This window comes from Chiloscyllium punctatum, chromosome 5, assembly GCF_047496795.1.
Source record: "Chiloscyllium punctatum isolate Juve2018m chromosome 5, sChiPun1.3, whole genome shotgun sequence".
In the NCBI taxonomy this organism is placed as follows: Eukaryota; Metazoa; Chordata; class Chondrichthyes; order Orectolobiformes; family Hemiscylliidae; genus Chiloscyllium; species Chiloscyllium punctatum.
The window spans coordinates 124391306-124535484 of NC_092743.1; positions in this window are offsets into that span (position 1 = coordinate 124391306).

Consider the following 144179-nt stretch of genomic DNA (forward strand, 5'->3'; position numbering starts at 1 on the left):
GATAATGATCTGGCTAAGAGGATGAATGGCTGTTAATAAAGATTGTTAGTGGCTAACAATAGGTAGTGTGTAATGGCAGACTATGTGATAACAAGGCCTGGTGTATAGGGTAAGGGGCCAGGACATGGGAGAGTTCAGGCTCTAAAATTATTGAACTCGAAATTGAGTCCATAGGGCTGCAGGGTCCCCAAGTGGAAAGTGAGGTGTTGTTCTTCCAGCTTGCACCGAGCTTCGCTGGAACACTGCAGCAAGTCTGAGATGCGATGTTGGCCAGGGACATTTTAGTTTTTCATTTATTCAGCATCACTTTCTATACAACAGTTCTCCATTAATTTTTAGAAATTAAAAGAAATATACATTTTTCAGCTGAGAGATTTTTTTGTTTACTATTCAAGTTTACTAACAACGAAAAAAAATGTACAAGTGTGTGTGTGTGTGTGTAACGTAAGTCCAAGAGCAAAGATTCTGTTCCAGTATCATCATCATCATGGGGGTTTGCACAATTTTAATTCTTTAGGTGCATACTGTGCTCCTGGTTACTGTCAGCACTCACCATGCAGCATGTTGTAGGACTCTGCTGTGTGCAAATAAGTTGCCTTTTTTAACATAAAAAACACAAGGACGTAAGAACTCGGAGCAGGAGTAGGCCATCTGGCCCTTCAAGTCTGCTCCACCATTCAATAACATCATGGCTGATCTTTCCATGGCCTCAGCTCCAGTTCTGCAAACTCTCACCTAACCCTTAATTCCTTTATTGTTCATAAAAATCAATCTTAGCTTTAAAAACATTTACAGAAGTAGCATCAACTACTTCCCTGAGCAAGGAGTTCCATTGATTTTCAACCTTCTAGGCGAAGAAGTTCCTTCTCAATTCAGTCCTAAATCTACTCCCTCTAATCTTGAGGCTATGCCCTCTTGTCCTAGTTTCATCAGCTAGTGGAAACATCCTGTCTACTTCTATCTTATCTATTCCCTTCATAACTTTATACGTTTGTAGGAGGTCCCCTCTCATTCTTCTAAATTCCAATAAATATAATCCCAGTCTACTCAGTCTCTCTTCATAAGCCAACCCAGTCAACTCCGGAATCAACCCAGTGAACCTCCTCTGCACCCCCTCTCGTGCCAGTACATCCTTTCTCAAGTAAAGAGAGCAAAACTGTACACAGTACTCCTAGGTGTGGCCTCATCAGCACCCTGCACAGCTGCAACATAACTTCCCTGCTTTTAAACTCAATCCCTTTAGCAATGACGGACAAAATTCAATTTGCTTTCCTAATTACTTGTTGGTACCTGCAGACCAACCCTCTGTGATTAATGCACAAGGACACCCAGGTCCCTCTACATAGTAGCATGCTGCAACATTTTACCATTCAAGTATTAACCCTTTTTACTGTTAGTCCTACCAAAATGGATGACTTCATATTTATTAACATTGTATTCCATCTGCCAGACCTTTGCCTACTAACTTAAAGTATTTATGTTCCTCTGCAAAGGACCGTGAAAAGGCAACTTATTTGCACACAGCAGAGTCCTACAACATGCTGCATGGTGAGTGCTGACAGTAACCAGGAGCACAGTATGCACCTAAAGAATTAAAATTGTGCAAACCCCCATGATGATGATGATACTGGAACAGAATCTTTGCTCTTGGACTTACGTTACACACACACACAATGAGTTGCAAAGCTCTGTTTCACTGAGGCTTCATCCCCCTTCTCATGTCGCTCATGAAATTTCTGTGACTGGAGTCCTCCAGTGAAATGTGGCTCGATAGCCTGCTTTCTCAACCTTGGTTGTGCAAAGTATCAACAGATGTCACCATGAAAGATTTAAGGAAAGGAAAACAAGTTTTTTTTTGTTTCTTTTCCCACAAATCTTTTCTTTCCAGAATGAATTGAGCTAACTGAAACTCCTGTACTGGTAATGGATTGCAACACTCTTGAAAAATCAATACTTACATGTACACCTGTTTACTTCAACTGAAGCCAAGCATTTGCTGTGCACAATGTGCACCATGCCATTCCAGCAGTGGCTTCAGTGCCATGGACCAGTCTAATGCCAAGGAACTTAAAAATGTGTGGCTGGAAAAGCGCAGCAGGTCAGGCAGCATCTAAGGAGCAGGGGAATCGACGTTTCGGGCATAAGCCCTTCTTCAAGAATGAGGAGGGCGTGCCAAGCAGACTAAGATAAAAGGTAGGGAGGAGGGACATGGGGGAGGGGGATTGGGAATAAGGTAGGTGGAAGGAGGTTAAGGTGAAGGCTGGAGAGGGGGTGGGGGCGGAGAGGTCTGGAAGAAGATTGCAGGTTAAGAAGGCGGTGCTGAGTCTGAGGGTTGGGACTGAGATAAGGTGGGGGGAGGGGAAATGAGGGAGCTGGAGAAATCTGCATTCATCCCTTGTGGTTGGAGGGTTCCTAGGCGGAAGATGAGGTGCTCTTGCTCCAGGCGTTGTGTTGCCATGGTCTGGCGATGGAGGACGCCAAGGACCTGCATGTCCTTGACAGAGTTGGAGGGGGAGTTAAGGTGTTCAGCCACGGGGCGGTTGGGTTGGTTGGTGCGGGTGTCCCAAAGGTGTTCTCTGAAACGTTCCGCAAGTAGGCAGCCTGTCTCCCCAATGTATAGGAGACTACATCGGGTGCAGCGGATGCAGTAAATGATGTGTATGGAGGTGCAGGTGAATTTGTGACAGATATGGAAGGATCCCTTGGGGCCTTGGAGGGAAGTGAGGGGGGAGGTGTGGGCGCAAGTTTTGCATTTCTTGCGGTTGCAGGGAAAGGTGCCGGGAGTGGAGGTTGGGTTGGTGAAGGCTGTGGATCTGACGAGGGAGTCGCGGGGGAAGTCGTCTTTCCGGAACGCTGATAGAGGTGGGGAGGGAAATATATCTCTGGTGGTGGGGTCTGTTTGGAGGTGGCGGAAATGACGAAGGATGATACGATGTATCTGGAGGTTGGTGGGGTGGTAGGTGAGGACCAGTGGGGTTCTGTCCTGGTGGCGATTGGAGGGGTGGGGTTCAAGGGCGGAGGAGCGGGAAGTGGAGGAGATGCGGTGGAGAGCATCATCGATCACGGCTGGGGGGATATTGCGATCTTTGAAGAAGGAGGCCATCTGGGTTGTTCGGGATTGGAATTGGTCCTCCTGGGAGCAGATGCGGCGAAGGCAAAGGAATTGGGAATATGGGATGGCATTTTTACAGAGGGCAGGTTGGGAGGAGGTGTAATCTCGGTCGCTGTGGGAATCAGTCAGTTTATAGTAAATGTCCATGTTGAGTCAGTTGTCCGAGATAAAAATGGAGAGATCTAGGAAGCGGAAGGAGGAGTCTGAGATGGTCCAGGTAAATTTGAGGTCGGGGTGGAAGGTGTTAGTAAAGTGAATGAACTATTCAACCTCCTCGTGGGAGCACGAGGTAGTGCCGATACAGTCATCGATGTAGCGGAGGAAAAGGTGGGGGGTGGTGCCAGTGTAGCTGCGGAAGATGGACTGTTCCACATATCCAACAAAGAGGCAGGCATAGCTGGGGCCCATGCGGGTGCCCATGGCTACTCCTTTGGTTTGGAGGAAGTGGGAGGATTGGAAAGAGAAATTGTTCAGAGTGAGGAAAAGTTGAGTCAGTCGAAGGAGGGTGTCAGTGGAAGGGTACTGGTCGGTTCGGCGGGAAAGGAAGGAACGGAGGGCTTTGAGGCCTTTGGGATGGGGGATGGAGGTGTACATGGACTGGATGTCCATGGTGAAGGTAAGGTGTTGAGGACTGGGGAAGCGAAGACCATGGAGTAGATGGAGGGCATGGGTGGTGTCCCAAACGTAGGTGGGGAGTTCTTGGACTAAGGGGGACAGGACCGTGTCGAGGTATGCAGAGATGAGTTCGGTGGGGCAGGAGCAGGCTGAGACAATGGGTCGGCCAGGGCAGTCAGGTTTGTGGATTTTGGGCAGGAGGTAGAAACGGGCGGTGCGCGGTTGTGGGATTATGAGGATGGAGGCGGTGGATGGGAGATCCTCTGAGGTGATGAGGTTATGGATGGTCTGGGAGATGATGGTTTGGTGGTGGGAGGTGGGGTCATGGTCAAGGGGGCAGTAGGAGGAGGTATCCGCGAGCTGGTGTTTAGCCTCAGCAATATAAAGATCGGTGCGCCAAACTACCACCGCCCCTCCCTTGTCTGCTGGTTTGATGGTGAGGTTGGGGTTGGAGCGGAGGGAGTGGAGGGCTACACGTTCCAAGGGTGAGAGGTTGTAGTGGGTGAGAGGGGTGGACAGGTTGAGGCGGTCAATGTTGTGGCGGCAGTTGGCTATGAAGAGATCGAGGGCGGGTAAGAGGCCAGCACGGGGTGTCTAGGTGGATGAGGAGGTTGAACAGTTCATCCACTTTACTAACACCTTCCACCCCAACTTCAAATTTACCTGGACCATGTCAGACTCCTCCCTCCCCTTCCTAGACCTCTCCATTTTTATCTCGGAGGACCTACTCAACACGGACGTTTACTATAAACCGACTGACTCCCACAGCTACCTAGATTACACCTCCTCCCACCCTGCCCCCTGTAAAAATGCCATCCCATATTCCCAATTCCTTCGCCTTCGCCGCATCTGCTCCCAGGAGGACCAATTCCAATACCGAACAACCAAGATGGCCTCCTTCTTCAAAGACCGCAATTTCCCCTCAGACGTGGTTGACGATGCTCTCCATGGCATCTCCTCCACTTCCCGCTCCTCCGCCCTTGAACCCCGACCCTCCAATCGCCACCAGGACAGAGCCCCACTGGTCCTCACCTACCACCCCACCAACCTCCAGATACATCGTATCATCCCTCGTCATTTCAGCCATCTCCAAACAGACCCCACCACCAAGGATATATTTCCCTCCCCTCCCCTATCAGCGTTCCGGAAAGACTACTCCCTCCGTGACTCTCCTGTCAGGTCCACACCCCCCACCAACCCAACCTCCACTCCCGGCACCTTACCCTGCAACCGCAAGAAATGCAAAACTTGCGCCCACACCTTCCCCCTCACTTCCCTCCAAGGCCCCAAGGGATCCTTCCATATCCATCACAAATTCACCTGCATCTCCATACACATCATTTACTGCATCCTCTGCACCCGATTTGGCCTCCTATACATTGGGGAGACAGGCTGCCTACTTGCGGAACGTTTCATAGAACACCTCTGGGACACCCGCACTAATCAACCCAACCGCCCCGTGGCTAAACACTTTAACTCCCCCTCCCACTCCTCCAAGGACATGCAGGTCCTTGGCCTCCTCCATCGCCAGACCATGGCAACACGACACGAGGAAAAGTGCCTCAGCTTCCACCTAGGAACCTTCCAACCACAAGGGATGAATGCAGATTTCTCCAGCTTCCTCATTTCCCCTCCCTCCACCTTATCTCAGTCCCAACCCTCAGACTCAGCACCGCCTTCTTGACCTGCAATCTTCTTCCCAACCTCTCTGCCCCCACCCCCTCTCCGGTCTATCACCCTTACGTTAACCTCCTTCCACCTATCGTATTCCCAACGCCCCTCCCCCATGTCCCTCCTCCCTACCTTTTATCTTAGCCTGCTTGGCACACCCTCCTCATTCCTGAAGAAGGGCTTATACCCAAAACGTCGATTCTCCTGCTCCTTTGATGCTGCCTGACCTGCTGCGCTTTTCCAGCAACACATTTTTAAGCTCTGATCTCCAGCATCTGCAGTCCTCACTTTCTCCTAATGCCAAGGAACACAATGGCAATTAAAATCAGCCCTATAATGTTTTACAAGTGTGTAATTCATGTTTGTCTCAGGAATGAGTTTTGATGCAGAAGTAGACTACTCAATTGATTTTGCCGGCTTGGGAGTCTTGCATGACATTCCAATAATTGAATCAGAACAATCTGTGACTGAATCATTCTTGAGAGTTCAGACAAATTGGGTTGGTTTATGATTCTCTAAGCACCATAGTCCAGATTTCACTTCCCAATATAAGTTAAAGCATGAATCTTTCATATTTCTAGAAATTTTGGAGAATATTTTATATGAGTATTAACATTTGCAGCTTCCAGCAGAGGAACAGCAGCTTCGCCTCATTTGAAGGCGAGTCAACTTTGTGCATCTATGATTTACAGCAGGAAACATACACAGCTTTAAGGAGGATTAAAATAATGTGCATTCGTCCCTCAGGATAACACACTCCTCTTCATCAGCACTAAAGACCTGAAAGATATTCATTTAGATGTCATTAATTAAATAAGTAGTCATCACATTACTCCAGAGAGATATAAAGCATATATATATATTTTAGCAATTTATTGAAATATAAATATCAAATTTATTTCTTACATTTTATTTTGGTTTTCCTAAAATATAATTTCACAACTAAACCAGTTTCTGTCAAATGTCATATTTCTGTATGCTGACTAAGTTGAGGAAGGAATCTATTATTGCAGCATTATTTTGACATGTCCTTAGCGCACCAGTTCCAGTTTTCTAATTTTGTCATCAACTTAGTCTCATGTTGGCAAGGTCATTCCAGAAATGCTTCTCTTTTAATTCGTTTCTAATTTATCTGCTTGTAATCCTTGTCTGAAGAAAGAATGGTCACAGCTTTCAAATTAACATGCAAATTTAGGATCAGTGAACACAAATCACATAATAATGAAAATATTATATATGCACCAGAAAAAACATACAAACCTGTTCAACTTCGATACACAACTGAAGAAACTGCAGAATGTTAGACGGTGGGATTAAATAGATTAGACGAAAACTATGAGCCGAATTTTCACTGAACCTGAATGATGTTGGCAATGCCAAGTCAGTTGGGAAAATATTACAAGACCGGAAAATTGGATTGATGACATTGACAATGGAAGTATTTGACTTTGCATCCAACTTTTGAATGGTGAGGTGAGAATGCCAAGTGAACAATGACAGACCTGTTTGCAAGCATTTCATTATTACCAATTCACACCTTATTTGTATGCAGTTTGCTATTCTCCCACATGGCAGAGAGAAACTAGAAGGTACCAATTCATTGTTGTTTCCTGGTGGCTGTATCTTATCACATGCTCCTCCAGATCTCTGTTGATCAGCAGTCCCCAACATGAATAGAATAGAATCCCTACTGTGTAGAAACAAGCCATTTTGCCCAACAAGTCCACACCAACCTTCCAAAAAGCAACCCACCCAGATTCATGCCCCCGCCCGCACCCCAACTAACCTAATACTTGTAACCCTGCATTTCCCTTGGCTAATCCACCTAACTTTAGTAAGGTATTTGATAAGGCTGTCCATGGTAGACTAATGGAGAAAGTGAAGTCACATGGTGTGCAGGGTGTTCTAGCTAGGTGGGTAAAGAACTGGTTGAGCAACAGGAGACAGAGAGTAGTAGTTGAAGGGAGTTTCTCGAAATGGAGAAAGGTGACCAGTGGTGTTCCACAGGGGTTAATGTTGTGGCCACTGCTGTTTGTGATATGCATGAATGATCTAGAAGAGGACACTGTTGGTATGATCAGCAAGTTTGCAGACGACACTAAGATTAGTGGAGTAGCAGAAAGCATAAGGGACTGTCAGAGAATATAGGAGAATATAGATACACTGGAGAGTTGGGTGTAAAAGTGGCAGATTGTTTTAAATCCAGAAAAATGTGAGGTGATGCATTTAGGCAAGACTAATTCTAGAGTGAATTATACAATTAACGGAAGAGCCTTGGGAAAGTTGATGGACAGAGAAATCAGAGAGTACAGGTCCATTGTACCCTGAAGGTTGCTGCACAGGTGGGTAGAGTGGTCAAGAAGACATATAGTATGCTTGCCTTCATCGGATGGGGTATTGAGTATAAGAGCTGGCAAGTCATTTTAAAATTGTACAAGACATTGGTTCAGCCACATCTATAATACTGTGTACAGTTCTGGTCGCCACATTATTAAAAGGATGTGAACACTTTGGAGAGAGTTACGAGGATGTTGCCTGGTATGGAAGGTGCTAGCTATGAAGAAAAGGTTGAGTAGGTTAGGTTTATTTTCATTAGAAAAAAGGAGATTGAGGGGGGACCTGATTGAGGCTTACAAAATCATCAGGGGTATAGACAGGGTGGATCGAGACAAGCTTTTTCCCAGGGTGAAGGGTTCAATAACGAGAGGTCATGCTTTCAAGCTGAGAGGTGGAAAGTTTAAGGGGGATACACGTGGCAAGTACTTCACACAGCGGGTGATGGGCGTTTGGAACGCGTTGCCAGCAGAGGTGGTAGAGACAGGTACAGTAGATTCATTTAAGATGCATCTGGACAAATGCATGAGTAGGTGGGGAGCAGAGGGATACAGATGCTTAGGAATTGACCAACAGGTTTAGACAATAACATTCGGATCAGCTCAGGCTTGGAGGGCTGAAGGGCCTGTTCCTGGGCTGTAAATTTTCTTTGTTCTTTGTTCTAACCTACATATCCCTGGACGCTGAAAGCAATGTAGCATATGCCAATCCACCTAAGCGGACATCTTTAGACTGTGGGAGGAAACCAGAGCACCCTAGTGAAAACCCACACAGAAGGATGTGTAAACTCCACAGATAGCTGCCTGAGGCTTGAATCAAACCTGGGTCCTTGATACTGTGAGGCAGCAATGCTAACCATTGAGCCACCATGTCATTCATACAATATTTAGGTACACTGCATAGGCATGACTTCAGAATTCACAAGCTTGAGCACGTGTCACACCACCAACAACCTATTGAAAAAAAATCAACCAATTTTTCAGCAGGATGCAGAACGTGATTTCATTAAAAACTAAATTAGCTAGAAGGGTAGTGGAATTGCTCTTAAACTTCTCAAATCCTTTGAAAAGACACTTCTGAAAAGATAAACAATTGACAGTCTTCTAGAAGAAGGGATCATGTTAAAACAAAACAACTGGAGCAGGACAGGAGGATCTGCAGGTGTTTAATTCTGCAACAAGTATTGAAACTGCAATTGCAACATATTTCTTCACAGCAGCATGTTAAAAAGAAGTCCAACAAGGGATAGCATCAAAGATGCTTCCAAAGTTCCTTCCAAGGTACACAAACCTGTCAGGGAAGTGTAAGAAGGAACAATTTTAGGGCCCAAATCAGTCAGTACATATGGCTGAGAAATCAGGATGTGTGGCACAAGGATAATGGGTAATTCTTCAAATTGGCAGTATGTTACCAGCGGTGTTCCACAAGGGTTAAGGCCTCAATTATACAGTGGAATGCTGTCCTTCATATCGAGAGGACAAGAGTACCATGGTGTAGAGGTTATGTACGATGAAAAGTTTACAGGTCGCCACTCAGGGTGTCATCTTAGGTACAAAGGTACCAAGGTACAGATTTTTGAGCGCAAATTCTTAGAAAAAAGGTAGAAAATAAAAGAAAAGAAGTTCAGCATTACAACTTTCAGAAGTTCAAAATCACAGTAATACATTAGAAAAATAAAGGAACAAAACAATCCAAATAACAGTTCTTCCACAATAGCATAATAAAACAAAAGAAAGTTTAAGAAAAAAGAACTTAGTCCATTTCTCAGCTTGAGGCTCATGGACTCCACCGTTCCATTGGTATCCCAGGCCGTCCTGCATGATGTCAAAGGGAAGCCGTATGGCATCCAAGCCACTGCTGGAGCTGCCGAAAAGGAGACTCAGGCTGGTCACTGGAACCCTGGGACTGGACTCACCTTGTCTTCAAAACCATCACTGGAGTAGCCTAGTCAAAGGACCCACCAGGATGAGAAACAGTCACATTCTCCACTGAAGCAGCCTCTTGGAGCCTCCTTCCTCACCCGACACCACCAAAAAAAGGTAAGATGGACTCGTTCTTAGAAAAAAATAATCAAAGAAATATGCGACAGGCCTGATGATGGAGCTAACGGGCCAAGAGCCCGAACACCTCCTACCCTGATGTCTGGAGAAAGTGAGGACTGCAGATGCTCGAGATCAAAGTTGAGAGTGTGGTGCTGGGAAAGTACAGTAGGTGAGGCAGCATCCGAAGAGCAGGAAAATCGACATTTCGGCAAAAGGCCCTTTATCAGGAATTATCCTGATGCCACCAGCTTGAGGTCTGCCATAATGCTGCAGTTATACAAAATGCTGGTTAAACTGCACTTGGGACTACTGTGAGCAGATTTGGGCACCACACCTTAGAAAGGATACATTAACCTCGGAGAGAGCATAACGTTGATTTACAAAAATGATACCTGGACTTTAGGGATTAATTTATGAGGAGAGATTACACAAATTAGTCCTGTTTTCTCTAGTACTTAGAAGGTTAAGGTGTGGTCTGATTGAATTCTTCAAGATCTTAACAGGAAAAGTTTTTAAAAAAACTACTTCCACTGGTTGGGGTTTCTAGAACTAGGGAGAATAGTCTGAGAATGAGGGCCAGACCTTTCAGGAGAGATATTAGGAAGCACTTCTACATACAAAGGGTAGTAGAAGTTTAGAGCTCTCTTCCTCAAATGTCAGTGGGTGCAGGATCAGTTGTAGATTTTAGTCTGAGACCAATAATAATTTGTTAAGGGATGTGAGCCTCAAGTAGATAAGTGGAATTCAGCCACAGATCAGCCATGATTCCAATGAGGAGGGACGAAATGGCCTACTCCTGTTCCGATGTATGTTTTTTCCTATGTTCTTTTAATGGTCAATTTGACATACTGCATGAATGTCATCAATGACATACTACATGAATGTCAACAAAAGGCAGTAGCCTTTACCTCCATCCAAGAGAACAACCCTAAAAGGAATGTATAACATGCATGATATATGAAGATTGACATTGGTTCATATACAAATATCATTATTTTACACATTGTACAGGAGATGTACTCAAGAAATTGACATAACATGATATATCTACATATGATTAACAAACTGCTTACAATGGGATTGACATTCCATGCTTTGGCATTATCAGTCTAATGTGTTAGAACATCGCCATAAGATTAACAAGTGAAACGTGTTCTATTAGTGATATAGCAGGATTTTCTGTCATTGACCACCTGTATGCATGGTCGAGAATGTGGTGCTGGAAAAGCACAGCAAGTTAGGCAGCATTCGAGGAGCAGGAGAAACGACGTTTCGGGCATAAGCCCTTCATTAGGAATGAGGCTTATGGGCCAGGGGGCTGAGAGATAAATGGGAGGGTGTGGAGCTGGGGGGAAGGTAGCTGAGAATGTGATAGGTAGATGAAGGTGTGGGTAGGTCAGAGGGGAGGGTGAAGCGGATGGGTGGGAAGGAAGATGGATGGTCATATCCAAATTGTGCTGGTCTAAATGTAGTCCCGATATTCATGGATCTACATATCGTTATGATAAACAGGACAAACAAAATATTGCTTCTAACAACAAGAAACACAAATATCCATGTCCTGCTGAGGGTCTACTCAGACTAGTTTGCTTCTATGAGCTACTCTAAAGGTGATATAGCATTTCATCTAAAAGACAACGACTAAACCAGCACTCTCCCTTCTTATAGGTGCCATTCAGGAAAAACTCAAACTAGAATTGGATTCCATGGTACAAGACAACATAAAGCAAAACTGAGAGTCAATCTACTGTTACAATTCAATAATCTGGTTTTAACCCAAAAGAGAATTCTGTGTATGGTTCGATACAAGGCAACCAAACATTGCACTAAAAAGATTTCCATACAAGATGCTCACTCCTCAAGGTCTTACAGCAAAGTTGTTAGCCACTGAGAATTTTTTCAAGCTTGACGCAAAAAATGAATGTGTAGATGCACAGAGAGATACTATGATGGGTGGATCCACCGATAGATACTATGATGTATGTCTAGCTCAGGTCATAAAACGTTGGCAAAACCAATGGAAATGGCAGGTGTTGAAAGAGACAACACATCCAAGCTATATGTGTCCAACCCACCATTATCCAAGGTACTGATTCTGATATGGAAGGTATCGCACCTGAAAATGACCAGACTTTCATCCAGAAGGGTACATAGAATACCACAGACTGAAGATGCACAAAAGTCATTATCTAGTATACTGGATGACTGTCTAATTGTTTACTTAATGGTTTCCTTATAAAAAACATAGGTTTCTTATTATTCAAAGGAAAAAGAGGTGAATGTCATATTATTGCACAGATTCTGAAAGTCACTATGCCCTTAAGACAGCTCAATGACAACACATGGTGTAGTATAAGAGCTCTCCATCTTACATCCTGAAAGGTCTGTCTGTCAGTCAGTGTGACAGGCCACCAACTGGTCAGTCAGTTAGTCAGCCAGTCAACTACGCATGTAATGTCATAGTAGTCATTTAGAGATTGGAGTTCTTTAGCAGTGGTGGTGTCCTTACCTCAGATCTAGAAGACCCAGGTTCAAATCCCACATACTACAGAGGTATACCATAACATGTCTGAACAGTTTGATTTAAAGTATCCGTAAATGCCTTAAGCAAATTATGATTTTCAATTCCAATCATTGGAATTAATGACAACTCACCACTGAGAGCAGACCCTAGAATTAACCAGCATAGGCAGTGCTGGGGCCATCTTTCAATGCAGGGACAAGCATAGCCAGGCCAGAGATGTCCTGCAGAGTTCCTGACATTTGCCCTGGACATGGTATACAATTGATGTTTTGTTTTGTGGCCAGCTTCTGCTAGATGGGCTGATGTACTTTCCCATGGCCTACAGTGAATAGCACAATACCAGGCCAGTGCTGTCCCAGCCGTCTCTGGAGAAATGCCTATCACTGACAGAACAAGGTCAATTCCCTTCTCCAATCCATCAGCATGGAAGCCACCAACTTTATTTCTGGACCCATGTTAGCTACTGGACCCATGTCTCATCATGGCTCTATGATTCTTACCATTGTATAAAAAAAACTTTCTCACTTGTGCTCACTCACCCAAACCTGTGGCACTACAAAGCCTACATGCCCTCTGCAGGAAATGTTCTGAACTGCACCAACAGCTTTGCCACACATCTACTGTAAAAACTGCCCCTCTCTCATTCCTGGAGCATAGCAGCCCACAACAGGGCAAGAAGAGTCAAGATAGGTGCTGTGCTGCCCACCATTTGACTTGACATCTCTTACCAGTACAGGAACATGACTTAGACTTTTCTAAGGCAAAAGTGAGGATTGCAAATGCTGGAAACCAGAGTTTAGATCAGAATGACGCTGGAAAAGCACAGCAGGTCAGGCAGCATTCGAGGAGCAGGAAAATCGACGTTTCTGGCAAAAGCCCTTCATCAGGAATGAAGCTGTGAGCCAAGGGGGTGGGGAGATAAATGGGAGGGGGAGTGGGCTGGGGGGAAGGTAGTTGAGAGTGTGATAGGTAGACAGAGGTGTGGGTTGTGGTGATAAGTTGGAGAGGAGGGTAAAGCGGGTAGGTGGGAAGAATTTGGATGGATATGAGTCAGGTGCTGGCAGGTGAGGCTAGGATTGGGTTGGGATATCTGGTTGGCGTGGACGAGTTGGACCGAAGAGTCTGTTTCCATGCTGTGCATTTCTATGACTCTTGGACTCCATAACAGATCATAAGGTCGGTGCCAAGTTCGAAGGTTGGAACTGGGAGAAGGTGGGGTGGGGGGGGAGATAAGGAAATTGGTGAAATCCACATTGATGCCGTGGGGTTGGCGCGTCACAAGGTGGAAGATGAAGTGTTCTTACTCCAGGCGTCGGGTAGTTAGGGAGTGGCGGTGGAGGAGGCCCAGGTCCTGCTTGTCCTTGGTGGAGTAGGAGGGGGAATTGAAGTGTTTAGCCACGGGGCGGTGGGGTTTGTTGGTCCGGGTGTCCTGGAGATGTTCTCTGAAGCGTTATGTGAAAAGACATCCTGTTTCCTGATAGCTATCAATGCAGTTTAATACTGAATTCCAGAAGCATCTTGTAAGTGTATCAAACATGTGCCATGAGGGTTCACAGAGGCTGGCTGATGCTCATAGAGTGTGGTTTGAGGTGCTGGTATCTGGCAATCCACATAAAGCTGTTTTACAGCAAGTGGTGAGTTGAACTTGCATTGTGGTTTCCATGTCATATTCAATTATTAGGTTTTATGGCAAATTTGGAAAGATCACAACCGATGGTGAGTTGTGTTGCTTTAACAAGTTGTTTACCAACTAAGAAAGAGACCCATTTGGAAACTCATCATGCAGTTTGAAAAAGATAGTATGGGATTTATGTATGGAGAGACAATCTTGACATTGAGATGATGCTCGGATAAACCCACTCATCTTGCCAAAGCCCATATCACTCAGAGCCTCATTAAGATTCTATGCTCCATGATATCACTATTCATCCTACTGCTGGATGCGAGCCTTAATTTCTGGTATCGCCCCTATCATCTCTTTTAGGACACTCTGATACAGCTTTGCGACCCTTCATTTGATATTGTTTCAAGTAAAGATTTGTTAGACCTTTCATGGTCAGTCATTTTGGAACATGCCAGACAGTCCACTATCCACCTTTACAATCTCGAGGGAATGGTATAATCTTTTTAATCTGACTCATGTATTCCTACCTTTTATCTTTGTCCCAAGTACCTCTCTGAACTGCTCCAAGAAAAAGAAATCAGATGCAATTGTTAAACTGCTTTATTTAAGCAGACGAAAGTGATTGATTTCACTTAACTTCATCATTACAACCTGTCTTCACATGATGACATAAAATGATAAGCATGCTCTGCTTTCCACATCAATGATTTAATTTACTTCACAAATCCCAAACATTATGCTAAGCTTCTGGGTCTAATAACAGTCTGCCCTTGGAACCTTGCGATTAAAAATCCAAAACAGAATCACATTGCATTTTCCTCTTTGTCTTCCTGTGTTTACAACCTGAAAGCATGATCTATGACAGGCACCTAGCCTACAAAAAAAAATTAATTACTTACCTAGAAAAGCAAAAAGTTTGCATATCTTGGGAAAATCACTCTTTAAAACAATACATCTGCCCAACTCCTGTCATTTTCCGTTGTGTATGGTTCTTCAACAAGTCTAGCAGAATTTGAAAGTGATAAGCCATAATTTCTGTTTTTCTATATGCTGTAGCAATTTGTCATAAACACACACTTAAATAAACCTACTTGCATATTTCTCCTTCATTTAAAGAAAACTGTTCAAATTTTCTTTGGGTTTCTCCAGAAGTTTATGCAGTGAAAACTGCAGTAAACTACATCTCCAATCATGTCTTAGTGTCAGCAAGAGGTGACACGCTCTGATAGAAATTGTAATAGAAAATTACTGACAGAGAACAAAATCACACAATGAATCAAAATCATTAGATTCAGCAGTGACTTGAGGGACCCTTTTAGACTGATACTTCTAGATAGAATTATTTGCTGTGTGGCAGAAAGCTAGAGAGGTAAATTAAATAAAATCAAAGACATTAATTAAAATGACTTCCCTTGAGACAAACTGTACAGCAGAAAAGAGGTGATAAAGTGTGTTTAACTGCAGTGTGTAGTGAAATGAAGGCATACTCATCATATGGTGCTGTTTGAGAGTATGTGTATATATAGTTTGAGAAATACTACACTGCATATGTGCACAATAGAAATTTACAGCTAACTATAATACCAGAGTCTGAGATGAAGTATAAACATAGAATTTTCTGAGGTTCTATTCCAGAGATACAAATAAAATACTGCAAAACTGCATCTGCCTTTCACTCATCCTTTTTTCATCTAAAGACTCATTTACTGAGTAGGGCAACAAGGATATTGCATTTCCAGTGTGCCCTGCAAGTAACTACCTCAACCCTGCTCAGACGCAACAAAGATACTCTGTTCCGCACAAAACCCTCCGATCATAAAATATTCAGTAGACAATTTGAAACATGCATTTTATTCACTGATTAAGAAAAATTTTCAAAAATGCAAATAATATTAGAATCTAGGGGCAGAATCTTGCCTCTTGATGGTAGCGAGCTTGGAATTGGGGAAGATTTGAAATTGGATGGAGTGGTGGCATATATGAACACTGCTGCCTTCCCATTTCTACCTGTGTGGCATGGGATTGGAAATGCTCAGCACCTACACACCCAGTCCTTCTGCTGTGCAGTTAGTAGGTTAACTGGAATGGCATCGGGAATAGAAGAAATTTTTCACAAAATTCCCTCAGCATCGAAGAAGTGAAAGAAAGTAACACATGCTCAGGAAGCAGTCAAATTGAAAAGCAGGCAAAAATTGAATTAATCTCGCTGCATGCCCAAAAATCACAATATACTGTATTTAAGTGCTTGATAATATTAGAAAATTCCCCACTCTTTCATGAACAGTGGTAGCTGCCTTTTAGGATTTTATCTCCAGGTTATTTGTTCTTTTTTTTCCATGCTTTGTTTATATTTGTCTCAGAGGAGCTCACCATGCAAATGAAGGAGGCAGTTCACAGTTCCCACTGTATTTCCATGCCATTGATAGTCCAATCCATCAACACCCTCTTTTCATGCTGTATAAATAGTTAGATCCTTTCTAAAATTGGTTTTCTTGTGTTTCAGTCTTGATGAATACAAAACAAAAATCATCAACTTCATATTTTTCTTTGCAGTGTGTAAATTGAACAGCATTAATAATAGAGATGAAAAGGAAAGCATAAAATGTGTTCAAAGAACGTAGTGTCACAGAGTCAGAGATGGACAGCACGGAAACAGACTTTCAGTCCAACTAATCCATGCCGACCAGATATCCCAATCTAATCTAGTCCCATTTACTAGCACTTGGCCCATCTCACTCTAAACCCTTCCTAGTCATATACTCATCCAGTACCTTTAAATGTACCAGCCTCCACCACTTCCTCTGGCAGCTCATTCCATACACGCACTACACTCTGCATGAAAAAGTTGCTCCTTAGGCCCCTTTTATATCTTTCCCCTCTCACCCTAAACTTATGCCCTCTAGTTCTGGACTCCCCCAACCCAGGGAAAAGACATTGTCTATTTATCCTATCTATGCCCATCATGATTTCATAAACCTCTATAAGGTCACCCCTCAGACTCCGACACTCTAGTGTAAACAGTCCCAGTCTATTCAGCCTCTCCCAAGAGCTCAAATCCTCCAACGTTGGCAACATCCTTGTAAATCTTTCCTGAATCCTTTCAAGTTTCACAATATCCTTCTGATAGGAAGGAGAATAGAATTGCATGCAATATTCCAAAAGTGGCTTAACTAATGTTTTAACCATAACCTCCCAAACCCGATACTCAATGCTCTGACCAATGAGGGAAAGCATATCAAATGCCTTCTTCATTGTCCTATCTACCTGTGACTCTACTTTAAAGGAGCTATGAACCTGCACTCCAAGGTCTCTTTGTTTAGCAACATTCCCCAGGAACTCATCATGAGGTGCACAAGTCATGCCAGGATTTGCTTTCCCAAAATGCAGCACCTCACATTTACCTATATTAAACTCCTCAGCCCATTGGCCCATCTGATCAAGATCCTGTTATAATCGGAGGTAACCTTCTTTGCTGTCCATTACACCTTCAATTTTGGTGTCATCTGCAAACTTACTAAATATACCTCCTACGTTCATATCCAAATCACTTACATAAATGACAAAAATTAGTGAACCCAGCACCAATCCTTGTGGCACACCACTGGTCACAGGCCTCCACCCTGAAAAAGAACCCTTCACTATCACTCTCTGTCTTCTACCTTTGAACAAGTTCTGTATCCAAATGGCTGTATTTCATGGTATTTCAACATGCTGAACATTCTCCCATGGGGAACCTTATCTAATGCCTTACTGAAGTCCATATACATCACGCCCACCACTCTGCCTGAATCAATCCTCTTTGTTACTTTTTCAAAAAATGTAATCAAGTTTGTGAGACATGATTTCCCATGCCCAAAGCCATGTTGACTATCCCTAATCAGTCTTTGCCTTTCCAAATAGGTGTAAATCCTGTCCCTCAGGATTCCCTCCAACAATGTGCCCACCACTGATGTCAGGGTCATCGGTCTATAGTTCCCTGCCTTGTCCACGTTATAACAATGGTAACACATTAGTCAACCTCCAGTCTTCTGGCATCTCACTTGTGACTATTGATCCAGATGTTTCCAGCCCTATAAGGTAGGAAGTAGTGTTGTGGGAAATGAGTAGAACAAGTGAAGTTTGTTTCAGTGTCAAAACATGTGAGAAACAGAGATCACCATAAGGTCATAAGATACAGCAACAGAATTAGGCCATTCAGCCCATCGAGTCCACTCCACACTTCATGGTTGATATGATTCTCACCACTATTCTTCAGTCTTCATCCCATAACTTTAGATCCCTTACTAAACAAGGACCTATCAATCATTGTCTTAACTACACTCAATGGCATGACTCCACAGCCTTCTGTAGCAATTTTACCACCGAATCACCACCCTCTGACTGAATAAATGCCTCCTCATGTCGGTTCTGAAGCGTCATCTCTTCATTCTGAAGCTGTGTGCTCTCGTCCTATTCTGTTCTGCTAGTGGAAATATCTTGTCCATGTCTATTCTATCCAGGCCTCTCTATATTTATATAATCTTCAATCAGATCGCCCTCATTCTTCTAAAATTCATCGAGTATATATCCTAAACCGATCCTTATATGACAAGCCCTTCATCCCCAGAATTGTACTTGAAAACCTCCTCTGGAACCCTTCCAAGGCCAATACATTATTTTTTTAGAATTAGGGTGCAAAACTGCTCACAATATTCTGAGTGCGCTCTGATCAGATCCACATAACCCTCAGCAGTAAATCTCTGCTCTTGTATTCTAGACTTTCAAAATGAGTGCAAACGTTGCAATTGTGTTATTAATTGCCAACTGAACCTACGTGTTAACCTTAAGAGAATTCTGAACTTGGACTCCTAAGTCCATTTGTGTTTCAGATTTCCAAAGATTTTCCCATTTAGAAAATAGCTTGCACCTCTATCTTTCCTCTGAAAAAATGTAATCTCACACTTTCTCACATGGTATTGCATCGGCCACTTCTTTCCCCATCTCCTAGCTTGAAGTCCTATGACAAACTCTCCACTCCTAAATGTTACCTGTCCAACTTAATGTCTACTGTAAACTTAGCAACAATGTCTCAGTTCCATTGTTCAGATTGTAAATACTTAATGTGAACTGTTCTGGCTGCCATCCTGAAAAATACTTCTTTACCTCACTCTATACCTTCTGGCAGTCAAGCCAATCCTCTATCCATGTCAGTATCTTGCCCCTAACACTATTATTTTATTTAGCAGTCGCCTGTGCAGCACTCATCAATGGCCTTCTTGAAATCTAAATAGATCATGCCCACTGACTCTCCTTTATCTAACATGCTTATCACCTCCACCTCCTCCAACTATTCTAATAGATCTGTCAGGTATGACCTTCTTTTGACAAAGCCATACTGACTCAGCTCTATTTTACCATGCACTCTTAAGTATTCCAAAATCTCAAGGTTAATAATGGATTCAAAAGTCTTACCAAAGTCAGGATTACTGACCTATAACTTCCTGTCTCCTGCCTCCCTCCTTTCTTAAACAATGATGTTACATTGGCCATTTTCCAGTCCTCAGAAACCCACCCTCACTCCAGTGATTCCTGAAAGATCACCACTAATGCTTCCATAATCTCCTCAGTTATCTACTTCAGAACACTTGTGCATTGTCCATCCAATCAGTATAAAGTCTCCATCTTCAGATCTCCCAGCTTCCCCAGCTCATGCTCCTTATGATGTCCACTACACTCACCTTTGCCCCTTGACTCTCTTGAAGCTCTGGAATGCTACTGATGTTTTCCACTATGATTGATCACATAATTTTAGTGCTTATGGAAACTGACAGAGACCAATCAAACATTAGAATACTCAACTGGAGGTGTTTGAAGTTGAGTAAGTTGTAAAACGATAGTCTGGATAAGGTTGAAACCAAATGAAACACATTCACATTGTTACAATACAACATTGTGATGTGCTAGAAATCAAGTCTTGTTGTATCTGGAATTAGTGTGAAAGTTAAAGACTTTTTTAAGAAAATAAACAATGTTCCCCAATTTAAGGGGAAAGGTCACTGAACCCAAAACATTAACTTTGATTTCTCTTCACAGATGCTGCCAGACCAGTTGAGCTTTTCCAGCAAATTCTGCTTCTGTCCCTAATTTACCAAGCTTTGAGACCCAAATTACTAGGAAGCACAAATTAGGTTTCTGTACTGAACAGAAAACATTACTTTTTACAGGAAATAAGTCTATAGATACAAGTAAAGAATTATAAATTATTGGTGTATAACATTTCCAATTATAGAGTCATAGAGATGTACAACATGGAAACAGACCCTTTGGTCCAACCCATCCATGCAGATATTCCAACCCAATCTAGTCACATCTGCCAGCACCTAGCCCATAACCCTGCAAACCCTTCCTATTCATATACCCATCCAAATGCCTCTTAAATGTTCCAATTGTACCAGCCTCCACCACTTCCTCTGGTAGCTCATTCCATACATGTACCACCCTCTGTGTGAAAAAAGTTGCCCATTAGGTCTCTTTTATATCGTTCCCCTCTCACCCTAAACCTATGTCCTCTAGTTCTAGACTCCCCAACCCCAGGGAAAAGACTTTGCCTATTTACCTTATCCATGCCCCTCATAATTTTGTAAACCTCTATAAGGTCACTCCTCAGCCTCTGACGCTCCAGGGAAAACAGCCCCAGCCTGTTCAGCCTCTCCCTGTAGCTCAAATCCTCCAACCCTGGCAACATCCTTGTAAATCTTTTCTGAACCCTTTCAAAGTTCACAACATCTTTCTGATAGGAAGGAGACCAGAATTGCACACAATATTCCAACAGTGGCCTAACCAATGTCCTGTACAGCTGCAACATGACCTCCCAACTCCTGTACTCAATACTCTGACCAATAAAGGAAAGCATACCAAACGCCTTCTTCACTATCCTATCTACCTGCGACTCCACTTTCAAGGAGCCATGAACCTGCACTCCAAGGTCTCTTTGTTCAGCAACACTCCCTAGGACCTTACCATTAAGTTTATAAGTCCTGCTAAGATTTGCTTTCCCAAAATGCAGCACCTCGCATTTATCTGAATTAAACTCCATCTGCCACTTCTCAGCCCATTGGCCCATCTGGTTCAGATCCTGCTGTAATCTGAGGTAACCTTCTTCGGTGTCCACTACATCTCCAATTTTGGTGTCATCTGCAAACTTACTAACTGTACCTCTTGTACTCGCATCCAAATCATTTATGTTAATGACAAAAAGTAGAGGACCCCGCACCAAACCTTGTAGCACTCCACTGGTCACAAGTCCCCTTTTAATCTCTTCCTTCCTTACCAACAGGCAGACAGGGTAAAATAACTTATGGACAGGGAGGAAAATCAGTTCAGTTGCCTTTGTTTCCAGGTTCTGTTGTTGAGATGCTCCTTATGAGTATTCTTCTGGCCAACATTTAAAACAGCTCTTTCTTGTTTCAGTTCCAAATCTTTGTAAACACAAAATCAGAAGACATGGTTCTTACAACATGATCAAAGGATGCAAAGTCAGAGCTTCCTAGTTTATTAGTGATATGCAGATTAAAATGATTTAAAGGCAGGAGCTTTATGTTAATTGTCTTAGAGTTCATAATCTTCTTGTCAGACGGCAAGAAGTTTTCTTTTATGAATTTGCATCTCATGAATTTGCACAGCAAAATTATTGATTCTTAGGGTATAGGCAATAAGTACTGGCCCAGCCAGCAATGCCCTCATCCTGTGAGTGAATGAAAAAAAACACAAATTACCCTTATAAATCTTCCTTCAATATTGCTGTGGGTCTAGAATTATATGCAGGCTAGACCAGGTAAGGGTGGCAGTTTCCTTCCTTAAAGGACATTAGTGAACCAGATGGATTTTTCAAATAATCAACAATGGTTTCATGGTCATCATTAGACTCTTAACTTGAGATATTTATTGAATTCAAATTCCACCATCTGCCATGACAGGATTTTCAAATCTGGCTCCCAGAACACTGCCTGGGCCTCTGGATCAACAGTCCGGTAATAATACCACTAGGTCATTGTCTCCCCAGTGTTAATACATTAGTCAGGGTATAAATAAGATGCAACTTCATGAAAGAAAACTTCTTTCATCCTGACAAGAAGATTATAAACTCACCAGCTAAGACATGAGAACTTAAAAAGGAGAAATTTTCTCAATGGCAAGAATAGGATTGTTATATCTTCTAATGCTTAAGTCATCTCACTTGCCCTCATTCTCATTAGCTAAGAGAGGGGAGAATTCAACTGTACGGCTGTATGCACCAAAAATTAGAGTGGCTGTATTTACTAAAAATGAGAGTGCTCTGTATAGCTGTATTCACGAAAAATGAGGGTGCTGCTAAGTGCCATAGTAAGAGGGAAGTTAGATGTGATGTATAGGATGAAAATAAGAAACTGGAAATTATTGATAGCACTCAAAGTAGGACAGTCATTCTTTCTGATGTAATTCACCCTGGGTTGCTGAGGCAAGTCAGAAGAGTGATGGAAAAATCTCAGGAGCCAGTTTTCTAATCCTTCTTCGAGAAGGGAGCAATGCCAAAGAACTAGAGGATTGCAAATAGTAGAGAGGGATAAACTGAGCAGCTGTAGGTCAATCAGTCAATCTAATATCTGCAGTGAGGAAACGTTTACTGACAATAAGCCACAACAAAATTAAATTTTCACATGCAATGGTGATAAGAATTGATAAATGTCGGCCAACGTGGAATTGTGATATACAAATTCAATCTTAGTTTTACATTGGCTGCTGCCGTCAGGCCTAACATCCAATGACGGGGGCTTTTAAAACAAAGGAACATTTGAAGGCAGGAAACAAAAGACAGAGTGCTTAAATAAATCACTATGACGAAAACCTGGAAAAGTTGTGTTTCAAAGCAACATCCATTGAAATGATGCAGCATTCCAATTTTCTCTCTTCTCCACTGACAGAAATTTGGACTTGTTATTCTTTTTTTCTGTACTAACTTGTCATTAGGCAATCAATAATCCTCAATTCAGGCTATGGACTTCCAGTAAGCCAGTGTTATAGATTACCCCTTTACATATCTCCACAACACACCCATCTCTGCAACTTCACCATCACCCCATCCATTTCAACAACAAAAAAAGTGAGCTTCTGGCTGCCTGTCTTGCTGACTTTATTAGCCTTGAATTTTAAAAAAATCCAAAGAACTGCAGATGCTAGAAATCAGTTACAAAAACAGAAATTGCTGGAAAAACTCCATAAGTCAGCCTGCATCTCTGGAGACAAAGTAGAGTTGCGTTTTGGGTCAAGTGACCCTTCTTCATAACTGAGTTCTGAACATACTTTTCAGAATTCTTTGGAACATTTAAATAGTAAAAAGGACAATATAGAGTTAAAGCCAACTGTGGACCAAAAGCTTGGTCTAAGCATGGGGATGGAGGGTATGGATGAGATATTATATGAGCACTTTCTAGCTGTGGTTCAGAACGAAGAAAATTCTGTCAAAATCACAGTGAAGGAAGAGTTAATTGAAAATAAAAACAGATGGGCTAAAAAATTTTAAAGCTGATTCAGGCTGTGATTAAGGATGATAACTCATCAAATCTAGATAAGACCTGTTTGAGACTACTGATGGAAATAAGGGTAAAAATTGTGAAGCTACTGATTATAATCTTCCAATCTCCCTTAGGTATGAGAATGGTGCCTGAGAGTTGCAGAATTAAAAAAAAGTTAGGTCCTTGCTTAAACACATGTGTAAGGATAAAGCCAGCATTACAGTCCTTTCAGTTTAACATAAAATGGGAAGGCTTGAGAAACGATGATGGAAGACAATAATTTGTATAAATATGGATTGATTATGGAAAGCTAGTATGAGGGCAGAGCAGTAGATGTGATCTATATGGACTTCAGTAAGGCATTCGACAAGGTTCCCCATGGGAGACTGATTAGCAAGATTAGATCTCATGGAATACAGGAGAACTAGCCATTTGGATACAGAACTCGCTCAAAGGTAGAAGACAGAGAGTGGGGTGGTGGAGGGTTGTTTTTCAGACTGGAGGCCTGTGATCAGTGGAGTGCCACAAGGATCGGTGCTGGGTCCTCTACTTTTTGTCATTTACATAAATGATTTGGATGCAGGCGTAAGAGGTCCAGTTAGTAAGTTTTCAGATGACACCAAAATTGGAGGCGCAGTAGACAGCGAAGAGGGTTACTTCAGATTACAACAGGATCTGGACCAGATGGGCCAATGTGCTGCAAAGTGGCAGGTGGAGTTTAATTCAGATAAATGTGAGGTGCTGCATGTTGGGAAAGCAAATCTTAGCAGGACTTATAAACATAATGGTAAGGTCCTAGGGAATGTTGCTGAATAAAGAGATCTTGGAGTGCAGGTTCATAGCGCCTTGAAAGTGGAGGGGCAGGTAGATAGGATAGCAAAGAAGCCTTTGGTATGCTTTCCTTTATTGGTCAGAGTATTGAGTACAGGAGTTGGGAGATCATGTAGCGGCTGTACAGGACATTGGTTAGGCCACTGTTGGAATATTGTGTGCAATTCTGGTCTCCTTCCTATCAGAAAGATGTTGTGAACCTTGAAAGGGTTCCAAAGAGATTTACAAGGATGTTGCCAGAGTTGGAGAATTTGAGCTACAGGGAGAGGCTGAACAGGCTGGGGCTGTTTTCCCTGGAGCGTCGGAGGCTGAGGGGTGACCTTATAGAGGTTTACAAAATTACAAGGGGCATGGATAGGATAAATAGACAAAGTCTTTTCCCTGGGGTTGGGGAGTCCAGAACTAGAGGGCATAGGTTTAGGGAGAGAGGGGAAAGTTATAAAAGAGACCTAAGGGGCAACTTTTTTCACACAGAGGGTGATACATGTATGGAATGAGCTACCAGAGGATGTGGTGGTGACTGGTACAATTGGAACATTTAAGAGGCATTTGGATGGGTATATGAATAGGAAGGGTTTGGAGGGATATGGGCTGGGTGCTGGCAGGTGGGACTAGATTGGGCTGGGATATCTGGTCTGCATGGATGAATTGGACCAAAGGGTCTGTTTCCATGCTGTACATCTCTTTGACTCTATTACATAACCTAAACTAATTTTTGCTTACTTGGTTGCAGTTGTTCATACACTAAAGAAGACTTCACATGGTTAATGTATTCTGTGTGTATAAGAACTTCTAAAAGGTATTTGATAAATTATCACATAACAGGCTTTAACATTTAGAGGCATTGTTTATGGAAAATTTACACTTGTCTTATTTTTGACAACCTTCCCAAAGATAAATGATCTGACTTCTCATGCTCTAACGAAGTCATTGACCAAGATCAATTTTACCAGTTTGAATCTGCAATCAGGTTAGGCACATATTGTTTTAGCTCCTAAATATCCTAGAACCCAACACTTATTTTGAAAGTATCCACAGAAATCCACAATGTTTAAAGACGCAGAGCTTTTTTTAAAAGAAGGTGTATTTTAGTTTTTGAAATTGCAACAAATTCCTTGGATATGCTTTGAATGAGAAAGAGAGGAAGCAAAGTTAAGTAGAAATCAAAAGATTTTTTTGAAGAATCAAGATAGTTTAACATTAGCCACGGATTTGTAAACCAACAACATATAGGATGAATGGCACAGAAACAAGCCATTTGACTGAAAGAGTCAGTGGCACTGTTCTATATTCCATTTCAGCCTCATCCATCTTCCTCATTTTAATGTATCATTGCCACCTTCTCCCTCATTTGCTTATTTTCCATTCCTCTTAAATGAATCAATACTATTTACCCTAACCACTCCCTATGCTATGACCATTACAACACTATCACCATTCTTTAAGTGCATAATTTACTTCTGCTTTCCCTATTATATCTCTTGAAGACAATTTAATGTTGACAGACTCTAGTCTTTCTATTCCCATTGAAACATACATTATCTGTGTCCACACATGAAAACCTTCCATAATTTTAAATAACTCAGTTACCCTTTTTTTCCAAAAACAAGAGACCTAGCCTGTGAATCCTGGCCTCATATGTATACTCATGTATTTCTGATAGAATCATTTATATCTTCTCTACAGGTTCTTCAATCCTTCTACACCCTTTATATAGTCTAGTGACTAGAACTACACACAGTATCATACATGTGCTTTAATCAAGGTTCAACATGGGTGTAGTGCAACTTGCTGTTTTTCAATTCCATCCCTCTTGAAATAAAATCAAGTTGTTTGTTTGCTTTTTTATCACCTTGCTGACCTAGTTAGTTAAAAATCGCACAACACCAGGTTATAGTCCAACAGGTTTGATTGGAAGCACTAGCTTTTGGAGCACCGCTCCTTCATCAGGTGGTTGTGGAGGAGACAATTGTAAGGCACAGAATTTATAGCAAAAATTTACTGAAATTATACATTGAAAAATACCTTTACTATTTGTTGAGTTTTTCAACTGTTCAAATACCATGATAGTTTCACTTCTTTCATGTGTAAATCATAAAACCTTTTTTTGAAAAATGTTGCATTCTCAGGTTAGCTGTAACAATTGGTGCTAGCTAGGCAATATGTTGAAGGTGTAAACCCCCTGTGTTCTTGGTCTATGCCATGATGTTTAGATTGATTCTAATTTTAAAATGTGAGATAAATTTATTAATGTCCTCTTATTCTTTGTTCAGTTTAGTCTACTTTTCACACTCTCTATCCTCCAATCTAGTAGTATCAACAAATTTAGAATTTGTGTTTAGATCTTACAGTCTAAACCATCAATGTAAATTGTGAACAATATTGGAACAAACCATCTTCATGTCATCTACCACTCAGAACAAGTCAGCTTCCCAACCACATTCTGCTTTCTGTCTTAAAGCCAGCTAACAATCAATTCTACTACATGTCCCTTGACTCCATATTCTCTGATATTATTAATTATTCTCCAACTGAACTCCTTACTGCATACCATTCAAAAGTCCAGATAAATTGCAGCAACTGCATTACCATTATCTGTTCTCTCCATATTCGCCTCAAAAAACAAATCAAGAAGTATGGTGAAGCAAGATTTCTTAAAATCTATGCTGACTGCTTGTTGTTATGTTTTACTTTTCTAGATGTTCTTCTAGTTTCTTCCTTAATAGGGATTCCTTTTCTCATGACTGTAATGCACACTTTATACTTTTAACATCGTCAAGCATGAGCTGCAAACTAACAAAAATCTGCCTCAGACAGTTGCATAATTAACTGGACTTTACTGACTGGTACTGAGGGCAAGTTGAAAAGCAGACCACAGGTGAGATTGCTTCATGGTGATTTTGTTTTGGCCAGTGGAACAATATTTCTTTTTCTACTGTTTATTATTTTTTTCTTTTTTTCCTGTTTATTTTGTTATATAGTGGCCAGTGGCCCTTCACAAAAGGGCACCCTTCTGTTTATTTATTTTTTCTTTTTTTCTACACGACTGCAGTTAGGTGGTAGTGCTTATTTTTCCCTAGCACCCATGGTGTGTGTGTGTGTAGGTGTGAGACACAGTGAAAGACACAAAGTGCACGAATCTTTATTCAATTTCCACCACCAGGAAGATAGGAAAACACCTGCGTGGCCAGTGACAAGCACTGCCCTTCACATCAAAGGGCAATGCTGTGTGATCAAAACAGTGAAGGGGAGGGTAGGGACTAAATCAAAATAGAGTTGGAGAGGGATGCTTCATGGTGATTTGCACTAATTGTTTTGATTTGATTGCATCAAAGATTAACGAGGTTGAATTAAGAATGTGTGATCATGTCAGTTTTCAAAATCTGGATCTCCTATTATAGTTAGTTTTCTGCCAATACTCAACTGTCCATATGTTGTGCATGTGTCCTTTTAAATGATCACTGAGGGCAGAGAAGCAGAAATGAAATTTAAGCAAAATATTTTAATTTACACAAAAGATTAGAATTGATAAAATATGATGTAGAGAGAATAGAATAATAAAGATTTTAAGAAGAGGAAAATTAGTGAGAAGAGAAACAAAGGCAAAGGTGAATTTGATTGTGTAACTTAAGGATGTTGTTATATGATAATATTTTTGTGAAGGAAAGCTGGTACTGTCAAACAATTTAAAGAACTACAGTTAGTCATGAGATACTGATTTTTAACATCAGTAAATCTGGTTTTAATTTCATAACTAATTAATGCATCCAGCTCATAAAAAATATTTTATTACTGATAATATCATGGATGATTAAATAGAAAAACTCATAAAAATGAAGTGTTTATGCTAAAGAGTTCATCTGTGATACTGAGATTCTGGATTAGTGGTGCTGGAAGAGCACAGCAGGTCAGGCAGCATCCAAGGAGCTTCGAAATCGACGTTTCAGGCAAAAGCCCTTCAGAGCAGAGTTAAATTGTCATCAGATTTCTCATTCATAAGACTTTCATTTTACATATTTTGCTCCATAATGGTTTACTGTTAGTTCTTTTCCCTTATCTTTTAAATGTCATCAGTTGAATGTTGGCCGAGTTTAACCACACAGTTTCTTAATCATTTAACAATTCTGCTGTTAACTTTTATGCCCTTCTCTTTTCTTTCTGCCCTGTTTTGCCACATCCAACAATTCCTGAAGAAGGGCTTATGCCCGAAAAGTCGATTCTCCTGCTCCTTGGATGCTGCCTGACCTGCTCGCTTTTCCAGCAACACATTTTTCATCCCACATCCAACAATTGTATTCCACCCAACTCAACCTGACATCTTTCTATCTGACCAGCCAATTCAGATTAGCTGGCATTTGAAAACAAGAGATTTGTTTTTTTTAAAAATTCTTGTATGAAATATGGATGTCACCAGCAAAGTCGGCATTTATTACTCTTCTCTTATTGTCTTGCTAAAATATTTCAGATGCAACCACACTGCTATTGGTCCAGATCCATATGTAGGCCAGACAAAGATGGAAGGTTTTCTTCGGGGCATTTGTGATCCAATTAGGCTTTTAATCAAGATTTGCTACATGGTCATTAGTAGGCTAGTTTTTTAAATACAAATTATTATTCAATTCAAATGTCACTGTCTATCATTAGAAGGTTTGGACCCATGTCAACAGAACATTTCTGGTCTCTGGATTAGTAGCTCAGTGACATTACCACAATGCCACCAACTACCCATTCTCCTTTGAAGTTGATTTTCTGAAATGCAATATTTTCTTTGTAACTTCCATGATTATCAAACAGTAAATATTAGATGTCAGAAATACTTAACTCTTCAATTACAGAGCTCTTGATTTCTTTGTTCCTGAAGACCCTTTTGATGAGTCATCTTGATAGAGGCAACTCTAGCATAGGTCTGGATAGCTCTGGGAGACAGTGAACAGTAGAGCTAGTAGAGATGAGAAACTCACATAGAAAGCTGTTGCATGAATACCAATGCGGGAGGGCATGTGGAAATAAAGTTCCACTCTCAGTTATCACCTGCTGCAGCCAGACCTGGAGACTACACATTGCCAGTGGCATAACAATCTCAAAGAATTTCAGTTTTGACTCTGAGTTATTCCAGGCTGCAAAAAGCAAAATGGTATACCCCAGACAGTTGATTCCATGTACAGGTATTTTGTATGCAATCTGCAGAAGGATTAACCAAGCACACTGTAGACAATGGGAGCCAGCATGAACTGACTATCGACTTTGCAGCTCAGTTGGGATCCCCACAAGTGTAAGAAGTCATAAACTGCACACTTGTCACTAACACAACATCTGCAGATGGGACTCCAGCACACATTCAGAGAAAAGGCTGTTTAATCATAATGTGCAAATGTTGACAGACCATGCTGCAAAAATTATCTACTTATTCATGAACTTAGAAAGTAGGTGACATGAAGTTGGCATAATGTGGAAGGTCACAGGTTACAAAACCAGAAGCATTTTTTGTGATAAAGGTCCTGCGTTATCTAATAAGTTGATGATGCCACAATTTCCTGTAGATTGTCACTGTAATAATAACTATCATGTGTACTTAAGGAAGACATCTTCAGAACACTAAAGAAACACTTCAGACGTGACAGTCTCACAGTGTAGTCAATCAAACATAACATACATGTTATAATATGATGCATCTGATATTATTTTACTGTCAATCACAGAATAACTTAGATCTGGAACACCAAGAAGCCTTGCAGGACACCGAGTATTGCCCTCCACAGCACATTTTCCACTCCTGTGCACTTCCCAAATTGTTTAAAGAGGTCAGAATGCACTCAGTTATCTATCAAATCCATAAAGCAGTAAAAAGTTGATTTGATAACAATTGACCATTCAATAATTCTATGCTACAGGAATTTCTGGATCGCACAATGAAGATTCTTCACTTATAGTTAACACCAGGTTCCCATCATCCCACCAGGTTGAATTAAAATATTTCATGGATTACACAATGCATAGTGAAAGATGTACACCACTTAATGAAACATATGCAGGAACCTATACTGTATATACTGCCATCAATAACACTTAATGAGATACCAGCTACTTTTATGAGAAAGACTTACAAGGAAGAAAATTAAGGAAGGATTTTTATATTCATTAAAAACAGTTGGCAATTAGTATTTACCTTCAATATAAGTATAAATAACAACGGTTTAGGATTGTGAATCCATATCTGAGCCAGAGTGTTGAGGGGCTTTTGTGATTCAATGGTAGGATCTGTACCCTGAAGTTAGCACGACAGGGCTCAAGTCCTACATGCTTAAAGCTGTGCAATGACGCAGCTAAACAGGTTGATCTTTATGGATCTTGATATGTTTAAATGCTCAGTTGCTTCAGAACAGATACAAATGGTGCAGGACAATATTGAGACATGGGAAATGTTTTGATACTACACTAGGTCTGAATGAGCATATTAAAAACAAAAGAACTGAAAGCAGAGATAATTATCAAAATCATAGTTGATTGAAAAAATTATCAATTAAAATGTTCCTCTGAAGGATATTAATACAAAACTTTCAATGCTCTTCAGTCCTTGCTTCAGTATTACAAACACATTTTGGGCCAGTCTCACCATAGCTCAATACAATTTGATTATTTGCAATATCTCAGTTACATTGAATTGCAAAACTCTTTAATATTTATGTATCATGCCATCAAATTACATTAGCGAGCATAATTGATATTTAAAATAAATTGATATAAGGCACATCAAACTCTATTTCATATTACATGTGACTTGGGAGTTGTGAACATTTAGTTAGTGTTGACATGTGTTCCATAAAGAAATAGAAATACTGGCAATCCATTAATGCAATATTTAAGTCCTACAATCTGTTTGAAGGCCAATTTAAAATAATGCTTTGAACTGAAAATGATTTCACCATCTTCAAACACTACTCAGTAGATAATGATTTTTTAAAATTAAGCAGAGGACTAATGCTGTTTATTTATAGTATAGAGGGTTATAGGCATAAATGTAAATATAAGCGAGCAGGTATTGAAGAATTTGGCTTCAAAGCAGTTAAAACCATGTCAATGAGATAGAAGCGGAAAATATATCTATGCATATTAATGGTTTCTGAGAGAGATTTTCGGTCATGGGATGACATAAATTATACTTAACAGTTTGTTTCAAAATTTATTTGTAAATTTATTCTTAGAAAATTTTACAGATGCATTTTGATAGAAGAAATATTTGGAATTAGGGATACAACATCAGCTAAATTTATGCAATACTTTTAAAGATGATGTAATATCCCAAGCTACTTCATGGAAATACTGCAAAATAAATAGGGCAAATTAAAATTCCTACAATGTGGAAATAGACCACTTAGTCCAATAAGTCCACACCAACCCTCCAAAGAGTATCCCACCTACACCAGTTCTGCTATTACTCTACGTTTACCCCTAAATAATGCACCTAGCCTGCGCATTCCTGAACACTATGGGCAATTTAGCATGGCCAATTCACCTAACCTGCACATCTTTGAATTGTGGGAGGAAACCGGAGCACCCAGAAGAAACCCACACAGACACAGGGAGAATGTGCTAACTCCACACAGATAGTTGCCCGAGGCTGGAATCAAACCCGGGTCCCTGGCACTGTGAGGTAGCAGTGCTAACCACTGAGCCACCGTGCTGCCCCAAAATGAGACATTAGCCACAAATCTTCGAAAGAAAAATCTCAGTGTGTGCTATTAATTGGTCCTAGCCTCAACCTGGAATTCAAGGAAATTGAATTCATAAGTTGTTGGAACAGCAAGTGAGAATGGCACAGCAATGCCAGTTAGAACATCCCGGACTGGTATGAGAAATAAGATGGATAGTTAAAGCAAAGTAAGAAAATAAAGTTTTTTTTCATTTTATTTTCAATTTCTAAGAATAATTTGATACCTGTTCCACTTGTTGCCTTAATTTGAGCAAAGAGGCCGATTGACCTTGCAGGAGCAGAAATTTGTCTGATGAAATTATTTAAATGCTGTTAAATACTAGTCCTAATTTCCTTTGGTAGGTTAATGCATTTTACTGAGCAAACTCATGAAGAAGTTAGTTGTGAGATCCCATTAGTTTGAGGTTAAACATGGAGCCAGCAATTTGTGATGTTTATGCGTGGTTACATTGTCACCACTGTTCAGTATCTTACAAAGAATATTGTTAAATTAGTTAAGCAACTGAATAATCCAAGGCAAGTCTTTGGTAGATTCACTGTCACCAATCGTTCTTCTTGGTATTGGCCAAATTTACTGACACCAAATTGGAAAGGATACGCACATGAAGTCTTTGGTAGAAGATAGGCTCAGTCTTGATAAATGCAATAGGTTTATGACACATAAGTGGAAAGCTAGTGTTGTAATCCTGGACCAGTCTGCCAAAATTTATACTATAATCTGGCTAGGAAACAATAACTGTTATTTTAAGATAGACAAAGAGAGATATGCAGGGAATTTAGTAAAAGAGTAAAGATACAGGACTCCATTGTTAAGACTATAAGATTGTAAGGTGTAGGAGCAGAAGTTCACCATACATTACATTACTCCATAAATCAATGAAATTATGACTGATTCGATAAGCCTCAATTCTACTCCCTGCCCTATCCACATAACCGTTGATTCCAGTATTGATTAAAAACCTGTCTATTTCAACCTTGAGTATACTTAATGACTCAACATCAAAAACCCTTTATAATAATGAATTCCATAGATTCACAACTCTCTGAGAGAAGAATTCTTCCTTGTTTCTTTCTTAAATGTGTGACCCCTCACTCTGAGGTTATACCCTCTGGCCATAGACACTCCCACAAGGAGAAATATTACTGGTGAAGAACCTTGTATCAATGTTGTTAACACTCATTCTTCTAAATTTCAATGAATATAGGGCCACCCTACTCAACCTGTCTTCATAACACAGGCCCAGGATCAGGCTAGTGAACCTTTACTACTTATAGTGAAGGTACCTGTATAACTTGCCTCAGATAATGTTCACAGTATCCCACCTGCAGTCTGACGAGTGTCTTGTGTAGTTTTAGCAAGAACTCTCATTTTCTTTTATTCCAAGGATCACAGTCTAAGAATGCAGGGTTAACCATTTTGAACCGATGAGGAGAAACTCCTTTAGCCAGATACTGGTAAGCTTGTTGAATTCTTTGCCACAGGGAGAGGTTGAGGCCAAAACATTGAATATTTTCAAGAAGGAATTACATACAATTCCTAGGGCTAAAGGGATCAAATAGTGTGGGGGAAAAAGCGAGATCAGAGTATTGGATTGAAGGGAGTTGATAAACCGCCCCGTGTTTACCATGGAGCAAGGCCCACATCGGGAGAGCCAGCAGTATCCATTTTAAAGCAAACAGTATTCATTTTAAAACAGCAGCTGCCAGCCCGACCACGTGATCGGGAGAAGGGGGGCCCAAAGTCAGATCCAAATACACACCAGACCAGACACTAGTCAGGACTCCAGACAATGGTCATGACTCAGATCGAAACCCACCTTATAATCTCGTCAAGGTTCCAACTGACACACACCCATAACCTGATCATGCAAAACAGTCCTACACAAAAGGCAAACACCAAACGAACAGGATGAATCTAACAGACACTTTGGAAGTAACAAAGGGGGGTGCTAGCCTCCAGCCCTCACGGAGAGACAAGCAGATAGCACCCGGATCCATTTACATAAAGATAAACAGCACACCTTTTGTGTATGCTGCCAACTCTCCGAGGACGGCAGGAAGCTTGACATTCACACATACTCCAGCCATGATTGCCACCATTCACACTCATTGCTTGACATTCACACGTACTCCAGCCATGATTGCCACCATTCACACTCATTCATAGCCAATCTCCTACATCCTGACTCATGAAGTATATAACTTGTAACATCGCGCGGGGAACGGGAGAGCGATCGAGATTCAGACCTCGGTTGGTCTCCGCCAGCGTTAAACACTTTAATAAATTACCGATTGTCGAACCGCATTCTGGGCTCGGACTGAGATCATTTCATCCGTGCTAACAATTGGGGGCTCGTCCGGGATGACGACGGCTGCTGGATCTCTGCGAAGGCACTGGGTGAGTATCTTTACTCTTTTACCTCTCCTGTAAAAGTTCCCCAGAGCCCCGCAAGGGACTCAGCTGCCGGCCGTTATCCGAACCTGTTTTTATGTTTCGATATTCTATCCCCTTTGAAATAAACAGCAACATTCTATTTGCCTTTGCTATTACCTGCTGATATTTCATGCTAGCTTTTTGTTATTTATACACGACTCCTAAATACCTCTGTTCTGTAGTTTCTGTAGGTTTTTTCTCTATATAAATAATATATAACTCCTTTATCCTTTTTGCCAAGTTGCATAATCTCACATTTTTCCACATTGTCATCCATTTTGCCTACCCACTTAATTTGTCTGTATCCCTCAGCAGACTGTTTGAGTCATCCTCATCTCATGTCTTCGCACTGATAAGAAGCTTCACAATACAATATTAGAACTGTCATACAACTTGCAATAAATGTAGAACTTGTTTCTCACACCCAGAATTAACATGTCGTAGATAAGGAGAGTGGACTGTGATCAAACAATGCACAATGCATAACAGATAGCATATAAGATCATAGTAGCTGTTGCAGATTTCTCAGCAGTTCCACTCAGATGTTGTCAGCAAATGTCATGAAAATTAATAATCGATCACATTACTTTCAGCACTGAATTGTTGCAGAGAAACTACCAGTGGACATAATCAGACTGATTGGTTTCTATCATCTTAGTGAACCAAACTGAAAAGGACAAATTTCATTGATGTCAGAGATAAATGTTTGAACATGCATTTTGCCTGAATTATGTAGCAAAGTCCTCACATATCTCTTGCATCATTGTTTGATTATTTCTGCTATTAATATTATTAAATTTATTCTTCAGTACCTACAGTTTATCCTGCAAATTTAGCAAGACAAAAAGAAATGAAGTTTGAAACTTTAGCCTGAGGGTAATCTTTTAGCTTGTGTGAGATCTATGGGATTTTACTCAGAACTTTAGCTTGTGCAACCTTCAGCTGCAGGCTTACATCATTTGATTTGTTCCTCCAACAAATATATTTTGGTTAGCTGAGAACTTATCAAATCACAGGCTTCAGAGGTCAGTCCAGCAGAAAATAAATTTACAAGGAATGTAGCTAATTGAAATGTGATTACTTGAGCAATTTTGGAATGTGAATGCATTACATTGAGGGCAATTGCATCTGTTGTCCATCTGCTGGATTCCACTTCTGTTGTCCAAAACATGCAAGAATTCTCCTCGTTTAGAAGTTGCACAACACTTTTGATACGCTTTCAGCATGGTAAGATTCAGCTTGCTTAACAAGATTATCCACCTCTGCCCTGATCTTCTAAATCCCCAACTCCAACTTCAAACTGACTCCCATCCCTCTAACCATTCCATTCATTTCAGCAGCCCCTTTGATTGAGTCCCAACTTCCCTATGTTGTACTGGAATTTCCTGTATTCTGGACTCTAATCTTAAGGCCCCAGAAGATCACAAATATTCTTAAATAGTTCACCAAAATTACTTAAATATTTGCATTAATTATTAAAAATCAGTCATAAAACATTGAGTAACACTAAACATGAACTAGTAATATGTTTAAATACTATTACATTAAATACTAATTTCTAGCCTTTATGTCATAAACATTGTTTCATTAATGTATATTGTTTATTTGGCAATGTTAAATATTAAGAAGCAAATATTATTCACAGCATATCAAATGTTAAACATTCCATTGAAATCCTGCAATATTTAGGTTGTAAGTTAATAATAGACCACATTTGAGGCTGTTGAAATATCTTTCATTCCTCTGGCTCTTTACCCAGAAGGGCAGAAGATTTTTATTGCAATCTTCAGTAGATTCCTAAAGATTTTCAGATCAGATTAACAAGTATTTTACTGTCTTTGTCTCAGCAATCATATGTCAGTTTTATATTAACCTAGTTTTCATGGACATTGGTGATGAGACAGTTGACCTTGAGAAAAGTGGCCCATAAAAGTTTAATGGGATCTGTGGTGTCAATTACATCTTTAATGACATCAATTTCATTTGGTCATTATCTACAGGTGATCTGTAGGTTTGAGAACAGTGAAGTCATCAAGCAGGTTAAGTAGCTATCAGAATGAATAATTCTCATAGACAGAAAACCAAGTTGTAAAAAGTAATAATTATAATTCATTTTTTAATCATTTCATAGAGTACAAAATACAATTGGTATTAAATACCATAAGAAAAGTGTCATAAGTAAAGTTTATTTTCATTTACATTATTTTAAGATGTATGAGCTTATTTTAATTGAATTTAAAGAATTACACTGAAGACTTCTAATTTATTTTTGTCAAGGCCAAAGAAGTTGTTCAGAAGTAATAAAGGCTCAGCACATAGCATTATTATTGTTGCACACATTTTTATTAAGCTTCATAGTCCTTAGAATTCAATTCAGAGGACATGAATGTAAGCAATTGTCACTTGTTGTAAACCTAATACTATTGATAAGTGTTTATGAACTTGTTTATAGGTAAGATGAAGGCCTAGTGGTATTATTGGTGAACTTTTACTCCAGAAAACCAGGTAATATTTTGGGGATCTGTATTCACATCCCATTATGGCAGACAGTAGAATTTGAAATCAATAACAAATCTGAAATTGAGTCTAATGACAAACATGATATCATTGGTGATTGTTGAAAAAAAAACAGTCTAGTTCACTAATATCTTTAGTTGATGAAACTGCTGTCCTTACCTGATCTGGCCCACATGTGACTTCAGACATACTATAGTATGGTTAACTTTTTTTTTCAAGTCACCCATTATTATATGCACACTGTACACTGGCTGTGATCAGCCAGGTCAGAGTCAGTCCCTGAAATTAGGAGACTGTCTGAGACCCTCGTTTATGTTTTTTTGCCCCACAGTGAGAGACACAAGGCGCATGAATCTTTATTCAATTTCCACCACCAGGAAGATAGGAAGACACCTGGGTGGCCAGTGACAAGCACTGCCCTTCACATCAAAGGGCAATGCTGTGTGATCAAAACAGTGAAGGGGAGGGTAGGGACTAAATCAAAATAGAGTTGGAGTGGGAAATAATGCACTCCACTCCCTGTGACGCCCACCTCTCCCTGAACAACTCCAGGGTGTTGGTGGACACCGCGTGCTCCTTCTCCAAGGACACCCGGGTTCTAACTTAACTGCGGAAGAGGGGCAGGCAGTCGGCCCTAATGACCCCCTCCATTATTGGAGATAGTCATTGACGAGCACTTGTGTGACTTTCCCTTTGGCACCACAAGCTTGGATGCTGTCCTGTTACATCAGGACAAAAATTGTTTCGTTTTGTGAGGAGCTCCAAATGGTGTTGAACATCGTACGATTATCAACGAACATCTCTTCTTCTGAGTTTATGATAGAAAGAAAGTCATTGATGAAACAGTTGAAGATTGTTAGGTCCAGGACACTACTGTGATAGGGTTAGGGTTAGAGTTGGAGCTGAGATGATTGACTTCCAACAATCACAGCTATCTTTCTTTGTACCAAGTATGACACCAACTAGCAAAGAGTTTTCCACGTGCTTCCCATTGACTCCAGTTTTGCTAAATTCCTTGATACCATATTCAGTTAAGTACTGCCATGATGTTGAAGGCGGTTACTGTCACCGCACCTCTGCAGTTCGGTTATTTTGTCTGTATTTGTTCCAAGGCCATAATGAGACCAGGAGCTGAGTGAACCCAAACTGAGTGTCAGTGAGCAGTTTATCCCTTTGCAAGTGATGGTTGAATGCATTGTCCATTATCACTTCCATACCTTTGATGATTGAGAGCAGGCTGATATGATGGTAATTGTTCATGTTACAATTGTCCTGTTTTGTGCACATGATAAACCGAAGCGATTTTCCACATTGTTGATTATATGCAGCATTGTAGGTGGACTGGAACAGCACATTGAGATCTATGTCTATTTCTGGAGAACATATCTTTGTTATTATTGCAAGAATATTATCAGAGCCCATCGCTTTTTCATTACCTAGCACATTCTTTAATTTGTGATATCATGTGGAGTGACTAAATTGGTTAAAGACTGGCATCTGTGATGCTGGTATCCTGACTGGGGCATCAAGATGGGTCATCCAGTTGACACTTTAGGCTGAACATGGATGGAAATGCAGATAAAAATGCCTTGTCTTTGACACTAGCATACTTTTATCTCTATGGCTTCAGAAGGGCTTGAGTTCTAGAACATAGAACATAGAAGAATACAGCGCAGTACAGGCCCTTTGGCCCATTGCCGTCCATTCTAATTAATTGTGACTCAGTATTCACATCGGCAACAAGATGTGGCACTCTCTTTCCATAGAGACACGAGATATGCATAGTGTGTTTTGGAGCTGGCGACGGCTCTGCCAAAATCTGTGCCACCTGCATTTGTGGCCCAATAGCCAAAAGAATGTTTGCCCAGTTCTCTCTGCTAGGCAATAGTGCAAGTTCAGCAGCTATTTTGAGGACTTCTTCCTCATCTCTTCGATCAATGGACACTAATGAGATCAATTTCATGTCTGTTGAATAAAGGTGAAATTAGGTTACAAAGTTCAGATCATGCCATTTCATGTATTAATGACATTGATTCAACTGAAGTGATAAATCAGCACTAAGTTGCAATATGATATCAAATGCTGTAAACAAGTCTCCGAGCCACCCCATCTCTCCATCAGCAATGGACTGAACTGGTGTCTTTCTGCTGATGTATAAAACATCATTATCCATTGTGAACTCATTGTGGTTACACTTCCAGTTCTATCAGACCTCTCCCTGTAGCTATGGTCTCTTTTATCCTACAATGACCAAAAAAAAAGGAAGTTAGGAGTGTGAGAAGTAGAATGTATGCTGAGAATGGAGGGTGAACATTTCAGAAGGTGGCTGGGAAGAGTGGATGCCAAAGGATATTTGGAAATTAGTAAATTAGACTGTTGTCAGTTTCAATGGAGATGTGTCAAGAAAACTGGAGAGAAAGTTAATGTTTGTGACAATTAGGTTTCCCAATCAGAGAAGTCTACAGAGGATGCTTTGGTGTTGAGAGAGCAATTGTTGTTAGTTGTAGGGCACTTAGATTGCCAAACAATGCAATGCCATTAAACCACTTCCACATCCTTCCCTCCTGGCAGCTTCTAAAATGTGCAGCCTTACCTCCTTAGTCAGTGGGACTGGTTATTCACCTCCTGTCCTGGCAGAAGACATCTCTGTACCCTCACTGCATCAGCAATGACCTTCCAGGAGAATCAAACAATCAACAATGTCTTCTCCCTGTTCTATGATTCCTTTCTTCTTCTCATTGGGAAATTGTTGCCTTGGTGAATGCTTTTAATGTATCTTTAAAGCAAGATCCTCGACCTCTTGTATAGGTGCTGTACTCACCATATCCTCTCCCTGAATGGTTTGGGAAACAGCCACAGGCACTGATTATTATTCTCTTTTCAGGTCAGATTTCACTTTAGTTAAAGAGATTTAACGCAAGAACTACCCTAAACACAAAAGTGATCTATCAGTGTGAAGAGTTGTCAGCAGTCCCTGAGGATGTTTCGTATTTCCCATTCTACCTGTAATCCTTACTATATACAAGCTTGTTTACTTTATGAGTTAATAGGAAGGTCACATCTGTTCTTAAGGCAGCAGTCAACATTAAGGATGGGTTGATGGTATTAGACATTAAGCCAAAAGCTAGCCCAAGCTACATTAGATCCATCAGAATCATTTCAGATCATGCTATCTTTCTCATTCAGTATATGATTAATGTAGTGTACACAAGGGTACATAATGATGACTGAAAAGGCAGTCTATTAGATTTGAGAAGTGTCATTATGCCTGAGGAATGCTTGTGGTTCTGAGCATTTCCTTTTGTTTATCATCTAGTCATAACGTAGAAATCTTTCTCAATTACTGTTGTTAATTCAGTTAATTCAGTTTTTTTTATTATGCACTAAACTGAGTTGAATCCTCAAATTATTTGAATTGAACTTTAAATTAAAATTATTCTGCAGAATAGCTTTATAACTGTAATGTTTATTTCAATTATATTTTAATTCTTGCCACATCCACCACCCTATTACAAGATGTTATTAGTCTTTGTTAATGCTGTTTTTGTGGAATCCCAATATTAGATTCTTAGCACGCCACTGAATGGTTGTTGGTGCATCTGTTTAATATTAATGTCATCAGTATGTGTTATCTTTTTCAATATGGATAAAAAGAGGCACACTGGGACAATGTTTCAATGTGTGACGTTATTTGGTGCCTGGTGTCAAATGAAGTTTGGTTCACAAATGCAATTTGAATAAATTTGTAGATTTACTCTGTTTAGAGTTTGAATAATAAATTGATTATAGATATTAATATTTGGCAATAGTTTAAATAAACAATTAATTGCATAATGGTGGATGCCATAATTTAGAATAATTATTGGCAGGGTTGACATGCTGTAAGTATGCATACTGTCTGAAACTTGGTTTAATATTTCCACTTCACCATAAAAGGTTGCACAGGCAAATCTCCTATACTACTTTTGGTGGCAATAACAGTGGTGATTTTTATTGTAAAATATAAAATCATTTAAATTGACTGTCAGGCAGTGCCTAAAGCATTATATGATTCATATGCAACCCATGATTTAATTAAATTTACTGCAGTGTGAGAGCTCTTATTGCAACAAACACATTACTGTACTTAAGCGTACACTATTCAATCATTTCTTAAAAAAAATGCCACAAGCTGAAACCGTTCGATGAATTATCTGGCATATGTCAGGTTAAACTCTATATTTCTGATTAGTTTAGAAGAATTTTACAGAAAAACTCAACCTGTATGACAGACCTCATCAAGAATTAAACTGTCCATCATCAAAAAGTATGTTTTGTACGCTATGTTTTTTGTTGATGTTTAAAAAATGAATTTAATTAAAAGTTTTGACTAGAATGTTGTGTTCCAAATATCTAATTCATAGTTTATATGTGTTACTGTATAATCTTTAGAAAATAAAGGTTAACTATAAAACCATGGGATAAATGCAATTGAAACACCTTGTGATCTCGTGCCCATAAAAGGTTGGGATTTAATTGCTTTAAGAGGTGAAAAGTTTGGAAGGTGAGGCAATTAAAGTGCTGAGCTTTAGTGATTTCCTGAACATAAAACAAATGGTAGTTTGAGTGGTTCCAAATGTTTGCTTCGTAGAATCAACTCGAAGCGATTAAGCTATAAAAAGAGCTGATCACTATGCAGCTTGAGATGGTAGTATCTGCAAAGCTTACAGTATCAACAATCCAGAAACAAACCCAAAATATCATGTTAAGGCCAGCCCAGAGCATGTTACATTGTCATGGAGATTATTAGACCAAAGGAAAGTTTCCTTGGTTTCAATTTATCAATGTATTTACTGGGAGGGATCAGTTACACTGACAACACAGATGCAACGGGAGCATGATGTCTTCTAGGAGAGTGCAGATACTTTCCAAATTCTGATCTCACAGCCTGAGACTCTATGAGCATTGGGACTCCAGTTTTCATATACTGTATCTATCGGTCCCGATGCGGTTTCCTCTACATTGGGGAGACAGGATGCCTACTTGCAGAGCGCTTCAGAAAACATCTCCATGACACCCGCACCAACCAGCCCCACCTCCCCATAGCCGAACACTTCAACTCTCCCTCCCACTCCGCCAAGGACGTGCAGGTCCTGGGCCTCTTCCACCGCCACTCTCTAACCACCCAATGCCTGGAGGAAGAACTCTTCATCTTCCGCCTCGGGACCTTCGAACCCCACGGCATCATTGTGTATTTTACCAGTTTCCTTATCTCCCCTCTCCCCCACCTTATCCCAGTTCCAACCTTCCAACTCTGCACCGTCCTCATGACCTGTCCTACTTGTCCATCTTCCTTCCTAGCTATCTGATACACCTTCTTCTCCGACCTATCACCATCACCCCCTACCTCCAATTACCTATTACACACTCAGCTACCTTCGCCTCCCCCCCCCCACCCATTTATCTCACCACTCCCTCGGCTCACAGTCTCATTCCTGATGACAGGCTTTGGACTGAAACATTGATTCTCCTTCTCCTCGGATGCTGTCTGACCTGTTGTGTTTTCCCAGCCCCACACTCTCAACTTCACACTCTCGGCACCACAATCAATCCCTGCCGTTATCTGTATCTGTTGTGCTATTGGTAGTGTTTCCTGCGATCTCAATCTCTCTGCTGCTTCTCCCTGTGTTGTTCCACTGCAGTTCTGTCTACAGAAGACTGTTGTTGTTGTTGTTGCTGATGGTCATAATACTCCTCACCCAAGTTTCAATACAAGGTAGACACCTTTGTAACCTTATTCTGAATACCTTTGCAGGGGAGAAAATAGCCCCTCATCAGAAGAACAGTGAACAAGTCATTTTTAACTGGTAGGTAAGGAAGCAGATATACCTACTGAATATTTATTGGAATATTTGCTTAATTTTTAATTAGTCAAATTAATTAATGTTATGTTCTCTTTTTACTTAGAGGTGCAATGCAACATCCGATGGCTAATGCCTCTGATGTGGTTTTGTGGCTCAAATACCACTACCAGTATGTTAAGTTTGACTGCTATACTATATGTTAGATCACATAACCTAAACACAAAGATTGATTTGCTATGAAGATAGTGTCTTAGAGTTTACTAACAGTAGTAGCTACTTATATAATTATACTTCCAGAGTTATAGTCTGTGTTCTCTGCTTCCATGCATTACATATAGATAACTGACTGAGCATACTATATTGACTCCATTGCACTGGGAGCCTGACTGAAAGTAATGAGAGCTTCATTATACTGGATCATCATATGCTCAATGTCATGTAAATGTCTGCAATCTATGGAATACTACAATATCCCCTTTTCTCTTAAAGAATTGGAATCCGGGGTGGCACGGTGGCTCAGTGGTTAGCACTGCATCCTCACAGCACCAGGGACCCGAGTTCGATTCCAGCCTCGGGTGACCATGTGGAGTTTGCACATTCTCCCCGTGGGTCTGCATGGGTTTCCTCCGGGTGCTTGGTTTCCTCCCACAGTCCAAAGATGTGCAGGTCAGTGGATTAGCCATACTAAATTGCCCATGGTGTTAGGTGCATTAGGCAGAGGGAAATGGGTCTGGGTGGGTTACTCTTCGGAGGGTCAGTGTGGACTTGTTGGGCCGAAGGGCCTGTTTCCTCACTGTAGGGAATCTAATCTATAATATGTACTCTGCACATTGCAATAATGCTTTGTTAGAGTGACAATACAGCTGGATCATGTCACTGCACAATTACCATAATCTGGCCTAAGGTGGCAGAGTCCATACCAAGAGGGCACAAGTTTAAGGTGAGAGGGGAAAGATTTAAATAGGACCTGAAGGGTAATTTATTCATGCAGAGGGTGATGCATGCATGGAATGAGCTACAAGCGAAAGTGGTGGAAGTAGGTACAATTAGAACATTTAAAAGACATCTGGGTGGGTACATGAATTGGAAGAGTTTAGAATCATAGAAGCCCTACAGTGTGGAAGCATGCCATTTGGCCCATCGAATCCACACCAACCCTCCGAACAGCATCCCACCTAGACTTACCCCCTACTCCTGTAACCCTGTCTTCCCTTTGGCTATCCCACACATCTCTGGACACTATGGTCAACTTAGCATGACAAATACATCTAATCGGTGCATCTTTCGACTGTGTGAGGAAACTGGAGCATCCAGCAGAAACACACGCATGCTAGGGGAGAATGTGCAAACTCTACACAGACAGCTCGAGGGGGGAATCAAACCCAGGTCCCTGGAACTGTGAGGCAGCAGTGCTAACCACTGAGCCACCGTACTGCCCTATGATAGAGTGATATGAGCCAAGAGCTGACAATGGGACTTGGTCAGCTTGGGATGTCCAGTCGGAGCAGATGAGTTGGATTGAAGAATCTGTTTCGGTGCTGTATGACCTTATAACTGTGTGGCTTCATTCAGTGATGTAATGTCTGTCATGGGAAAGTATTTAATTGGGGGAGGGGGAATTACATTGCTATTAGGCAGAAACGAGGGTGCCTAAATTGGGAACTGATGTTCTTAGGGAAATGCACAACAGAAATACGGAGGTTGTTTAGGAAGCACTGGCTGATTGGGCTGGACAGGTTTGTCCCACTGAGGTAAGGAAAGGATGGTAGGTTGAAAGAACCTTGGATGACAAGGAATGTGAAACATGTAGTCAGAAAGAAGGAAGCTTACTTAAGGTTGAGGAGACAAGGATCAGACAAGACTTTAGAGGGTTCCAAGGTAGCTAGGAAGGGACTGAAGAATGGACTTAGGAGAGCTAGAAGAGAGAATGAGAAAGCTTTAGTGAGTAGGATTAAGGAAAACTCTAAGGCTCACATGAGGAATAAGAAGATGGCCAGATTGAGGGTAAAGCCAGTCAAGGATAGTGGAGGGAACTTGTGCCTGGAGTTGGTGGAAATAGGGGACATCCTTAATGAATAATTTGCTTCAGTGCTTACTACTTGATATTTCTGAAAAATAGACTGATATGCTTAAACAAGTTGATGTTAGGAAGGAGGATGTGCTGAAAATTTTGAAAAACATAAAGATAGATAAATCCCCTGGGCCAGATAGGATGTACTCCAGGTTGCTACAGGAAGCATGGGTAGAGATTGCTGAGCCTTTGGCGATGTTCTTTGCATTTTCACTGTCCACTGGAGTAGTGCCAGAAGATTAGAGGGTATTAAATGTTAACTCCTTGTTCAAGAAAGGAAATAGGGATAATCCTGGGAATTAGTCTTATGTCAGTGGTGGGCACAGTATTGGAGGGGATTCTAAGGGACAGGATTTGTGGTGGCTTGGAAAACCATAATTCTATTAGAGATAGTCAGCATAGCTTTGTGAGAGGTGGGTCATAACTCACAAGCCTTATTGAATTCTTTGAGGATGTGATAAAACACAATGATGGTAGAGCAGAGAATGTGGTGTAAATGGATTTCAGCAAGGCACTTGATAAGGTTCCCCATGGTAGGCTCATTCAAAGTAAGGAGGCATGGAATACAGGGAAACTTTGCTGTCTGGATACAGAATTTGCTGGCCCATAGAAGACAGAAGGTGGTGGTTCATGGAATGTATTCAGCCTGGAGCTTGGTGACCAGTGGTGTTCTGCAGGGATCAGTTCTGGGGCCTCTGCTACTTGTGATTTTTATAATTGATTTGGATGAGGAAATGGAAGGGTGGGCTAGGAAGTTTGCCAATGGTTGGTGGAGTGGTAGATAGTGTGGAGGGCTGTTGTAGATTGCAATGGGACATTGACAGGATGCAAAACTGGGCTGAAAGTAGCAGATGGAGTTCAACCCAGAAAAGCCTGAAGTGATTCATTTTGGAAAGTCCAATTTGGATGCCGTTTACAGAGTTAAAGGCAGGATTCTTTGCAGTGTGGATGAACAGAGGGATCTTGAGGTCCATGTCCATAGATCCCTCAAAGTTGCTAACCAAGTTGAAGGTGTTGTTAATAAGACACCTGGTGTGTTGGCTTTCATTAGCAGGGGGATTGAGTTTAGAGCCATGAGGTTATGCTGCAGCTCTATAGAGCTCCAGTTAAAGCACACTTGAAATATTGTGTGCAGTTCTGGTCACCGGATTATAGGGAAGATGTGGAAGCTTTAGAGGGTACAGAGGAGATTTACCAGGTTGCTGCCTGGACTGGAGGGCATGTCTTATGAAGAAAGAAAAGCACTCACTCCCTCAATCTAATTGAAGTGAAGAAGGATGAGAGGTGACTTGATAGACCTGTAAAAGATGTTGAGAGGCATAGATAATATGGATAGCCAGAGACTTTTTCCCATAGTGGAAATCTCTATCATGAGAGGGCATAATTTTACGTTAATTGAAGGAAGATTTAGGGGAGTTGTCAGAGATGGGCTCTTTACACAGAGTGGTGAGAAGGTGGAATGCACTGCCAGCAGTGGCAGTAGAGTCAAATACATTAGGGACATTTAAGCAACTCTTGGATAGGCACATGGTCGGTAGTACAATGAATGGTATGTAGGTTAGTCTCTCCTTAGAGTAGGATAAAGGACTGGCACAACAGAGGGCTGAAGGGCCTGTATTGTGCTGTACTATTCTATGTTCTGTTATGGATGGATATATTTTGTTGGTTGCAGATGTGTTTTTTTTTACTGGCACAATATCTTCAGGATCTCTGTTGTCATCATAGTGACAGAAAAGTTGATTATATGCATTTTGGATATTTTACCTATAGCTTTGCGTTTCTTGACTCTTGCTCATTCTAATAAAATTGGGTCTAGGCAAGACACAACAATGTACTATCTTGCCCCAAGCTCATATGTTCAAGCAAAGATCTTGAAAGGGTGTTTTGACTGGATCAAGTTGGGATAACTGTCATCATGCTCATTGATCATGCTCTTCTATCATTATTTCCCTTCTTTCCTCCAATGGATTGTGTGGTGGAGTGTGGAAAGGAAGAACTATGAGGACCTGTTCTTTAAACATTGTCATGAATAGCATATAGACTTTGCATAGTTATCTGAATTTTGTTAAGTCACTTTGCATTTGACTATCATTGACTTTTTGCAAGACTTCTAAAATGATAGCAATGAGAAGGCAAAGTATTGTATTGAATAACCCATTTCCTACCAATGTCTCAATGATGTACTGTACTTAATCTCCTGACATTTTGATTCAACTGAATTAATGTAGTGGTTTAAGAAAGCCAGGAATACAGACTGGGTCAGATAAGAACATTGAAACTGCTGCTAGCATAATAGAATCTACCAACCTGATGGTACGAGTATTCTTCCAAGGCAACTGTGTGTTCAGGAGAGCAATCTATAGACCTTCCAATGAAAATGTTTTACCACAGGAACTTAAATGTTCAGCTGTTCTTTTTCCTGTACAATTGCAAAATCCATTACCATGGCAGAGCCACTCAAGTTAAATTGCTGCTCCCTGCATTCTGAGACTCCATTGTCTTCCTGACTTAGCAATACATGGAACATTGGAAGAATAGTTTTGAATTTTTGTGCTGTAGACTGAAAGAATCTCAAGCTGCTTAAATTGAGGGTGAGAGACACCTTAACAAACCTTCTCTGCAGTTGCAGATCTAGTGAAAGAAAGTGACATTGTCATCTGATCTCCAGCTTTGTGAAGCGTAATTAACAAAAGTATTCCTGGGTATTGTGAAATGAGAAGATGACAGAGAAAGGCCCCATGAAATATTTAGTATCTATGGCCTTTCTTTTGTGACCCTTCCTCCATTTGTGAACAATTTTCCTTTTCTGCTATCTCTGTAGCCCAGCAGGAATTGTTTTAAAAATCCTATACCTGTGAGTGAGTTTTTTCCAAATCTACACCACCCCCTCGTAACTGAAATAACTTGGGTAAGTTTAAAAGTAAGGACAAAGTTCAAATTTATCTCATACATGAGAACACATAATAAAATCTGCTTTTGGTCCCTAATGAGTCCTTAATGAAACTTAGGTCAGAAAATTCTGCAGATTGCAAAAGAATGTAAAACTTGAAAATGATATGGAGTTCCACAATTTTGCAACTTCAGAGAAGAATTAATTTGGGAATGAAATAGTTGCTAATACTCTATCACCCAAACTGTCAGCAATCATAAATTCACGACTTTAATTCTTAAATTGCATCATAATACCATTAACCACAACAAATTATCCATTGTAAATTGGTCTTGCATCTTGATTAGTACCTTGTTATTTATAGATTCTGAATTGACATGGATTAACAAGTTAAGTGTAGGAATGAACAATTTCTTGTAATGCTCTTCATGCATGTGTCAGAATCACTGATAATGAAATGTCTATCCTGTAATCCCATGTGTAATAGTTGTTAGTTGCACTGAACCTTAGAAAATGAAATAACTGCTCTGTTGCCTTATTTCTACCTCCACTTCCTTCCCTTTCCAGGAAATATGTATTCAAAATTTAATTTCCATAGATAGTGGTTAATCTTATCTATAGCTGCTTTGCAAAGATGAGTTTAGAGCAAGTGTGCTTCACTTCACGGCTGCATTTAATTGAGTATGACACTAAGGAGCTTTACCAAAGCTGGAGTATATAGGAATCGGGTGGAAAACTCTCCAATGAGGTCATATCTGATAAATAGGAAGATGGTGTGGTTATTGGAGGTCAGTCAACTCAGCTCCAGTATATTCCTGCATAGTATCCTCTGCCCAACCATCTTCAGTCGTTTCATTAATGACCTTCCCCGATCATAAGGTCGGAAGAGGGGACGTTTGCTGATTGTTTAACAATGTTCAGCACCATTCAAGACTCTTCAGTTGCTGAAGTAGTCCATGCCCAAATGCAATAAGGCCTGCACATGGGCACTGCTGCCTCACAGCACCAGAGACCCAGGTTCATTTCCTGCCTCAGGTGATTCTGTAGAGTTTGCACATTCTCCCCATGTCTGCGTGGGTGTCCTCTGGATGGTCCAGTTTCCCCCCACAATCCAACAAAATGTGCAGGTTAGGTGAATTGGCCACGCTAAATTGCCCGTAGTTTTAGGTGAAGGGGTAAATGTAGGGGAATGGGTCTGGGTGGGTTGTGCTTCGGCGGGTTGGTGTGGACTTGTTGGGCTGAAGGGCCTGTTTCCACACTGTAAGTAATCTTAAAAAAATTATGCTGGCTTGAGCTGATAAGTGGCAAGTAGCATTCGCACCACACATGAACCAGACAATCACCATCTCCAGCAAATGAGAATCTAACCATTGACCTTTGTTGTTCAATGTCATCATCACCTCTGAGGTCATCATTACCAATATCCTGGGTATTACCATTGACCAGAGACTAAACTGGGCTCACTGTATGGTCTACAAGGTTAGAAGCTCAATCTTGAACTGAATAACTCAGTCCTGACTCCACAAACAATGGCTACATTTTACAAAGCACAAGACAAGAGCATGGTAGGACACAACATCTAGAAACATGGGAAAAGCACCACCTTCAAGCTAACAACCAGCCTGACTTGGTTCTTTCAGTGTTGTTGGCTCAAAATCCTGAAACTCCTTCTTTCACAGCATTATGGGTGCACTTACACCACATGGACAGTAACAATTCAAGAAGTCAGCTCCTTCTTGAAAACATTTGTATTTGTCTCAGTTGCTTTCTGTGGCTCACTACATTCTGGTGAAGAAATGCCAAGAGCTCCCAGCTAATGATGAGCTGTTGAACAGTTGGTGTTGGTATGACAATGGGTTGAGGCTGAGAAACATCAGTGAATCACAAAAAATCTTCTCAAGGACAAGTGCTGGCTCAGTCAACAATTCTCTCATCCCTAAGTGAATAAAAAGATAAAAAATCAACAAAGTTTGGTCACAACAGCGAAAAGTAGCTGCCGATCAGGATACAAGATCGTGATAATCTTAGTTCTTTTTGATACCTCTGTGCTTTTTTGCTCTTCAGTACATGCAACTTTGTTCTTATCACAAAACCTTAGATCTGCATTCAACCTAAATTCAACCCCTGGTTTTTCATAATTATCTCCAACAAGGGCTTAAATTCAATTGACTATTTTTAGCTTTTCTTTCAGATGTTGCTCCTTGCATAACAGACTTAAATGGTTGACAAAGTGATAAACTTAGGTGATCAATTCATAAATGTTTTCATGACACATTTGTGCCTTTATAGTAGGATTTCCAAACTGAAGAATAATTACTCTAAATTACCAAAATATGAAAGCTAATAATTGAATTGCTATTAATTTCACAGCCAAATAAGCCATTAGATTCACTTTAACAGAAACTAGAGATGTTATTTGTGCTTGGTTTGTGGTAATTATTTTCATGGAATATAATGAGTTTAGAGTCATCGAGATGAACAGCATGGAAACAGACCTTTCCATCCAACTCCTCCATTCCGACTAGATATCCTAATGTACTCTAGTCTCATTTGTCAGCACTTGCCCCATAACCCTCTCACCCCTTCCTATTCACATACCCTTCCAGATGCCTTTTAAATGTTGTAATTGTAAAAGCCTCCACCACTTCCTCTGGCAGCTCATTCCATACATGCACCACTCTCTGGAAAATGTTGCCCCTTAGATCCCTTTTAAATTTTTTTTCTTACTCTAAACCTATTCCCTTTAGTTCTGGACTCCCCACCCCAGGGAAAATGACTTATCTATTTTCCTTATCCATACCCCTCATGGTTTTATAAAGATCTAGAAGGTCACCCTGCAGCCTCCAATGCTCTAGGGAAAACAGCTCCAGCCTATTCAGCCTATCCCTTTAGCTCAAATCCTTTGTTAGATGAATTCAGGATAAAACATTTAATTGAAAGCAAATAGTCAAGCTTGTGGTGAGATTCTTGAACAGAAAATTGCTTCATCCCTAGAGGGCTGCTTACTAATTTTGAGATTGCTATCAATGAAAAGAAAGCATTTAGGGAACAGTGAGTGTGATCGGTTGCTGGTCAGAGTAGGTGAGGCTGAGCTGTGCTGCCTGTTTTAATGAAATCCTATAGAAGTAAGTGGCATATACATGCATAACTGAGCAACCACAGAATCAAGGGAGCAGAGAGTGAGAAGCATGCTGCATTGAACCTTAAAAAAAAGGACTGGGAGTATGCCATTCAGCCCTTTGAGATTGTTCTGTCAATCAACATGATCATGGCTGACTATCCAATTCAGTATCCTATTCCTGCTTTCACCCCATTTCCTTTGACACTTTTAGCCCCAAGAGATATATCTAACTTCCTGAAAACATTTGGTGTTTTTGGCTCAGTTGCTTTCTGTGGCTCACTACATTCTGGTGAAGAAATGCCAAGAGCTTCCAGCTAATCTATTGAACAGCTGGTGGTGGCTGTCGTTGGTACAACAATGAGTTGAGGCCGAGAAACATCGGCGGATCATAAGCCACAGGTGAGTGTTGGGTTGGTGGTGCATGAGGATTTATGGAGTGGGGACTTTGGGACTTTAGAGTGAGGAGAAAGGTTAGTGGCAAAGGAAGGGTGGTGGCTGTCAATGGGCTCTCCCTTTCAAATGCTAGGTCCCTCGATCGGCCACTTTGAATGATGGACCAGCATATCATCCATCCCACCCCTCAACAGTTGTGTTCCACACTTTGTAACTTCCCCACTAGTCACTTTTTTTTAGTTAATATCTGTAGCATAGCATGAGACCCCAAAGGCTAGTTATAGACCTCAATTGATGGCAGGTCAAGAAGGCAGTCTAATGTTATCATAAATGCAACAGAATAACTCCTCAGAATCACTACAGTTTGAAAGCGGGCCATTTGGCCCATTAACTCCATACCAACCCTTGAAAAAATTCCACTCCAGCCCAGCGCACCCAACCTATCCCTGTAATCTTGTATTTTTCATACCTAATCTACCTAGCCTGCACGCTATTGTCAATTTAGCATGGCCAATCCACCTAACTGGCTCATCTTTAGACTGTGGGAGGAAACCATAGCACCTGTAGGGGATGCACCCAGACTGTCACCAGAAGCTGAAATCAAGCCCAGTTTCCCTAGCACTTTGAGGCAGCAGTGGTAACCACTGAGCAATCTGTCCTTCACTACAAAACAAGAGCTTATAAATTTTCTCTTGAGTTTCCATAGGTTTCTCTAATCCTATCCATTCAAAGTCATGTCAGAACACCAGTGGTGGTCCCTTTGAGTCCCAGGGCAATATATTTTATTTAAAATGCTTATCCTGTGAAGTCTGTTTAGCAGTATGGCTTGTCATTTCCTCATTTTGTACCTCTTTCCCTTTTTTTTTTGAATAAAGGAGTTACATAAAGCTGCATAAATGTTTGAATTTGCACAATACTGTCAAATAAAACTTTGCATGTTACTGCAGTCCATCTGTAGAAAGTGATATGCCTTGCAATGTGAGTCTATGATCATAAAATTGTCCTTGTAGCTCAGCAATCCAAAATAGACAATAAAGAATCAGCAACTTGCTTTCCGCCCAATGGGAATAATTTTAAACTGAGATAATGCGTATCACTGAAAATACTCAATAGCCCATCTATTACACACAAGCTATCTATACCAATGATATCAATGGAAATAAGAGTCTTATGGACTGCATAATAAACAGGGAGTACAAATAACTGGTTTACAACATTGACAAAAATGAAAGATTCCCCTTCTTACTTCAATAGAAAAGAAAATTATGCAGGTAACACTCCATATCGCCATCCAGCCAACTGAACTACCACATCCCTTATGCAGGTATTATGCATTTACAAAAAGAAAATTTCAAAGATCAGTTTTACTTTCCCCCTCACTATGAAGCTTTTCTTACAATTGATTGTATGTAAAGCTGCAAGGGAAGTATTACTTTCAGATGAAATTCAGAATATCAAGGGCATTGACAGGAAGTCAATCTTCATAACAGAGGGCCAGAATAAGGACTATTGAAGTATAAAACCAATACAAGCAAAGGTCCCCAAATCTTGTACCAAGGAACTCTGCCTATATAGATTTCTCAGCAACTTGTTTGGCTTGGTTTCAAAACTCTTAAATATTGGTGATACTTTTCTGCGTATGTCTTACTCAGCTTAAAAAAAACTATCATTACATGTGTATTATGATTAGCTGCAATTCATTGCTGCTAATGAAATTATGTTCCTAGGAATTAAAGACTTCAAGCTGTGCAGTCCTACAATGTTGATAATGTTATATAAATTGTGAAGCAACTGCAAATTGCTCTTGCTTGTTTAAATGGAAGAAAAGATAGTCCTTTGGTGATCTTGCCATTCCAGGAACTCGCATTCTCTTATCATTGAAAATGTAGATTAATTATTATTTCTTTTAATACAATATAAAAGAATAAAGTTCACAAATATATGCATGAAATATGGAGTGGAAATATGTTAATGTGAGTTCCGCCTGGATCAAATGAAGATTAGCATTACCTTGCAAAATTCAATTTATATTTAAATTAAAAACTTGAAATAATTTATCAGGTGAAACATACCTCAGGAAATATAAAACTTTAATAGAGCTATGTGTTTGTTCTTGTAACTGAATATCTCCTCAGCAGATAAGCTTGAATTTGGCTCGTAAAATAATAATTAGCATGTATCTTTCCCTTATCACAATATTTACTACTTCGTACTCCCACTCTATCATGAGGCTATAGTTAATGTTTTTTTCCATTTGAGAGACAAATGATATGATTTAGAACTAGGATCATCCAGCAAGAGCTGTTCCACAAGCTGTACAGTTGGCCTTGCTTGATCTTCTCCTCTGTTTAGAATGTCATGTCCGTTAGTGAAAGAGAAGTACTCCCCACTATTTTCTCAAAGAATTTGCAGTGGCCAATAAATGCTGGCCTTGCAGCAATGTCCACATCCCTAGAAAGAATATATAGAACAAATTTGATTAACCGAATGAGACAGGCAGGGAGTATTTTGTTATAATTGATCTGATCGTAAACGAGCGGTAATTTGAGTGCCGGTTATCCAACTGTGCCTCCGTTATCCAGCTATGCGCACCATAATGTCGTTTAACTGATAAGTGATCATTCGGGTAATTGATCTGATTGTAAGCAAGCGGTAAGTTGAGTGCCATTTATTGAGCATGCCTCGATTATCCAGCAATGCACGTCATAATGCCGATTAACTGAATGCTGAGTTGCTTGGCACCATTTTTACACTACCTTGAGATCTTGTTTGGATAATCTGAAATTCGGATTTTTGATGTTTGAACAATCTAGGTTGTTCTGTGTATAATATTTTAAACTTCTACGGGGCAGAATATCATGGAGGAGGCCTCTGGGTCTATACTCGGAGTTTAGAAAGATGAGGGGAGATCTAATTGAAACTTACAAAATTTCTGAATGGCCTGGACAGCGTGGATGTTGGAAAGATGTTTCCATTGGTAGGAGACACAGGACTTGAGGGCACAGCCTTAGATAAAGAGAAGTCCTTTTAGAACAGAGATAAGGAGAAACTTCTTCAGCCAAAGAGTGGTGAATCTATAATTCATTGGCACATAAAGCTGTAGAGGCCAGGTCATTGAGTATGTTTAAGACTGAGATAGATAGGTTCTTGATTGTCAAGGGATACAGGGAGAAAGCGAGAGAATGGGGTTGAAAAACTTAACAGTCATGATTGAATGGTGGAACAGACACAATGGGCTGAATGGCCTAATTTCTGCTCCTATGTCTTATGGTCTTGTGGATTTACATACCTCATTGATTTGTAGCATGGTGCCAACTAAGCACAGTGGCTTAACTCAGTTATGTGGATCCTTGCTAGGTTTTAAGAAAACCAAACCAAAACCATAACAACATGATGGTAAACACAGATCAGGACTGCACTGACTGAAATAGCTCAACAAAATGGCTTGCTAAACAGAGCAACAATGGAAGTTTCATGAAAGGGGGAGTTTGGTGCTGAATAATAAGTAATTCATATCAGGGACATCAAAACATGACTAAATATCTAAATAGTTAAAATATATAGTTATTTCACCAGACCATATAGTCTGTCATCCCATCCAACCACACTCAAAGCTTCTCTTATTCCATTCCCAATGTCTGCTTGTCATTATTCAATAGTGTCATATCACAATACAGGCAATTAGATAATTCCAAATACGTGCTTTTATTTAGGAATACAAATAAATATATAGCTTCTCCTATATTTCATATCTATGTAAATAAAAGGATATGTAGTGTTTTGATTTTCAATCTGTTTAAATATACTGATGGAATTGTCCTGCTAAGTCTGTCTGCTGGAAGAGATTTGATTGTTTAATTAATATTTTATGGCAAAATAAACTATTGTACAAGGGGCATTCTTTTTTTGGCACTGTTTCAAAAAATATTGCAGGTGGCTTCCTGTTGTATAATGCAAGTATCTTTGCCTTTTTCAGTCCCATTTTCTATTATTTCAAAAGCGATTTGAACATTTTCAAATTGTTACATCCACTCTTCCTTCAAAAGCGAAGTGAAGTTCAGTTTACATGAATATTGAATACAAGACACTTACAAGACTTGTGCATTTCACATTTTTAGCATTCTATGATCAGTGGTCAAAGCATAAAGCTGAATTTATTATTAACATAAATTTGATGAATGTTATGTGCAAAGCAAAAGAATTTGGTTTCTCTTTGGACACACCATTCATTTTCTTTTTATCACTGACGTGCTCCATTTTTAATGGTGTTTGTAGTTGTTCAGGAGTAAATATGCTGCCCCCCTAACTCACCACTCATTCATCTCTACAAAGTGTGTGCTGATGGATATTTGAATACTTGTGATTTTAATACAGAATGGACAGGAAGGAAAGAAGGGAGGGGGATGAAACAGAACAAAAAAGAAATTTCAACCAAAGCTTTTGAAGATGACCTGTGGAAACATTGCCACCATGTCTCTAGGATTTCAGTTAAAATTATGATAGGAAACTGCTCTGGAAATTAATAACAATAGCCATAGGGCATGGAGCAATCTCTTTGAAAGTGAAGACTCCATAAAACTGAAATATGTGGAAAGTTTATGTAATGAAGTCAACATGTCAGAAATAATTTACAAATCACTTATTTTGTTAACTTTTTAAAAATTTGCTTCTTAATTCTTCTTACAGGATCAGTGAACGTTTTGATTTTCAGATCACCCCTCTTCCACCTTCAATCAGGAAAAGTTAACTGCTCCTATGGACTTTTCACTGTATACCATTATTGTGATCAAGGTAAAAATGCCAACCCTACTGGACTATACCACTGCTCTTTCATTAGAGAGGGGCGACTGATGGTTTAACCTGAGCATCACCATGTCTCGCGTAAGAGGAAAGATGACCTCAACTGGTGCAGGAATCAAAGTCCTGCTATTGGTGTTATCTCTACATGGCAAACCAGCTGTTCAGCCAATTGAATTAATCAACACAGGAAGCAGATGATATGTTATAATGAAGAAAAGTTGTCATATTTTGCTGGTTTTACCCTAACTGCTCCTAATGATTGTATTGTACACCACTGAGTGCACCACCCTGAAACCGAGGTTGAGGGGGTGTTAAAAGTAGCAGTGAATCCATTATATGTGAATACACAATCGTGGGTAAAAATAGAAATTTTTGGAAAAGCTGAGCAGGTCTGGCAGCACATGTGGAGAGAAATCAGAGTTAATGTTTCCGGTTGAGTGACCTGTCCTCAGAACTAGTGATCGCTGGGCAAATGTTGGTTTATATGCAGAAGATAGGCTGGGGGGAGGCAGTAAAGAATAAACGATAGTTGGGGATAGAGGCCAAAGAGACAGGACAGTTAGACATCCAAAGGAGTGGATAGCAAGCTGGCTAGGACAGTGAAAAGCTGTGAATGGGGACTATTAGTGGCTAACAATGGTTGGTATGTAATTGTAGACTCTAAGTGTGTGTTGTGTGATCTCCAGCCCTAAAGTTATTGAACTTGATATTGAGTTCAGAAGGCTGCAGGGTACCCAGGTACAAAATGAGGTGCTCTGGAGAATTATAGGTAAACTGAACTTGTTAAATTAACTCTAGGATGCTGCCTGACCTGCTGTGCTTTTCCAGCACCACTCTAATCTAGAATCTGGTTTCCAGCATCTGCAGTCCTTGTTTTTACCTAGTTGATTTTAACCCTACTGTGAATCCTCTTGCAAGGATGCCTGCCTTGAAGAAGTTTTCCTCGTCTCTCTCACTGCAAACCCCAGGTCATCTCCTCTGCCCTGAAGCTCTTCAACCATGTACTCTATGCTACTTTCTCCCCATCCCCACCCCCCTGTTATTTATCTCTCCACTCTGCAGGCACCCTGCCTCTATTCCCAATGAAGGGCTTTTGCCCGAAATGTCGATTTTCCTGCTCTGATGCTGCCTGACCTGCTGTGCTTTTCCAGCACCCCTCTAATCTAGATTCCAATATTAACCTGCCTGTTCTAAAATGCTTTTGATATTAAAAACCAGATGGGAATGTATAGCTCACTTTTTAAAATACATTGAGTATGTGACCTCCATGCATCACTGCAATACACCCACATCTTCCTCAGACCGATTTTAAAACCAATTGCTCCAGCCTAGATGCTACTCAAACTAAAGTCATCATGCCTTCCTCCTATCATTGTGCATTGCTTACCTGGGTCATTTATCTTGGGACTGTTGAGCTGAAAAATGTGTTGCTGGAAAAGCGCAGCGGGTCAGGCAGCATCAAAGGAGCAGGAGAATCGACATTTCGGGCATAAGCCCTTCTTCAGGAAGAAGGGCTTATGCCCGAAACGTCGATTCTCCTGCTCCTTTGCTGACTGACCCGCTGTGCTTTTCCAGCAACGCATTTTTCAGCTCTGATCTGCAGTCCTCACTTTCTACTGGTTACAGTTATGGCAGTGCCAACTACTGAGCTCTGGTACTGCCAGGCCTCCTGGAATTGTCACCCAAGAAGATTTGTCTGCAACCTCCTACTGAGCGACGGGAGTCCAAATTCCCATCATTCTATCTCACTCCTGGCACTGGTAAGGACGCAGAACAGGTTTTTTCTGAAAATTCCAATTGACCATCAACTTTCCTTCCAGGAGGGTGTAAACTATCCTCTCTCACTTCACATCACCCCACCCCCATAGGTGTCTGCCCACTAAATCAGATGATCGAATAATTGGTCGAAGAGGCAGGCTTTTAGCAATGTCTTAAAGGAGGAAAGTAGGAAGTGAGGCATTGATGTACAGAAAAGGACTTCAAGAGGTTGTGCTGACTCAACTGAAAGTGTTACCACCACTTATGGAACAGCCATGGACTGGAGTGTACAAAGTTAAATGTTCCACAACCACTTGATGAAGGAGCAGCTCTGCAAAAGCTGGTGCTTCCAAATAAACCTGTTGGACTGCAACCCGGTGTAGTGATTTTTTTAAATGATGGAACAGTTATAGCCAAGAAAGCACAAAAGGTCAGAACAAAAATACCTGTTATTTCAGGGAGATTAGTCTTAACAATATAGTTCAAAGTCAACAGCCACCAAATTATGGTGGCTCTGCATAAATGAAAATTAATTTTTACAATGCATCAATGAATAATGCATGGTTATGTAGTGGTCAAAGAAATGTCATGAATAGAAAAGCTGCATTAAAATATTTGTTTTTAATGTAAACATTCAGATTTGAGATTAAGGGATGCAGTATGTTTCATTTAAAGCAATCAAAATATCCAAATTCAATTGTTTCCCCAACTGAAATCAGCTTGCTCAGACCAGAGAACAAACCTAAGAAAGTTGGCTGCCAAAAAAAGTGTGGTGCTGGAAAAGCACAGCTAGTCAGGCAGCATCCAAAGAGAAGGAGAGTTGATGTTTTGATAAAAGCTTATACTCGAAACATCAACTCTCCTGCTCCTCGGATGCTGCCTGAAAAGCTGTGTTTTTCCAGCACCACATTTGTTGACTCTATCTCCAACATCTGTAGTCTTCACTTTCAACCTAGGAAAGTTGTATTGCTTACAGCTTTATAGTACATTAGACAATAGGTGCAGGAGTAGGCCATTCTGCCCTTCGAGCCTGCACCACCATTCATTATGATCATAGCTGATCATCCTCAATCAGTATCCTATTCCTACTTTATCTCCATAACTCTTGATTCCACTATCCTTGAGAGCTCTATCCAACTCTTTCTTAAATGAATCCAGAGACTGGGCCTCCACTGCCCTCTGTGGCAGAGCATTCCACACAGCCACCACTCTCTGGGTGAAGAGGATTCTCCTCATCTCTGTCCTAAATGGCCTACCCCTTATTTTTAAGCTGTGTCCTCTGGTTCGGGACTCACCCATCAGCAGAAACATGTTTCCTGCCTCCAAAGTGTCCAATCCTTTAATAATCCTATACGTCTCAATCAGATCCTCTCTGTCTTCTAAACTCAAGGGTATACAAGCCCAGTTGCTCCAATCTTTCAACATAAGATAGTCCTGCCATTCCAGGAATTGACCTCGAACCTATGTTGCACTCCCTCAACAGCCAGAATGTCTTTCCTCAAATCTGGAGACCAGAACTGCACACAATATTTCAGGTGCGGTCTCACCAGGGCCCTGTACAGCTGCAGAAAAACCTCTTTGCTTCTATACTCAATCCCTCTTGTTATGAAGGCCAGCATGCTATTAGTTTTCTTCACTACGTGCTGTACCTGCATGCTTACCTACATTGACTGGTGTACAAGAACACCCAGATCTCTTTGTACTGCCCCTTTAGCTAAATTGATTCCATTTAGGTAGTAATCTGCCTTCCTGTTCTTGCCAGCAAAGTGGATAACCATACATTTATCCACATTAAACTGCATCTGCCATGCATCTGTCCACTCACCTAACCTTTCAAGGTCACCCTGTAATCTCCAAACATCCTCCTCACATTTCACCCTGCCACCCAGCTTTGTATCATCAGCAAATTTGCTAATGTTACTATTAATACCATCTTCTATATCATAAATATATATTGTAAAAAGCTGTGGTCCCAGCACTGATCCCTGCGGTACCCCACTGGTCACTGCCTGCCATTCCGAAATGGAGCCGTTTATCACTACTCTTTGTTTCCTGCCAGCCAATCAATTTTCAATCCAAGTCAGTACTTTGCCCCCAGTACCATGCGCCCTAATTTTGCTCACTAACCTCTTATGTGGGACTTCATCAAAGGCTTTCTGAAAGTCCAGGTACACTACATCCACTGGATCTCCCTTGTCCATCTTCAGAGTTACATCCTCAAAAAATTCCAGAAAATTAGTCAAGCATGATTTCCCCTTCATAAATCCATGCTGATTCTGACCTATCCTGTTACTGCTATCCAGATGTGTTGTAATTTCATCCTTTATAATTGACTCCAGCATCTTTCCCACCACTGGGATTAGCTTCCCAAACAACTTCTAAGAACTTTCACAAGTTAATGCAAACTTTTGAATTGTAAATTTATCCATCTAGTAAATAAAGCTTTGAACTCCTGTAAACAATTTGTTGCCATCAGTGATAACATAACATAAATCTACTAATCTATGTGGAACATTGAAATGTTTCCAACACCTTTTTAATGGAAGATTTACTTCTTGTCTCTGTGCATAACAGTTCACAACCACTCCAAAGGTTAATATGAATGACACAACCAACATTGTGATAGCTACAAGTTTCTGTATACATAAGTCAGTTTAAATCAGTAAGTGCAATTTTTTTACTTCAACTTATTTCTGCCTGCAGCCCCTGTGGTCATTTTCCATTCAGTGTTTTGTCAGTAAAGATTAATATTAATAAGAACAGGAACACAGCAATGAAATCAGTCACTGATCTAAATAACAAAACATTTGTTTTTAGCACCTTAAAATACTTTGTCAGTCCATGTAAATATCAGTTGGGAAATGCAGTCACTACTCACATAGAAGCAGGCTGTGTTATTGTACAGCCACGCCATGTGCAAACCTCAGTATCACATGCATGATGATGTCTGAAAGGCTCATACATAACTTAAGCTGATAATATTTTAACATTTCCTGAGCTGTGTGTTTCCTGCTCACACACAGGAGAGTGATCACCACCTGGTGGGGTTGTGCTTGATCGTCATATGCTCGTGTACATGTTACCAACAAGCTCAACCCTTCCTTTTCTATCATTGTAGGATGAAACATGAAAGTGAGGCTCCAGACTCTTGGGAAGCCTTTTTTAGGGGGCGCTTCCTAATCACTGCACCCTCAGAGTTATTGAGGAAGATTTGGTGAGTGAGGACCAATACTGGTCCTGTACTGATGGTGAGATTGGAGTGGCAGAAGCCAGTCAGCAGCACTTTTATCAGAAGTGTAGCTTGTCTTACCTAATCCTTTACTGACGGTTTGATCTTCTTCACTAATGAGTGCTTTTTTTTTTCTGTCCCGTAGGTCTAAGCAGTCAAAAGACCGTGAAATAGAAAAGTGTTCAGCGGAACTCCAACTGAAGTGCTTCTGAGGATGAATCCTATGACATCTCAAGGAATTTATCAACAAGACATTCACCTCTACCCTCCACCAGCACCGAGACTATCACTTTGTGAAATACCTTAGCTAGTGTAGACTTAGGTGCAATTCCATGTAAACATTGTGTTTCTACACAGGAAAGTATTTCTTTTCAGTCTCTGAGGCTTTGTTGCATGGCCTGACTTTGAATAGCTGAGCTTTTAGCTCAGGACTGAAAATGTGTTGCTGGAAAAGCGCAGCAGGTCAGGCAGCATCCGAGGAACAGGAGAACCTACATTTCGGGCATAAGCCCTTCTTCAGGAATGGATTTGCGGTAGGTTAAAATCTTCGAGGAGAAAGTGAGGACTGCAGATGCTGGAGATCAGAGCAGGTCAGGCAGCATCCAAGTTACAGGAGAATCTTCCTGAAGGGCTTATGCCCGAAATGTCGATTCTCCTGTTCCTTGGATGCTGCCTGACCTGCTGCGCTTTTCCAGCAACACATTTTCAGCTCTGATCTCCAGCATCTGCAGTCCTCACTTTCTCCTTTTAGCTCAGGAGTCCACTTAAATTAGTTAGATTACTCCAGTTCTTCTTGAGAACATCTTTGAGCTAATTTTGATAAACAACTTCAGACTCCACCAAGATATACCGTATCACTGGGAGATCCAAAAGTATAGTCATATTTTTATTTGCTGAAAGAAATCATGAGTGCTTTCATAGATTGTTGATGGAGCTCAATTGCAAAATTTAGTTGGAATTCATTTATATATTAAGAATTTTGAAATGTTCAGCTGTAGATTGATCCAGCTTGAATCTAGGTATATCCCTTTCCCTTGATCACCTTTATTTAATTACATGCCATAATTGAACCACCATTCCTCCTATAAAAGAATGACAATTGTTCTTTGATTGCATCTATTTCTCCAATGGTTGCAAACTGAAGTGGTCTGTTTTGAAACTGCCTTGCTGCAGTTTGAACTTTCTTATTGCTGTTTCAGAAAATCACCTGAAAATGACCCAGCTGACAACATTCAGCTATGCTAGCTGGGCAGAATTGGCACTGATATGGAGATTTCCCAAAAAGCATTGACAGGACAAATGCAATCCACCCCATCACCCCCCACACCGCCCCCTCACTGTGACCGATATCTTGCTGCACATTCATCAGCAGCAGCAACCCCTCACAGATGATGATGACTTCCTTCCATTCTTGGGGTGAGTCAATGGGGGCTATAAACACCAATGCAGCTTCTGCAGGCTCTATTACACTTGGGTGGGGTGTTGGCATGGCACGCACTCCTTTCCCTGTTTGCTCCTAACTTCTGCTTTTTCCTAACAGGAAATCCCGAGGTGCTCGATACCTTCCCAGATTCTCCTCCTCCACTCAGGACATTCTTGGCCCAGTGAGTCCTGGTGTCCGTGGGAATGCCACACTTCGCCAGTGAGGCCTTGAGGGTATCCCCGAAGCCCTTCCTATGTGTACCGGGGTCGGAGGTGGGGGGGGGGGGGCGGTGGGGGTGGCGGATGTCGCCTGCCGTTTTGGAGCTGGGAGTCGAGCACCTGCTTGGGGAGTCTCATGTCTGTCATGGAGACATATGTGCCCAGCCCATCGGAGTGAATCAAGAGAGGTCAGTGTCTCAACACTGGGGATATTGGTCTGGTTGAGAACACTGCTGTTGGTGCGACTTTTTTATGTCAGTTCATGTAAATTCACAGGGGGAATTTACATTGCACAAGTAGCAATGGTGCTCTACTGCCTTGTGGTGTCTGTTGTAGACAGTCCACATCTCAGAGCTATCTAGGGAAGCAGGATCACCACAGCTCTGCACACCAGGATCTTGGTGTTGGATCTGATGTTGTTGTCCTCGAGCACACTTTTCCTCAGGTGGCCAAAGGCTGAACTAGCACACTCGTACCTCTTAGCGTAACAATGTCCTCTAACTGTGGGTTAGTGAGCAGGTCCCATTTCTCTAATTCACAAATAAAGCTCCTGTCCAATTTGCAAGGTTCAGTTTACCTGGGGGACTGCATTGTTTGTGATAACATGAGTTCTTCTTTAGAGGTGCATTTACACAGGACAATATTTCAGAATAATCTTCCCCTGATACAGAAGTACTGTATTCCTTAATCAAATACACCACTCCCCCTCCTTTCTTGCCAGATTTCCTATCCTTCCTATAGCATCTAAAACACGGTGCATTGAGCTGCCAGTCTTGTCCATCTCTCAGCTAAGTTTCTGTACTAGCTATGACATCCCAATCACATGTTCTGAAATATGCCGTGAATTCACCAGTCACACCCTTTGAGTATAGGATTTGGGAAGTCATGTTGAGGTTGTAGAGGACATTGGTGAAGCCTCTTCTGAAATACTGTGTCCAGTTCTGGTTGCCCAGTTACAGGAAGGATAGCATGAAGTTGGAGAGGGTTCAGTAGAGATTTACCAGGATGTTGCCAGGTGTAGAAGGTTTGAGTTACAAAGAAAGGCTGGAACTTTTTTCACTGGAGCATAGGAAGTTGAGAGGCGACCTGATAGAAGCTTATAAAATAATGAGGGATGTGTGTAGAGTTAAAAGTAGTTGTCCTTTCCCTAGGATGGGGGTTTGTAAAACCGGGGGCACATTTTTAAGGTGTGAGGAAAGAGATTTAAAAAAGGCATAAGAGGCAAATATTTTACACAGAGGATGGTTCACATCTGAAATGAACTTCCTGAGGGTGTGGTGGATGTGGGTACAATTACAATATTTAAAAGACATTTGGACAAGTATATGAATAGGAAAGGTTTGGAGAGATATGAGCCATGAACAGGCAGCTGGGGCTAGATTAATTTGGGATTATGTCCGGCATGGACTGGTTGGACCACAGGATCTGTTTCTGGACTGAGCAATGAACATTATATTAACAGGAAAAGCCAGGATAGACAAAAATGAAATATTTCCCCAGGTTACAGATTCTAGAACTAGGGGACAAAGTCGAAAAATTAGGGTCAGGTTGTTTAGGAGAGATGTTGGGAAGCACTTCTACACACAAAGGATGGTAGAGATTTGGAACTCTCTTCCACAAAGAGCATTTGACACTAGTTCAGTTGTTAGCTTTAATTCTGAGATAGATTTTATTTTGTTAAGGAAAAGTATTAAGGGGTATGCGACAAAGGTAAGGACATGAAGTTGGGCCAGAGACCATCCATGACCTTATTGAATGGTAGAACAGACTAAAGGGCTGAATGGCTTCCTCCTATTCTTATTTTCCAAACATAGAGATCCTTTGCTGTCTTTACAGACTGTGGGTGACATCATTATGAAGGCTCATGGGAATGTAACAGGAACTTTAACCCAGGATTTCTCAAAACAGAAGTCAGGACTGTGAGCTCTGTCACAACAAAGGACACTAGAATTCCGACCATTTTATAACAGCTGTCCCCTCACTCTAACATACCTCTACTTTCGTAAACCCCAAGTTCCCAAACTCCTACTCTCCATTTTCACTGAGGAATTGTAACACTTTTCAAGTTTTAAGATGGGGTTACAACAGGAAAATGGTTCTGAAGCTGACCATTAACCCCTGCAGAACTATTACATTATTCTCCCTGAAGCAATGATAAGTCAATCATCATCTGTGTGCACCTCCAATGAAATCATTAATGATCAGAAGTGTCAAAAAATTGCCTTTGTCTTTTAGATGTTGTGGCATAAGTTCAACAGATGTGAAGCTTGTGGGTCCTTAGTTTCCTCTCAGCATTATTATCATTCCCACATAAATTATTTCTCACTAGCTTCAGTAGCAGCAGTTGGTCCAGAAGCAGTGCAGTTACCAGCTACACATAGGATATGCTCTGAGGAACAATTGAGAACATGAATCAGCTTTGACAACGGGTCAGTTAGACTCAAAATGTCAGCTCTTTTCTCTCCTTACAGATGCTGCCAGACCTGCTGAGATTTTCCAGCATTTTCTCTTTTGGTTTCAGATTCCAGCATCCGCAGTAAATGGCTTTTATCCAGTGAGAACATTAATGTTTGGTTTATTAAGTGTTATGAATGAGCTAGACTGCAATTACCTACTCTATGACTTCAGCTAGCAAAAACTCAACAAATAAATATATTTGTCAGCCACCAGTTTCCGATTCCAACAGACTAAATGCTAATATCTGGCTTTACAGTAAACCATCAGAGCTGAATCTTACCATATTTTATCTAAGTGTCATTTTCATTGCGTTTTATTAAAGTTTCTCACTTCATTGCCACAAACCCCTCTCATTGATGATCTACTACATCTTCCAGCATCCCATCTCATCTGATGCTAGCCTAATTCTGCAACTCACCATAGCTGGATGTATCCACTACTGGCAGGATATTCCAGCATTTGCATTCTTGGTACTGATGCTAGCACCTTTTTGTATACCCCAGCTGTGCCCCCAGGTAAACATTGACAGTCTAGAGTTCCCCTTCACATTACAGCAATCACAAACCAATACATCTTATAGCACATATGCAGCACTGTTCTTTGCACATACAAGTGCACATTCTTACACCTATGGCTAGTTAAGATCCAGGATACACAACTCCTCAATCCTTAACCACAACCCATTTATTAAGCCTCTCTACATCAAAGTTATGCTTTCTTGAATGCCCACCATTTTATCAGTAATGAACGTGGGGACATCTCACACTGAAAAACCTTCAAATGCTTCAAAAAAATTAACTTCTATATACAATCATCAAAACTGATGAGAAATCAAGCAAGCAAAATCTGAAGATGCCCCTCAGAACACAAACAAACTGCTAATGAGTGAGTACCAATAAATTTGCTGACTACACCAAGCCCATGACTGGCTTGAAACACCTGTTATAGTTGCATTGTATTATCCACAAAGTACTGCTCCCCCTGCTTACTATCCTTATTCTTCTCTGCTCCCACTTTCCCAGTTTTATCCATATCCATCACATTCCTTCTCTGCCTGCTCCAGAGACTATAACGTGCCATGATTATGCAACACACTCTGTCTGGAGTATGCTCCTTGGCCCATTAGTCAAGTCCAAGCAACGGAACCTCTTCTTCATCAAGTATATTGTCTGCTTCCTCATGACCCTGGTCAAAGAAAGGCCTGCACTGTATCTGTACTCCTCATCAACCAAGGTCACAGTGGGTAACCATTGTCTGCCAGTAACCAGCCTTGTAAAAAGACCCTCAAGCACAGCACAGATACATGAGTTCTCAAGGATGTATGAATCATAGCAGCTCCAAAGGGTTCTGGGTGCAAACCTCTAAGCAGTGGAACCGGCAATCATAACTCATTTGTACACTGATGGGATGGAATCCTTTCCAATCGATGAACCCAGCTGCATTATGGTATGACCTTCTCAGCAGACAGCACTGTGATGAAGCAGCGTGATCCGGAAGAAATGGCATTGGTTAATTTATGGATAGATTAGTAAGTGGACAATTGAAAGATCCTATGGAGGTCCTCAGTGGCTCCCTGGAAACAGCTAACTTCATCAACATTCAACACAGTTGCCAAGCTGTGTACTACTAGCAAAGAAAGGCCACCCACTCCATTATGTCACAAGTACCAATCCATCAGTTGGCATAGCCCCTTGGACATGCTCAACTTGTGCCAACACTTCACCTTCTTCATCTTGAGAAAATGGCATCAAAGACCTTGATTGCCATGTATCCCCTGCACATCCCGTGTGGACCTTTAGCTGGAACGTCTTCATCTGGATGCTTTTAGGGTTTAATGCAGATTTCTGATTCTCCTAAGCTCACAAGCCCATTAGTTCCTCTTCTGTTTCTCTACGTCATGCTTTCATCACAGTAAAGATAGCGATAACCCCAATAGTGGCTGGATCCATCACTCACATTTGCAATCTTATTGCGTGGAAAGCAAATGATACAGAAAAGGTCCTTAAGAATAAGAGCAATCAGCATTTACATCCCTTTCAAAAGATGGCTTAACATATTCTTCCATATAGAAGTGGGACATGGAGCATTCTGACAAATAGGATGGTGTACTGATTTGCGTCAGAACATACTTGGCAAATGCGATTTGCTGCTCCTGACTTTTGGAAAAGGCCTCACCTGACATCTCACATAACTCCCCCAGATTTCTTACTATTCCCCAAATCGATCAGGGCCTGGGAAGATTTTGCTCTAAGCTGTTAAATGAGACAGTTTAATGGATTAAAATGCGTTCACAGAAGAGTATTTATGTATAATAATCTTAATAACATTATATTTTTCATAGAATCCATAGTGTGGAAGCAGGCCATTTGACCCATTGAGTCCACACTGAACCTCTGAACAACATCCAGACTTTACCCTATCCCTGTAACCCTGCATTTCCCATGATGAATCCACCTATCCTGCACATCCCTGGACACAGTGGTCAATATAGCATGGCCAATCCAACTAACCTACGCATTTTTGGAGTGTGGGAGGAAAGCAGAGTACCTGAAGGAAACCCACGCAGACACGAGAAGAATGTGCAAATTCCACACATGCAGTCATTAAGGGTGGAATCAAATCTGGATCCCTGTCACTGTGAGGCAGCAAGGCTAACCACTGAACCACTGTCCTCAAAATTACTCATTACAAAATTACAAAATTTCACATTGGCCCCAAGGTCCCGTACTTCCCACGGGAGCCTGTGCCCCACAACATGAGCCGCCTCCGGAATTTTAATTTTGTCCCCTTAAAGGATATAAAAAGGAAGGCCCTGTATAGACTGCTGCTGCACACCGTCCACCTCTTCTCCCTCATCCACCGCCCAGACACGCCTTGGCGTGCCCATTTGCCACCGGGCGGTGGAGATCCCCAGTGGAGGGCTCTCTACGCGGGAGTCCTCCCCCTTTCTCTCGGGGATCTGCGGTGGAGGGTGCTGCACGCAGCAGTCCCCTGCAACCGCAGATTGCGGTGGTTCACGGACTCCCAGCTCAACTGCTTGTTCTGTGGCGCTGTGGAGTCCGTGGACCATGTATATATTGGGTGCGGGCGTTTGCACTCCCTTTTTGATTTTCTTAAAAACCTTCTCCTCTGCTTTTGGTTGCACTTCAGTCCCACGCTCCTGATCTTCGGGCACCTGGTACGGAGGAGGGAGGGCAGGTCCGAAGACCTCCTCGTGGGTCTGCTCCTGGGCCTGGCCAAACTGGCCATCAACAGGTCCAGGCAGTGGGCCGTGGAGGGGGTCGTTAGGGCCGACTGCCTGCTCCTCTTCCGCGGTTACGTTAGAGCCCGGGTGTCTCTGGAGAAGGAGCACGCGGTGTCCACCAACACCCTGGAGTTGTTCAGGGAGAGGTGGGCGCCGCAGGGAGTGGAGTGTATTATTTCCCCCTCCAACTCTATTTTGATTTAGTCCCTACCCTCCCCTCCACTGTTTTGCTCACACAGCATTGCCCTGTGATTTGAAGGGCAGTGCTTGTCACTGGCCACTCGGGTGTTTTTCCTATCTTCCTGGTGGTGGAAATTGAATAAAGATTTGTGCACTTTGTGTCTTTCACTGTGTCTCACACCTGCACACACACGCACACCATGGGTGCTGGGGGAAAACATAAGCACTACTGCAGTTAGGTGGTAGTGTGGGGATTAAATAAAAAAGAAATTTTAAAAAAAGGAAAACAAACGGGGTGTCAAACCAAAAAATATATAAACAGGAGGAAACAGAAAAAAGATATAACTAGGAGGCAAGCCTGTGTGTCCCCGGAGACAGAGCACATGGTGTCCACCAACACCCTGGGGTTATTTAGGGAGAGGTGGGCACCGCAGGGAGTGGGGTGCATTATTTCCCCCTCCAACTCTATTTTGATTTAATCCCTGCCCTCCCCTTCACTGTTTGATTGCACAGCGTTGCCCTTCGATGTGAAGGGCATTGCTTGTCACTGGCCGCTCGGGTGCTTTCCTTTCTTCCTGGTGGTGGATACTGAATAAAGATTTGTACACCTTGTGTCTCTCTCTGTGTCTCCCACCTGCGCTCACACACACAACATGGGTGCTGGGGAAAAATAAGCACTATCGCAGAAAAGAAAAAAAAACCAAGAATGTCAGAGGGTCTGTTCACTCTGAGAGCTGGCTGTGAGGGAGCTGGATCAGTGTCAATGATTCTCCACATGTAAATGAAGGGTGACTTGGAGATGGCATACTGGCCTCTGTGGAGTTATTTCAGATGCTGTCAGACCTGCTGAGAGTATCCAGCAATTTTTTGTTTTAGTTCCTGTTTTTTAGACTGTTAGGTACATAGAAAAAAAAAGAAAAAAAGAAAAAAAATATAACCAGGAGGCAAGCCTGGGTATCCCTGGAGACAGAGCACGCGGTGTCCACCAACACCCTGGGGCTGTTTAGGGAGAGGTGGGCACCGCAGGGAGTGGGGTGTATTATTTCCCTCCAACTCTATTTTGATTTAATCCCTGCCCTCCCTTTCACTGTTTGATCACACAGCATTGCCTTTTGTGAAGGGCAGTGCTTGTCACTGGCCACTAGGGTATTTCTTTTCTTCCTGGTGGTGGAAACCGAATAAAGATTTGTTCACCTTGTGTATTTCATTGTGTCTTACACCTGCACACACACAACATGGGTGTGGGGGAAAATATAAGTACTACCTCAGTTAGGCGATAGTGCAGGGGTAACGAAGAAAAAAAAGAAGTGTCAGTGGTTCTGTTTATTCAGCAAAAAAAGAAAAAAGAGGAATAAAAGGAGTGAGCAGTTATGCTGAAAAAAGAAACAGGATATGATCCTCGGTTTCCCCAGAGAAGGAGCATGTGCTGTCCACCAACACCCTCAAGCTGGCCACTCGGATGTTTCCTTTCTTCCTGGTGGTGGCAACTGAATAAAGATATGTATACTTGTTCTTCACTGTGTCCTACACCTGCGCACGCACACAAGATGGGTGCTGGGGAAAAATAAGCACTACCACTGCCAGGCAGTAGTGTGGGAATTTTATAAAGAAAGAAAAAAATATATGTAACGAGGAGATTAGAATCTCCTAAAAATTATTTTAAAGAAAGAAAATATAAACAGGAGGCAGCATTGCTTGCACTGGGCTTTGCTTGTCACTGGAAAAAAAAATATATATAACCAGGAGATTAGAATCTCCTTAGTTGAGGTGACTAACTCCTAGCTCGCTGGCCACAGCTGGTGTTTTGGTGTGCAAAAGTAAATAAAGGGTAACTTAGTGGCAGGATACTAGCCTCTCTGTAGTTATTTCAATATGAGAAGCTAACATTTGTGGAAAATAAAGTGTCCAAGTCGAATTGATTCAAATGAAAAACCTCACATGAACCATCAGGACATCTGCTGATTGAATAATGATCATCAACAGTGATAGTATAATTCATTGCAATAAAGACTTATATCTCATCCTGCAGAAAATTTGGAGCAGAAAATTTAATATAACCATTCTTGTGGAGGTATTAATAAGGACTTTTTCTTTAATGATCAAATCAATCCTACTGATATAACCCTTGATTCACTTGAAAAGGATTACACCATGCCATCGTGATCAGACTGCTGTTCCAAAATTACTTTCTTCATGACATCAGGAGATCTCAGTTTGAATCTATGGCTCTCCATACCCTATCATGTTCACTAATGAATACACATTGTGAAATATTAACCATCATGATGACCAGATATGTTAAGATGACAGATTGAATGCTTTATTCCAATGTGAATTCAAACCAATAGAGAATGCATGGCTGACTTCTCTAATCTTCAACCTACTGAAACTTAAACTGTACACGTGCCACTTTTGATTTGTAGCTACCTTGGCTGATGCATATTAAAGTTAGAATTTAAGGACATTTTGTAGTGATTTTGCAACAGAATAACCTACATCTAAAATGATAACATTTTCAGCATAACGTGCTAATTCTGACATGGCAGGCAAGTCCACACCAGCACTGTTGTCACTGCAAGGAAGTGAATACAAGTGGAAGATGCTATTACCTATTGGACACATGAGAGGCAGTCACAGGGGATGAGGGATTTGATGAATGAATGATTGAATGAATGAACAAATTAATTAATTAATTAATATAAGCATCTATGTATATACATATGTATTTCTGGAGAGAGATGCAGTGGTGTTTGTCGAGGTACATCCTAAGCAGCTCTGTGATGCAGGACTGTGTACACTATGGGCTGGGATGCACATCCAGACAAACATCAACTATGCCTGAAAGACCATCACTTGGTGAAAGACCCTCTTTAATCAGTCCAAACCTTGTTGGTCTTTATAGGAGTGACCTCGGTCTCTGAGGCAAGAAGACTCTGAAGGTGTTGAGAATTCAGCAGGAACAGCACTTTATTCAAGCAGTAATTGATTACAGCAAGAAGAGGAACTCAAGATCATCATGCAGGATGATTGAGTTCAGTCCGTCAAACACCTACATAATACTATCTTTATACCTTCTTACATCAAAATATCTAGTTCATAAGTCAATCAATTAGGCAAAGATGGTAAATCATTTGACTAGGCAGTTAAATACATCAGATCTACAAATAACTACATCAAATTTATAATTCAATTAACTGGCCATTTTGATTACATCAAATCATTGTGTATTACATAGCTCTGAATTGGATTCAAACACACAGTGCTTGTTTGCTTATGTAGTCACTTGCTTATTTTGGAACTTTTGCCCCTGAATATCCTGTGATCTGCTAAAAGTCTGCCCTGCTTACCCACATCATAGAATCACATAGAAGGTTCTTTATTTTTGTATTAAAATCCTTTGTTTTACCAATCCTGTCACAAGCACTCTGTATTTACTATTACTACCTTTCTTTCATTCATTCATTCATTCATTCATAAAACTGTGGTGTCTCCACTCCCCATTGCATTACGTCACCCAAAACTATGAAAAGATTATACTACTAATCCTCCCTCAGCAACACCTTTTGGGAACTGAATAGCCTGTAGGACATCAAGCAAGTTTTCTTTATCAACGCGTACCTGTTAGATACATGCCTGAATAGGACCTCTGTCCCTTTGAAGAAAGTTACTTTTAAAATAGTGCTTCAGTGAAATTGAATGAATGAATGAGTAAACCAACAGTAGTGAGTGAAATCTCAACACCCAGCTGTGGTAATCAGTTTGTTACCCCCTCTGCTTTTATTAAGTATATATATAAAATTCCTGATTTGGTTAAATCCGATAACCCTGACATTCTTTCTAGTATTCTTGACCCTAAAATGACCCAAACCTCATTCCCCTACTATAGTCTTGCAGTGAAAAGAGTTGACTTCCATAAGTATGGCAGACTGGCACATTCCAAGGTCCAGGATTACAGCTTGGAGCAGCCGCTGCCAAGGTGCAGTGGGGAAAGGCCACTGTCTAGGGTCTTTCTGTCAAAGTATAACGAGGGTCCTGTTCAGTTGTTAGACGACCTTATTAACTCAAAATAAATGTCAATAGTTTCCTGCATGAATAGAAAATGCCTTTGCTTATTTAACTACAGGGAAGCTCTGAAGAATATCAAATTCCAAGGTCTGGTTTGCTTTTTCTCTGCAAAAACTGTACAGAACTGTTTGAGCACCTTTTGTATGTACTTATAGATTTTTAAAAAAATGAATAAAGCACAGATTTGAAATTTTAAAAAATGAGTGAATACTCCTTGATATCACAGAATCACGGAAGTGTTTACCGTGCAGTAGGAGGCCATTCAGCCCGATGTGCCTGCACTGGCTTGTTAAAAAAGCATCATGACCTAGTGCCAACCTCCTGCTCCATCCCCATCCCCTTGTACATTATTTCTAATCCAAATAATCATCCAACTCCCTCTTGAAAGCCTCAAATGAATCTGCCTCCATAACATGTCCAGGCAGCGCATTTCATTCCCTCATGACTCACTGAGTGAAAAGCTTTTTCCTCACTTCAGCTTTGCTTCTTTTGAAGATTTCTTTCAATATTTGCCATCTTGTTCTTGTTCCTTTTATGAGCAGGAATAGTTTCTCCTTATTTACTTTATCCAGCAGGATTATGATTATGAAAATCTCTATCAGATCTCTTCTTCTTCTTCTTCTTGTCTTTGAGGAGAGCATCTCAACTTCTTTAATCTCTCCTCATTACTGTAAAAGTCAAACATCACCTCTTTGGTCTTGTCTTCTATATTCCTATTAATAAAACAGATGATAATATATTATCTGCTTGCTGGTGTCTCTATCTGTCCTGCCAATTTCAATGATCTGAGCACATATAACCCAGGTCTTGCGTTCCCTTTGAAATTGTCCCCTGAGCAATATGCATCAGATCATTTAAGATAAATCAGGAAAAACAAAATTCCCAATACAAACCCCAGAGAAATCACCATTGACTTTCTTCCAGCCTGCAAAATATCCATTGATCCATTGTTTTCCATTTCCTATCACTTCTAACATCAAAGAAGACATTGTTCTGTGAAATAGTCCTGTTTGAATTGTCTTTAGGAAAGAAAAACTGGTATGAATCAGAATTAAGTTCATTCTCTCTGCTTTATATGGAAGGAAAGATGGTTCTGACGTGAAATGGGGTTAAAGGAATTCTCGGCCAGAGAAGCAAAACAGCAAAGCTTTCCTGGATTGTCTTTTAATTTACTGTCCAGAGGGAAATCCAGCCTTGGATTTTGTGTTTAGTATCCATGCTCAGCTGAAATAGCTCAACTGGGACAGCATTAAAGGTCGCTGGTTCAATCACAGATTTCAGATGTGTGTTTGCTCAGTTGGGAGTTGGTTTAGCTCAGTTGGCTGGTCAGCTGGTTTGGAATGTAGAGTAGCAACAGCCATTATGGGATTATGTTCTGGCTAAGGCTGCCATGAACAATTCTCCTTCTCCATCTCTCTCCTTGCCTGAGGTCTGGTGACCATTAGATTAAATGACCTGCCACCCCTCTCTCTTTCTGCAATGAGAAAGCAGCTCTACAGTCTGGTAAAACTGCAAGCAATCAGCGACTCAGCATCCCACAGATTTAGACCACTCCACTGGATATTTTGTTATTCAAGCTGTAGGAAGCATTATTGAGTACACAATCCCCTTATCTACCTAGTGGTCGTTATTGTGGAAGAATCACTCAATGCTCTATAAAAAAAAATTACCAGGTAACGCAAAAAATCCTTCACGAAATTAAACTTTATTCTTGCAAAATCAAAGCTGTGGGAGCCAGCAAAATGTCTTCCTGACTCCCCACAATCTCTTTGTTCTCCTGCAATTTATACAGTTATTCTTCCCACTATCAAACTGGCTTGCTTTCCCTTTCTAACTTAATCATCGTCCCCTACACTGGTTCCCTCAATCACATTTAACCGATCACATTACAACACCATTATCTTCAGCACTAGCTCATCTCCCTGTGATTTAACTAACCAATCACAATGCATTACCATTATCTGTTACTGGAGCCCTGTAACATGATCCCGGGCATACATTGCAACACTAAGTTAACTACATAACTGCCAGAATAACTTTCATATTGTTTTGCTTTATCATTGGATTCCCTCTCAACTTATCCACTTACCCCTTGCCCCATCCCCCAGCCTGGTCTTCAGCATAAATACCACCGTTTCCAGCTGCTGTTAGTTCTTAAGAAAGGTCACTGGACTCAAAACACCAACTCTGTTTCTCTCTCCATGGATGCTGCCAGACCTGCTGAGTTTCTCCAGCAATTTGCTTTTGTTTGTGTTTGAAAAATTGATAGTTATGTTGACAACTATATCAAATTTGGCCATGCTTAATTATGAGAAAGTATTTAACCTGGTTACTAATCCCAGTGACAATAGTGTGAGGATGTTTTATTTGAAGATGATGAGTTAGAAATTGAATGGTATGTTGGTTATTTTTCAGAGACTGACGCATGTCAGCAAAGCTATTCAACAAATGAATTGAGTCTTGTCTCTATACTACTTTGAAATGTACTTCTGCATACATGTGAAACACTATCAACAGTCCTTTGATTTTGTTAGAAATGTTTCAGGGCATGTAGTTATAATTGTTATGGTGAGGTGTAATTCTTAATATGTGAAAATCATTCATATGTAACTGAAAAAGTAAATGTTATGGTGGGTCATTTATTGACTGCACTTTTCAAGGACATTGAGTGACTTAGTACCCTTGAATTAATATGAGGTTTGGCTGCTGTGTAACTTGTAATATGGTTAATATGTTGTTTTGTTACCATGATATAAAAGTAATGTGAACACAATTTAGAGGAATAATTAAAATGTCTCTCTGCCTTACTTGAGGGGGTCTTAATAAAGGTTAAATCACAGTTTCAGTACTTGATTGTCTGTGAGGTTTCTTACTAAGTAGCTGAATTGAAGGTAACTTGTGGTGATTTACCCACAACACATTTAAAGATGCATCTTATTCATTCTTTGGGCTAGATGTGTTGGAAGGTGCATGATTTATGCATATTTAGCATTATTCATTTTAGAGTTTTGATTTTAAGCTGTGATTCAGTCTGTGTGTCTGTGAAAGGGTATAATGATTAACTTGTAAGTTTTTCTAAAGCTGTGGTGATTGTTTTTAAAGCATAATATTAAAGTGAGACGTCCTAGAGAATAATGTGGCTATGTTTCCCCATAGTGTTGTATGAACAAATTAAACAGTCCTGTAGATGTGAAAGAGCATAAATAGCTTGTAGTTTTCTATTTTATTTTGGTTTCTTTAGTGTAGTAAAGTATAATTTCAAAGATAAACCTGCATCTAGAACATTGTGTTGGTGTTTCAATGAAAGGTCACCTCATGGAAACTGAAAGTAAAACAGGATGACAGGTGGTCTGGATCTGACTTGTTCTAGCAACAGCATTAGGTGGAATCACAACAGCAGTACTTTTACCGCTGAGTGAAACTAGGCAAAAGTGAGGACTGCAGATGCTGGAGATCAGAGTCTAGATGAAGTAGAGTGATGCTGGAAAAGCACATCAGGTCAGGCAGCATCCAAGGAGCAGGAAAATCGATGTTTCGGGCAGGTTCAAGTCCCACATCAGAGTGTGAACAGATCACCTAGACCTACATTTCAGTGTACTATTGTGGTAATGCTACATTGCTAGAGGTATTATCTTCTGGATAAAGTTTTGAACCAGTTCTGAACCAGGTGGGTGTGTTGCAGTGGATACTTTGCAGTGAGATCCAGCAGCAGACAGACATCAGATCGTGAAGGGCAATACTCTGTGTGTACTTTCCAATGTTCATGCTTCAACAAAAACTATCAGAAATTAATTGACCATTTTCATTCCTGCCAGTGCAGACACAATGGGCCAAATGGTTCCCTTCAGTATCATAACAATGCTGTGGTTTGCTTTAGTGTAGCTTTCTTCCTGTGCAAAGAGGATAAAACCTAAAGCAACATTAAATATGCTCGAAGGTGATTAATCTTAATAACTTTGGATTGTTGCAATATAAGAATGCAAATTCTTTCTTCCCTTTCTATTAAGAAAAGAAAGGACACTGTCTGAAGATAAATGATGATGACTATATTAAGTGGTGCTTTAGGTTTCTGGAGTGCCTTGCTGAATAGCTGATGCTGCTGAACTTTATGTTAACTGGTGTGTGGCAGAAAAGACCATCAGCTACCTGAGTGATGGCTTATTTTCAGAATAGAAGATAGTTCAGTGAATGGAAAGTAATGCAATGCAGATGTTGTGAAGAAAAGTAATCACATTGATTTTCCAATGGACGAGTGCTGTGTAATTTTCCTCATGGATTTTATTTCAAGTGTGAAAAATGTAAGGAATTGTCCAGTAACAGACTCTGTGAAGTCCATAACCTTAGGGTCCAATAACTACTAGACAAAGTCATATATTCTTTGTGGTAACTGAGAGCGTCACTTCACATATTTGAAACAGATTTAGTACAGTGATAAATGATAACAGCCAGTGAACTAAAAACACCAATTTAACAAATGACAGATCTCACACATCATAAAACTTTGATGAAGCAATGACATATGCAATACCCTCTCAGTCCAAATCCAATACGTTTACTATGCAGTGTCTGACTTGGGAGTTCTGACAGTTAATGTTCCCTAAGAAGACATTCCAACATTGTAATGACTTACTAATTTTCTTTAAAAATCCAATTTTCTTCTTTCCTGCTCCCAAGTAAGACTTACCACAATGTTACTGGTGTCAGCAGCATTTGTTATCTCACTCAAGTGACTAATGCCACAGGACAAAACCTCAACGAGTGAGTCGAACTTGACTTTGTCTCTATTGATTGCTGTATACATGAGTTTGTAAGAAGGTCACAGGGCAGTGATCAAGAACGAAGGCACAAGCTATGATTTTTTATTTGTTCTGACCGGATACAGAATTACTGAAGGCAATTGTTAAGTCCTAAGTATAGCTCCTGTTGAAACCAACACAACACAGTCCATCAATTGATCCTGCCTGCCTTTATTTATTGCTTATTCATAGGATGTGTGTCTCTGGCCATGTCAACCCTTTCTCCCCATGCCTAATTGCCTTTGAAGAGGTATTACTGTAAGGGGCAGTTTCTTGTTGAATCGTTAAACCGACTGACCAATTAACTCAAGCAAGCATTTTGCACGGGACACAGTAGGAGAAATGTACTTAACAATTTGCTGTGCCATATTACCAGTTGCATACTCAGTAACATGGTTTCTTAAATATTTTGTTTACTATTTTACCAAAGATAATAATCTGTTCCTGTACTATTCACTCCCCTTATTGAAACATTACTTTTTGTCAGGCAAATTGGATTTCCAGAATTTTCTTCAGGTGCCTTGTTTTAAAATTGAAGAATACAGAAATCATTTTAGATTTTGTTAACATATTTAGATTAGATTAGATTCTCTACAGAATGTAAACTGCCCCTTTGGTACAACAAGTCCACACCGACTCTCTGAAGAGTAGCCCACCCAGACTCATTCCCCCACACTATATTTCCCCCTGACTAATGCACCTATCACTATGGGCAATTTAGCATGGCTAAATCACCTAGCCTGCACATCTTTGGATTGTGGGATGAAACTGGAGGAAACCAACGCAAACACAGGGAGAATGTGCAAACTCCACACAGACAATTGCCCAATGCGGGAATTGAACCAGGGTTCCTAGCACTGTGAGGCAGCAGTGCTAACCACTGAGCCACCATACCACCCAACTTATTGGCAATATCTCAGGATTTCCGCTCCTTAATTGCAAAGGCAAATGCTGGACCTATTTTCTTGAAAGGGTTGCAAACGTTAATTAATAAAGGTTGTTTCTTTTCCCTCCCACAGTTTTTCACATAAATATTTTTCAATATAAAAACAAAATTAAGAGCATAGTGGAACCACTTGTAAGGATCATCTACATGTGAGCATTGACAGCTGTAATCTTTAGAGACATTATTAGTACACAGTAAAACAAACAGTACAATAAATATAGACTCAGATCCTTATGGGACTAGATCCTTACCCATCTTAGTTTTGACAAATGATTTCCAAACATAGCTAATTGTAGCATGGAACATGACTACCTTATGAATTTGCCTCTGGTTTTAATATTGAATTAGAGCAGAAATTTGGAACAGAATTATTTATTATTCAGGATATATCCCTGAAATAAAAGAGCAAAATTTTAAGGAAATGTCAAAGCGTTTGAACAAGGGGTCAACAATGGAGTGTTGAGGGGTAGAGACAATAGTCACACAACAAAGGTGGAAGAAAGAGTGCATGTGCTGGCAGATGGACTTGGTGATGAGTTTGCATATGCAATAGTTCCTGTGTGGTTGTTGCAAACAAAACCTTCTGATCCCATTAGGTGGGAGGCAATGCTTCAAATTTGTGCAGGATAATGAGTTTTCCATGGGCATCTGGTGTTGATCTTCTTTCTCATGCTTTCCCTGAAGGCGGGAGAAAATTCTTTCCATTATATCTCATTCACTCTTGAGTGTTTGCACTCCAATTTTAGCTTTTGTGCACTATGTTGTCACAATTTTGTAAAGTAAAGTTGATTTGCAAATTAGATTGGATGACAAATTTGCATTTGCAATGTGCTAAACATTCCCTTTTTAATGGTGTCTTCAATCATTTCCCAATGCCAATTGGTGATTTTTAAAAACTCATTCACAGGAGGAGGGTGTTGCTGGCTTACCAGCATTTATTCCACATTCGTAATCACCCACAGGGAAGTTTTAAGAGTCAACCACATTGTTGTGGGTCTGGAGTCACATGTAGACCAGACCAGGTAAGGATGGCAAAGGACATTAGTGAAGCTTAGTGAGTGAGATTGCCATAAGTATAGATTAAAAGGTTAATGTGTGGCTGTACGTGCAGTGCAGGAAACTGAGAAGTTCAACTTGTGGGTCATCAGAATAAGTAGAAGGGGAAAAAAGAAGAGCTTTTCTGTAAGGAGGGCTCCACCAGCGACTGGATGACTGCTTCACAGAACACCTATGTTCTGTCCACAAAAAAGAGAGTTATAAGGTAGCCAGGAAGGATCTGAAGAGAGAGCTAAGAGCAGCAAGGAGGGGACATGAAAAGTCCTTAGTTGGTAGGATTAGGGAAAACCCAAAGGCTTTCAAGAGGTATGTCAGGAATAAAAGGAATGACTAGGGTAGGAATGGGTCCAGTCAAGGATAGTAGTGGGAAGTTGCGTGTGGAGGCTGAAGAGATTGGGGAGACACTGAATGAATACTTTTCGTCAGTATTCTCTCAGGAACAGGATATTGTTGCTGACGTGAATACTGAGTCACAATTAATTAGAATGGACGGCTTTGAGGTATGTAGGGAAGAGGTGTTGGAAATTCTGGAAAGGGTGAAAATAGATAAGTCCCCTGGACCTGATGGCATTTATCCTAGGATTCTCTGGGAAGCAAGGGAGGAGATTGCAGAGCCATTGGCCTTGATTTTTATGTCCTCGTTGTCTACAGGAATAGTGCCAGAAGACTGGAGGATAGCAAATGTGGTTCGCTTGTTCAAGAAGGGGAGTAGGGATAACCCTAGTAACTATAGGCCGGTGAGTCTCACTTCTGTTGTGGGCAAAGTCTTAGAGAGAATTGTAAGGGATAGGATTTATGAACATCTGGAGAGGAATAATGTGATCAAGGATAGTCAGCATGGTTTTGGGAAGGGCAGGTTGTGCCTCACAAACCTTATTGAATTCTTTGAGAAGGTGACTAAGGAGGTGGACGAGGGTAAAGCGGTAGATGTGGTGTATATGGATTTTAGTAAGGCGTTTGATAAGGTTCCCCATGGTAGGCTACTGCAAAAAATACGGAGGTATGGCATTGAAGGTGAGTTGGAGGTTTGGATTAGGAATTGGCTGGCTGGAAGAAGACAGAGGGTAGTAGTTGATGGTAAAGGTTCATCTTGGAGTGCAGTTACTAACAGTGTTCCGCAAGGATCTGTTTTGGGACCATTGCTGTTTGTCATTTTTATAAATGACCTGGAGGAGGGGCTAGAAGGTTGGGTGAGCAAGTTTGCGGATGATACAAAAGTCGGTGGAGTTGTTGACAGTGAGGAAAGATGTAGCATGTTATAGCGGGATATAGATAAGCTGCAGAGCTGGGCAGAAAGGTGGCAAATGGAGTTCAATGTGGGTAAGTGTGAGGTGATTCACTTTGGTATGAGTAACAAAAAGATGGGGTACTGGGCTAATGGTCAGATACTTGGTAGTGTGGATGAGCAGAAGGATCTTGGTGTCCATGTACACAGATCTCTGAAAGTTGCCACCCAGGTAAATAGTGCGGTGAAGAAGGTATATGGCGTACTGGCTTTTATTGGTAGAGGAATTGAGTTCCGGAGTCCTGAGGTCATGTTGCAGTTGTATAAGACTCTAGTGTGGCTGCATCGGGAGTATTGTGTGCAGTTTTGGTCGCCATACTATAGGAAGGATGTGGAGGCACTGGAATGGGTGCAGAAGAGGTTTACCAGGATGTTGCCTGGTATGGTAGGAAGATCGTATGAGGAAAGGCTGAGGCACTTGGGGCTGTTTTCATTGGAGAAAAGAAGGTTTATGGGTGACTTGATAGAGGTGTACAAGATGATTAGAGGTTTAGATAGGGTTGACCATGAGAGTCTTTTTTCACGTATGGAGTCAGCTATTATGAGGGGGCATAGCTTTAAATTAAGGGGTGGTAGGTATAGGACAGATTTTAGGGGTAGATTCTTTACTCAGCGAGTCGTGAGTTCATGGAATGCCCTGCCAGTAGCAGTGGTGGACTCTCCCTCTTTATGGGCATTTAAACGGGCATTGGATAGGCATATGGAGGATAGTGGGCTAGTGTAGATTAGGTGGGCTTGGATCGCTGTATTGTTCTATGTTCTATGTTCTAAGACCCTGAACGTCCTGCTGCCTTCCCTTTCAACGCACCTTGTTCCGTGGTCAACATCTGTCTCAGGCTTGTTACAGTGAAGCTCAGCATAAGCTGGAAGAACAGCACCTCATTTTCGAGGAGAAAGTGAGGACTGCAGATGCTGGAGATCAGAATAAAAGAGTATGGGGCTGGACAAGCACAGTCGATCAGGAAGCATCCGAGGAGCAGGAGAATCGATGTTTCAAGCATACACTTTTCATCAGGAATGGGGGTAAAAGGGGCTGAGAGATAAATGGGAGGGGGTGGGGCTGGGGGGGAGGTAGCTGGAACTGTGATAGGTAGATGAAGGTGAAGGGTAATGAAGATCGATCAGAGAGGAGGGTGGAGCAGATAGGTGAGAAAGAAGATGGACAGGTCGGACAGTTCAAGAAGGTGGTGCTGAGTTGGAAGTTTAGATCTGGGATAAGGAGGGGGTAGAAAAATGAGGATGCGGGATCCCATGTGGTTGGAGGGTCCTAAGGCAGAAGATGAGGCATCATTCCTCCAGGCGTCGGCTGGCTAGAGTTTGGTGGTGGAAGAGGCCAAAGACTTACATGTCCTTGGCAGAGTGGGAGGGTGAGTTAAAGTGTTCGGCCACAGGGCATGTGTTCCAGGGAAGTTCTCTGAAACATTCCGCAAGTTGGCGTCCTGTCAACCCAGTGTCGAGGAGACCGCATCGGGAGCAGTGGATACAGTAGATGACATGTATGGAATCTCTGTCGATGTGGAAGGATACTTTGGGGCCTTGGATGGAGGTGAAGGGGAGAGGTGTGGGTGCAGGTTTTGTACTTCTTGTGGTGGCAAGGGAAGGTGCTGGGAGGGGAGGGTGGATTGGTGTAGGGTGTGAATCTAACAAGGGAATCGAGGATGGAATGGACTTTGTGGAACACAGATAGAGGTGGCGAGGGAAATATATCCTTGGTGATGGGATCTGTTTGTAGGTTGCGGAAATGTAGGTGCATTAGCTGTGGGATATGCAGTGTCACAGGAATAGGGTAGGAGGGATGGGTCTGTGTGGGATGCCATTCACAGGGCTGGTTTGAACTAAATGGGCTGAATGGTCTGCTTATACAGTGTAGAGATTCTATGAAGTATACCAGTACTTCTAGATTTTGGGAAGAGAGAGACAAAAAGTAAAAACAGCGAGCATTGCCTTTGTAATAAAGGACTGGATAAAGCCAGTATAGAGAGAGGGCCTTTGTCTTAGAAATCATACTTCCTTGAGACTGTGTTCAGCATCAGTGCTCCACATGTTGAGCATTTGTTCCTCTGAGCAATATCCTTCAAGGCTGCAAAAAGAGAAAAATAATCAATCAGAAACCTGAAGAGATAACAAAAATGTAACAAAGTGCTATATTTATTGTATGGTTCTACATGTCATTGACACCCACACACACAAACTGGCTTCAAGGTTCTTCCTGCCATTTATTTCTATGCTTGTCTCCTTTTGTCACTTCAACAGCCACAGCTGAAATTGAAAGTCTCACACATGCTTTGCCATCTTGTGCCACCGTGCCGCCCACGGTGGCGCAGTGGTTAGCACTGCTGCCTCACAGCGCCGGAGACCCGGGTTCAGTTCCCGCCTCAGGCGACTGACTGTGTGGAGTTTGCACATTCTCCCCGTGTCTGCGTGGGTTTCCTCCGGGTGCTCCGGTTTCCTCCCACAGTCCAAAGATGTGCAGGTCAGGTGAATTGGCCATGCTAAATTGCTCGTAGTGTTAGGTAAGGGGTTGATGTAGATGTAGGGGTATGGGTGAGTACGCTTCGGCGGGACGGTGTGGACTTGTTGGGCCGAAGGGCCTGTTTCCACACTGTAAATAATCTAATCTAATCTAATCTTGCCTCGAGTGAGTTTGGTAGTTATCTTTGAATGATCCTCTGGATAGAGGGCAGTCTCCTTTGCATAATGTTAAGGGTTTAGATGGAGAGGAATTTGTTAAGTGTATGCAAGACAATTTTCTGATTCAGTATGTGGATGTACCGACTTAAGAAGGTGTAAAACATGAGCTACTCTTGGGAAATAAGGCAGATCAGGTGACTGAGGTGTCAGTGGGGGAGCACTTTGGGGCCAGTGACCATATTTCTATTAGATTTAAAGTAGAGATAGAATAGGATAGACCAGATCTAAAAGTTGAATTTCTAAGTTGGAGAAAGGCCAATTTTGACAGTATTAGGCAAGAACTTTCAAAAGCTGACTGGGGGCAGATGTTCGCAGGTAAAGTGACAGCTGGAAAATGGGAAGCCTTCAGGAACAAGATAACGAAAATCCAGAGAAAGTATATTCCTGTTAGGGTGAAAGGGAAGGTTGGTAGGTATAGGGAATGTTGGATGACGAAAGAAATTGAGGGTTTGGTTAAGAAAAAGAAGGAAGCATATGTAAGGTATAGACAGGATAGATTCACTCAATCTATCCTGTCTATACCTTACATATGCTTCCTTCCTTAGAAGAGTATAATGGAAGTATACGTAAAAGGGAAATCAGGAGGGCAAAAAGGGGACATGAGATAGCTTTGGCAAATAGAATTAAGGAGAGTCCGAAGGGTTTTTACAAATAAGTTAAGACAAAAGGGCAACTTGGAAGAGAATAGGGCCCCTCAAAGATCAGCAAGGCGGCCTCTGTATGGAACTGCAGGAGATGGGGGAGATACTAAATGAGTATTTTGCATCAGTATTTACTGTGAAAAATGATATGGAAGATACAGAATGTAGGGAAATAGATGGTGACACCTTGCAAAATGTCCATATTACAGAGGAGGAAGTGCTAGACGTCTTGAAATGGTTTTAAGATGGATAAATCCCCAGGACCTGATCAGGTGTACCCTAGAACTCTGTGGGAAGCTAGAGAAGTGATTGCTGGGGCTCTTGCTGAGATATTTGTGTCATCGATAGTCACAGGTGAAGTACCAGAAGACTGGAGGTTGGCTAACATGGTGCCACTGTTTAAGAAGGGTGGTAAGGATAAGCCAGGGAACTAAAGACCAGTGAGCCTGACGTCAGTGGTGGGAAAGTTGTTAGAGGGAATCCTGAGGGACAGGATGTACGCGTATTAGAAAAGGCAAGGATTACTTAGGGATAGTCAACATGGCTTTGTGCATGGGAAATCATGTCTCACAAACTTGACTGAGTTTTTTGAAGAAGTAACAAAAAGAGGGCAGAGCGTTGGATGTGATCTATATGATTAGATTACTTACAGTGTGAAAACAGGCCCTTCAGCCCAAAAAGTCCACATCAATGTGCAACCCACCCAGACCCATTCCCCTATATTTACCCCTTCACCTAATACTATGGGCAATTTAGCATGGCCAGTTCACCTAACCTGCACATTTTTGAACTGTGGGAGGAAACCCACGAGAGAGAATGTGCCAACTCCACACAGTCAGTTGCCTGAGGCGGGAATTGAACCCGGGTCTCTGGTGCTGTGAGGCAGCAGTGCTAACCACTGTACCACCATGCCACCCATAACCACTGTACCACTATGCTGCCCATATGGACGTCAGAAAGGCGTTCAACAAGGTTCCCCATGGGAGACTGGTTAGCAAGGTTAGATCTCAAGGAATACAGGGAGAACTAGCCATTTGGATACAGAACTGGCTCAAAGGTAGAAGACAGAGGGTGGTGGTGGAGGGTTGTTTTTCAGACTGGAGGCCTGTGACCAGTGGAGTGCCACAAGGATCGGTGCTCGGTCCTCTACTTTTTGTCATTTACATAAGTGATTTGGATGTGAGTATAAGAGGTACAGTCAGTAAGTTTGCAGATGACACCAAAATTGGAGGTATAGTGGACAGCGAAGAAGGTTACCTCAGATTACAACAGGATCTTGATCAGATGGGCCAATGGGCTGAGAAGTGGCAGATGGAGTTTAATTCAGATAAATGTGAGGTGCTGCATTTTGGGAAAGCAAATCTTAGCAGGACTTATATACTTAATGGTAAGGTCCTAGAGAGTGTTGCTGATCAAAGAGACCTTGGAGTGCAGGTTCATAGCTCGTTGAAAGTAGAGTTGCAGGTAGATAGGATAGTGAAGAAGGTGTTTGGTATGCTTTATTTTATTGGTCAGAGTATTGAGTACAGGATTTTGGCGGTCATGTTGCAGCTGTACAGGACATTGGTTAGGCCACTGTTGGAATATTGCTTGCAAATCTGGTCTCCTTCCGATCGGAAAGATGTTATGAAACTTGAAAAGAGTTCTGAAAAGATTTACAAGGATGTTGCCAGGGTTGGAGTATTTGAGCTACAGGGAGAGGCTGAGCAGGCTGGGGCTGTTTTCCCTGCAGCATCGGAGGTTGAGGGCTGACCTTATAGAGGTTTACAAAATCATGAGGGGCATGGATATGATAAATAGGCTAAGTCTTTTTTTTGGGGTGGGGGAGTCCAGAACTCATAGGTTTAGGGTGAGACGGAAAGATATAAAAGAGACCTAAGGGGCAACTTTTTCACACAGCGGGTGGTACGTGTATGGAATGAGCTGCCAGAGGAAGTGATGGAGACTGGTACAATTGCAACGTTTAAAAGGCATTTGGGTGGATATATAAATAGGAAGGATTTGGAGGGGTATGGGCCAGGTGGGACTAGATTGGGTTGGGATATCTTGTCGGCATGGATGGGTTGGATCGAAGGGTCTGTTTCCATGCTGTACATTTCTATGACTCTCTGATTCTATGACTGTTGGAGGCAATTGGCTCTCTGGGCTGGAGAGGGGGTGGTTCAGAGGTTGGGACGCATAGCTTTCTGGAATGTTTTGAGATGACATTTTATGAGTGGCTGGCTGTGCCCTCCCTGCCAGCCTGCAATGACATGTTCCTCACCATTTCAGGCATCTGGAGTGCGTGCCTCACTCGACACCTTCTCACTGGCAAGATCATCAGATAGATTCCTCACCTGCTGATCCTCCAGAGCCTCAGGTATTTGGTATTGCTGCTGGGTAGCCCTTTGCCTTTTCTTCTGCTTCCTCTATAGACATAACAAAGCTAGTACAGCTGTTTTGTTTAGCTGTCTAAACACTTAGCATTGGAATATAGATCAATCCCTTCAAGCTATATCTTTCTTTTTTCCCTTATTCTTAAATTATTCAAAATGGCACATAATCATCATGACAAGTGAAAGCGTTTCATTATATTTCATTGTTTTCTTCCTGTAAAACACATGTGACAATAAAATCCAAAATCGAATCAGAGAGCAGGAAAGAGATGTTGCTGCTAACAACAGAACCTTTTAGTCTCTTATCAGGTTGCTGTTCAGGGAAAGTCTGCCCTATAGCCACCTCAGCATGATTAAATCCGTAACCCATGACCCATGACCTGTGACTGCTTACTCTTTTCCTCACTCAACCATTTGAAAGAAATTTCTAATCTTAAGCATTGTAATGTGTTTATGGATGTGGCACATCGCTCACTTCTGATCTTGGTGATGTTTTTAATCTCCTGTGACATTGCCCTGAAATCTTTGAATCAACAACAACAATAGCTTCATTCTGATATCCATACAATTCAGATCCCCAGACCGGTGAACCTTTCTACACAGTTTAACATATACCATGCCCCCACCATCACCTGCAATATTGTTGATTGTGAGTAGTTCAGAATTCAATGCATTACAGAACCTGACTGAGATGTCAGTGTTATGAGTTGCTTGAACACTTCACTTCAGCATAAATATGTTAACTGAGCGCTTGTGTACTCACTTTCTTTGGGTTCGGTTTTGCTTCACACTCATTGGATATTTGAGCTATGTGGGGACCTCATGCCAACTGACCTCAGATTCCTTCCATTTTTGCAGTGCATTATTGTCAACAGATTAAACTTGATCAGATTGAAGAAGAAATTGCTATGTGTAAAAATTTATTTTGATACTTCAAACTCAATCTTACCCCTCTAATGTATACTTTTCCCTGCATTACTGTAGACTCTCTACCCCTTTCCTCTAACATACCATCTGTTATGTTTCATTTGCCCCTGTTACTGTGACTCTATTCATTATTACTATGATCTTCTGGATCTTCCCTTGAGCCAATACCCATTCAGCTCCCCTCCCCCTGCTGCCATTAGGCTTGAACCATGCCCTTATTCAATTCACCTGCTCCTTCACGCTCAGCAGCATATGTCACAACCCTCATTCCAATTTACAGCTCCCACCCTTCCTTGTCTCTCTAACTCTGAAGCTGTTGTTATGGACTAGGCCAGACCACTCAAATCATTCTTAAGCAGGCAGCCCAGACCATAACTTTGCAATTTGTTTCAGTAAGTGTACAGTAAAAAACTACTCAGAGTAAGGTAGCGACGTTGACTACTAGCTTTTAAAACAGACAGAAATTTATTCACAAAATTACACAATAAAACACAAAGAACAGAATAAAGAACCCCTACAGTACTCAGTCTATCCAAATTAGACTTAGTTGTGTTGTTCCAAATATACACAACAGTCCCAATAAGCAAACCCCCTTAAAACACATTTTTTAAAAAAAGGAACAGATGCTTACATGTTGAAGTTAAAAGGGCAGAAAGAGAGAGAGAGCCTGTTCACACAGTCCACTGATGAATTCCAAACTAGATCTGGACTGAACTGCCCAGCTAGAGAGCTGACCACTAACCTTTCATTATACAGGTCACTTCTAAAACATGACCACTTTGCCCTGAAGGCTCATCCATTTATATATAAACAAAAAAGCCTGTCAATACCCTTTAATCTCTGTACCAAACCAGTCTAATTGGACCATGGAGCATTTTATTACCCCTCTGATAAAACCAAGGACACAGTATCCTTGAGAAAAGGAATAGCTTTTAGAAAAAAGGGATCAGCTTTGTGACACTTCCACCCCCTTAAAAAGTGAACCATCAAAAGATGGCTTTGTTTTTCAAACCCTTCAAAAACAAACTGGGTTAGTAGTCTAAAACATACATAAACACTATACTAACTATACACATGCAAACATACACAACTACATGTGAATTCAGGCCATGGTACACCCGCCACCAAATACCTCTGTATCTCATTCTAGCCTCAATAACGCATCAGCAATCATGTTTTTGCAACCTGCCATATGTACAATTGTCAAATTGAATGGCTGAAACAACAAGCACCATCTAAACAGTCTGGCATTTCTGTCCTTAATTTTTTTCACAAATGTCAATGGGTTATCATCAGTGTATATGATTGCCTCAGATCCATTGCTGGGAATATGAACACTGAGATGCTGCAACACCAACACCAAGTTTAAAGTTTCTTTCTCCACCATTGGTATTTCTGTTGATGAATGCTTAACTTCCTGGAAAAATACCCAATTGGTCTGTCTATCCCTTCATCATCCCTCTGCAAGAGCACCGCACCATTACCCACATCACTGGCATTGATAGCCACCTTAAAGGCTTTGTGTAATCTGGTGAGGTGAATACTGGGGCAGTGGTTAACATAGTTTTTAGGCTGTCAAATGCATTTCGACCATCCGGTGTTGTTATGAAGATGCGGGTGTACTTTAAGAGCATTAAAAGCAGCAGAACTACCATACTCAGCACCAAGTGTTCTCAATAATGTAACAATGTGACACTTGGTCAAACAACTCGATTAGCCAGTTACCTGAAAATGACAAAAAAAAATTGAATTAGGCTAATCACTTTAAATTATTCCCCCCAAAAATACCAATTTCCAATCAAGTTTGAATTGACAATCTTAAAAGCCAATGACACAATCCGATGCCCTGGCGTATAAAACCAGGAGAAAATTGAACAGTTGGGAGGAGAATTGCCAAGCCCCAGTTGACAAACGTCTGCCTGAAAAATAGTTCAGTACCTTCCTTGATCAATAATCTGTGAAGCAGAGTCTCTAAGAAGAAGAAAGGAAGACACAGGAAGATCCAAATAGAAGAACTGAAAGCTACTTGATTTTGAGATAAAAAGTGTTGTGTTGTAAATTTTAATCCGGAGTTTTATCAGACTAGTATTATAGAAGAAAAGGTAAAAGATAGGACTTATATATAATTGTTAGTTAATTATTCTCTGTTATACTTAAATAAATAAACAACTTTATTTTTACTTTAAATAGTTCTTGGCCAATGGAAATTTTACAGATTACTGCATGGGATAAATCTTTTCTGTGTTGCTGGTTTGAAATTAAGCAGGAGAGTTTGCCTCGTGTCACAACAGGTGTCCACTGAAATGTCTTGCCTTTTTTCAACAATTCAGTGAGTGGAGCAGCCACACTGCTAAAGTTCGGCACAAACTTTCAGTAAAATTCATTAAATCCCAGGAACCGTAATACTGCTTTTTCATTGACAGTGTGGGAAATTCCCCAATTACTTTTGTTTTCACATCCCATGGGGCCAGTTGTCTGTGTCCAATAATATGGCCCAGGAAGGTGACTTGGGCTAAATTCAGTTAGCGAGGTTTACCACCAAGCCTGCCTTCCGAAGTTGACCAAGCAAATCCAATAAATGCTGTAAAGTTCCTTCAATTAGTGAGTAAAAATTACCAGGTCCTCAATACAAACAACACAATTGGGTAACCCAGCAATGGCCTTGTTAGTCAGTCTCTGAAATGTAGCTGGAACGTTTTTCATATCAAGTGACATGACTTTGAACTGATATAGTCCATTTGGTGTTCCTAAAGCCAAAATTGCCTTTGCTCTCTCTGACAGAGGTACTTGCCAGTAGCCTCTGGAAATGTAAGTTGCTTGTTCCACTTTTTTGACACAGTTCTCCATCCATGGAATTGGATATGCATCAGTCTTTGTAACGACACTGACTTTGCGATAGTCCATCTGAATTTGGCACTATGTTTATGGATGAGCTTCAGTCACTGTAACTCACTTCAATTATGCCATCTTGGAGCATGAACTCTGTCTCCTTCTGAACATGTGCCAACTTTCGAGAGTTATGCCTATAAGGATGTTGCTTAATTGGAACATCTCTACATCATGCACAATTAGGTTAGTACTTGCCAGTTTATTTCCGCATATCTCCCCATGCGATAGTAAAAACTCTTTCAGGTCATTTCGATTTCTTTGTGGAAGATAACTAATAATGTATCCCAATTTTTGACAACTTCCTCATTGTCCAATTTGATTTGAGGAATGTCCAATTCAGAATCCTCTGAACTTGGTTCTTCCTTCTGTGCTGTAACCATTAACACCTTCTCCTCTTGCTTTCCTTCCCGATCAAAATACCTTTTGAGCATATTCACATGACACACTGTGAGATTTCTTCCTTATCCTTATCAAGTAGTTCACCTCACTCAATTTCCTCTCAATTTGATACAGTCCACTAAACCTTGCTTTTAAAGGTCACCTGTCACTGAAAGTAATACCAATACCTTATCCCTTGTATAATTGCAAATTTGTGAATTCTGATCCGTTCCGCTTCCTGTTTCACTGTGTGCTGTGATACTTTTAAATACCAACTTGCCAGCTCGATTTAATCATTGTCTAAAATTTGACACATAGTCCAAATGGGTTGTCTCTGAATTCTGACTTATTAATTTCTCCTTAATCAATTTTAATAGTCCTCTTACTTCATGCCCCAAAATTAATTCAAATGGACTTAATTTGGTTGATTCATTCTGTGCATCTCTGATTGCAAAAAAGTACAATTGGAACTCCCTCATTCTAATCATCTGGATAATCCTGACCATAAGCCCTCAACATGGCCTTTAGTGTTTGATGCCATCTCTCCAGCACCCCTGTGATTTAGGATGGTATGCAGTAGATTTGAATTGCTTTATTCCCAAATCATCCCTAACATCCTTGAATAGTTTGCATGTGCAGTTTGATTCTGATCTGATTGTTTGAAGTAGGGGACCTGTGCAATCATTCCTGAAGAAGGGCTTAAGCCCAAAATGTCGATTCTCCTGCTCCTTGGATACTGCCTGACCTGCTGCACTTTTCCAGCAACACATTTTCAGACCTGTGCAATCAATCAATCAAGACTCCTGTGAAAGGTTCCTCAAATGCTGGAATAGGTGTTAAAGGTGCAGGTTTTATTACTGCTTGTGTTTCCCCGATTAGCTGACATGTATGACACGTCTGGCAAAATTCAACTACATCCTTGTATAGTCCAGGCCAGGAAAAATGTCTTTGTGTTTTGGCCTGTGTTTTCCTCACCTCTAAATGACCATTAAGTGGTAGCTCATGTGCCATCACAGCACCTTCTTTCTATACCCTACTGGCAAAACAATTTGATGAATCTCTGCCCATTTCTTATCTGCTTGAATGTGTGATGGTCTACATTTCCTCATTAAATCATCATTTGCTAAGTAATACACAGATATGTGTTTACTCTCCTTCTCTGTATATGCCTTTTTGATACAATTGTTTTAAGTTCTCATCTTTATGCTTTAACTCAATAAGCGTAGCAAAGCTAAAGATATTTCCATGTTTACCTAGTTACTCCTGCTCAGTCCCACTTATCTGATCAAAAAAGTCCCTGATAAAACTGTCAGCTTCCTTATCTGTGCCTCCTGATCTCTCCTGCTTCAACTTGTTTCTCTGTGATCTTGTGATCGCACAATCTCGTAAAATTCCTGGAAAACCATCCTTCATTTCTTCAGTTGCCTGTATCTCCATTGGCTTTTCAACTAAAGTTGGCAGCACACCCACCGGTGAATCAGCTATATAATTTGCAAGGACAAATTGTATTCCTGGAGCTGAATGTGTGCCCAGTACTCCTACCACAAATTCTCCAATCTTCTCTGGATTCTCTAGCCTCACTTAACATAATTGAGCACTTTTTGTCTCATGATGAATTCCTGTTACAAGTACCTTTTCTGGCAATAGCCCCTCAGGAGTATATATCCCATCATCCTTCAGCATTACAGACTGAGAGGATCCTGTGTCCCTTAATATTATAGCCTCTGCGACTCCTGACCTATGTGAATAAGCTTTACCCTTGCGTGTGTATTTTTAAGCAGATCTGGCACTTCCTCCTGAACCATCCTCTGATCATCTTGCACATTCTGAGGCAGTTGTGTAACTTCCCTTGTGCTTTTTATTACTAGTCCAACAAAACTCCCAGGTTTGTCCGGTTTTCCTACATCTGACGTTCTCCTAGCCCACCAACACTGTGATTTTGTGTGGCCCACTTTATTAAGATGAAAGCAGCAGAGTTTTTTAACTTCTTTATTCACCTCAAGGGTTTCTTTTTTACCCTGTGGTAAGTTATCCTTATGATCTTCACTGAGATCTACCTTTCCCTTTTCAAGTGAGGATTTCTCTTTGGACCATTTTCTATCCCTCTTGGACTGTAATTGATTCTGGAAGCCAAACCATGTTTTATGGACCAGCTCATAATCATCAGCCATTTCAGCTGCTAACCTTGTTTTAACTTTCTGCTCTTGTGGTCACTAAGCCTACCCTCAGCCTTTATCATCAGTCTTTTAAGCTGACTTTCCTTTTTAAGTGTTAGTTTTGAAGTTCAAACACTCTCTTTTTCTCTCTGTTCTGCTGCTCTCCCTTTTTCTCTCCCTTTTGCATTTAATCTTAACTCAAACTGTTTCAGTTCTGCTGCTTTTTTCCTTATCTCTCACTTTTAACTCAAGCTGTGTCATTTGCAATTGATTTCTTACCAACCCTACAGATTCTGATGATTTCTCCAGCAAGTTTAAATGCAGAGCTACTGCTGCAGTTATCTCTTCTTTCCTCACGGAAACAGGCAGTTCCAATTCCATCTTGTCTGCTAATTCCTGCAGGTCATATTCACCTTTTGCAAAACTTCCAAAGTCACTGCATCTACTCTTGGTGATGGAAAGAGCCATTGCGATACCAAGCCTTGTCTACCCAACCAAACCACCACCTGAAATAAAGACATTAGCACCTACCACTCTCTGTTTAAAATCCCACAAAGAACCCCCAATCTGTTATGGACTAGGCCAGACCACTCAAAACATTCTTCAGCAGGCAGCACAGACCATAACTTTGCAATTTGTTTCAGTAAGTGTACTATGAAATTTACCGAAGTTAGTGAGGTTGACTACCAGGTTTTAAAACAGACAAACATTTATTCACAAAATGACACAATGAAACACAAAGAACAGAATAAAGAACAAAAACAGAACTCAGTCTATCCAAACTAGACTTAATTATGCTGTCCCAAATATACACAACAGTCCCAATAAGCAAACCCCCTTAAAAACAATACAAATGGAACAGATACTTACAGGTTAAGGTTTGAAGGGCAGAAGGAGAGAGACCCTGTTCACACAGTATACTGCTGAACTCCCAACTAGTTCTGAAGTGAACTGCTCAGCTAGAAAGTTGACCACTCCCCTTTCATTTTACAGATCACTTCTAAAACGTGACCACTTTGGCCTGAAGTCTCATTTGTTTACATATAATCAAAAAGGCCTCTAAATACCCTTTAATCTCTGTACCACACCAGTCTAATCAGAAGCAGGAGTGTTTTATTACCCCTCTGATAAAACCAAGGACACAGTATCATTGAGAAAAGGAACAACATTTCGAAAAAAGGGACCAACTTTGTGACACGTGATTTTCCCCGCTTTCTCCCATTTGCCTAATTCTCTTGCCAAAAACTTCCTGTCACCCCTAACAACCGTACCCTTTAGGTTTATCTCAGTGCCCATACTTATCCACCTTTATCAGCAACCTTTCTGTCAAGTCCCTTTTGTGTTAAGTGTATTTTGTGTTGAGCCCCTTTTGCTGGCTTTGTCAAGTTTGTTGGGATCAGCAAGGACAAACTAAAGGGGAAAATGCAGTCTGCACCCCTACCCTACAAGAATTATAATAAATGAAATTTCCAATGAGTAGGAAGATGGGACAGTCTGCATCCCTGTTTAAATAGTGAAACATCTTGGTTAAGAAGGACCCTGGTATTAAAACAATAGTTTACTCAAAGTAGTAAACAGTCCATGGGGAAATCTACATGGCCAGGTACACACTTTATTTTTATTTTTGCCTAACAGGATTGTGTATGTGCACATAATTCCAGCAGGCTATGGTGTTAATGAATATTCATGACATGCTAATGAATGCAAAAGAGGTATCTACTGAATCCTCGCTGTTAATGATTAGTTTATTCTGGATTTGGACTGAGGGAATAGTAAACAAGCTACAATAAGAGTTGGAAGTTAAAGCTGACACATGCAAGCTGGGATGATATCTCTGCATAGCTCTGTGATATGAAATAAAGCATAGTCGCTTTGAAAATCGTTGTTCTTTTTTTCAATCTGTTAGTCTCATTACACAGCACATTTCTAACTTCTTTCAAATATTATGGGATCTTCAAAGGCAAGTGCATTGCAAAGGATGATTTCCAGACAGGTTACAAAAGCGCTTGACAGCAAATTATTTCATTTTTATCTCATATGTCAAATTTTCCACGACCTTTCCGCCAAGATCTTCTCAGCAACAATGATTTGTAGTTTGCATCTTGGGATGTGTAGAAAAAGATAGATTGATCAGCAGGTTAGAAATCTGCACATTACTTAACCTACATAAAGGAATGTTATCAACATGGTCTTTTTATGACTGTCTTTGTTTGCAGATCTTAGGAATGATCTATATGTGTAATTAGTGTCTGATAACCATCTAGTCACACAGTACTTCCGACTCACTTGTCCTCTACAGTGGCGTATCGACTTACGTCTGTTGTTTATAGACTCTCAGGCAATGCATAGCTTGCTTGATGAACAGTCTCTGCTGCATCCTGACATGTGACTTGACAGCACTGCATTACTTTTTCCATTATGTGACCCAGTCACACGATTCCTTTACAGCCTAAATGTGACAGAAAGCTTTAATTACTGTATTTCAGCAATCCATATGTCACATGATTACCTTGTGGCAAAAATATTATACACCCCTGATTCAAGAGATATAGTTTTTCAATTCATATTTTTGACTTTCTTTACAGATCACATGAGGAAACTTGCTTAAGATTCAATTGCAATATTTGGATTATTCTGATTTTTTGTTTCTCCTGCCAACGTACGGAAATCAATATTGACTATGAACCCAAGCAAGACTCTGTGCACAGCGTAATCCAGGATGACATGATCTATGTGTGCAATAGACCCATTTCTAATTTATGCAATGATTCCATGTCATTTGAGAAAGTGATTTATAATTCTCACAACAGAGATTTTTGAAACAGATTCACAGAGATTCTGGCTGTAAATTGTTTTGGAGCACCATATCTGTCATCTTTGAGACATTTAACTGTCAGTTGTTCAGCTGACTGTACCAGGCAACATTTACATGTGTAGCAAAGATTGCCTGTCAACTCATAACCTTTGAACAGCAGAGCCAGTGACTAGATAGGCCACAACTTGCTCGATTTTTATGCTAGCCCTGGTTAGTAGACCTTCAGAGATTTATGGCTCCTTGAAAACAGATCAATAAAATGCGGTACACATTGGCAAAGCATGTGTAGCTTTCAGTACACTCAAACATCAATTTGGGAATGAAGAGTGAAATAATACCACAAAAGTTGGTATCCCATCACCACGTTACATGTGCATTGTACTTGGCAATGGTCCGACTTCCTCAGAGGCAGCTCTCAGAGTGAACAGAATCTCTGAAACTCCTGTTTATATTTGTCAGCCAGGGCTCCCTGATCAGACAAGGTTAACAGCCCCAATCAGGGAACTCATATTCTGGCTGACCTTATTCCAATCACTACAAAGAGAAGTACCAAACTGAATGTCTCTTGAGCAATGGTTCTGCCTGCTCTGCTCTATCCATACAAAACTTGCACTGCATACCAACGGCAAACTAAGAAGCTCAAAGACTTTCACTTGAACTGCCGTTAGTATCTTCTGAAAATCAGAAGGCGGGACAACTGATTGAGAACTGGGTCACCCAACCAAATTGGCTTATCAAGCATCTGCATCATATTAAGGGAGTCACAGCCGGTCATGTGGCCAGAATGCCTGTCACTCTCTTCCAAAGATAATCTCCAATGGGCAGCTTGTGTCTTTGGAGTGCTCTCATAATGATCAAAGGAAGCATTGCAGGAAAATCTTGCTGTTGCCTCTCGGAGTTTTGATTTTGAATTCCAGTCCTGGGAGAAACTTTGTTTACTGGACCTACAGCAACCAAATAAAAAAAAATTAGTGCCGCCTCCTTCAAAAACAAGCGCAGGTTTGAGGAAAAATCTCACGGAGAGAAAAGTCTGAGCCCACAACTTGTATAAAATTAATTTTTCTGTGGTAGCTTGTCTTATTTGCAGCAGAAACCTCCAGGCACAGATTAGCCTTAACAGTCACTGACATATCCATTAGAAATCCCACCAAACTTCAGGCACGATGAACCCATGGTCAGCTCTGCATCGTTTCCTCAAAGAATGAACAAAAAGGATGGTTGAAGTTTATCATGAGAATATAAAGAGGAAGTGGTTTTACTGTAGCCATGTTGAGCATTGGATAAGCTACACATAGATCAGAAAGTAAAGTTGGTGCATTATGTTCTGCTGAAAGCATGTGGCGGCACCACACTTCTGCTTTTAAGGCCAATCTGTCCCTTTTATTGGGCAGCTGGACTGAATGGCAAGATGCTGTTGCTGAAGACCACAGTTGCAATTGAAAAAAGAAAACGGGAAAATCCAGGCAGAGGTAGGGCTTCAGGTTTTTTTTAGTTCATCCGGGGATGTTGGTTTTCCTGGCTATTGTCTGCCCTGGTCATGAATGTCACACTGACAGCCTCAAGAGTGGAGGTTGGTGGGAAGGAAGATGCCTGGTTCTGCAGGAAGCCAATAAGCTCTTAGATCCAATCCTCAGACAAGATTTGAAGAAGTGGCATCAGAAACTTGTCTTGGTGGTCAAACAGTAGTGCTGTAACAAAGTCTGATGACCTCACATGGGTAGTCAAAGTTTGTGGATGAATCTGAGCATAATATCCCATTCGCATCCACATCAGCAGTTTCTCATGTTGCTCAATGTGCAACAACCTCATCCATCAACCAGTCACCCAGCATAATTCATGGCACGTAGGACTCATTTTAATACTTTCACTTTCCTCACGTAGCTTAAAACATTTCCAGTCTCACACTCAACCCTCCCTGCTTCTACATACCATCAGCTATATTGCCAAAATGCAATGAGACACAATCACTCTATTCTTAACTCCTTTATTCAGGACAACGTGCCAAAAATGTGAGGGAGCAAACAAAAACCAGTGAAGGACCAGAATACCTGCATCAATCAAGTCTTATGGAGGAGATAGTTCTTCGCAACGTAGGACTGGTTATGACAGAGTCTGTGGAATCCAACATCACCGAGCGCATTAAAAATGACAAATTTGAGAGATTAAGTGTGATTCTTCCAAGCACTGCTAATTGGGTCCTGCATTATTGGAGATGCTGCTTTTCAGATGTTATGGTCATCAATTTTGGTTAAACTAGAGACAGATAAAAAACATTTTGTGACACTATATCAAAGAAATGGATACTAATTTATTTAATATTCCAGCTGACATTTGTCTCTCAGTCAAATTGGTCAATTTCACATTGCTGCTTATGAAAATTTGTTTCGGGCAATATGGATCCCATTTCCCACATTGCAATAGTGGCCACATTTCTAAATACTTAATTAGCTGTAAAGCACTTTGTTTGACATGCTAAAGTTGTAATGATCATTTTGAATGGAAGGAGTCTTATATTTACTTACATGAATTGTAGAAAGATGTCAGCACATCCAATAAAAAATAAGTATAGTCTAGGAACATCCAGCACTGGTGTACAAATTAAGTCAAAGTCCACAATATAAATTGAGTGACACAATGTTATCAACGACTTCTAAGGAATTTTCTCAGTGTAGTTGCAGTTAGTTGAAAAAGGTAAATTTGCAATCATTTTTCAAATCAAAAATACTGTAAGTACCACAGTGACATGCATGTTAATATTTGGATTAGAAATCATTTACTTCTCTCCTAGATTAAAAACTAATCAAAAATTAATGGGGAAGAAGTCTCAGACAGATTGTTGGTACATAAAGTTGACAAGATGCCAGGAATGGATGAAATTTCAGCAAAGGAATTTGGAAGGAAGAGAAGGTAGAAATATCAGTGTCACTGGCCATCATCTTTTCATCTTATGTGGACTCGGGGAGAACCATCTGGCGTGGAAGCTTCTTGATGCAATGTGAAAGAATTAGTCATCACATTAAAATAAAAAGGTTGATTAATTAACAAGCGTCAGCATGGATTTCTAAAGGGGAAATGTGTTTAACTAACTTGCTAGAATTTTTTTTAGGAAGTAACATAAAAGCTTGAAGAGGGCAACACTGTTGATGTAGACACAGATTTCCAGTAGGTGTTTGATGCAATACCACAAAACAGAAGAAAATTACAGTATAGGGCATTGTATAAATGGAACAATACCATATAAAATTGGTTGAGTGATTGAAAACAGAGTGTCATGGGTAACTGATAATTTAGGATGAATTGAAGAAATTGGGTCTGTTCTTTTTGGAGAGACGAACCCTTGATGGAGATTTTCAAAATCTTCAGCACGCTAGATAGGGTAGATAGATAGGAGCTATTCCCGCCACCTGAAAATGTGGTGGAATACAATTCCATTGAGGCATTCAAGAGGCAATTGTTTAATTATTTGGATAGAAATGATGTGCAGGGGAATGGGATTAAAGCAGGAGATTGATACCAGTTAATGATCCTTGTTTGAAGAGCTGTGCAACCACAATAGGCTGAATGGCCTCCCTTTACTCCATAAAAATTCTGTGATTCTGAGGTAGTTTGAAATGATGCTCAATTTTATTGAAGAGAAATAAATTGTTTAGCATGTTGCATTTATATTTTATTACTGAAATGCACAGATGATTGATTAGGTTCAGTATGTGTTTCCCAGGGAATAATTTGAAACCATTAATGAACATTAGTGCCACCTACAGGATCATGCAAATTTTATGCATTTTGTTGTGTGTGACGAATGAAATAGGACTTTCATGTATCATTTCCTCCTAATAAAACAGACAGTGCAAATATGTTTGTGTAACAGCCATGTGTGTCATTTTACAGATACTAAGACCATGTCTGTGTTCTCAGATGCTTGTACAATGTCTCATAAAATTCCTCTACTGAGTTCCATTCAATTATAATTGAACAATATTTAATGCACCTTTTTTAAGTTCATCATTTGTACTGTTTAAAACCGTGCTAGTTTCATGAACTTACACTTCGATGCACGAAAATTTACATGATAACAATTTGAACGACTCTCATTTGGTGTGTATCATGGGGGATTGGGGTCTGCAAGTTGCTTTGGTTAACCGTCACATGTCAACCAACACCACTGAAGCAGTTTACATCATCATTTATCTCATTGCTAATGGTGGAATTTTATCTCAGACTTGCTGCCAAATTTTCCTCCAGTACAATGGAAGCTATCTTTCAAAGAGTACTTAACTGGTTCTGAAGCACTCGTATGATCGTAAAGACATAAAAAGAAAACATATGAATGTAAAATAACTTATTTTCTTATGGCAAAAGCTCAAATCATAAGTGAATGATATCGATTTATTATGATTGTACAAGAACTTTGAACCTCTACTTATTTGTGGCTATATATGTATTGATTTTTGGGTTAGAAATAAACTACACTTCTGACAATGGCTCTAAATATTCTTTGACAATACTATTATTATTTAAACTTCTTGCTGCCTTAAGCATGACAAAGGAAAGTATTCCCTTGACCCTGACACCCACAATTCTGACAGATTGATTAGTGTCTTTGCTCTCAAAAAAGATGCTCAGTAAATTAATTTTATTGTGACATTATCCTTGAAACAAGTTTAAAGATATCTGTGTCCAGATAGATAACATTTATCTGAAGTAACAGTTTTCCCATTACTTAAATATATAGGGAGAAGTGAAAATGATGTACAGTCTTCAGACAATTTTTGAAAAGGCTCTGAGCCATCTGTTTGCTGTAGGTCAGGTCAAGGGCTCTGATAATCTGAAATCGAATAAAAGTAGTTGTTGGTAAAACGCCACCATACAGGTCTTGCTGATGGGACTGAAACGATTAATGATCTGAAGTTTTTATTTAACAGATAGCCAAAAACCATTCACCAAAGATTTTGTTACAATTCAGTTCCATAATCTCATAAGCAACACAAAAAAGTCAACATAAAAGACCTACCAAAGACCTCCACTGACAGCAGAAAGGTCACAGTAAAGATTATTTAAAATAAAACATGTACAAGTTAATGGTATGTTTAATAAGTAAGACTTAAAAAAAATCAATATTTGTGAAAAAAGTGAATTAACTATTATTAATAATTATGTTTCTGAAAATTAGTATTGAACAAGTTGCAGTTATATCGTACTGCTGATGTAAATTTATTCCATGGCTCTTCACAAGTAGATATGTTGTCTGAAATATTAATTTAGAATATCAATGGCTGGGCGTATATCTATTTCTTGGATTTTAATGTATTGCAAAGCAAAGGAGACTGGCTGCAGGAGGGATATATACTGCATTTGCAGAGAACACAAGCTGCTTGACTGGAACCACTGCGACTACAATATTTTCAGAGAGAAATTACTTGATCTGCCATGTAGGTGTAATAAAGCTATTGGATTTGAACAGTGGCAGAGGTAATTTGTTTGTAGCAACAGCCTTTGCCCTCTCTATCTTTCTCTGAAATCCTCTTCAAGAAAGTTTTTGAGTTAAAAACTCACTGAAAGACATCATTGACCTCATTACCAGAAGTGAAGGATTCCTAAAGCAGAATTCAAAATATACACCGCAGTATCCAGAAACGCAATTTCAGTGATGCTGGAAGACGTCCAAGGGCCAGCAGCTTGTGAGCAAAGTGATTTTGGCTGCATGCCGTCATTTGGAAAATCTGTGAATAATTATTTTCCTGATTTTAATTGGTTCTTAGTCAAAGTACTTTTAAGATAACATTCTGCAGACTTTTACTAGGATTGTAAGTTGTGCATACATTCCTGCCTGACTTTCCAAAATGACTATTTGTACATATTTGCACACACTTTAATTGTTTTGTTAATAATCTTTTATTGAGCGGGTGCTGGCAGGTGGGACCAGATTGGGTTGGGATATCTGGTCAGCATGGACAGGTTGGACCGAAGGGTCTGTTTTCATGCTGTACATATCTATGATTCTATATGTATTGTTTGCATAAAGCTAACATAAAGCTCTTTGTTGGTTAAGGAAATTGGCTGAACCATGTCTGAGACTGAGCTACATGCAATCTGATGTATATATCATTATCTATGCATGGGACATGGACATCACTGGCTAGGCTAGATTACATTGCCTATCTCTAATCACTCAGAAGGCCATTAAGACTCACCCATGATGGTGTTGGTCTGGAGTCACATGGAAGCCAGACTGGATAAGAAAAGCAAGTTTCCTTCCCTCAAAGTGAATCAGAAAGTTTAATAGGAATGTGCGGCAGATTTTCCTTAGCTCCAGAATATTGGGGCATTGACAAAAATGTTGGAAAAATTGTAGTGATGAAGAATGAAGAGCTTATTGACATTGACTACAAAAAAGTCCTATTTTCCAGGCAAGTATTGAGTGATGAGGTGAAATTATCAGTAGTAAGGGGCAAGAAGAATATTATGATATCATAGTTACCTAATCTCACCTCATCAATATGTAATTTCCCATGGCAATTCCCTACATGACAATGGGAGTGGTTACCTGGTGACTCCAGCTCACTGCATGCTCATCAATGCAATGAACTGGAAAACAAACCATCCTTTACCTCTGACCTGGCTGCACATCAGTTACATCCAGTAACTTATCATGTACTGGATTCTGCATGAGTCTCAGAGTAAATACCATGCAAGTATGTGCACTGTTGAATATCAGATCAAATGCCAGTGCCTCTTTTGTTACTTTATTTCCTGCTCCAAGAGTTGCTGTGGCTGACCCAAAAGCAGGTTTTTCTTTGTGAATTTACGAGCAGGAAGCAGAAGGTTGATACTGGGAGAGGATGAGGAAGCGTAGAGCAAGAGGTCACAGCATCAACAACCTGTTCATCATGCCATAGCAGAATGAGGTTGCAATGAGAGTTGAGAATGGAATAAGGCAATAATGTGCTATTATTCTCAATTTTCTCAGTGAATCAAGATGCTATGGCCATGTTGCAGTCAGCCCCATGATGCTGAGATTCATTACCTTCATTGGTCTCAGTGGATACAGATGATTTTGTATCCAGCTGGATCAGACCATCTCTCCTGCAAAAGAGTAGACATGTTGTCAGTGATTACACAGGACTGTGTTTGGCTGCTATGCCTGCCATAGCTTAAAAGCTGCAGATGCGTTGGGTAAATTGATATGTGCCTTCTACGTTTCGGTGTTACTTCGCCTTTCTTTTTCAGTATTCCGCATTAACTGAAGGGTTGAAGATCTTCAGGACTGCATGGCAGTGTTCGTAAGGGCATTCTAAGAAAGGTTTCACAGTTGGGTTTCTTTGCTGTCACAGCTGCAGCCGATCCACTGCACAAAACCTTTACAATGGCCACTCCCATCCTGAGGTTGTTGAGGCACACTAGAGTGTGTCACATTTCATTGGTTTCTGCTGGGAGGAGCTTCTTCTGGTCAATGTACAAGGTACAGATTTTCATCAGTAAATTAGCAGCTGTGGGTGTGAGAGTCAATGAGCTGGACTGTAAGAAGCTGCCCTTTGAATTCAGCCTGTTACCAGTTTTTTTTTGAGAATCACTGGTCTGTTTGGTGTAACTTAACTCTTTACAGTAGATGGAGCAATAGCAGCAAAGAGTAACAGACTGTCCACTTTATTGGGTTTTAGATGGCTAGTAATAGCTCAGCAAGATGTGGGCGTGAGGTTGATATGTGTGTGGAATGGAACTGGACTATTCAGATGTTAGACAGAACTGCTGAGTGCTGGGGAATTCCTTCTTTTATTTATTCTTGGGACATTAACAACAAGGCTAGCCAGCATTAATTGTCCATCCCATGCTTCTCTTGAGAAGATGGTGACAATTACCTTCTTAAACAGTTGCAGTCCATGTTGTGTAGGCGCAGATAACAATTTATTTAGAAAATAAATGAGTTTCTTAGTAACTAATGTAAATAACTGGAGGATGGGATTTCATACCTTAATGTTTTTACTATAACAAATAAAAACTGAAATGAACACAAATTAGAAATTACTTAACTGGTAAATAAAACCATATGGCTTCTCTTCCTACCCACTTCCATCCCTAATTCCTCCAGGGTCACATCAGTCAATCTGGATACCTGTCATAGTCCTACTATTCAAATTTCCTCTGCTTTAAATTACAGAAATTTCTTCTGTGTGACTTCCCTTTAAGAAGTCCAGCCTGCAATTATGGAGGAAAGGCTGGCTGCAGCATATAATTTTCGAACAAAATCTCTTAACTCTTTGTTCAGTGCAGAAATGAGGAGATAAACAAGAAGCTGTTCATGCCAATGTAACTTTCATTCAGAAGTGATAGGTCCAAGTTCATAAATTGTCCCCACTGATCTGACTCGGACATGGGCAGGACTATAAAAATGGAGCAATTAATTTTCTGTCCTCAAGCCCCACAGGTGAAATGGAGTAGATTTTTGAAAGTACAGAATATTGTCTAAAATAAATATTATGGCCAACAGCATATGATAAGGAAGAGAACTAGCATTAAACATGGATAAAGCACTGGGCCACCTAGCCTTTTGGACCAATTAAATTCATACTGATTTAGAATAAAAAATCTATCTCAGATTTAAATTAATAACTGATCCCACATCCATTGCCATTTATAAAACCCACCATCTTTTTTGTATTTCCTAACATCTCCTAACATCTCTCCTGAATGATCTGGAACCATTTTTTAGACATTGTCCCCTAGTTTTAGAAACTTCAACCAGCCGAAATCCTCAGCCAGCTCTGATGAAGAGTTATCCAGACTGAAAATGTTAGCATACTCTTTCTCCACGGATGCTGACTGACCTGTTGTGATTTCCAGGATTATTTGTTTTTAATGGAAATCTTTATCTACCCTATCTTTTCCTTACAATATCTTGAAGACTTCAATCAGATCACCACTTACTTGTGTAAATGCTAGAGAAAACAAGCCTAATTTTTATTATCTCTCCTCATTATTTATCCCCTGAAGTCTACATATCATTCTTGTATACCTACGTTGTACTCCCTCCAAGACCAATATATTAAGATAACACCAATTATAACTTTCCATATTATGCTTCATGTTGCTTTAAATTAGCCAAGTTTGAGTCTAAATCTGTAAACGATTCAGGAAAATAGCACCTCGTGTTGAGCCTCTGCAGTTTCATATGTTTATTTGTTTACATGTGAAATGCCATTTATTTTCTCTGGATAGATTTAATGAATGTTCAACATTTGTAAAGTATTTTCCTACTGCACTGATACATCCTGGGAGGGGATTGCCTATCAATTTTATGGAACAGATTAATATAGAAACTAATGGTGTACAATGAAGCAATGTTAACTTCAGTAAACTAATTTAATTTATAGTGAAATGACTGAACTTCCACCTCTGAGATCTGAGTTCACGCTAAGCCAAATTGATGTAGTGTGTTTCCCTCATTCCGAATTGCTCTCCAGGAGTGGTGTTAAGGCCCAGCAATTTGTGGAATTGTACTGGGCGCTAAGCCAGAATGGTTACTGAGGAGTGGACAGGCAGCTTTTTATTAATGAGTTGCAATCTAAATAATGTGCTATGGCCCTTAGCGGACTTCAATCTTAATGTCAGCTTCTTATATTTTGTAGTCATAACTGAGCTACAAAAAAGTAAAATCAGTTGCTATAAACTGTAAATAATAAAGGTCTGCAAACAATCTATTTCACAAGACACATATCTTATTTGTCTTTCTTTCCTTATTCCCTTGTTCCTTCATACTCAGGTGAAACATACTTATAAAGTTTGATTTTGTTAGTCGTGAATATGAAGGAAAATCTATTATATCAATGAATGCATAAAAGTGCCTTTTTTTATTTTTATGCTTTTACAAACTGTAAACTGAAATGATTGTTCTTTAATAAATACAACCATCTTCCTTTGTTACTGCAACCAGTGGAGTGTTTACCCACTTATTTCCATTAACTGCAGTTTTGCTAGCGATTCTTAATGATTTGTGATACTGGAAAAAGCACAGCAGATCAAGCAGCTTTAGAAATGGAGAGTTGATGTTTCGAGCAGGATCCTTCAGCAGTCCTGATGCAAAGTCCTGCCTGAAACGTTGACTCTCCTAATGTTCTAATGCTGCTTGCTCTGCTGCGCTTTTTCCAGCATCACATTTTATTGACTCTGACTTTTCAGCATCTGCAGTCCTCACTATCTCCAACGTCCTTAATGACCTAGTTGGTTGAATGCTGCCTTGATGTCAAGGGTAGTAACTTTTACTTCATCTCTGGAGTTCAGGTATTTTACAACAACTCTACACCCTAAGGATTACAGTTGTTTAAGAAGGCAGCTCACCAGGGCATTTAGGGAATGGCAATAAATTCTGGCACAGCCAGTGATGTCCATATCCTATGAATAAATAAAAAAAAAACACCTAGATGTAAAATCAGAATTTAGTACAAGAGCAAATTAGCCCAGAAATCCTGAAGTTGCAGCCTCTCTTCTCTGTTTTGCTCGAGACTCATGGGTCTTCCTTCTCTTCCTATCCAAGATCAGCAATTAATCTGATTTGTTGAGAACTTCCCTTTTCATGCTTTAATACATCTGTTAAAATCCCCAGAGAATATTTAGTCTTGTTCAGTGATGTATATCTGGGTTGTCAATGACAAACTGAGTTATAAATACTTCTGAATAGCCTATCTGTCTCTAAAGGATATGGGAAATGCTGTCAAACGTATCCCTTATGTTTATTCACCGGGTTTTTCAAGCAAGATTTTTATTTATTTTCCCAAGTTTTGTTTTTAAATATTTTCGGCATGATTTTCACCTTTTCATTCACTCTAATCTTACTTGCGTGAAAGTTTTATTTTTCCGTAAGAGGTTTGATCATCAATGCTCTCGTTTCCTGTTGGGCTGTGTGTGAAAACTCTTCAATGCATTTATAAGCAAAATCTTTCACCAACCTGGTGACATCCACTGTATCTTGACTCCCTTTACACAACAGCACAAACAATGACATCTTGTGAGAATTACTTAATTTCCACAAAGTTTGCTAAACCTCTCAGCAAGGTTTTCACCAATGTTAGCAGTATGTGCGTTCACATTACCACTGACTGCCACACTTCGCACATTACGACTAATTTGAGTGTTGGTTCCAACATAGCATCTGATTGCATTATAACTAACCTGGGACTATCTGCTCTTCACAGATATGCAGCAGTGAAAGCCACACATTAATCACCTACCTGAAGGTTGTGCAGATAAATTTCTGTAGGTGTTCTCTGTGGTTTTGGGGAAAGATCTGCAAAATCCTCAGAGGAATTGTTTAAGTTCATTCGATGCCTATGAGCTTTGAAGGAGAGTTGAGGAATTAAATGTGGATTTTTACAAAGGAGGACCAGTCCCAGTGTATCTGGATGTTTGGAAAGCATGTTTTTATTATAGGTGGTGCGCTCCCATTTGGCAACTACGTATGTTTCATACGAGAGAATAACCTGAATCTGACAGAGGAACAGTGCTCTTAAAGACCCCAATTTGCTAGCGTGGTAGCTACAAATTGTACATTATGCTGCAGGCAGCTTTTTCCTTTGTGGGACTTAAAACAAAAGTTGCTTTTTGTAAGATGAGAATCACAAACTCCCTTTGCTGCTACTTCCAATTTAGCATTTTAAAATTAGCAGTAGTCCACTTGCTATTGATTCATTTCCAAATAACTCCAACCTGCATGCAGCAAGCCAAAAGCTACATATGAATATATTAGTGTTATCTTTCTGGTACTCAAGCCTTCTGGTGTGCAATAAGTTCAAGATCATACAGTCATAGAGTCATAGAGATGTACAGGATGGAAACAGACCCTTCGGTCCAACCCGTCCATGCCGACCAGATATCCCAACCCAATCTAGTCCCACCTGCCATCACCAGGCCCAAATCCCCGCAAACCCTTCCTATTCATATACCCAACCAAATTCCTTTTAAATGTTGCAATTGTACCAGGCTCCACCGTTTCCTCTGGCAGCTCATTCCAGACACATACCACCCTCTGTGTGAAAAAGTTGCCCTTAGGTCTCTTTTATATCTTTCCCCTCTCACCCTAACTTATGCCCTCTACTCCTGGACTCCCCGACCCCAGGGAAAAGACTTTGTCTATTTACCATATCTATGCCCCTCATAATTTTGTAAACCTCTACATGGTCACCCCTCAGCCTCCAACGCTCCAAGGAAAAAAGCTCCAGCCTGTTCAGTGTCTCACTATAGCTCAAATCCTCCAACCATGGCAACATCTTTGTAAATCTTTTCTGAACACTTTCAAGTTCACAACATCTTTCTGATAGGAAGGAAACCAGAATTGTACGCAATATTCCAACAGTGGTCAAACCAATGTCCTGAAAATCCGCAACATGACTTCCCAACTCCTGTACTTAATACTCTGACCAATAAATGAAAGCATACCAAACGCCTTTTTCATTATCCTATCTAACTGCGGCTCCACTTTCAAGGAGATATGAACCTGCACTCCAAGGTGTCTTTGTTCAGCAACATTCCCTCAGACCTTACCATTAAGTGTAAAAGTCCTGCCAAGATTTGCTTTCCCAAAATGCAGCACCTCGTATTTATATGAATTAAACTCCATCTGCCACTTCTCAGCCCATTGGCCCATCTGGTCCAGATCCTGTTGTAATCTGAGGTAACCCTCTTCACTGTCCACTACACCTCCAATTTTGGTGTCATCTGCAAACTTACTAACTGTACCTCTTACTCTCACGTCCAAATCATTTATGTAAATGACAAAAAGTAGAAGGCCCAGCACCGAACCTTGTGGCACTCCACTAGTCACAGTCCTCCAGTCTGAAAAACAACTCTCCACTACCCCTCTCTGTCTTCTACCTTTGAGTCAGTTCTGTATCCAAATGGCTAGTTCTCCCTGTATTCCGTGAGATCTAACCTTGCTAACCAGTCTCCCATGGGGAATTTTGTTGAGCACCTTACTGAAGTTCATATGGATCACATCTACCACTCTGCCCTCATCAATCCTCTTTGCTACTTCCTCAAAAAACTCAATCAAGTTTGTGAGACATAATTTCCCACGTATAAAGCCATGTTGACTTTGCCTTTTCAAATACATGTATATCCTGTCCCTCAGAATTTCCTCCAATAACTTGCCCATCACCGAGGTCAGGCTCACTGGTCTATAGTTCCCTGGTTTGTCCTTACCACCCTTCTTAAATAGTACGCCACGTTAGCCAATCTCATTTAATATCTCCCCCATTTTCTAAGGCTACACACAAAGGCCGCCTTGCTGATCTTTGCGGGACCCTATTCTCTCCCTAGTTACCCTTTTGTCCTTAATGTATTTGTAAAACTCTTTGGATGCTCCTTAATTCTATTTGCCAAAACTATCTCATGTCCCTTTTTTGCCCTCCTGATTTCCCTCTTAAGTATACTCCTACTTCCTTTACACTCTTCTAAGGATTCACTCGATCTATCCTGTCTAGACGTTACATATGCTTCCTTCTTTTTCTTAACTAAACCCTCAATTTCTCTAGTCATCCAGCATTCCCTATACCTACCAGCCTTTCCTTTCACATGAATGGAAATGTGCATCCTCTGGATTCTCGTTATCTCATTTCTGAAGGCTTCCCATTTTCAGGCCGCCCCTTTACCTGCGAACATCTGCCCCCAATCAGCTTTCGAAAGTTCTTGCCTAATACCATGTTAAAATTGGCCTTTCTCCAATTTAGAACTTCAACTTTTTGACCTGGTCGATCCTTTTCCATCACTATTTTAAAACGAATAGAATTATGGTCGCTGGCCCCAAAGTGCTCCCCCACTGACACCGCAGTCACTTGACCTGCATTATTTCCCAAGAGTAGGTCAAGTTTTGCATCTTCTCTAGTCGGTACATCCACATACTGAATCAGAAAATTGTCTTGTACACACTTAACAAACTCCTCTCCATCTAAACCCTTAACACAATGGCAATCTCAGTCTATGTTTGGAAAGTTAAAATCCGCTAGCATAACCATGCTGTTATTCTTACAGATAGCCAGGGACTAATTGTTAATTAATTATTTAAAATTCCCATATTACCTATTAAACCTACAACCTGAAGCCATTTGGTCCCAATCATTCCTAGCACACAGTAATTCACACATTTGATGCCACATTCACTTGACAACTGCTCCTGATTCTGCATTTGTCCTTGTCTTTATTCGAATAAGCATTTTAGACTTTTTCTTCAGAGTTATTCAACTCTCATCCTGTATTGCTCTAGTGTTCATTTTCATTTCCTTCCCTTTCTTTGTCCAATGGGCACCCCAATTACTGATACATTTCAGGGCTGTTAGAAAATGCAACAGTTTGATGGATTAATTTTCCTCACCTCCATGTTATTCACTTCTTCACTACCAGGCCATTGTTGGAATCGTCTTTACCTTTAATTTGGGACATTCCTATGGTCAAGCCCAGGAGTTGAATTAGTTTCAAAAGGAAAGGTTTTGCCTTAACAGATACCTGGTCTATCATAGTGAAAAAAATTGGAAATCAAAAATTTTGCCACTGAATGGATCATTTCTGAATTTTACAGGAAATTTAGGGATTGTTATGCATACAGAGAACGCTGACCATTTAGGTGTTTAGATATCTCAATTTCAATTCCACGTTGGTGCCTGTGTTATCAGTGATCCAAAATGCTTAGAGCAGCCCCAGGCAGAGCAGGGATGGCTTCAATTCATTTAGTTTGGATAACCAGCTGTCAATTCTCAGAGTTTAGTTTCCCCTGTGGATGGAGCACCAGAATACCTTGCAGCTCGGGAAGGCATTTCAGCTGCTGTTAGGAGAGTCAGGCGGCCAGGCAAGTATATAACAGCCTTTGGCAAGGTTAACATGGGTAAAAATGTCTCTCCAATGTACATAAACTCATTGGAACTTCGAACATGTCAAATAGCTGTCAAACCATCGAAGTTGGCATAGTACTTAGAATAAACTGCTTGTTTTCATGGGAGATAAGGTGAAGGAATTTTAATGCAATGATTATTTTTCACTGAGAATTTTTTTTAAAAATAATGTCATAAATGGTCACATAAGCTTATTTTCTATCAGGAAGTGATGTGTGCATTTATAGGATGATAAGACATGGGAGTAGGAATTCGGCCATTCAGACTATCAAGTCTGCTCCATAATTCAGTCATGGCTGATATGTTTCTCAGGCCCATTCTCCTGCATTCTCCCAGAAACCCTTTGATACTCAAGGACCTATTTATCTCAGTCTTAAATATATTCAATGACCTGGCCTCCACAGCCTTCTGTAGCAATGAATTCCATAGATTCACCATTCTCTGGCTGAAGAAGTATCTCCATTCTTAAAGGTCTTCCCTTTACTCCAAGACTATGCCCTCTGGTCCTACTCTCTCCTACCAATGGAAACATCTTCCCAAAATCTACTCTGTCCAGGCCATTCAGTGTTCTATATGTTTCAATTAGAATCCCCTTCATCCTTCTAATTTCCATCGAGTATAAACTCAGAGTCCTCATATGTTAAGCTTTTCATTCTCAGGACCATTCTCGTGATCCTCCTCTGAACATGCTCCACGACATATATATCCTTTCTGAGATATGGGGCTCAAAACTGCGCAACATTTTTCAATTTTTTGCAGGCAATTTAATAAGTATTTTAATATTAACCATAACCTGTTTTCTGTCAGATCTTTTAGGGTTTTATTTTCCCAAAATCTGGAGACAAGGGTGGCAGCCCCTCCTTGCTTATCGGAAAGAGTCACTAACCAGTAAGATCATCTCGGGGGAGTCTTGTATTACACACCTGGATTTCTTAGACTGGTTGGTAATCCCCCAATTCCATGCTACCTCTATGTTCCAAAACTCCATGTGCCCAACTCTCTAAATCAGGAATTGAAGTAGTTATTTGTATTGCTGAAGAACTCAGAGCTGATGCTTTGGTATCTGGTAACACTTGCTGCAGATCTGGGTTTGTACAGGACACAGGTGCATCCATGATTGCCCACATGCCACAGGCCACTGTGCTGACAGCATCTCACATTTCACTACAGTATATTTCACTCAACATCTATACAACCTCCAATAATAAAATGTCCATTTCCTCCTTTGATATTTGAGAAAATGTGAACTGTATGTTTTTTATTATTGACATTATGCCGATGACCTATATCCAAATCCGTTAGTGATGATAATATCACTATTTACTTACAGTCAGCCTAAAAAAGATAATCTTAATCTACTGTCTGTCATCTTTAAACAATTCACCTACCCTGCTGCCATATTCTTACAGTTTCTTTACGGGAATCATTAGCAAGGACAGTATTTATTGTTCTTTCCTGATTGCCTTTTTAAAATTTCTTTTCAGTACAGTGTTTCCTCCAAGTGCTGCTAACCCGATTGCCTTTGTATTGAAAGGCCATTTCAGAGGCAGTTAAACTTCAACTGCATTACTGGACACAATGAGACACATGCAGTCAGTTCAGGTAAAGGTAGCGGACGTCCTTCCCTATAGGGCATTATTGAACCAGATAAGTCTTTATGATCATTGGTGATGGTCTCATGACACTAACTTCAATTCCAGATTTAATCATTGAAGTAAATATCACCATGCCTCTTAGATCAATCGATTTGTGTTATCTTTACTTTGGACACAGTTAGCATTAAATCCCATTATGTTTGTGGTAAGATCATGAGTAGTTTTTGTAATTTTTTTTCTGGAATGATCAGAATTATAAATGTGACCAATTAAAATAACACCTTTCAAAACTATTTATAAGAGCATGAAAAGTTCATTTAGTCCATTGAAACTGACTTGATTGACTTCATTGCTTCTAGAACAAAGTGAGGACTGCAAATGCTGGCATCAGAGTCGAGAGTGGGGTGCTGGAAAAGCACAGCAGGTCAGGCAGCATCTGAGGAACATAAGCCCCTCATCAGGAATGAGGCTTGTTGTTGGGGCTGAGAGATAAATGGGAGGAGGGTGGGATTGGGGGGAGGTAGCTGAGAAAATGATTGGTGGATGAAAGTGTGGGAGAAGGTGATAGGTCAGAGGGGACAGTGATGGACAGGGGATCTGGAGGGTGGTGCCAAGTTGGAGACTTGGAACTGGGATAATGTTGGGGGAGGGGAAATGAAGAAGCTGTTGAAATCCACATTAATCCCAAGTAGTTGCAGGGTCCCAAGGAGGCGTTCCTCCTCCCGGTGTTGGGTGGTAACGGTTTGGTGGTGGAGGAGATCCAGTATTTGCATGTCCTTGATGGAATGGGCGGGGGAGTTTAAGTGTTCAGTCATGGGTGATGGGGTTGGTGAATATGGGTGTCCCAGAGATGTTCTTTGAAACGATCTGCAATGTATACCAATGGATTGGATGCTGCCTGAACTGCTGTGCTCTTCCAGCACCACTAATCCAGTATTTGCTTTCCAGCATCTGCAATCATTGTTTTTACCTCAATGTATATCAATGTCATCTACTGCATTCATTGCACCCAGTGTGGTCTCCTCTACATCGTGGAGATAGGACACTTTCTTGCAGATCGTTTCGAAGAACATCTCTGGGAAACCCACACTCACCAACTCCAAACACCCCCGTGGCTGAACACTTCAGCTCCCCCTCTCACTCCATCAAGGACAGACAGGTCCTGGGCTTCCTCCACCTTCAAACCATTCCCACCTGATGCCTGGAGGAGGAACACCTCATATTCCACCTTGGGACCCTGCAACCACATGGGATAAATGTGGATTTCAACAGTTTCCTCAATTCCTCTCCCTCCACATTATCCCAGTCACAAGCCTCCAACTCAGCACCGCCCTCCAGACTTGTTCATCGCTGCCCCCCGACCTATCACCTTCTCCCTCACAGTCATTCACCTATCGCTTTCCCAGCTACCTTCCCCCAATCCTATTCCCCCACCCATTTATCTCTCAGCCCAGACCCACAAACCTCATTCCTGATGAAGGGCTTTTGCCCGAAATGTTGATTATTCTGCTCCTTGGATACTGCCTGATCTACTGTGCTTTTCCAGTACTACACTTTCTTCATTGCTTCTGGTTCTGAAAAATACAGGGTGAAATTTTATCAATAATCAATTGTGTCAATTTTGAGGGATTTCATGGAGGGTTTCTCTCTGTAAGCTTTGGTGAGATAACTCACTCAAATTCCAAGGCTCACTTCATTTTATATGCTCTAGGCCTCTATGGTTCTGAGCTGGTTCTCTTCTGCACTCGCCAACAACAGAAGTACCTATTACTGCTGGGCCCTTCAGGGATTTCTACTGCTAGTACCATATTTAAAGCACAGCTGGGCAACAAGTCAATCACTGCCAATCATGAGCAGCCCTCAGGAATAATCAAGAGTGGGAGGGACATCAATAAGAAAACCTTCTGAGGCTATATGTGTGGCATGGTGACTCTTCATTGCACGTTCATAAATGCACTGATACATTACATGCCACATGTGCATTATAACTCCAGCTACAAGACTCAAGTCACGTATGCTACCCTGAGTTTATGATAGAGGGAAGGTCTTTGATGAAGCAAATGAAAATAGATGGGACTAGGCTACGACCCTAAGGAACTCCTGTAGAAATGTCCTAAAGCTGAGATGACTGACCTTCAACAAACACACCAGTCTTCCTGTGTGCCAGCTATAACTCCAACCAGTGGAAAGTTTTCTCCTGATTCCCATTGACTCCAGTTTTACTATGGCTCCTTGATGCTGTGCCCAGTTAAATAGAGTGTTGATGTCAAAGGCAGTGAGGACAGTGAGGAAGGTGATCAGAAGTTGCAACAGGAACTTGTTCAGCTGGGGAAGTGGGTCGATAAATGGCAAATTGAGTTTAAATATAGATAAGTGTGAGATGTTGCATTTTGGAAAGTCAAATCAAGGAAGGAGTTTCATGGTGAATGGTAAGGTGTTCAGTGGAGCAGAGGGATCTTGAAATTCAGGTTCACAGTTCTCTGAAAGTGGAGTCACAGATAGACAGGGCAGGGAAGAAGGCTTTTAGCTCAGTCAGGGCATTGAGTATAGAAGTTGGGAAGTTATGTTGCAGTTGTACAGGACATTAGTGAAGCCGCACTTGGAGTATTGTGTTCAGTTTTAGTCACCTTATTATGGGAAGGATGTTATTAAACGGGAAAGAGATCAAAAGAAATTTACAAGAATGTTGCCAGGAACCAATGGTCTGAGGTATAGAGAGAAGTTCGACGAGCTAGGATTTTTCTCTTTAGAGTGTGGGAGCCTGAAGGGGGACCTTATAGAGATGTATAAGCTCATGAGAGGAATGGATAGGTACATACACGCAATCATTCTCTCAGGGTTGAGTAATCAAGGACTAAAGGGCATCCATTTAAAGTTAGAGGGGAAAGAATAAAAGGGAACCCGAGGGGCAACGTTTTTACACAGAGGGTGGTACGCATATGAAATGAGCTGCGAGCGGAAGTGGATGGGACATTTAAAGGCATTTGGACAAATAAGTGAATAGGAAAGGATTGAAAGCATATGGACCAAGTGCAGGAAAATGGAGTTAGCGTGAATGGACATTTTGGTCAGCGTGGACCAGTTTTGGTCAAAGGGCCTGTCTCCGTGCTGTATGACTCAATGGCAGTTACTCTCACCTAACCTCTGGAATTCAACTTTTTGTTCATTTTTGAATTTAAGGTTGTAATGAAGTCAGGAGCTGAGTGTCCGTTGCAGAACTCATTCTCAGAATAAGTGAGCAGGCTATTGCTCCGCAAATATGATTTGGTAGCATTGTTGATGACACCTTCCTTTACTGATTATCAAGAGTAAACTGATTGAATGGTAATTAACCATTTGGGATTTGTCCTGCTTTTTGTGGACAGGATATACTTGGGCAATTTTCCACATAGTCAGGTCGATGCCAGTATTGTAACTGTACTGGAACAGCTTGGCTATGAGTGCAGCTACTATTGCCGGAATGTTTCCAGGAGAAAGTGAGGACTGCAGCTGCTGGAGATCAGAGTCGAGAGTGTAGCACTGGAAAGGCACAGCAGGTCAGGCAGCATCTGAGGAGCAGGAGAATCAATGTTTCAGGCATAGGCCCTTCATCAGGAATTGTTCCAATACTCATGGCCTCCACTGTCTTCAAGGATGCCATGGAGTGAATCAAATTGGTTGAAGGCTAATATCTGTAACACTGGGGACCACTGGAAGTGTCTAATTTGACCTTCTGACTAAAGATTGCTGTGAATGCTTCAGCCTTACCTTTTGCACTGATGTGGTGGGTTCTATCTATGCTGAGGGTGCAGATGTTTGTGAAGGAACCTTGTCCACTGAGTTTTTTCATTAATCAATGAACAGAAAACTCCTGCACAGAACCCATCAAATCAACGATAAGCAAATAAACATCCCTTACAGTCAGTAATAGAGAATAGAAATAGTGAAAAGAAAAAAGCAGTTAGAGAAGGAAGAACTTGTTAATAGCTAATGAAGTAATTCTGAACCAAGAATTCATGAAAAGAGGCCAATTATCAACACCAACAACAGAATGCATCCTTTAGTAAAAGGGAAAACTAGAAATCTAGACTGGGAAACAGATTTAAGGCTTCTGGCAGCCATTTAGCAGATTTAGGCTATTAATTCAATGATAACGTTAGCACAAAGCAAGTTAGAAAAAGTACACACTTAATGAAAACCGATTCAAAATGATCAGGAATAAGAGTAGCATCTCGGAATTTGAAGTTTCAGAGCTCAGCAGTGAGGTTAGTTAAATGTTTTGGTAGCTGTTCTATTTGAGACCATGTCTTAGACATGAGAAAGATAATGCAAATGGAGGAACAAGCTGTTTGCAGAGGAAGGAATTGGATGGGGAGAAATGATCTCAGCAAGTAGTCTTCACCTTCAGTGATACAAGATGTCTCCTATCACCAAATAAACTAAGATTAATGTTTGCAATTTAAAGCTTAATTGCTTATAAGCCCTACCTCTTGTCAGATTTCTTGTGAGCTCAGAGCAAACTATGATACTAATAAGCGCATTGTTTAGTTGAGGCTACTTAATCACTGGGGCAAGGATGGGTTGAGGTCTTAAATCATGATAATCCTAGTGAGGACTGAATAGGATTACGTCAATCCTGTTAATATTGAGCAGGAAAATTTTCCACCTTGTCCATAAAATACTAAATCACACTTGAGAGCTCCATCTATTGAGTACAGGTTACCTGGAACAGCAGCAAATATTTAAAGAACTATCAATGGCTGTGGAAACCACTCTTGCCCCTATCATTTATGCCTCACACTTATTCAAAACATTCTCTATCACTATCTTATAGGAATGCTGTCATTTTCTATCAAACAATGAAACACTCATCATATCAAATTTGATCACTCCAATAATATCATTTGCCTCTGCGTAGCAACTTTGAAACAGTAAAATTGTCAAAGGTCCTAGAACATAGAAAATTACAGCACAATGTTAACCCTCAATGTTGCACCGGCCTGTGAAACTAATCTGAAGCCCATCTAACCTATACTATGCCATTATCATCCATATGTTTATCCAATGACCCATTTAAATACCCTTAATATTGATGAATCCACTACTGTTGCAGGCAGGACATTCCACACCCTTACTACTCTCTGAGTAAAGAACCCACATATGTCTTTTATATATCTCACCCCTCAGTTTAAAGCTTTGTCTCCTCATGCTAGCCATCACCATCCAAAGAAAACAGTTCTCACTGTCCACCCTATCTAATCCTCTGATCATCTTGTATGTCTCTATTAAGTAACCTCTTAACCTCTCCAACGAAAACAGCCTCAAGTCCTACAGCCTGTCCTCATAAGACCTCCCCTCCATACCAGGCAACATTCTGGTAAATCTCAAAAGTCTTTTGAACCTATTCAGTTTCTGAGCATACTCTTGTACCCACAACATCACCACTACCCCAATCACATTTAGAATAACATTTCTGCTCAATTACAAACAAAAAGCTGTAACATAAAATAATTTAAATACTAGCAGACATAATGCATTTCTTTTGACTCTGAGATGTGTAAAAACAGAGCTCGATCTATGTAATACCCAACAAGTATTTCACTGAATTGAAACATCAATACTCTTGCCATCATTGATGCTGACCAGATGGCTAGGGCTTCTTAATGGAAAGTGGAAGGGTAGATCTTTCATGAGATCATTAGGAGAATGTACTTTACATGGACAATCACTCTTGCCCCTATCTTTTATGCCTCACACCTATTCAAAAGATTCCCCATCTTATGAGAATGCTATTACATTGACAAATGAATATAATTGCAGAGTCACTGCTGACCTGCTATGATTGCACATTAAGATTTGCAGATAAAGACATAGGCGCAACCATATCTCCAAAGGTACTGTTGTAATTTAACATCAGCAGGACCTTTGTGAGATCTTTTCTTTCTGATTGTCCATGTAGAACACATTCTCTTATTGACCTCAGGAAAGATCTACTCTTCCACTTTCCATCAGGAGCCTTGGCCATCTAATCAACATCAACAATGCTAAGAGAATTGATGTTTCATTTCAGTTAAATAATTGTTAAGTAGGAAGCTAGAACAAAGGATGACAGAGTAAGGTTTTGCTAATTAAAAACCAAACGAACTACTGATGCTATAAATCAAAGACAAAAACAGCTTTCTGAGGAAGGGTCACTGGACTCAAAACGTTAACTTTGATTTCTCTTCACAGATACTGCCAGAGCTGCTGAGTCTTTTCAGCAACTTCTGTTTTTGTTTAAGAATTTGCTAATTCTCAGCTTTCATTTTGGCCCAAGTATGTAGTGGAACAGCTGAAAGCCTTTTTTTGCATGTATTTTAACTTAAGCTCCTACCAAGATAAAATGGTAGTAAGGTATTCAGGCATTCAGACAGGAAGATTAAGATAGGAATGTTCATTATTGATAATGTGAGAGCAATGAGCGGCAAGTATTGCAATCCTCACCCATCTAATATTTCTTGCTGAACTGAAAAATATGGTCATGTCATAAGTATAATTTGGTTTCAAGCAATGTAAGCCAGATGCTAAACTGAACTGACTTTCTATGGGCCATATTTCATGGAGATGATATGGGTCTCACCTGCCAACTGGAGAACCCCACTCATCTCTTTTAGGGAATTCAGTGCCACTCAGGAACTTTGATGAACAGCCAATAAGTCCTTGTAGGACATCAATGACCCCATGTGCAGAAACTCCACCAATTGACAGCTGCCGGTAAATCAGAGCCATTGGAGAGGCATGACATCTACATGAGTGAGGCCTCATATTCTTGCTGGATTCCAGGTCATAGCTGAGAAAATGATCAAGAGATGGGATCAAGGGGAAGTTGGCAGCAAGGGCAGGGCTGGTTCTCAGTGTGACGTGCTTCTCTATACCAACCCCTTCAATCAGGCATTGAGTTCTTTTGAAGAAGGGAGTCCATTCGACCCCACATGGCATCTTTCCTATCACCCTCCTACCTGATTACATGCATCCCTCCACCATCAAATGTACCATGAGTAATCTCCCCTGTGCCAAAATGTTACATTAGCACTTAACACATATGCCTCTCAGATCGGGAATAATTGCTCATGAATCAAAGAAGAAAAGCACTCAAAAATATGAACTTATTTTCTGCAGAATTGTCAGGTACAATGTAAGATTCACCAATATGATAAGGGTGAACATTTATTTCAAATAATTCATGAAGTGGTCTCAACAATGCAAACTCTGCCCACCATAGAAAACATCCTATCTGGATACATCACAGCTTGGTATGGCAACTGCTCTGCCCATGACCACGGGAAATTACAGAGAGTTGTGAACACAGCCCAGTCCATCACACAAACCAGTCTTCCTTCCATTGGCACTTTCTATAGTTCTCGCTATCTCATGGAAGCAACAAACATAATCAACCACCCTTCCCACCCCGGTTACACTCTGTTCCACTTTCTTCCATCAGGCAGAAGATACAAAAGTTTGAAAACACATACCAACATGTTCAAGAACAGCTTCTTTCTAGCTGCTATCAGACTAATGAATGGATCTCTCATAGAGTCATAGAGTCAAAGAAATGTACAGCATGGAAACAGACCCTTCGGTCCAACCTGTCCATGCCGACCAGATATCCCAACACAATCTAGTCCCACCTGCCAGCACTCGGCCCATATCCCCCAAACCCTTCCTGTTCATATACCCATCCAAATGCCTCTTAAATGTTGCAATTGTACCAGCCTCCACCACTTCATCTGGCAGTTTATTCCATACCCATACCACCCTCTGAGTGAAAAGGTTGCCCCTTAGGTCTCTTTTATATCTTTTCCCCCTCACCCTAAACTATGCCCGCAGGTTCTGGACTCACCAACTCCAGGGAAAAGACTTTGTCTATTTTACCTATCCATGCACCAAATAATTTTGTAAACCTCTTTAAGGTCATACCTCAGCCTCCGACGCTCCAGGGAAAACAGCCCAGCCTGTTCAGCCTCTCCCTATAGTTCAAATCCTCCAACCCTGGCAACATCCTTGTAAATCTTTTCTGAACCCTTTCAACTTTTACAACATCTTTCTGATAGGAAGGAGACCAGAATTGCACGCAATATTCCAACAGTGGTCTAACTAATGTCCTGTACAACCACAACATGACCTCCCAACTCGTGTATTAAATACTCTGACCAATAAAGGAAAGCATACCAAACGCCTTCTTCACTATCCTTTCTACCTGCGACTCCACTTTCAAGGAGCTATGAACCAGCACTCCAAGGTCTCTTTAATCAGCAACACTCCCTAAGTGTATAAGTCCTGCTAAGATTTGCTTTCCCAAAATGCAGCATCTCGCATTTATCTGAATTAAACTTTGTCTGCCACTTCTCAGCCCATTGGCCCAGCTGATCAAGATCCTGTTGTAATCTGAGGTAACCCTCTTCGTTGTATATTAGAGTTGATCTTTCATTGCACCTCTCTGTAGCTGAACACTATATTCTACATTCTGTTTTATTACCCTGATAAATTGATGTAAGCTATGATTTGCCCAGGTAGCATGCAAAATAATACTTTTTTCTCAAAGTTTTGGTATATGTGTCAATAATAAATCAAATCAAATCAAAATGATCTATTACAGGAGAGCTGTATACTGTCTTGTGTGGAATGCATGATGAATGACAAAATACTCAATTTGTCAGGATTTTAATCATTGTTAGTCTGTCTAGTTGCTCAAAGATTTGTCAGATGAGGAAATTTCTTCTCTCACAGGACTGTGAATCTGTGGAACTCACTGCCCCAGACTGCAGTGGAGACAGAATCAATCAACAGATTCAAGAAGAAAATAGAAATGTTTCTGATGAAAAATCTGATAAAAGGTAATGGGGAACAGGCAGGAAAGTAGAGTTGAGACCAGATTAAGATCAACTATAATCATGTTAAATGACAGAGCGAACTTAAAGAGTTGAATTGCCTACTCCTGCACCTAATTCCTAATTCCTATGTCTGGATAAATTTCACAAAGCCGTGATTCGAGTACAAGAATTTAGGACATTGGACATAGTGGTCCGAAGGAACCACGGACATCTGTGTATCAATTTCCAATATGTCAGAGAGCCATAAAAGCAGTGATTGTTCAGGGATAGTTTGGAGGGTAGAGGAACCATAAAAGAGCTGTGTGAAAGTAAAAGGAGACGAGGCGTCATAAATTGGTGAGAGTTCAATGGGAATTTGGAGAACAGTTGGGCCATAAAATTAGCAGACAGAGTGAAAATTCAGAGACTGTTTGAAGGACTATCTTCAATAACTTCTGCAAACTAAAGGGAAAGCGTGTAGAAGTAGAGATGACATGGCTACGGCAAGCTAGCTGATACAATACGTACAATTGGATTTCTGCAAACATGACTCTCTTCATAAATAAAAACAAAGTTTAAAACATGCATGCAATAATATTTGCATCTACAAGATACCTGACTTACCTTATATCAATAGTTAGCAAGCAAACATATTTACAAAATTGCGAGTTAATTCTCCTAAGTCCACTTCTCTGCTCTTGCATTGTATTATATATATAACCTTTAAATCATGCAGGGCTTCTAATGGTGCACATTGTGTGTTGTCATTAACTGTCCACCTGGTATCTAGTGTGGGAACGTGTTGAAATAATGACCGGAATCAGTGACTGGCGAAAATAGCCTCTTTACAGAGGAACCTTGATTATCCGATGGATACGGGTGGGGAGTATTTCATTCAGTTAATTGAATTATGGATAATCGAATGCCAGATAACATAGTTTAGCCAAACATCTGGGCCTTTTGATCTTGCCGGATAATCCGATATTTGGATAATCAAATGCCGGATAATCGATATTCCTCTGTATTCAGCAATCACAAGTTCAACGTGGCATTAGAATCCCGAAATACAGTACTTACAAGAGCCCATTTATACACAGTTCTCACATATATTAAAGTTCCACTCTATAGTACACAAAGGTTTGAAGGTCTTCTGTCCTGGATGCCAGGAGATGGGTTAAAAATGTGCGACCTGCTGACTGCTATTTCTGATGGGATGTCTGCCTGGTCTGCTTGCATAATTAGAGGTGTTAGTTCTTTTGTATTTTAGATTAGTACATGTTAGCCTTTTTCTCTAAATAAGTTAAAAATCGTAATAAATGTATAAGGATATTAAACTGATTACTGCAGCTGTATGGTGAGATTTATTTACTATTTGCCAGTATGAGTTTCATTCATTCATGCAGCTTCAAGCAAGTGCTGTTTTGTCAGTTAGTTTCTTAAAGGGATAATGGCCCATTTAAAAAGTATTTAACAGGTAACATTTCATGGAAACTTGATGAGGAAGGTATTGTTCAGTATGCTGAGTTAAACAGTGTTTCTAGCAGGGGCTGATGAGGTGTGGAAATGCAGTGATGAGTTTGAAAAGTATGTTCTTAAATTTGGAGACGACTGACTGTGTTTTTATGAATGAATGACAAAAAAAAATGTTCTAGTAAATAATGGGTTAGTAAAGGGTTATGAATAAATGAATGGAAACCCGGTATTAATGAATCTAACAAACTGGTGAGTGAGTTAATAAAGATAACGCAATATCTCATAACACAATATCTCACACTACTGATTCCTGGGGTGATTATCCTTGGCTGGAGAATTTCATTCCCATTGCAAGCTGTTGACATGTTAACTATTATTGCTAGTCCACAGCTGTAGCTGGGAAACGGATGATTTCTCAGACTGATGGTCTTGCAGCACTATAGTCAGTTGTAACCTCAATATTTCTCATCAGCTGCTTACAATGTCATAGAGGAAAAAGTGAGGACTGCAGATGCTGAAGATCAGGGATGATAATGTAGGGCTGGAAAACCACAGCAGGTCAGGCAGCATTGGAGGAGCAGGAAAATATATTTTACAGGCATCAGCTCTTCATCAGGAATGTCATAAAGTCCTACAACATAGAAATAGGCCCTTCGGTCCACCACAATAGTCTGCAGTTGCTTTGGTGTAGCTGGTTGTTTGCAATCGCACTGTACAATTGAGATGGCAACTCTACACTGGTCCCAAGTTATGTGGGTTGACTCTTGTTGAGGGCATTGAATGTTTGCACTCAGACTGCAATGCACAGCACTTATCCAAGTGAAATTCTGCTTTCTTTTGGTTCACCTTAATTTGTAACTTACTTCTGTAATTATCAGGCTTCATTAAATTTATTTTGATACTGGAAGAGAGGTTTGCAAATGGTGTGACAATAGTTCTTGGAATGGACTATTTTCCAATCCTTCATTTGGTATATCACTCCACTCAAGATTGCCATGTTAGACTTGCTTGATTTCTTTATGATTGTTTCGGCATTTGTCACAACCATCTCAGTCTTCCAAATTGATGGGGGGTGGTGTGGAGAACATGGATGGAATTGAATGCTTCAATCATTTGGATGTGCCTGAAATATTCACTGTTGAATTGAGAGCCATTGTTGCTCATCACAAGGTGGGAGATGCTGTTATGATTGGTGTGCTTTCAGTAAATCTATAATCTCACTAATAGCCATTAACACAGCTAGTTTAACTCCCAGAATTTAGAATAGCAGTCAAGGGTAATGAAATAAGCAATTCCTGTGAGAATGAAGAAGACTATTGCAAACTTTAACCATGGTCTTTCTGGAATGTCATATATCGTAAGTGGCTCTGTAACATGCTTCAATTAGCATTCATTACAACAGTGCACTTGCTGATGAGGTTCTTAATCTCACTGAACCTGTTTGAACGTGTAAGATGTTTGTCTTTGCAATCAATATATCTGCTGGATTGGTTCTGGTGAAAATTGATTCTTGTTCAGTGCTCCAATACTGTTGCATATCCTTAGCAGTGTGGTGGACATATCATGAATCCAACAAATCTCATCATATTTTATGACAGGATTGCTTTAAGTCGATGCTTTCATAAGCCATTTTGATTTATTAACCATTCTTTGGTAAAGGGTTGGATTTAAAATGAGAACATCTCCCACATTGCAAAGAAAAACAATGTAGCGTTATCATGTTTCTTTATCTTTAGCCTCTTGAACATCTATTCGATGGCATTGCAAATGTATTTAAATGGCATGCTATGGGTTATACCACTTTGTGCTTATCTGCTGAATATTTAATGAAAAGAAATTCCTCTTTTTCTGTTTCTTTCCCTTAAGTTTTCTTAGGTCATACACATCAACCCATTCCTGGTTGAAATGATTGGCAAGTTGTTCAAAGGTTCCTTTTCAGACAGCTCAAAAGGTACTCTTTGATCTCCATCTAGAAGTGACTCTCCTATTCATTTCTCTCCCTCTTCGTGCAGGAATTCCCAGCCTTTCCAAACACTTCTGTTATCCAAGAGAATACTTCAACCTCCTCCCAGATGTTCTTTCCTGTGTGACAGATAAAAGACAGGGTGTCAATTTGGAATTTAACTAAACAAGACCTTCATTATTTAGCTCTTTCGATATCAATGTACAATATATGTTTGTTGCAACATTTACTTTTTACTACATTTAACAACTTTAACTTAAACTCACTTCATTTAGTCTCACTTTAATTTAATTCACATTTAACTCTAATACAAAACTTTAACTTGACAAGTTTGACTTGAAACCAATACCATCTCAATTTGAGTGTAGCGGCCAGCTTTTGTGCTCACTGTAGATCTTGCCTCATGATTCTTTGTCTTTTTGAGGATGACTTCAGGGCACATACTTCTCAAATATGAGTATCGAGTGATCACTCAAAATCCTTTGTGCTGGTAACTTTCATCTCAAAGTGTGCTCATTTCTTTCAGAAACTTCTCTGGCAATCAGCCAACGAATTGACTAAACCTAATCACAATGTTCTATCCCAGCCAATAGAATTTACCACTAAACAACATCACCACATTCCATAGAGGGTTCATTGAGAGTACCTTGCGCTGCTGCATCACTGCCAGTTCGGGAATTGCACCGTCTTGGATTGTAAGACCCTACAACAGATAGTGAGGACAGCTGAGAAGATCATCAGGGTCTCTCTTCCTTCCATTACTGACATTTACACCACATGCTGCATCCAAAAGGCTAAGAGCATTGTGGAAGACTCACTCAAACTCTTCTCCCTCCCTCCATCTGACAGAAGATACCAGAGCATTCGGTCTCTCACAGCCAGACTTTGCAACAGTTTCTTCCCCCAAGCCATCAGGCTCCTTAATGCAATTGAACCCTTTCCCATCTGAAATTCTTTGCATGATTTTGAATTGCTGCTCGAAAAAATGTCTATTATTTATCATTCTTCTACTACACTGCAACTTGCGTGTTTTGCACTTCTTATGCACTGTATGCCACCTAAGAGTGTGTAGTTTGTGCTGTCCATGTAGCACCCTCTGTCCTGGAGGAATGCTATCTCATTTTTACTGTGTCAGTTGTATATAGGAGAAATGACAAATAAAAGCTACTCTACTCTAACAATTTTTAAATGTTTATACCAAGTTCCAAACCATCACATACCACGCTCTCAGTGGTGTCAGTATGTCTGCATCTCCATTATTTGTTCAACACAGAAAACTGAAGGTTGCAGCTTACAAGACAAGTCACAATGTGTCCTTGTCATTGTTTTAACCTAGTCAGAAGTTACGTGACACCAGGTTATAGTCCAACAGGTTTATTTGAAATCACACAAGCTTACATGATTCCAAATAAACCTGTTTGACTGTTACCTGGTGTCGTGTCACTTCTGACTTTATCCACCCCAGTCCAACACTGGCAACTGCACATCCTAGGTCAGAGCTCAAATTAGCTTAACCAAGTTTCCCAGCATGCTTGATTGTCACTCTTAACCAATCTCATAGCCATTTCTGCTCCTGGCCACTTGACCACTCTTCCTTCTGAAAATCAATCAGCATTGAAAGTTTATCATGCTCGAGGATTCTCTGGTTGTTAAGCGTAACCAGTACTGTGCATGCACTAGTGATGATATCTCCTGTTTCATATTCCCATGATGTGGAGGTACTGGTGTTGGACTGGGGTGGGCAAAATTGAAAATAGCACAACACCAGATTATAATCCAACAGGTTTATTTAAAGATCTAGTTTGTCCCACTAGCTACCTGAAGGAGGAATGGTGCTCCGAAAGCTTTCACTTTCAACTAAACCTGTTGGACTCTAACCTGGAGTCATGTGATTTTTAACTCCACATTCTCAGATCATGTTCAGTATATTTTGTATATTACAACAGTGAATTTATTTCATTGGCTGGAAAATATTTCAGGGCATTCCAAAAGATAGTAGATACATGGAAGCCTTTGTTTCTTTGAAATGAATGCTGCTGAAACATAAGTCAAAGAAAGGAATTCTCACAAATGCATATACAATGCCTTGATGCATAAAACAACTCAAGAAGGTAACAACAGATGAAGATTTAATAATTAATTTTCCTTTGTAAGTAATGACTGCTTTGTGCTGTCAGCATGAGTAGGCTCAAGAGGTATTAGATTACTTACAGTGTGGAAACAGGCCCTTCGGCCCAACAAGTCCACACCGACCCTCCGAAGCGCAACCCACCCATACCCCTACATCTACCCCTTACCTAATACTACGGGCAATTTAGCATGGCCAATTCACCTGACCTGCACATCTTTGGAGTGTGGGAGGAAACCGGAGCACCCGAAGGAAACCCACGCAGACACGGGGAGAATGTGCAAACTCCACACAGAGACTCACCTGAGGCCGGAATTGAACCCAGGTCTCTGGCGCTGTGAGGCAGCAGTGCTAACCACCGTGCCACCATGCCGCCCATGAATGAAAGTGATCAGGAAGGGTGCATTTTCAAAATCTACAAAATTTACGATGTACCGTCATAGATCATAGTGAAGAATAGCATGGTAATAGACCCTTTGGTCCAACTCATCCATGCTGACCAGATATCCTAACCTAATCTAGTCCCATTTGCCAGCACATAGCCCATATCCCTTGAAACCCTTCCTATTCATATACCCATCCAGATGCCTTTTAAATGCTATAATTATACCAGCCTCCACCACTTCCTCTGGAAGTTCATTCCATACACACCACCTTAAATGTGAAAAAGGTTGTCCCTTAGACCCCTTTTATATTTTTCCTCTCTCACCCTAAACCTATGCCCTCTAGTTCTGGACTCCCCATCCCAGTCTGCAAAGGTTTGTATATGCACCACATATTTATCCACTGAGATGCAGATCAGCCATTCTAATGGGATTAGAGAGAAAACTAGAACGATTGAATGGCCCATTCCATCTCTTAATGTTTTGATGTTACTCTATTTTCTTTAAAATTGCATGAGTAGATTGAATAAGTCAAATTCATGCTAACGGTCAGTAATTGATAAGAAATGATGTAACTTTTGAATTGTTGGGTGGAATAACTATATAAATCACTTCACATTCAGGTCCATTTCAAGCCTTAAAGAAAGTCTGTGGCAGTCCAGGGACTTCTCGACTGAACCAAAGGAAAAACACACATTATATACACTGGCTGTTAGCCCACATTTGGCTGTTACAAACCAATTGTATTATTAAATGACTGCATACATTTACAATCAGGTTAATCATTTGACTGTGTGATCAGTCCATAGACAGCTTTAAGTTATCCCAAGATCTCATGATATTTACTAGACCTCTTCTGAATTATCATTGGGCCATCACAATACATCTTATTTAATCACATGCCAGACTTGGTTCCTGGACCAGTTGTTTAATATTCTGTTACTAATAGGGAAGAGGCTCCTTCTATCTACATTAAACTGAAGATTCACAGGAATGCATTAAATCACCCAAAGCCTGTCTAGTTAAAAACTTCAAGTTTTGAAATATGACATGTTGCTACAATTTCCTGGGTGTCTTAACTAATGTAGATCAGACCCTTCCTTTCTATGCCTTTATGAATACTGGATTTTGGACCAGCCTGTTTTGGAGAATTCCATCATCATATCTCAAGGATGTACCGTTATCAAACTGCCTTGAAACGAGCTGCTGCATTTGTTTCTGTTTCAATGGAGTCCATTGTATGCAATTCACAAGATCATTTGTGTGTTGTTTTAATCTTGTTAACTTGGCTACACTCCTTCAATGAGGCGATAGTTACACTAGTTTATAGTTGAACTTCAGACATCAGACTATGGAAGCTTCTGTTTCAGTTCAAAATTTTCCCCAGCCATTTTATGTCAACTGAGAACTACTTTCAACTATTTAATGCTGCTTTCACCATGGGCAACCACGGTATTAATAATTTACTTGGTTCCATTGGAACTGTTGCATTACTCATCTATTGCGATGGGTAAATCCAGATGGAACATAAAGCATAGAACATAGAATGTGACAGCGCAGAACAAGCCCTTCAGCCCTCAAAATAATCTGATGTCCATCTAACCTACACTGTTCCATTATTATCCATATGTATGTCCAATGCCCATTTAAATGCCCTTAACATCAGCGAGTCTACTATTGTTGCTGGCAGGCCGTTCCATGCCACTACTACTCTCTGAGTGAAGAAACTACCCTTAATATCTGTCCTAAATCTATCACCCCTCAATTTAAAGCTAGGTCTCCTTGTGTTCACCTTCCGAAGAAAAAGACTCTCACTGTCCAACCTATCTAACCCTCTGATTATCTTATCCATTTCGATTAAGTTACCTCTCAACCTTCCTCTCTCCAATGAAAACAGCCTCAGGTCCCTCAGCCTTTCCTTATAAGACCTTCTTTCCATTCCAGGCAACATCCTAGTAAATCTCCTCTGAACCCTTTCCAAAGCTTCCAAATCCTTCTGAAAATGTGGTGACCAGAATTGCACGCAATACTCCAGCTACAGCCTTACCAGTGTCTTGTACTGCTGAAGCATGACCTCATGGCGCCAAAACTCAATTCCCCTACCAATAAATGCCAACACACCATATGCCTTCTTAACAGCCCTATCAACCTGGGTGGCAACTTTCAGAGATTTAGGCAACTGGATACCGAGATCTCTCTGTTCATCTACACTACCAAGAATTTTACCATTAGCCCTGTACTCTGCATTCCTATCATTTCTTCCGAAGTGAACTAACTCACACTTTGCTGCATCAAACTCAATTTGCCAATTCTCAACTTAGCTCTGCATCTTATCTATGTCCCTCTGTAACCATTAACATCCTTTGGCACTATCCACAACTCTGCAATGTCATCCGCAAATTTACTAACCCATCCTTCTACACCCACATCCAGATCATTTATAAAAATGACAAACAGCAGTGACCCCAAAAACAGATCCTTGTAACACACCACTGGTAACTGAGCTCCAGGATGAACATTTCCCATAAACTAACACCCTCTGTCTTCTTTCAGCTAGTCAATTTCTGATCCAAACCATAAAATCAACTTCAATCCCGAAATCCCATATTTTGTGAAAAAGCCTACTGTTTAGCACCTTATCAAATGCCTTACTGAAGTCCATATACACCATATCAACCACTTTACCTTCATCCATCTTTTTGTCACCTTCTCGAAGAACACAATAAGGTTAGTAAGACATGATCTACTCTTCAAAAAACCATGTTGACTATCCCTAATTAAAGTATTCCTTTCCAAATGATTATAAATCCTATCTCTTATAACCTTTTCCAACACCTTACTTATAACCGAAGTAAGGCTCACTGGCCTATAATTACCAGGGTTGTCCTGACTCCTCTTCTTAAACAGGGGGACAACATTTATTACCCTGCAGTCTTCTGGCACTACTCCTGTTGACATGATGATATAAAGACCAAAGCCAAAGACACTGCATCTGAGGATAATCTGAGAATAAATCCTATCTGGCCCAGGGGTCCTCTCTATTTTCAGATCTTGCAAATTGCTAAAACCTACTCTTTGTCAACCTCAATCTCACCTTGTCTTGTAGCCTGAATCTCCGCATTCTCATGAACATTGCCATTTTCCAATTCAAATATTGATGAAAAGTATTTGTTAAGCGCTTCCCCACACACATCTTTCCACTACAATCTTTGATTGGCCCTAATCTTACTCTAGTCATTCTTTTATTCCTGAAATCCCTATTAAAAGTCTTAGGATTTTCCTATCTGCCAACAACTTCTCATGTCCCCTCATGGCTCTTCTTAGCCCTCTCTTTTGATCTTTTCTGGCTAACTCATAACTCTCAGGCCCCCTATCTGAGCTTTCACACCTCATCCTCACATAAGCTTCTTCTTCCTCTTGACAAGAGCTTCAACTTATTTTGTAAACCATGGATCCTTCTCACGACAACTACCTCCCTGCCTGATAGATATATACTTATCAAGGACATGCAGGATCTGTTCCTTGAATGAGCTCCACATTTCAATTGTGTCCATCCCCTGCAGTTTCCTTCCCTATCTTGTGCATCCTAAATCTTGTTTAACTGCATCATAATTGTCTGTTCCCCACTTATAACTCTTTCCGTGTGGTATATACCTATACCTGCCCATTGCTATTGCAAACATAACTGAATTATGATCACTATTACTAAAGTGCACACCCACGTCCAAATCTAACACCTGGCTGGATTCATTCCCCATTACCAAATCCAATAGGGCATTGTCCCTTGTTGGCCTGTCTACATAATGTGTCAGAAAACTCTCCTGCACAAAAACTGACCCATCTAAACTGCTTGAACTATAGTATTCCCAGTCAAAATTGGGAAAGTTAAAGCCCCCATAACAACTACCCTCTCGCTCCTATCGAGAATCATCTTTGTTATCCTTCCCTCTACATCCCTCAAACAATTCAGAGGTCGAAAGAAAACTCCCAACAAGGTGACCTCTCCTTTCCTGTTTCTAACCTCAGCCCAAACTACCTCAGTGGATGAGTCCTCAAACATTCTCTCAGCTGCTGTAATACTATCCTTTATTCACAATGCCACACCCCTATCTCTTTTATCATCTTCTCTGCTCTTACTGAAACATCTAAATCCTGGAATCTGCAACAATCATGCCTGTCTATCCTTTAGCCATGTCTCTGAAATGGCCACAATATCAAAATACCAGGTACCAACCCATGCTGCAAGTCCACCCACCTTATTCCGGATACTCCTGGCATTAAAGTACACACATTTCAATCCAACATCCTGGTTGCTGGTGCCCTCTCACAATCTTGTAAATCTATCCATGAGAGCACTACCCTCAACCTCCTGTACACTGGAGCTACGATTCAGGTTCCCATCCCCCCACTGTATAAGTTTAAACCTCCCTGAAGAGCATTAGCAAATCACCTCCCCCACCACCCCATCCCCCCAACAAGATACTGGTATTCCTCTGTTTCAGATGAAGACCATCCTGTTTGTGGATGTCCCACCATCTCCAGAAAGTGTTCCAATTATCCAAGAATCCAAAATCCCACCTCCTGCACAATCCCTGCAACCACATGTTCAGCTCCACTCTCTCCCTGCTCCTGGTTTCACTAGCATGCGGCATAGACAACAAACCAGAGATAACAACTCTGTTTGTTTTAGCTCTAAGCTTCCAACCTATCTCCCTGAATTTCTGCCTTAGATCCCCACTTTTCTTCCTACCTTAGTCATTGGTGCTAATGTGGACCACGACTTGGGATTGCTCCCCTTTCCCCTCAAGGATCCAGAAAACACGATCAGAGACATCATGAACCTTGGCACTTGGGAGGCAACAAACCAATTGTGAGTCTCTCTCGTTCCCACAAAACCTCCCATCTGTCCCCCTAATTATGGAGTCCCCAATGATTAAAGCTCTGCTCCTCTTCTTCCTTCCCCCCTGAGCAACAAGGACAGACTCTGTACTAGAGACCTGTGCCACATTGCTTCCCTTGGTAGGTTGTCCCTCCCAATAGTATCCAAAATTGTTGTTGAGGGGAACTACCACGGGGGATTCCTGCACTCCCTGCCGGTTCCCTTTCCTACCCCTGATGGTAACCCATCAACATCTTCGCATGGCTGTGGAGTAACTACCTCCCTGTAACTCCTCTCAAGAACCACCTCCGCTTCCCGAATGATCCGAAGTTCATCCAGCTCCAGTTCTCTAGCACGGTTCTTGAGGAGATGGAGCTGGCTGCACTTCCAACAAATGAAGGTGGCAGGGACACTAGAGGTGACCCTTAACTCACACATACTGCAGGAGGAACATTCAACTGCCCTGACCTCCATTCCCACTATTCTAAATTCCCAAATAGACCACTGAAAAAATGAAACATAAATGAAAATACCACCTTACAAACCGATGCTCGGAAGTTTATTTTTGGTTAGAGGAGGAGGATGGGTGGGAGACACTATCCGAGTAGCGTTTCGGATAAAAGAATCACCCAACTATGTAACCTCATGACATCTCCAACAGCCGCCTGCTCGACGCTGTTGCACTTCCTGCTGCTGGAACAACAATGATGGGCCTCGACGCTTGAGGTGAGTTTTTAAACTTTTTTCCTCACCTTCCCAACAGCCTCCTGCTCGATGCTCCCACACATCCTGCTGCTGGAGCAACAATGGCTGCTTTGAAATTAATCTTATGCTTTGAAGACATAGTGAGGTTTTACATTACTGCGAGAGAAAACATAGTGAAAATGGTTACCACAAGAATGAGAATGCAAAAAAGCTGAATTGGTTTTCTCATCACTCAGCGCTGCTCATCTGAAGAGCAATCAACAGCTGATTGTCAAGTCAGATAAAGGAGCACATCTCCTGTAGGTAATGCCAGAAAGAGAAGATCATTTCACAAATGGTCTCCTGAGCCCTCACAACAGTCAAACCTCATATGATATCCTGACCCACTTTGTCCATAAGACTTTGCTGTGAAGTCAATATTATGCCACACTCAGGTGCTCTGAAGTACGTAACCTTATCGAACAGTACACTGGATAACCAAAGTGTTCATGCCGAATTGGAGGAGTAGAATTTTGACAGTAAGCCTTTAATTTATCTCATCTTCAAAAAAAAATACACCATGAACATTACAGGACATATGCTTGTATACTTATAGTTCAGTGTGTAAATGTGGTAGTGATGGCTGTACTGTGCATTTCAAAAATGTCAAAACTATGTGATTTCTTTTACCCTGCCTGTGGGAAATAGACATCTCTGGTTGGGTCAGAATTTGTTACATGTCCCGAGTTGCCCATGAGCAGTAGCGGTGAGCCACCTTTTTGAATCATTGTAGTTTCTGTGCAGGAAGGGGACACCCACGATGCTGTGAGGAAGAGCGGTTCCAAGATTTTGACCCAGCTTTAAAGTTGGCTTGTCTGATTTGCATTTGCTTAGCCAACATGTCCATGAAGCAAATAATGCAAACAATTTAACAGTCGTGATTGGCTGGTATCTATATTGGACAAGGAATAACCTAGGAGAAAGAAGGGCTTATGCCCGAAACGTCGATTCTCCTTCTCCTTTGATGCTGCCTGACCTGCTGCGCTTTTCCAGCAACACATTTTTGAGCAAGGAATAACCTGTCAATATAGAGCAATTGATGTCAGGTGATGGGCATTGCCTGAATTAGTGAACACATAATTAATGCAATTGTCCTTTATGTCCTTTAATGCAATTGGCCTCAACTTTCATAATTTTACTCCACCACTGAATAAAACAGTAATTTACTTCATCCATTCTGTAGACAGTGGTAGCCATTTTCCATCAGGAATGCACAATTATCTTTCATTTGAATAAGGCAAGATTTCAACTTTATGTTCTTTTCTGTGACTTGCAATGTCCACCTGAGACACAGGATAAGGATAAGTCTCCTCACCGCTACCCCAACTCCCCACCATCCTTCATGTACTTCTTCTTGTGTCATGATTACCTTTGAGCCTCATCTTGTTTCCATCCAGCTCCATACTGTCCTCAGCTTACTCCCACAGCCCATGATTTAGTAAATTGACATGTCCTTGTTAGCCATACTATGTCACCATGTAAAGGGCAGAAATTCAGGACTGACTGTGGCCAAATCCCTTGACCATAAGAACTGGAACATTGGACTCTCTTAGAAATAAGTTTCTGCTTGAACATAGTTAATTCCCTGCCAATAGGACAAGCCCCTTGACAGACTATAATTATATCACCTGACTAACTCTTGTTCTCTTTCACCTCACTAAGGACTGCTCACCTTTGACTTTCAGGCATGACCAATTACTTGAAGCACATGTCATATGTTTGCAACATAAGCTGCTGGCTGCAATTGAGATATTTATGCAACATACTGCCATGCTGAGACATTTCCACCCATTGGCTGTTCAGTGCTTTCAACTCTGACAAGCTGGCTGCCGTTTCTCACCCTGAAAAGCAATTCATGCCAAAAGGGCTAACATGTCTAAGTCAGTGCAAAGTGATTGAGTGCTAAGAAATGAAATTAAAACTCATAAGTCACATTCTGTTTCAATGAATGAGATGCATGTATGCAGAAGCATACAAGTCATCATCATTGTCACTGAATGCTAAAGTCCTGAAATGGTGTGAAAGTTGAACCAAGACCATGTATGATGATGTGATGAGGCTGGTGGTTTGCCATTGCCAACTCGCGTGTCTAAGAGTAGAAGCAGATGATGTCTGTTGTGAAGGTGAAAGGGGTACTGTACCTTTCAGATATTTAAAAGCTAGCAGAAGTACCTGACACAGCACCAAGTGTTCTGAACAAAGTAGGAGTAAGTGAGGACTGCAGATGCTGGAGACCAGAGTTGAAAAGTGTGGTGCTGGAAAAACAAAGCAGGCCAGGCAGCATCCGAGGAACAGGAGAATCGACATTTCGGGCATAAGAAGGGCTTATGCCTGAAATGTCGATTCTCCTGCTCCTCGGATGCTGCCTGGCCTGCTATGTTTTGCCAGCACCACACTTTTCAGTTCTGAACAAAGTAACAATGCAATATTTGGTCGCATAGCTAGATTAACTGGGTTGTTTGGAGACAAAAAAAAACAATTCAAATTTGGCCAATCAGTTTGAATTTTGCCCCAAAATACCAAACTCCAATCAAATTTGAAATTAGTTGTACTTTGACAATATTGAAACCAATGAAATGATCTGATACTTTGGAGTATAACACCAAACAAAAATACTAAACAGTTGTAAGAGAACTGCCAAGCTACCAACATCTGCAGACTGCTCATAGAATAGCTCTCTTAAAGGTACCTTTATCTATCAATGACCTGTGAAACAGAAATCCCTAAGAATAAGAAAAGAAGATAGGGGAAGATACAAAGAGAAGATGTGACAACTGGTTGATTTTGAAATTTAAATATTTTGGTAAATCTTAATCGGGTGTTTTATCTGACTAGTATTGTAAAGGGGAAGGTAAAAGATAGGTTAGAGAAAGGAGTTGTAAGTAGTTATTAGTCAATATTCTATGTCAGATGTAAAAAATAAAGTTGTTAATTTTTACTTTAAATTGTGACTTTTGGGAATAATTATTTGCCTCTCTAATTTTTACAGATTACAGCATGTGTTAAATCTCTTTTCTGTGTTGCTGGTTAAAATTAGCAGGGTATGGTTTATGAACATGAACATGGAACATGACAGCACAGTACAGGCCCGATGGCCCTCGATGTTGCGCCAACCTGTGAAAATAATCTGATGCCCATCTAACCTACACTGTTACCCTGTGTTGTAACATGTCTATGTAATCCGCAAAATATTGTCACATCAGACTACTTTTCAGTAAGATCTGTTTTGCTGAAAATAGTTCATGTGCAACTAAAAACAGATGGTTTTTCCAGCAGTAGTATTGTACGATTTGAGAACATTGTTATCACTAAGGTGATAACAGAATTTAAAAATAGGGGTCAGGCTTGTGATTTTCTAAATAAATTGTTTCAGAAGCAGACCAGAACTGGAGTGATTTTAAATCAGCAATGATTTTTGAAAATGTCTGTCCTATTCTAGGTCATCACAGAAAGTTGGCATAATATGTAAAAAATAGACACAACAATTACAAAGCTTGATCAGTCAGTTGAACTGGTTTGTACTGGTTTCAAATGTTGAGAATGTTTTCAGGGCAAATAAGATGTTACAAATTATATGTGGGAAAAAGCATACTTAAGATTTCCATTCTTCAGTAACTCAAAATACATGAAACTAGCCACATTTAGTTAAGATGCTTCACACACTAATCTTTCTGATAGGTTTTTGAATGTGGCTAGTTTAATAATCCTTCTAATAGATAAAATATGAAATGCCGCCCTTTAGCTTAGGAAACTTCGAAATTAAAAGTGGTTGTTCAAAGTCCTTTAGCTTTTAAAACAGTGGAGGCAGTGGATATGAGAGTCTAATTATCAGCATTTTAATGAAATTCCACACTGGGAGTATTCTGGATATAAGACAGCCACTGAACAGTATAAGTTGTTCCTTATGGGAAAATAAGTACACTTTACCAAATCATGTGTGTATGAAAATAATACAGATTAGCTTTCCCCGTTTGAAGCAAATGTTGAAGAGAAATAAAATCTTTAAAACTAAATGATGAAATTAAGTAATCCAGTGCCTTTTGTTGTACAAACAAATCACTTGTATGAAAAAAAATGTCAGGCATTTAGATGGAGAGACATCTTACAATATGCAATAATATACTTCAAAAAGCATGGACCTTCCTTTTAATTTGAAATAAAATGTGAATTGTGTGTCTTAAATGTAGAGTGGGCTTTATTTAAGGTGAGAGAGTAGAATCTGTTAAATGCCTGGCAATTGAGTTTAATTACATACAAGGCCAGGACATTTGTTGAGATTTTAAGAATATCGGTAACAGCATGGGACTTAAGAGCAGGAGAGTGAGTCTTTAATTGAGCATGTTAAAGTGACACTTACTTAAACTAAGTGTAGCTGACCCGAGGAGGTATATGTTCACTTTGTTTTACTCTGTAATAAGCATAAAGCTGAGTAAAAATTGATTTCCGTATCACATAATCAACTGGCTCGAATAGAATACAAAATGTGGTTAGGGAAATGAGATTCTATGCTTTAGAACACTCTAAATCGCCTTTAAAAATGCTTCTGTTGCTAGCACATCAAACACTTCAACTCCCCTGAGGCCTTTTCAGCTTACTCCAGAAGAAGCCAAAACAAGGCTTGTTCACATCAAATCCCCGATCTAACATCAATTTTTAGAACATTCCCACACCACACATTCTCAAGCCAGGTCCACCTGGTTGGGAAAGTTTTGCATATTCTTTTTAACTATGACTAATTTCCCACAATTGGTGTCTCTCTGTCTTGAGGACAAAGGTGATGGTCCTGGCCATTTTAATAGCTGTTATTATTGAGCATGTGATAAATCTAAAGGGTCAATGAGGAAGGGCAATTTTTGCTGTAAGAATTGAAACTGCATTGTTTGCTCCCTTCCAGGGATTTTGCTGATGACTGGTAAAGTCAGAGTAATTATTTCTGTCATAAAGTAAATTAAAAAGTGTTGTTACCCTTTAAAAGAAATGATTATCTCTAAAGTAATTAATGACTGTAAATCACGATAGTACGTTCAAGTCAGGTTATTGGAAGGTTTTCAGAATGTTAACTCTGCTGACTCAGGACATGTTCATAAATTTTGAATATATTTCCTCCCACTTGCAACTTGTTATTTGATTTTTTTGAATTAGACACAAAAAAATTCCAATGCATTCAGGAAAGGTAGATGCCAAATTATTAATGTGTTCCAACAACATGAATCAACACTGCAAGTTTGTGTAAGAGTATTGCTGAAGACAGGAAATGCCGCACCAAAGGAACTCCACTATCTGACCCATCGAATGCATGCATATAAGTAACATTTTATTTACTTCTTGCAGCTTATTTCAATGAAAACAATACATTTGTTTTGCTTCTGAACATGTTTCACTCAAAATTGTGAATGGAGTTCTTGTGAAAATTTTTTGTACGTCATTCTTAATCTTAGTGCTGCATTGCAGATTACTGCTTCTCTTTTCTGCTAAATATCCCTGCAAAGAAAGGTCATCTGTCTGCAAAATTCAGTTCTCTTGTGCCAGTTTAGTAGCAAGTGGTGTCCATACTGTTCCAACCCATACTAAGAGCAACTTACACTAGTGCAGGCAGTCTGTGTATGCACCAGAATGCACAGAGTGGGCAAATTGATATCAGGCAGTGTTTCACATTTGAACCAGACCTGAATTTGTTAACCTTATGTCGAGATAATGCCTTATCTTGAAGACAACTAATGAGTGGCAATGATTGAGTGTCTGCTGAAGCCAATTAGATAGGTCATCGTGTAGATCAGCTGTTGTTATTTTCTCCGCATTCTTGCTGAATTTGTGGTAATGCGGGGTGTTTGACAAGGTTCATAACAGTTGGTAAGATCTGCTGAGAATGCTGCTGTTTGTTTGAAAGGCTTTGGTTACTACTGAAAGGCCTTTGAGAACACTATTTGCTTCCAGTCCTGCAGATGACGTTAGCGGGAATCCTCAAAACTCCCAAAATCAGAAATTGCTGGAGAAACTCAGCACGTCTGGCAGCATCTGGCAGAGGTAAGATTTCCACTCGAGTTGCTGAGTTTCTATGACAATATTCTAATTTTGGGGGTTTCAGATCTCCAGCATCCACTACTCTTGTTGCAGCTCCCTTTTTCCTGACATCTCATTATTCAAATAATAATCCACCTTACTGTTTTATCCTCACTGTACTTTATCTGCCAATTCCCACTCAATTAACTTGATTTGTATTTCACAACAGCTCCATGCCATATCTTCCTGGCCTCAATGCTAAATGCGAACTATTGCAACAGAATCATTTCATATCAACTAAATGCAGCAAAGCATCCAATATCCTCTGTGCAGAAGTCAACTGATCATGATGATTCTTTCCTTGGTGCTTGTCTTATAGATATTTTTACCTGTCTCAGTGCTCCATTGCAGTTCTGCTCTAGTTGTTGCAGAGTACCCTCTGCAAGGCTGCTGACTTTCGGGGGTGGGGGGACTACAGAAGACTTTGAAAGGTTCATCTAGCAGTTCCAGCTTTAGAACATCTAGCACTTCTGAACCAACTGGATTGAATGGCTGACAAGGAATAGAAAGGGCACTGGCACAGCTGCAGTAAATACTGCTATCCCAGAGGTAGACACTAGGTCCATGCACTATGGTGGCAGGGGAGGAGGGATATTGGTAGAGGACTGAGTGTTGTGGGGTCTCATCTGTCTGACTAATCTAGTGAGGCATACATATCTATGCAGGTGTGAAACTCTGCAAATCCTTTGTACACTGGCATCCACAGCCATGATAGCAGCTGTCTGAACTTGCCTCACTCCAAGCTGAGAATTCATAACCTCAGAGTAAGATTCTGGTGCAGCACTGGGTAGTTTCTCCTTTAATTTTAATAGAAATGGCCATCAGCCCATGTGCCATGATTTATTCTGCAATCATCCTCATGTAGTAATCCACCAGTCCACACTGCAAAGGATGGGCTTTAAAGACTGAAGAAAGACTTGTGCCAATTTGGAGCCAAACTCTTCAATTCTTCTTGACAGTGACAGCAAATTCTCTGACAGGCCTCTTACTGTATGAAGCTTTTCTATTTACATGACCATCAACCTTTCTCTGTTAGTCACCCTTTGAAGTACTCCAGTGAGGTCTCGTCAGCTGAACCGGTGAACAATTTCAGCTTCTGTGAAGCTGATGCCTATGTGATCCTTGGGCCTGCGCCTTCTGAGTTGATGGCAGACCACCACATGCAAACCTACTTTGATGCACCCTCTAAAGGAAACTAAGGACCAAGGTTCCACATGATAGACTGGAGAGCAAGATTTGATCACATGACATCCAGGGAGAACTAACCATTTGGATACATAACTGGTGCGAAGGTAGGAGACTGAAGGTTGTTTTTTGGACCAGAGTCCTGTGACCAGTAGTATGCTGCAAGGATCAGTGCTGGATCCACTGCTTTTTCTCATTTATTTAAATGATTTAGGTGCAAATATAGGAGGCCTGGTTAGCAAGTTTGCAGATGAAGCTAAAATTGGTGGTGCAGTGGACAGCCAAGAAGCTCACCTCAGAGTACAATGGGAGCTTTGTCAGCTGAACTGATGGACCGGGGAGTGGCAGACAGTGTTTAGTTCAGATAAATGTGAGGTGCTGCATTTTGGAAAGGCAAATCAGGGCAGGACTTATATATTTAATGGTAAGGTCCTGGGGAGTGTTGCCAAACAAAGAGACCTTGGAGTCTAGGTTCGTAGTTCCTTAAAAGTGAAGTGCCAGGTAGACAACATAGTGAAAAAGGTGTTTAGTATGGTTTTTAGCATTTGATGAATTTTTCCCAAAGGTGATAGTTTTAATATAATGAGGAGTATACAACACAGAATTGACATTTCCTGAGAAAGAGCAATTTCCTTTAGTCGAATAGTTTTTTTCAAGTCTTGAACATTTTATACAATCTGTTCTGTGCTGAGGCTGCAGCTTACTCAACCTGCACAAATGCAAGTTGCCTTTGAGATAGATTCTGATCTGAGGCATCAGATATAAATTGTGACTGTTTGCTTCTGTACAGACTGAAGATCATTTGTAATGCAAATGGCACTGTCCTATCTACAAGTATGGAAAATGGAAATATTATAGCATTGTGATTTTACTTTGATTATAAATCCCTGCTGTATTTCTTGCTGCCTAATGCTTGATATTTACTTGAAATAAAAAGGAAGTAAAGTCAGTATGGACTTATAAAAAATAAATTTTTGATATTTGGATTTTCACTTCTCAGAAACATGCGTTATTTATACTACTCAGAGTTTTGCATTAAAATTGGATTAATTTATAAAAGACATTCTGCACTCATGGACTGTGGTGGGTCAAGAGGGCAGCTCACCATCAGCTTCTCAAGGGCATCTCTATCTCCCATGGATGAATAAAATAAGACACAATAAGACTGCTTTCTAAATATAGTACCGCACAAATCCAGTTGTTGTGCTGATGCTATTCTCCTTAAATAATTATTTTCTGAATATCTCAAATTGACCCTGAGAGGTTAGTGATGAACTGCCTTCCTGAAGCATTGTGGAAAAAATTCTTCCAAAGTGTTGTTCAGGGCACTCTGTGATTTTATTTCAGTGACGTTGAAAGAATGGAGTAACTATTTTCTGGCAAGGGTGATGCAAACATTAAAGGGGAACCTGGAGCTGATAATGCTCCACAGCATCTGATGTTTCCTTTTTCCATTTGAGGTCATGGATTTGGGTTGGTGCAAGTAAATAAACCTTGTCAAGTTATTTCAATTCATCATCATAAGATCATAAGAAATTAGAACAAGACTAGGCTATTCATCCTCTTGAATCTGATCCACAGAGTTGGAGGGCTTTGAGCTGTTGGGAGAGGCTGAATAGGCTGGGTCCATTTTCATTGGAGCGTCAGAAACTGATGGGTGACCTTTATAGGGATTTATAAAGTTATGAGGGGCATGGATAAGATGAATAGCCAAGGTCTTTTTCCAGGGATGAGGACATAGTAGAGGACATAAATTTAAGGTAAGAGGGGAAAGATATAAAAGGGACCTGAGAGATGCAGAGTGTGATGTGTGTGTGGAATGTGCTACCAGAGGAAGTGGTGAAGGCTGGTACAATTACAACATTCAAAAGGCATCCAGATGGATATATAAATAGAAAGAGTTTAGAGGGATGTGGGCCAAATGCTGGCAAATGGGATTAGATTGGATTAGAATATATATTTGGCATGGACAAGTTGGACCAAGGATCAGTTTCCATGCTGTACAACTTTATGACTCTTTGACTCTATTTAGATAATCGACTTCTTTTTTATTCTTTGTGTCAAGTTGGACAATTTCATACTTTCCCACATTATACTCCATTTACTCAATCATTGAGCACCTACTTAACCTATCTATATCCCTTTGTAGGTTTCTCACGTTTTCTTCACAACTTGCATCCTTACCCACCTTGATAGCAAATTTAGCTACTGTGTCTTTGATCCCCACAACTAAATTATCCATCTAAATTGTAAAATGTTGCAGATTCAGTATCGACCCTCGATGGCACCACACGCATGACATCCTGCTAGCCTGAAAAAACCTCTGTGCTCCTGCTTCCAGTTAAGGAGCTAGTCCTCTATCCATGCCAATATGTGACTCCTACACAATTAGCTTTTAACTTCTGCAATAACCTTTGATGTGGCACCTTATCAAAAGCCTTCTGGCAATCTATGTGTAGTACATCCACTGGTTCTCCTTTATCTATTTATTGCACAAATAAAATATTTAAACATGATTTCCCTTTGACAAACTCATGTTGGCTCTGTCTGATTACCTAGAACTTACCCAAGTGCTTGTTACATGTTTATGATGTTTTTAATAATAGCTTCTAATATCTTCCCTATGACAAACATTAAGCCAACTGGTTATAATTTCCTGTTTTCTGCCTCTCTCTCTCTTTTTGAATAAAGAAGTTACATGAGCTATTTTTCAATCTAAAGGAACCTTCCCTGAATCTAATGAGTCTCAAGTAAATAAAACCAGATATCTTAATTGGCTACTTCTTTTAAGATTCTAGGATGAAATACTTCAGGACTTGGAAACAAATCAATTCACAATTCCAACAACCTACTCAATACTATTTGTAGTGATTGTAATGAGGTCAACCAGATGGACCTCATAGAATGTGAGTTCCCTGACAGGGCCTCTTAACCTGGTCCAATCAGGGAGCCCTCACTGACAGTTATAAAGAGGAGTGTCAGAGGCTCCACTCAATCTGAGAACTGGCTCTGAGGAAGCTGGATCAGTGTCAAATATTATCCATGTGTAATTAAAGGGTGACTTGGTGATGGGATACCAGCTTCTGTTGAATTATTTCACTGTTTTCCTGAGTTCCTCTCTTTCCTTTTAATTCCTGATTTACCATTATTTTCAGGATGCTACGTGTGCCCTTTCTAGAGAAAGTTGACACAAAATATCTGTTCAAGTTGTCTGCCATCTCTTTAACCTCCATTTCTAATTCAGCAGACACACTTTACATTGGAAATTAGTATTTCTAATCAATATGACAGCTTTGGCCATGCCATCCCCTCCACCCACCCCTATACCCACATGTGGATGATGCTACACTTCTTGGGAAAACCAGTTTATAAATTAAATCCATGTTGCTCGAGTGTGGTGTAAAATCATAGAATTTTACTATACAGATAAAAGCCTTTTGGCCTATGGCATTTCTTCCTTTGGAAAACAATCCTGTCATCCCATAACTGCTTTCTCTCCATAGTATTTCCAGGTATGTGCCGAACTGTCTTTTGAAAGTTTCTACTCAATTTGTTTCTACCATCTTTCCAGTTAGGTTCACAAAAGATAATTCACAAAGGGCATAATAATTTCACGGTCCAGCCAATTTCCCTATTTCTTGTTTGTAAACATTCTGCAATGTGTTTCATGTGCATTCAAAGAAAATTCAAAGCCAAACTTGATACACCTCTCAAAAAGCTAATTTTAAAATTATTACCCTTTGTCACTTCATTCTCATTGAGCCACATTTGCTCCCAATCAAGCGTCTCCTTATCTCTTCAAGCTCTAAGAATCTCTATGCACTTGTATAATTCAAATCTTGTCCACAGCTGCTAATCAAAATAATCAATTGTCAATCCCATCAAATTGTATAGATGTGCTGGATTTGATTGATTGGATTAAATCTGTCCACTTAGCTATAAAAGGTAAGGACACCTTGCTTTCAAATGCCCTTAAGAGAAACTACAGTTTTTCTGATCTGGGATAAGTTACTTAAATGGGGTAAATGTTTGATCCTACATTCATTTTCTAATGAGATGGTTCATTGAATCCACAGTAATAGCAAACCCCAGAAAGGTGACAGCTAGATTTAAACGCTAGTGCAGCAGAATCAGATTGTGAATGTCATTATTAATGATTGTCTCCTTTGAGCGCATTATCTCTTTGGTCGTAGAGTTAAAATGTCTTCTCAATATATCCTGAAGATACATTTTCAGATCAACTTTCATTGGTCTGCTTAATAGGATAGGGGTGAGTAATTAGTACATCTTGGCTATAATTGACAAAACAAATGTCAGAAATTATGAATTGTCTTAAGAGGAAAAACATTAAATCAGTCTGTGATGTCTCCTTTCTATTGTCACAAGTTGCAGTAGTTCATGTATTTTCGACTGATGGCTTTTTGGAATCCTGTATGGATGTTTCTGAGCTCAAATGCAATGAAAAGCTCTTTATTTTCC